The 141,565-nt window shown below is 42.8% G+C and overlaps 8 protein-coding genes across 29 annotated transcripts in view; 5 read left to right on the top strand and 3 right to left on the bottom strand.

Annotated features, from left to right (window-relative positions):
* Positions 1–435: 435 nt before the first annotated feature.
* Positions 436–5,262, bottom strand: LOC138202584 (zinc finger protein 239-like). 3 transcript variants are annotated; one of them, XM_069156741.1, is made up of 8 exons: positions 5,067–5,262; positions 4,315–4,517; positions 3,899–4,003; positions 3,612–3,707; positions 3,398–3,508; positions 2,954–3,065; positions 2,379–2,687; positions 436–1,588 (listed from the first exon to the last, which is right to left on the bottom strand). In XM_069156741.1, exons 1-8 carry the CDS (start codon positions 5,260–5,262, stop codon positions 642–644), a joined length of 2,079 nt encoding a protein of 692 aa, XP_069012842.1. In that variant the 3' UTR covers positions 436–641. The 3 variants fall into 3 exon arrangements, with proteins under 3 accessions (XP_069012842.1, XP_069012843.1, XP_069012844.1); XM_069156742.1 differs by having other exon boundaries at positions 3,911–4,003; XM_069156743.1 differs by having other exon boundaries at positions 1,462–1,588; positions 2,276–2,687.
* Positions 5,263–6,786: 1,524 nt separating this feature from the next.
* LOC138202583 (transcription factor Adf-1-like) lies at positions 6,787–8,579 on the top strand. The gene is made up of 2 exons (XM_069156740.1): positions 6,787–7,105; positions 7,958–8,579. The coding sequence occupies exons 1-2, from the start codon at positions 6,791–6,793 to the stop codon at positions 8,423–8,425; spliced, it is 783 nt and encodes a 260-aa protein (XP_069012841.1). The 5' UTR covers positions 6,787–6,790; the 3' UTR covers positions 8,426–8,579.
* A 2,634-nt stretch (positions 8,580–11,213) lies between these two features.
* Positions 11,214–32,187, top strand: LOC138202581 (uncharacterized). Of its 4 annotated transcripts, none has more exons than XM_069156733.1 (24): positions 11,214–11,523; positions 13,856–14,058; positions 14,368–14,472; positions 14,625–14,720; positions 17,768–17,878; positions 18,936–19,059; positions 19,413–19,851; positions 21,238–21,305; positions 21,393–21,639; positions 21,804–21,982; positions 22,974–23,196; positions 23,289–23,437; positions 24,398–24,489; positions 25,149–25,306; positions 25,395–25,540; positions 26,413–26,659; positions 26,749–26,864; positions 26,972–27,203; positions 27,275–27,414; positions 27,506–27,758; positions 28,310–28,440; positions 29,129–29,372; positions 29,564–29,670; positions 31,422–32,187. In XM_069156733.1, the coding sequence occupies exons 1-24, from the start codon at positions 11,484–11,486 to the stop codon at positions 31,427–31,429; spliced, it is 3,858 nt and encodes a 1,285-aa protein (XP_069012834.1). In that variant the 5' UTR covers positions 11,214–11,483; the 3' UTR covers positions 31,430–32,187. The 4 variants fall into 4 exon arrangements, with proteins under 4 accessions (XP_069012834.1, XP_069012835.1, XP_069012833.1 ...); XM_069156734.1 differs by having other exon boundaries at positions 26,969–27,203; positions 27,278–27,414; XM_069156732.1 differs by having other exon boundaries at positions 26,969–27,203; positions 27,509–27,758.
* Positions 32,188–33,839: 1,652 nt separating this feature from the next.
* Positions 33,840–38,500, bottom strand: LOC138202582 (uncharacterized). Of its 4 annotated transcripts, XM_069156736.1 has the most exons (10): positions 38,187–38,498; positions 37,903–37,986; positions 37,392–37,514; positions 37,203–37,280; positions 36,136–36,264; positions 35,826–35,918; positions 35,116–35,148; positions 34,873–34,944; positions 34,547–34,618; positions 33,840–34,443 (listed from the first exon to the last, which is right to left on the bottom strand). In XM_069156736.1, the coding sequence occupies exons 1-10, from the start codon at positions 38,265–38,267 to the stop codon at positions 33,904–33,906; spliced, it is 1,305 nt and encodes a 434-aa protein (XP_069012837.1). In that variant the 5' UTR covers positions 38,268–38,498; the 3' UTR covers positions 33,840–33,903. The 4 variants fall into 4 exon arrangements, with proteins under 4 accessions (XP_069012837.1, XP_069012838.1, XP_069012839.1 ...); XM_069156737.1 differs by lacking the exon at positions 37,903–37,986 and having other exon boundaries at positions 38,187–38,500; XM_069156738.1 differs by lacking the exon at positions 37,392–37,514 and having other exon boundaries at positions 38,187–38,499.
* Positions 38,501–48,330: 9,830 nt separating this feature from the next.
* Positions 48,331–96,674, top strand: ptpn12 (protein tyrosine phosphatase non-receptor type 12). 7 transcript variants are annotated; one of them, XM_069156724.1, is made up of 20 exons: positions 48,331–48,619; positions 48,814–48,945; positions 66,237–66,345; positions 67,980–68,056; positions 68,178–68,273; positions 70,056–70,094; positions 70,687–70,758; positions 70,918–70,977; positions 71,239–71,381; positions 72,676–72,742; positions 72,894–72,971; positions 74,208–74,306; positions 76,867–76,952; positions 82,788–82,977; positions 83,906–84,872; positions 89,655–89,726; positions 90,754–90,807; positions 92,306–92,389; positions 92,798–94,206; positions 94,242–96,674. In XM_069156724.1, exons 2-19 carry the CDS (start codon positions 48,844–48,846, stop codon positions 92,857–92,859), a joined length of 2,457 nt encoding a protein of 818 aa, XP_069012825.1. In that variant the 5' UTR covers positions 48,331–48,619; positions 48,814–48,843; the 3' UTR covers positions 92,860–94,206; positions 94,242–96,674. The 7 variants fall into 7 exon arrangements, with proteins under 7 accessions (XP_069012825.1, XP_069012826.1, XP_069012828.1 ...); XM_069156725.1 differs by having other exon boundaries at positions 92,306–92,393; XM_069156727.1 differs by lacking the exon at positions 89,655–89,726.
* A 2,826-nt stretch (positions 96,675–99,500) lies between these two features.
* On the top strand, positions 99,501–131,118 carry LOC138202578 (lysine-specific demethylase RSBN1L-like). 2 transcript variants are annotated; one of them, XM_069156722.1, is made up of 9 exons: positions 99,502–100,207; positions 108,857–108,991; positions 113,597–114,201; positions 114,442–114,600; positions 121,776–121,913; positions 122,783–122,925; positions 127,725–127,895; positions 128,076–128,184; positions 129,199–131,118. In XM_069156722.1, the coding sequence occupies exons 1-9, from the start codon at positions 99,559–99,561 to the stop codon at positions 131,023–131,025; spliced, it is 3,936 nt and encodes a 1,311-aa protein (XP_069012823.1). In that variant the 5' UTR covers positions 99,502–99,558; the 3' UTR covers positions 131,026–131,118. The 2 variants fall into 2 exon arrangements, with proteins under 2 accessions (XP_069012824.1, XP_069012823.1); XM_069156723.1 differs by lacking the exon at positions 108,857–108,991 and having other exon boundaries at positions 99,501–100,207.
* Positions 131,119–136,067: 4,949 nt separating this feature from the next.
* Positions 136,068–137,726, bottom strand: LOC138202576 (transmembrane protein 60-like). The gene is made up of 2 exons (XM_069156720.1): positions 137,643–137,726; positions 136,068–137,505 (listed from the first exon to the last, which is right to left on the bottom strand). Exons 1-2 carry the CDS (start codon positions 137,724–137,726, stop codon positions 137,188–137,190), a joined length of 402 nt encoding a protein of 133 aa, XP_069012821.1. The 3' UTR covers positions 136,068–137,187.
* Positions 137,727–138,730: 1,004 nt separating this feature from the next.
* LOC138202574 (protein PHTF2-like) overlaps positions 138,731–141,565 on the top strand; it is a 43,946-nt gene continuing 41,111 nt past the window's right edge. For all 7 annotated transcript variants that reach the window (XM_069156717.1, XM_069156715.1, XM_069156713.1 and 4 more), the window contains exon 1: positions 138,731–138,819. The gene's annotated coding sequence lies outside the window, so the exon portion shown is untranslated. The remainder of the gene's footprint in view (positions 138,820–141,565) is intronic.

The raw sequence follows: 141,565 nt of genomic DNA, 5'->3' as shown, positions 1-141,565 counted from the left end.
TTCAAATTGACACCATTTATTCTGATGGTGCCAGGAATACCGGAAGTGTCGCAAGTCACCAGAATTGCACCATTGCTGAATATTTGCATCTTATTTGCTTCTCATTTCTCTCATGAGATGTGCTTCATGTAACAGTTTGGATAGCACAGTGTTTTGCTCAAATTAGTCATCCATAACATTAGATAACGAAGATAAATTGCATCAATAGCCTTTTGGAAATGTGCAGTCCTCTGATAATGATTTTTACAAATGCTGGTGATTATTTTGAGGTGGCGATGTCTTTTGAACCCTAAGAAAACTGTTTATCATTTGGGATTTGAAAAGATTTTTGCTTTGTTCAGCAGATATGACCATGTATCAAACATGTCTGTGACACCATCTGGGTGCGTTGTAAACCTGCAACAGTTAAAGCAGTAAAAATCTTTGGTACACACCTTTATTAGGCTCATACAATACACATTTGTTTGAACAGAAATTCCTCTTAAATAACATGATGTAAGAAATTAGCATCTTAGTCTATATTCACATAAAGTACGTGTTTAATACACATGAATGGTTACTGAAATGAAAATGCACCAAAACAACTTATTTTGTCATAAGGAATGAACCAGGCTTTCATTTATTTAATATAGTGTACATTCTCACATCTTGTCTCCGCGATCTCCCACAACAGCTTTTTCCATGTTCTTGTGAGCTTTGAGGTGTATTTTCATTTTGGATTTTTGCGAAAATGTCTTGTGACAAATCAAACACTCGTGAGGTTTCTCCACCGTGTGCGTCGTCATGTGTTCCTTCAGTCCTGAACTGCTCTGGAACGATTTGTCGCACTGCGAGCAAGGATACGGCCTCTCTGCCGCGTGGAACCTCCGGTGTAGCGCCAGCTTTACGGCTGAGGCGAAACCTTTTTTGCAGGATTCGCACTGATAAGGCCGCTCGCCTGTGTGAGCGTGTGAATGATCCAGCAAGGCCTCGGAGCTACAGAAGGACATACGGCATGTGCTGCACCCGTACGGTTTCTCTTTCATATGCATCCGGAGGTGCACGGTGCGTCTCAGTTTCTTGTTGCACAAAGTGCTGGCGTACGGGCCCTTACCAGCGTGAATGCGCACGTGGGACTTAAAGAGTGAATTTGTCGGGAACCTCTTGCCGCAGTACGAACAGGGAAATGGCTTCTTTCCTCTGTGACGTCGAAGATGAACCTTGAGCAAAGACTGAGAACTAAATCTCTTCTCGCAACGACTGCAAGCAAAAGCAGGATTAGAGTGAAGGAGGAGATGCTGTTTCAGGTCGATGCCGCTCCCATATTTCTTGTCACACCGAGTGCACTTGAATGGCCGTGTAAACGAGTGATCGTGGTTTTCCAAGGAGGAACGGGATGCAAACGTTTTGCCGCACTCCAGGCAGGTGTTCTCTCTGGCTCTCGCAGTGGTTTTGCTGAATGGGAGAGAGACGTCGGCTCTGCTTCCTGTCGAGGGCCGGATGGGGCTCTCTTCCTCCTCGTTTCTTCTCAGATCCAGATGTTCCTTCGCTCCTTCCACTGAGCTGTCAGAGCATGTGGGTGGCTGGAGGGACGATTCGCTGGCCGTCTCTGCCGACATCAAAAAAGAAGGGTTAGGCATAAAGTTACGGTGCTTTTGGTAAATGATTAAGGGTGATATCACGCTTTCCTTGTTCGTTCTAGACCTTCTGACTTTTCAGTTTTGGTCCAAACCAAAATAACAGGTGTGAAAAGTGCCTCGGACCACAGCCTGGATCAAAGGAACCAAATTTTATCCGACTAAAAAAAGATGATCTCGTAAAATATTTTCTGGACAATTCAGACTTTCGGACCAAATACAGGAAATTGAGGCAGCGCACCATCACTCATTAAACAATAGAAGAAGAAAAAGAAGTAAAAAATTAGCCACAGTAGCACATGGGGAGAAGAGGGGGGAAATTTAACTGGAATTTGGTCCGACGAAGAAACAACACAGAAACTTACAACCTTTTTTTCTGAGAGCAAAACAGGTGCTGGTTGTAACGCCATAAAAATAACAATATAGTGGCAATAAAATGAATCTGTTTGTACATTTTTCTCCAACTGAATCGAAACAGCTACCGGTTGAATTGACAGCACGTCGACGTCAGATGCATGACGTCTAAAAAACAATGAATGTCAAGTATTGGTGCGTAGTGACGTCATGCAAAGTTCTTCAGTGCGTTCGCAAAATTGCGGTGTGAAACCAAAATGAACCAGATCAAATGTTTACAATGTAATAAAAAGCTTGGTTCAGACCTCCATGCAGACTTTGTGGTGTGAAAGTGTCCTAAGAAGTGTCTGAAAGCCAACCGTTGAACCTCGGCAAGAATATCTCGCGTACAACACGAGACGTGCTCACCACTGTCACCAGCGTCCTCGGAACCCGGAGACGAACTGAGCGGTGACTGTCCATACGTCTCACTTTCAACAGAACTGTCGTCCGTCTCTTCACCGTCCTCACAAGTGACTTCTACTTCACAGCTGTTTCCTTGCAGCAGTGTCTTGTGTTCGGACTCTTCTTGATTTCGTCCCTGCGGCTCATCCGTGCCGTGTTTTACGTCTACGCTTCCCTCGTCTATTCTTTGATCGAGCTCATCTTCAGAAGCCACTAAAGTTTTTTTAGTTGCGAGCGTGGAGAGGATGGTGTCTGACGTGAAGGTGAATTCACCTGAGAAAAAGACAATATTCATGTTAATGAAAGGGTGAAAATCCTTTTAAATGACCACCTAGTTCCTGCCATTGAACTTCACTATCTTCTCTTTCCTCATAGGAAATAAACACAGATAACCAAATCTTCACTCAGTTCAAATAACTCCAGTAAAAATGGGAGTTTCCAGTTAAGCTTACTATTATTTTTTTTTTTATGTATCAGTGAAATTTCAAAGATTAAAAAGGAGCAGCTATCAAAATACTAAATCTAAACACATTTTTTACTTTTGGGTAACTTCTGCCGCTCCTGTTGATGCTGCAAAATTCTCTTCAGATCTTCAGAGACAAACTGCTCAAACTTGTAGTCGAGGGTGGAAAGATTAAACGTGGAGAATACCTAAAAAAGAAATCATGTGATTTTTATATTTTAAGTCTCAAAACTCCTGTTTCTTCTTCCCAGACCATTCTTTACCATAAGAATCTACATTAATCATTGATGTTGGTCAAACAAAAATGTCAATAAACAACAGGTTTTTCTCCGATTTTCCAACGTTTGAATTACAAATCCCAAATTTTAAGAACCTGACAATTGCCACAGTAAATTTCAGTATTTTTCCTGTCTTAAATGCTGCTGAAGGACTGGACAGCAGCCAAAAGTAAACGGCATTTGTCCATCAAGTGGCTGATAAATTAGTTCAATCGTTAGCTTTTCTTGACTCTCCTGTATACCTGTGAAAAACTCGGCACTGGTAGGAACTCCTCCAGTCGGTAGAAGAACTCCCACACCAGGATCTGCAGCGCTGTATCAAAATTAGGTCCATACAGGGCTGGGAAGACCTCCTTCGACAAGAACAACATCCAACATGATTATACACCGGTCAAACAGGAGATTATTCATTTTAACAAATAGATGTAGATGCCATATTAAAAACTTACAACTGACCTTGAAAAATTTGTCTCTTTCCAATTGATCTCTCAACAATATAACAACCAGCTCCACAAATGCTGACTTTGAAATCTCCACCTCTGCATCTTGGTCCTGTCATTAAGTCAAGGAAAAGATTACTTACGTAAACAAAAACATGATGGATTTCTGCATTTAAATATGATTTTTTTTTTAAAAAAAGATCAATATTTCAGAGTAAGCAAAATCAGCACTTTGTCTGAGATCTAAAGCTATTCAAACACATCCTACATTGTGTAAAACATCTTATTGTAAACACTGCCTACCTCTTCACACACGTGGTTTGTTGTCCTCTGCTGGAAACTGTTAAGATGATTCTGAAAAGCTTTAACGCCAACCTTATCCATCTTCTTTAACAGTTCAAGAATGAGCTGAAAAAGCACAAATTGATACATATATATTTATTTAGACTTAATATTGCATCCAAATGCTGTACAATTTCAAAAAACACTGCAGCAAAACAAACTTATGAACAAGGCTGCCCTCGATATACTGTTTTAGGCTTTTACATGCCAATAATGTTTTTTCTTGCATGAAAATCGTGACCCAATACTGTAAAATTGAACCAAAACAATAAAAAAAAAAAAATCCAACTCATGAATGCAATGACAGAACGTCCTGAAGATATGACAAAACGTGGAAAAACACCCACAAATGGGTCTCAACTCCCACATTCACTCACCCGAGCTCTCAGTCCGAGGACCAGCTGAGTCCTCTGTTTGTAGCTCAGAAGGTCCGGGACCATCTCTGTCACCAGCGTGATGAATTGTGCCAGCGTTTCATACCGGTCTACGATCCTCTCCTGCGCAACCTGCCACATGCAGGCTGACATCAGCCGCAGCGGAGGAACCAGGAGGCGCAGGGACGACAGAGGAAGATGAGGCTCTGACGGCAGATGACACAAATAAACACGACATTTAACTTACGCTCAGACTTAACCCACACAGATGCCCAAAGTTGATATTGAACACATCCCTCAGTAGCACCTGTGACGTGTTTAACCACACCATAAAAAGGTTGAGGTTACAGTACAGTACATTTCTCATTTAGTTGACAATAATTTATTTAACATCAGAAAATAAGTCAAATATGCCCATTTCAGTGTTATAGTTCTGTTATACTAACAATCCAAAACGAATTCAATGCACAATTTAATGATATTGAAGCAGTCATGTCGAGAAAAGAAAATCAAAGATAAATATTTTGTCTTGCACATTATTGCTCTTTAACGCTGTGATTAAATATGATGGACAGCTGGTGTCCTGGAATATAAATATAAAACTGTTTTTAAAAATGTATTGGGCACAATTGACACAGTATTGTTGACGGTTTGTCAACTTGCGCACTTTATAATAATATATATTTTTTTTTTTTTTTAATTAAAAAGTAAACTGATCTGATGTGCATCTTTAATCTCATAACTGCGGATCAGACCTGCACAATGTTCAAGAGGAATTTGTAACCATCCTTCCTTTCTCCTCGTGTCTTGCACCAGTGTGCTATAGTCCCCGTCCTGGGTACCACTCCCTCCATGTTGTCGCTCACTCCTATTTCTTTTATTGACTATTTCTTGCTCTGACAAAAACAGCAAACACAGTAGCTCCTCTTCTTGCTGTTGGACAGTCGCCATTTCCGTTCCTAATGCGCGTGCTTGTGTTTCTTCTTCTTCTTCTTCGTTTTTTTTTTATTTTTTTATTTTTTTTATTTTTTTACAGCGATTATTAATCCAGCCTCTTTAGTACTTCAGCGCCACCTTCTGCTCTGGAGGGTGAATAAAACAATAGACTTGCACTCTAATCATTTCATCCAAAGCTATATTTTATCCTTCATGCTTTACATTGCTTTTATATTGTTTTATATTGGTTGTTTGTATATAATATATATATATATATATAATATATAGATATATACTGTACTGTATATACTGTGCATTTTATATTTTATATTTTTTTTTTACTGCTATTTTATTGCTTTTTATTATTCTATTATTATCTTGTTGCTTCTGTATGCTGTTGTAGCGAAAAAATGTCCCCTCGGGGATTAATAAAGTAACTACCTAACCTAACCTAACCTATAAAATCCTTGCCGCCACCTGAAGTAACCCTACACGTCACCTTTACACCTATACATATAGTAAACATCACACCAACACTACAGCTTCACAGATAATATATGCTGGTGCATAGGTATGCATTGTATCAAACAAGACACCCTAAAATACCATGAAAATATATTTAAGTATCTTTAAAAGTTAAATTGAATGTCTAACTCGTGAGATCATCTGCTGCTGGTTTATTGGAGGTTCCCAGCAACAGACGAAAGAAAATTGGGGATTCAGCTTTTGTCGGCTCCGCTCCAAAGCTGTGGAACAAACTACCTGTTAGATATCAGAGAAACGAGCTCAGTAAATACTTTTAAAAGAAAGCTCACAACATATGTCTTTACATTAGCCCTTAACAGCAACTCTTGAAGCTCTTTTGCACCTGTCATTCACTTGAACTGCTGTACCTTTTGAAATGCATATTGCTCATTTTATATTTTAACTATATGTTTTGGTAAAACTTAAAAAGACTGATATGAAAGTGAATTTTAGTAGTGCACCAACGGTTTGGACCCGCAGCAGAAAATGTTCCTTTATATCTGTTTTCATGTGAAACACTGCATGTAATTCTCTAAATAATAAATTAAATAAAGTTTATCATTATTATTATTATTAATACACGCCTAACCTACATTTCCTGTGTATCAAGAAAGCTCAATATGATCTCTCCACGTTTCCACGAGGTGGCATCTGACTTTTTTTTGTATGCAACCTCGCGCCTGTAGAGGTAAACCCATTGTCCACCACTCTGGAGATAATAATGTGCCATAGTGAGCTCCATTATATATCATATAGTACATCTTTCATCCTCTGTTCGAGACACCCAGCAAAACTCATAAATATTGTTGGACCTTCTAACTTAAACAAAAAAATAATCCATCTAACTATATAGAAATACTTAAATAATATCCTTACTCTCTGTAGTCTATACGTTTTTAAATACACTCTGTATCTGCAGAGTACCAAATACCATGTCAGGCGAATTTATTTTATTTATTTATTTATTTTTTTGGCACCTGCGTGGCCAGCCGCTTTGCGCATGCGCCAGGAAAACAAAATGGAGGATTGTTTTGAGGAAAGGCTGTGCGAAGAGATTCGCCGTCATCCGCACCTGTACGACTCTTCATTAAGAGAGCACAGGGACACGCTGTTGATATTAAAAACCTGGCGAGCGATTTCCAGGGCCCTGGGGAGAGATGAGAACACCTGCAGGTACAAGTGGAAGTACATGCGAGACAAATACGTCAAGGCGAAGCGAAAGATGAAAGAAAAACCCGGCGAGGCGGCTCCGTACACTCCGACCATCGTCTCGATGCTCGACTGGCTGTCGGATTTCATAAGACATCGAGAAACAGAGTCGTTCCCAGAAGAGGTAAGTATGAACGGTGAAATCATTTAAACTACGGAAAGCCAGTGGTCACGATCAACACGAGCTACTTAGCAACGCAGCTCCATCCCATAATGGAGCTGGCTGTTGAGGCTCTTTTTTTTATTTATTTATTTTAATCACTATTTAAGGGTTTGTAGAGGGCTGAATAGTTGGGCTTTGTATGGTCGCATTTATAAAGGCAGCAAATAAAGGTTTGTTGTTGTTAAATTTACTCGTGTGGAGCTCAAATTTAGGGAAGATCACAAAAAGATGAATGATGTAGTACTGTTTCTGTTCAATCTGCAGAAATCAATAAAACCAAACAGCATATCTTTATAATATATATATATATATATATATATATATACACACAGTAATGGCCAAAGTCTTTCCAAATACAATAACAGTACATGGACAGCTCTAAAACAAGTGTGTTTGTTTCAATATCACATCATCTGAAAGAGCCATTCATATCAATGTCCTTTGTTATTTTGCTGCAAATATTGATTTGATTGACGGCATCAATGTAGAAGTTAAAAAAAAACCCAGACATCTCGAAGTTTGTAATCAAGTATCTTAAAGATGAGGTGCATGTTTTGTTTTTTTTAAACTTTTCCCCAGTAATGGATTATGAGACGGTGACGACGTCATTCTGAACGAGTGATCTGATCCGGCTGTTCGGGGTTGAAGGGCTGGATGAAAACTGCGGAGTATCTTAATTAACTTTCAAAAAGTGTATCCAGCGGGTGCATGAACATGAATAGTTTGGCATGACATCGTCCTGCGTCTTTAAGTTGTCGCAACACGCACGTTCAGGGTCTTTTACGTAATGAAGATGTTCCCTATGTGTTTTAGAGCGAAGCGTCCAGTGAACCTGTGGTGCTGCAGGTCGAGTGCATCAGCGCTGGCCCTGCAGCTGATCAGACCTCTCTCTGTGCAGCAGGGAGCGTCACTCTCGCCGGTCCGTCTTTGGAGCCGCTGCCGCCCTCCGCTTCCCCTTCGTCTTCCTCGTGTGGACTCCGTCTGTCTGCGGCAGCTTCGCCCGCGGCGCCGACCTCGTCGGTACCAACGTCATCGGTGACTCCTGCAAAGTCGAGGAAGAGGAGGGAGCGCCCGACGTCGCTTCAGGACGTAATACTGGACAGGCTGAAGAGGCTGGACAGAGATCGAAAGGAGGACAGTGAAGAGGCATCGTTTGGTCGGATGGTGGCAGGGATGCTGATGAAGCTCCCACCACAGAAAAGACTGGATGCCAAATTTGAGATTCACCACATGCTTTACCGCATGCAGAAAGAATTCTGCCAGATTCAGCCAAACCAGTAGATTTCTCTTCTCGTGGTTTTGTAGCATTTAGTCTCTTTTGAGACGTTGTGTGTATTTTGTAGATATTTCCTGTATTTATTATATTCTAGGTTTAAAAGGTCATGCTATACTGTTATAGATCATAGCCCTGATTAATTATTAAAAAAAAGAATAGAAAAAAAAATAGACCGTCTTTGTTCTTTTTCCTCTTTGGTTCAGAAAAGGTTTCCCAATAAGTACATTTATCAAATCTGACAAGTCTTTAGATCAGGGGTGTCAAACTCATTTTAGTTAAGAGGCCACATACGGCCCACTTTCATCTCAAGTGGGCCAGACCAGTAAATTCATAGCATAATAACACATACATAACGACAATATTTCTCTATGTTCAAATCATTGGTGAAGGTTTTTGGATGATAAACCCTATTTTAAGGTCTTTCTACAATAAACTAGAAACATAAAGACCAAAAACTCAGCTACTGTTTATCTGCCTGGGCTCTCCTCTGCAGATTCCCCAGCAGCGAGCGCTGCTGCCTCCGGAGCAGACGTCGCATTTACGCTGTTTTTGAAGCAATTACTGGATCGATTAAAAAAAAATAACGAAACGTTTGTACTCATAAATCTCCATATTCTCATAGAAATGCAATTTGTGTCTTTCTGTAATTTTCACACTTAGCAAAGTCATCCGGCGGGCCGAGCTGGACCCCCTGGCGGGCCGGATCCGGCCCACGGGCCGCATGTTTGACACCTCTGCTTTAGATGCTTCGTTAAACCAGGATCATCCAACTTTAACTGAGTTTCTGCCGGCAGACGGCCGCACTGACACCCTGAAGATGCCTCTACGAGTTAATTTTCCCCGAGACAATGACGAGCTGTCCGGATCCAGAGGCAGTAAAGCCACAATGTTCCCTCCACTCGACTTCACCTTTGGGTTGCCGTCTTCATGTTGGTACGCAGTGCCCTTTTTTGCACCATAACACAGTTCTACCCGTTCTTCCCCAAATAATTAGACCCTAGTTTGATCAGTGCACAGAACTTCTCTCCCAGTTGTGTTCTTGAATGTCATTGTGGTCGTGCAATGTGTCTCGTTAGGAGCAGCTTCCAACATGGTCCAATGATCCACCATAATTTGTGCGCGGTAGACCGATGAACAGAGATGTTAACCAGCTCCAACCTTCAGCTATCACTTCTCTACAGCATGCTGCGTTGTGCGTTTGAGGTGTTCTAGCTGGGCGGCTTCTAGTGTGACTAGAATATTAAACCATAGACTGTCTAACTGGACTAATCGGTATCTTCCCAGCTTTATGGAACTCAATAATTCTTGATAATGAGTCTTCTAAGATCTCTTAATGTGTGAGGCATATCTTACTTCAGCATATTACAGATGTTTAAGGAATTTTTCTAAGTCCGAGTAGCTCCGACCTCCAATTATTTTTCCATTAGACTGCAGGTTTTTCTAATTCCGTGTAGCTTTTGTTGATGTCATTAGCTGAGCGATTCCCATACTTTTTACAAACTGTTGCAAATGTATGATGCAGTCCAATAAGTACTAGAACCAAGATTTGTCTAATTCCTAATTATAACCTAAATGAAGATCTGACCATATTTCAAGACAAATTTATACATAAATGCAGTTCATTCCAGCATAATTCCTTCCTTTTCCTTCTTTATTTTTGAGGGTAAATATGCTCAGTCCTTAACTCAGAAACTCTCATGTGCTACACAATCCAATTTCACTATTTGTCCTCCATATGGTCCCATAAGGTTATGGGGGGGAAATGAACTAGGCAAAAGGTAGCTAGTAGAAGTCTACAATTTTAGGAGACATAAAGAATAACAGGCCAGCAGTTGAACTTTATATATGTTTGTTTGACGTGTATTGAGCTTTATTATATCTATAGTATTGAGTCACATTTAGGATTCAGATTTTTTTTTTTGTTCTGAAAAGAACTAACAGTTTAAAATAAATGAACATATAAGACAAGGGAGTTAAGTTTACGACTCTACTGAGGATAAAGAGAAATACATCAAAGTGTCGATTAAAGGAGCTTGTGCAATTAATACTATTAACTACTATTATTAATAATGCATTGCTCTTCTTCTTCTAATGAATTTCCAGCAGGCTGTTCACTGTAAAGCGTAATGCTGCCCTCCTCAGACTAGGATTTGATGTTTTTCTTCCTATATTTTTATATATTGTAAATTCATTTTAGCTGAAAAAAATAGACTTGAAAGAGATACTGAAGAGCCAGAGCTCCCTAAATGATGGTTTCCTTTCACCTCTGTATTTGTTGCATGAGAGTACAAAGTCCACCTGGATGATTGCCTATGACTTTCAAACAGCTGCCTGGACTACAATGTTTTAATGCTATTGTATAGAATAGTATATAAAGTTAAAGGCTCCACTTTGACAACCTAAAACATTAAAGTACCAATTAGTTATAGCAACGCATCAGTAACAATAATCCAGTTTTTAATACAGGCCTTAATAATAATGTATTACTTTTATAGGAACCATTCTGCATAATAAGTTACTTTTACTTCTGTATCTTTAAGTATATTTGGCTTTTAAGAAGTACAATTTTGAATACAAGACTTTTATTTGTCTATGTTTGTTGTTTATGTGGTAATGCTAGTTTTACGAAATGAAAGGATCTGAGAAATTGTTTCCCCCACAGTTTGCAGCCCCATAAACACCCCCTATTGGTTGATACCTGGTCTGACCTGATGGCCTTCTGGCGCCCTCTACTGTTCCAACCTGAATTTCCTGGTTGATCCGGTCTTCGTCAACCAACCAGGAAAGAGGGCTTGCCGTGATCTGGACTGAAGCGGATGAGACCAGAAACCTTTGTTCTGTCTCTCCTCCCAATGCGAGATTAAAAAGCGAGTGCTGGTCCATGCGTCCAAACAAATTGCGCTCACATTTTGTGGGTTGGCGATCGCAGGTGTCTTTTTTATGAATCATAAATTAGCAGAATTCATTGATTTAGGTAGTATATAGGCTATATTTTTTTTTCCCTGATCGCTCCAACCCGAGGGGGACGTCTGGCCGTTTTTTTTCCTTTCTGTCAGCTGCTAAATGGAAATAAAAGGCGGAACTGAAAGTGGAAGCAACCGAGGTGCGTGCATCGTAACAAACAAAATCATCCTGATGTGATCCCCGATCTTTGTGTTTGCATCAGTGAGTTTACAGTGACCTTAACACGGATACATGGATGATGGAAATGAACTGCTTTTATTCTTTACAAATACCCCTGCAGTGGCTCTATAACTTGATCCACGGTGATCTTATTAGAAAGTGCAGCTTGTTCGCCATCGCTCCATCAGCGTGTCAGCGGTTTGGTTAAATATCTGTGACCTATAACTGATCAGAGCCTGTTTCACATCTGTCAGGAATCCAATAGCTACGTGCAGCCTGCAGTTTAAAGGTCAGCAATAACTTGCGCAAGTCCTGTGGTGAGTTTGTTGTGAGTTTGATGGATGCTTCTGTCGGTGCACCCGAGAGCAGCACCCTCGTGTCATTATTTTACGCAGCACTTTGCCACTATAAATCATCTCCACTCGCGCATACTGTGCACTCGGCGAGCATATGAAGTGTCAGGTGGAGGTTGTTGACTCAGGGTGGTTGTAGAAGATGCAAACTGCCGCTGCTGCTTTGCATAGATGGAAGTTGGATTTAGATACTTTTGTTCTTCTCTTTCTAAACAACAAAACAAACGACACCAGCCTGTCTCCTTTCAGACAGACTGGTGAAGAATAATTTCAGATGTACCTACGTGACACACACACACACACACACACACACACACACACACACACACAGACACAGGCACACAGACATCAGAAAGAAATTCAAAGTCTTCCTCCACCATACCATTAATCAAGACCCTCTTGCATGTTTAACTGTAGGCCTTTATGGACAGGCGACATCCTGAAACAGTTTTCTTCTTCCACAGAAAAACATTGTAATTCAGAGAAGCAACGTTACGCATCAGCTTTTTTTGTAATGACCATTCAAAATAATACAAGCCTGTTTCCAAAAAACTAGGGACCCTGTGTAAAATGTAAATGAAAACAGGATGTAATGATTTGCCAATCAGGTAGACCCATATGTAATTGAAAATAAACCACATATCAAATGTTGAAACTGAGAAATGTTATTGTTTTCTGAAAAAATATATGCTTATTTTGAATTTGATGCCAGCAACATGTTTTCAAAAAAGTTAAGACAGGAGTATGTTTGCATCACCTCTTATTTTAACAACACTCTGTAAACGTTTGGGAACTGAGGAAACCAGTTGCTGGAGTTTTAAAAGTGAAATGTCCCATTCTTGCCTGATATAGGATTTCAGCTGCTCAGCAGTTTGGGGTCTCCTTTGTCGTATTTTTCACTAAATGTTGGCCAAATGTTTTCAATGGGTGACAGGTTTGTACTGCAGGAGGCCAATTTAGCACCGAGACTCTTCTACTACGGAGGAATGCTGTTGGAATACAAGCAGAATGCAGTTTGTCATTGTTTTGTTGAAATAAGCCAGAGACGTTGTCTGGGTGGCGGCATATGTTGCTCCAAAACTTGTATATATCGTTCACCATTCATTGTTCCTTCCCAGATGTGCAAGCTACCCATGCCATGTGCACTAATGCATCTCTGTACCATCACAGCTTGCTGGCTTTTGAACTGTGCGCTGATAGGAAGCTGGGTGGTCCCACTGCTCTTCAGCCCCGAGGACACGGCGTCCATCAATTCCAGAAAGAATTTCTAATTTTAATTTGTCAGACTACAGGACAGTTTTCCGGTTCGCCTCCGTCCATCTTAAATGTGCTCGGGGCCCCAGAGAAATATATATAGAACTGTCTTCCGCAATATTGCGAACATTATATTGCAATATTGGTGTCGTGGTATGAAGAAAGTCAGCTGAGAAGCTTTCTTTGGAAGCTCTAACAATTTTTTCCGCAGATAAATACGTAATTGTTTACTTTGTTTTCATCCTGGGACCAAAATACCTGAACAAAACTCCAGTATTTCATAAAGCTGTGCAGCTTATGGATGTGCAAAATTGCCTAGAAAGGTCTAATACAACTAGATATAGTGAATACACACCTGTCTTGATGTAAATGGTGTGCCAATATCAATAAACAAATGTATATAATCTGCATACATCTGGTAAGCAGTGTGAAATAAGAAAAACACTTGTGCAGCCGGCACTCATGTAACCTGCTTATTTATTTAGAGGTGAAACATTTTGTTTACACTTGTTTTCTATCAGGGTGTGGGTAATTGTGGGAATATGAAACACTCACTGCTGCCTGTTGATGCACAGTAATTCTCTCTAGATAGTGGGCTGGAACAAAATAGTCTGTTTCATAAAATATTAATAATTTATTTGTTTGCTTCTTCATTTATTTCCTCTTCCTCCTCCTCTTCCTCCTCCTCCTCCTCCTCCACTTCAGGTAATGATCTTCCAGTCCGTTATCTCCGGCTCCTCGCCCCACCCCTGCAGCTTTTATCAGCTGCAGTGTGGCAAATTGTGCAGCAGGGACTTGTGGACCACTATGGGATGCTGGAAGAGTTTGTTACCATGGTGACAGAGCTGGTCCCAGAGCTGATGAGCTACAGTCAGAGAGCTCAGCTCATCCTGGGCCTCAGGGCCAGGGTCAGTAGTATTTATGGTTTGATCTTACTGAAAGGAGGAAAACTGAAGTGATTTTTAACAGGCTAATCCAAAAACCACATGAAGCAGCTGTGATGACTTTGCAAATACAGTACTGTTTTGGACTTATGAACTCTCTTATGTCTGTATTTATTTAATTTCATCCTCTGTAATCAGGTGGGCAGAGTAGAAACAGTCAAACATCAGTAACTGTCAGCAATTTGTAATGAAAAAAAACAAAACAGAAAAGAAACCAGATTAAAGTTCCTCTGTAGCTGCAGTCCAAATGTGACATATTTGATTTTTGTCTAGTTGGTGCTGGAGATGTGTCAAGGGGAGCACCCAGTGGACATGCAGACCATCCAGCCACACCTGGACAGAATAAAAGCTCCCGTCAGCACATCCAAGGATCACCATGTAAGTCACCTTTAGCTGGAAGATGCATAACTGTTTCTTTCTGGTGTCAGGACTGTTTGGTCGTTCAAACCTGCTGAAAATCTCAGTTTAATGTCAAGATGTGTTTGTTTTCACCTGATTTGAACTTTTTTGTGTTTGTGTCTGTTTATCAGGGAACTATTAACCAGGTGGAGGAGTCGGAGGTGAACTTCGTTGAGCTGGTCCATTCATTACTGGAGGATCCCTCTGAAAGAAACTATTTTTTCCAGGTGAGACATTCCGCAGTGCTTTTTTTGTGTGTGTGTGTGTGTGTGTGTGTGTGTGTGTGTGTGTGTGTGTGTGTGTGTGTGTGTGTGAGTGAGTGAGTGAGTGGGTGGGTGAGTGAGTGAGTGAGTGAGTGAGTGAGTGAGTGAGTGAGTGAGTGAGTGAGTGAGTGAGTGAGTGAGTGGCCCGACTGATTATAGCTAACAGAGATGGTTGTCTTTACAACTGTGCTGATCAGAAAAGCATCTCAGGATTTACACCACATCCCACCTTGAGGTGGAAATCTGATTCTGCAGTTGGCACAGGATGACCAAAACTGGACTGGGAAAATGTAGCCCAGTCGGATGAGTATCGCTTTCTGCTGAGGCTGCAGATGGTCGGGTCAGAATTTGGCGTTCATAGCGGGCCAACTGTCCAGGCTGGTGGTGGTGGTGGTGGTGGGGGTGACGACATCGTCATCGTCTGGGGAAGGTTTTCTTGCTACACTTCAGGCCCCTTAATACCAATCAATCAGGGTTTGAATGTCACGTATTGCGTATATGGCTGCAGTTTACCATCTTCTAATGTCTACTACTAGCACGGTTCCCATCGTGTCACGAAGCAAAAGTCGTCTCAGACTGGTTTCATGAGTTCAGTGGACTTACTGGCCTCTGGTCACCAGCCCTGAACCCAACATAAGGATGTGGCTGGTTCACAGCATGTATGTGTAGCGGACACGATGCAGTCATATTAACATGGACAAGACTCTCAAAGGAGAATCCATGGCACAAAGAGTTGAGGCTGCGTTGAGAGCAATAGGGCGCCGGTTTTAGAAAGGTATTCACTACATATTGGACTCGATACTAAATTAAAAGACAATTGCAAGTTTTGAAAGAGAAGCCTTTTTCACGCAGAGCCTTTCTGGTCTAAACCCAAAGCAGTTGATGTACATTGAAGCTGGAAACCTCCTCTCGACGGACTCGGCGTCGTCTTTCCCTGATGTTCGGTTGCCAGACACCAGGTTCTACCAGGAATCTGTCAGTTGTTGCTCTTTGAGGATCTGCCAGCAGACTCTCTTTGTTGTCACAGTTGGTGATACCCGAGTAGACAGACGTGGGCTGATGTACAGGCTGAGTGGAGCTCGTGCAGGTTGATGACTTACTATTCCTTTGAAAGAGCTGGCTGCACAGAATTGTTCAAAAGGTCTCTAAAGCGAAGTGGCGGTAAAAATGCGCAGATTGTCACTAAAGGCACTTTGATTCTCCTGCTTCAGTCTCAGGGCATTTACCTGGGTGGTTAAATAAAGAAGAGCAAAAGTCACAGGTTGTAGACGATGAAAAGTTGCTTTGGGAGCATTTGACACAATAAAGAACAAAGGCAGAACGTGAGAGCACAAAAACAAAAATAAAAGAGTGTGCATCCAGTGGGTTCAGCTGTTTGTATTTGCTGTGGAAAATTATTTTTCCTTAAAACTTGAGATGTTTACTATCAACATGAATGATCAGAGACGTACAGATAAATATATACTGAAGAAAAAAGGGGCAATACCAGCCTGCAGTTCATGGCTGTGCCTCATTCAAACTTTAACCATAATATGAATGATTAATTAAAGAAGAGAATATATTCTTTTCTCATGCCGTAAACAATTCAATAATCCTTAAATCAATACAAATAATGTGCCATACTAAGTCAATATTGAATATACACTGGTTTTGTGGAAGCTCATGTATGCATTGTCTCCAGAAATACAAGTCACTGTGGTGTGTTTTTGATTTAAGAGCTTCCTTATCCCCTGGGCCTCTCCACAAAGAGAAGGGGGGCAGCAGCAGGAGACCAGCTGTAGGTGTGTTTGTCCAGAGTCACACTGAGACAACGAGTTCATACGTTGGTGCTAATTGCAGTTCTTTTCTCTGTTGGTCCATGTTAATTAGAGATGAGGTCTCACTGCGTTGTTGAGAGAGTGGACTTTTCACTCTGTGGAGCTCTTGATTGAGTATTTTGTTTGGTCTCCCTGTTGTGCTAAAAGAATGTGTTTTTTTTTTATGGTTAACATCAATGTGATGAGTTTTATGTGAGCGTGAAAGCTGGTCTGGGGATCAAAAACATGTATCTACATATGTACTGGTGATGTGTTGCGGGATACCAGACAGCCGGGTAGCTCAGGACTTTAGGACCCCGATACGATCAGGGCACGCAGCCTTGCCTTGTTGTTTTCTAGCCAGGCTGATCATCACAGTTGTGTGGAAGTGTGGTCAACTCTGTTGAAGTTGGGGAATTGTAATCAGGAGTGCTCAGCAAGGGGGTTGATTCGGGTGCAAGTTTGGTCCAGCGTGGGAAGGCCCGGCTGGGGGTTGTCTACTGAACCTGTTAAAAAACACTTTCCGCTCGCTGTCTCTTTCACGGCAGCACCCTGCTGGCAGTCTTTGATGTTGAAGCCTGTAATCTGCCTCGTGCCCGTCCACACGTCCCTCATGTTGTTTTACTCTCCAGCTTATTATTGGGAAATTGGCGTACAGTACAGGTTGGGATGGCTGTATCCTCCTCACAGAAGTTGGTGCAGTCGGCGATGCAGTCGGCGATGTTATTTATATCAGCCTCATGCAGTTTGCAGAGCACATCCCAATCCGTAGTTTCAAAGCTGTCCTGCGGGGCCTCGCTGGCCTCCTGAGTCCACCTCCTCACAGTCCGTGTGGAGACGGGCTGCCTTTGAACCGCAGGAATGGGGAGGGAGGAGGTGGGGGGGCATCGCTCTTCAGAGGCTCTGTATGCGTCTTTAGCATTTGCATACAGAAAGTCTAGTGTTTAATTTGACCGTGTCGTGCAGTCAGCAAACTGGTAGAAAGTTGGGACAGTGGAGTCCAGAGTAACGTGGTTCAAGCCTCCAGTAATGGTCACAGAAGCCTCAGTGTGTTGAGATTAACTGCACATGCTGCGGCCTCGTCAGCTGACTCTGGAATGTAAACTCCCATCAGCACGGCGGAGGAGAATTCCCATTGCCAATATTGTGGACGCATACCAAGCAAAGATGTTCCTCAGCTTCCTTTTTTAACTCAGCTGTCTTTCTCTCTTGCAGGAAGTCTTTCCGGTATATTTTGGCTCCAAGTACGATGCAGCACTTGAGATGCTGGTGTGGGAGTTCATATCAAGGCTGGACGAGCTGCTGCCTGTTCCAGACTTCACACAGGTGCCATGTCTCTCTGAGGGCATTATCTGCCTGTTGCTTAACAATAATCACGATCATTTGTGTAACACCTTTCTTAAAACAGGGTTGTGTCTTAATGCTCCCATTCACTCATTTAAAATAAAAGTCATATTGTGCATTTTCATATTTAATATTTTTTTCTCTGTTATTTGTATTTCTTTACCTGTGTCTATAATGCTGCTGTTGCGAAAAACTTTCCCCTTGTGGGATAAATAAAGTATCTGTCTGTCTGTCTGTCTGTCTGTCTGTCTGTCTATCTATCTATCTATCTATCTATCTATCTATCTATCTATCTATCTATCTATCTATCTATCTATCTATCTATCTATCTATCTATCTATCTCTCTATCAACATATCAACATATCTGATAAACTAATGGCTGGATTTGCATTAATTTATCAGATTATCAGAGAGTTTAAAACAAGCACATGACTATGTTTTATTTACAGATATTCACGCTTATTTCAGTTATTATTATTATTATTATTATTACTATTATAATATTTACCTGGGAATTTACTGGGCACTATTTGTTTTCCAAACTGAACAGCCTCTTAAAGCTGACCCAGTCTAGGGCTCAGCTGTCTGCAGCACTGATGAAGAAAGGACGGTTAACTGGCTGCAGGTCCACCACAGTCTCCCAATAGACAGCTCCCTCCTCTCTGGCCTCTTTAGTACTGAGCTATTGGAGAGAAACGCTACAAGAAAGCGAGTTTAGTAGCAATCACACACATTAGGGAAGGTGTTTTAAATGGATAGGACACACTAAAGACATTAAATAAACCAGGTTTACAGGAAGTATTTCTCATGTGGATCACATGATGCTTTGATTTTAATGAAATTTCTAGTATTAACACAAATTTCTAGAAACACAAAACACATTATATGCATGGTAAGGAAACACATGACCTCCCACCAAATCAACTAATTCAATATTTAACCACAATGTAGGTCATTTGGAAGGAAAAAGGATAAATGACCAGCATAAGAAATGACTGCAGAATTACTTAAACTTGTAAATGTTCTCTCTCTCCTTAGTTGGCAGCTTTGCTGGGAGACGCGCCGTCGTTCCTCGACGACTGTTTACAATCCTTTTCCCCTCCGGAGGACATGAAGGCTGTACTTGAACACCACAGAAACCTCGGTCATTTTGAAGAGAAAGGTACTCCAGGCTCATGGTGGTGGGAGATATTTGTAGTCCACATCGTAGCGTGTCAACACAGAAACATGTCCAAGCAAACAGAAAGAAAAATCCTTCTCCTCTCATTGCAGAAAACCAGTGTGCAACACAGGTCTGTCAGTAACGTTTTAATCTTTTTTTTGCTACTTAATTCGCATATTTTTCTAAATTATGAGTCCACGAGCAAAGATTGCTCGCTGAGAACAACAAGTCACTTTGTCTTTCTATGTAGGCGAGTGAGAGTTTGGACATGTTCGACATTGTTGTTTGTTTCTCAGTGGTTTATGTTTGAACCAACCCAGGGCCTATTTAACCATCCTTACTCTCCGTTGTAGATCCCAGGTTATTACCGATGGATGACTGCATCCTCTCCTCCCTGTCGCTGCCTCCTGGGACCAAACCTGCCATGGACACAGCCTCCTGCTCGCCTGCTCTCAAAGACTCAGACCCTCCAGAACACAAAGGACTCCTCAGCACTCCCGTCAACACGAGCAGCCTGGAGAGGTCGAGCACGAGGAGCTCGGAGACGAGCAGACAAAGACTTGAGGACCGCGGCAGGAACCTTTCTCAGGAGAGGAAAGCACAAAACTCAGTTAGCACACGGCCATACAATGAAACCATAGACCTCACTGCACCTAACGAGACCGCGGACACGGACTCAGAAGCCAGCGAGAACAACCAAAGCTTGAGGCCAGCGCGGGGTCTCAGGAAGAGAAAGCGGAGCGGAGGTGTGGACGTTCCCACAAAGCAGCCCGTGGAGGCGGCAGCTTTCTTGTAAGATCACCAGAAACATTTTGTTCCTCTGTTACACACACAGACATTTGGGTTTTTTGTTGGTTCAGAGGTCGGGAGTCACTTTTGTCTTCATGTTTTATTTACATTTTATTTTTATGTTTGTGTAGCCTGGTGCCATTTAAATGGCAGAGCATATAAAACTAAAAATCAGGCCTCTTTATTTCTTGACTGCTCTCAGAATATGAGTAGTGTTAAGGAGATTTGGAGTATTCAAGTGGATTTAGCTTTTTCACAAAGATTATAATCCCAAAATAAACTCAAAAGTGCCTGAACACTTCCAAATCAGTAAAATAAGCTGATGCATGAACAGAGTACATAAACACAATACACACTCAGCTCATAAGCTCAGTGTATAAACCCAACACATTAATTCTGACAGGGCAGAGATAGACGCAATACATAAATGTAGTGCAAAAACAATGCATAAGAAAATTCATAAACAAGCGCATAAGCTACTGCACAGACAACTGTAGTGTTAGCTCTTCTGTTGACAATAAAATAAAAAGAAAATGTAAAAAGAAAACAGTGAGTCCAAATAGAACATGTGACATTTGGTACATTAATATCAAATGAAATTGAGCAGTGAATCTCCATATTTGTATTTCTATACTGTACATCTTAAGATATTTTTGTACAGAGCTAACAATTTAATCATAATTACCTACTTGAGGACACAGATGAATCAGTCGCCAGGGAAAGCTCTGCACTTCCTGTTTTGTTCTGACGTCTTCACCTCCATAACACCTCTCATCTTGGGGACACAATGGCCTCCGCCATGTAGGGATGGGTTTTTAAAGGTTGTTAAATTGTTACTATTTGTAAGTGGTACTTGGGAAAATGTAGTTTGGTACGTAGCGATGTGGTCTTCAAAGTCTGGGATCCTCTGCTCATAAACCGACAGCAGGTCAAAATGTTCACTTATCCAGTGAAATGTCTCAACCTCAACTAAAACAATTTAACATTAAAGTAGTGTACAGACAAGCAAGGCTGACAACTTTTAACTTCTCTTATGAGGTCATGAGGTCAACGTTTATAATTCAAGTGAAGCGTCCGGACAATTATCTGATATATTGCCATAAAATGTGGTACAGACATTCATATCCAACTCTTTCATCTAGCACAGTCATCAGATCAAAATGTGACAGTACTTTGGTCAATGAGCACATAGTTCCACAACAAATGTCATTCCTAACACTCCGTTTAATCCATAAAATGCCCATTTCTCTCGTGTCTGTAAATCAGTGTAATTCTCTTTAATCTTTCCTCCCCTTTTCTCACTCATATAACATATTTTCACTGAAATTACTTCGATCTGATTAGAAAATAGTTTGTGAGTTGACGTGATGTCAATTCTGACTTTTACAGGGATTCCTCAGTGGATGAAGAGAATTCAGGTGAATCTCCTCTAATCTCGATATGGGGAGAATATACAGGTTTGTACAGATTATGTTTGGATCTGTCAATATTTGGTTCTACATGCTGAATCATAGCTTTAACTAACTGTTCGTATCTCATTTCAGACTCTCAGGAAAGTTCTTTTCCAATTGTAACGGACACAAAGGTTCCCTGGTCGGACGAGGAGACGCTGCATCTGCTCGATATTTGGGGGAAGGACTCTGTGCAGCGGGCTTTGAAGGGCTGCTTGAAAAACCGCCACATATTCACCCAAATAGCGCAAAAGATGACAGAGAGGGGCTACATGAGAACAGTGGAGCAGTGCCAGACGAGGATCAAACGACTGAAGAAAGGCTTCCGCCAGAACAACAAGTGAGCATCAAACGACGCCGTCTGTCTTCACGTCTTTCTGTCCTCTCACTGACACGTTCTCAGATGATTCACAAACGTGACCTGTTAATTTGTGAAACGGTAGGAAAAATGTCAACCAAGCTAAGAGAAAATTCCTTTTTGTCTTCTCTCTGATCTACCACCAGAGGGAACTCCAGGCTAGAGCATAAATTTTACACACGGCTGGGGCAGGTCCTCGACTCCACGGCTGCCTCGGCTGTTCCTGAGCTCACCTACGATGTTGAGGAAATCCTTGACGAAGATGAGTCCCAAAACGGCGATGAAGACTTGCAGTTTATCAGCCATACAGGCCAACTGGAAATCGGTACAATGTCACGTCTTTTTTAAGTAAACAATTAAAACCACTGCTGGTTAGTGTAGTTCATTAGAAATTCAATATCAGCAGGTAGTGCAACGTTTTTTTACACTAAAATGGATCTAAATCTTAAATATTAAAAAGATGTATACTCTTTTAAATCAAACAAATGATCTAAATTATTGAATGTACAGTACATGCAGTGTATTAATTGTATACCAAACACAGTTTAGATAAGGAGAAAGAATACAGTTACAGAAAAATGCAGCAAAACTTATCTTCAAACTACATCGGAATAAATCTGGTTTGATTCAAACTGACTCTGAAACAATCTTAAAGTGCCCCTTCACTCAAAAATATGTTTTTCTTCTTGTTCCTAAAGTTGAATGTTTGAGCTTCACTGCTGTTTAAAATGTTTTCACATTTATCTGCTGAAGAGGGAAAGTTTTTCTGTGCTCATTAAAGAGATGATGTTAAGGGGCGGGCCTATGAGCATGATTTGTGACATCACAAATTCTTTTGGTAGTCAATCCTGGTCCAATATTAAACTTGCATAAGTTTGACGTGCACACACCTGTGAATGGACTTTACAGTGAAGTACTAGAGACATTTTGTGTCCAGCAGATAAAATTAATACTTCTTACTCTTAAAAAAAAAAAATCAAATAAACTATAAATATGCAAATACTTTTCATTCCTAAACTTATTTTTACAAAGTAATTCAGTATTTTTAGTGGAAAAACTGTGTCAGACGTGGACTAATATTCAAAGTAGAGCATTTTAAATACATTTTGAAACATGTCTGGAGGGGATCTCAAACAGAAATATAACATTAGTGGTTGTTGCAGGTCTGGTGTATTGGATTTTAAAACAGGTACATTAGAAAGTGTTTCTATTTTGTTGATTTAAAATATACCAAAAATACATGGTTTATTAAAATGATAGATTCCAGTGAAATTATTCTTTCTGACAGAAAAATGTGTTTCTTGTTTTCATTAAAGGAACGAGAAGCGTTCCATGGACGGACTTGGAGACGTTGACCCTCATCAACACCTGGGGTGACGACAAGATACAACAAGAGCTGCGAGGAATGCACAGAACCGGACACGTGTTTTCCATCCTATCCAACAAGATAGCCGCGCATGGCTTCTCCCGAACGCCGGAGCAGTGCCAGACAAGGCTGAAAAGGCTGAAGTCGAATTTCAGGCAGTGCTACCAAAACAAGTATGTATGCTGACGGGAGAAGGAAATCAAGGAAAGTCTCAGACTATGATTTTAATTTATATTTCAACTCTTCTCTTATTCCTTCATTTTAGCTTAAAAGGGCAAGAGCAAGTTGAGTGCAAGTTTTATAACGAGCTGGGAAGAATTTTAGTGAAGGACTTCCCTTCAGTGCCGCAGTTGGACGAAATGCCAGGAGAGCCGGAAGACAACGACTTTCCCGCCATTAGTCATCAGGACATCGGTAAACTCAAACATTCTCCGCTGATCTCCTCTCATTAGGAGAGTGTCGATAACCAGCTGAAGTGTTTTAATCACCCTGCTGACATGTGCAGATAAAGAATTTTGTTTAATTAGTGATCTTCCAAAAAAACAAAATATGTGGAATTAAATAGGAGCCAATAGATATGTTTGATGTGGCTCGGTCTCATGTTACATTTGGAGCCTTTAATGAAAATCAGTTTTTAGATTATTTTTTTATTTTTTATTTTTTTTTGTAATTTAGTTTTATTGCTAAACAGAATGATGTTGTGAAGCAAACTACAGGAATTAACATGCAGTGTTCAATAAAGTATAAATAAAGGGAAGCCCAGACTTTATTATGTATTTTAAGTTCATTCTGCCAAATCCAGTTAAAGTACTGAAGTCTTTTTAGCCTCCTCATGCTTCTTTCTGTTCTAAATTATGTACCCACATTTTCCATGTCTTATAATAATTTGTAAAACTTCATGTGTACATTTTAAAGTCAGTTGTGTTCGTCATCTCTGGCTCGTTTATTTATTAACTGTTGTGTTAATTAATGGTGCAAAACCGTAAGCAAATATTCACATTGTGGCCAATAATGTTTGTAACTCGCTGACTAAGATGGGATGCGAACATTTAATGGTCTTTTAAAAGGCAGTACAGTTGTTGTTTCAGATCACAGCAATTAATAGCAAACATACTGTCATGAAAATGATCACTTTAAAGGATTTATTTGAACTTTAATGCCACATACAGTATACTTAAATTCAACTTCACTGTTCTTAAACTCTTAGACTCGGTAGTGTCGTGGCAGCCAGAGCAGCATACTCAGTAAAGTGTTGGATCAACAGAAGAAGAGTTGATGGCAGAATCAGCTTCAATCAAGTTATCAGAAGTCTAAACTTAGTTATTATTTATTTGGAATTTTCATTTTTCCTTTTTTTTGTGTGTGTGTCTATAGAGTCTGTGGTGGGAGTTCAGGAGGACAGGAAGAAAGTTCCCTGGTCAGACAAAGAGACCATCATCCTTCTGGAGCTCTGGGGAGACACACAGGTAGAGCACAAGTAGGGCAGTGCCACATTCACAATAGTATCTGTAAAAATTTGTATTTAATTTTTACAAAATTCATATTTATAATGACCATATTTCAACTTTGTTGACGTAATGATGTCATAGAGTTACACGGTGTAACGTGATGTATTTTACATGCGTAACTTACACAGCAACAACAAGTGTGTCCGAATTTGGCGTCATGTTGGAGGAGTTGGGGAGCGACCTCAGTGGTGTGGACGTGGTTTGGTTACAGAAGATTAAATTTAAACCATGATAATATGTTTGTGTTTACTCAATATTAGAAGGCAAATGATTACATTTATGCTGGCATATTTTGTTGCCATTCTATATTCATGAAATGAATTACATATTATCAAGAAAATTGGGATTGCTGAAAAATCCTGAAATAGTTTAAGGTCATATCGCCAACCCTTAACCACAATATAACAATACAAATCCTCCATTTTAACAGTGATTTATTAATGCCCTTAAGTTGCCTGATAATCACACTGCATTTCCATTTGATTACACTTTATTATTTCACTTCCCAGTTTAAATCCTCAAACCAGGCTTACTTTAACTTCAACATCTCTTTTAGATGAGTTTTTAAAGTCATTTTCAGTGTTGCCACCTTGACTGTGAATTTGGCCTCCATGTAGATCCAGCAGTGCCTGAGACGCTACCCTCACAATGGTCACATTTTCACGGAAATATCGGAGAAGCTCAGCGCTAACGGCTTCTCCCGCAGCCCGGAGCAGTGCCACACCAGGATCAAGCGGCTGAAAGCCAACTACCGCCAGTGTCAGGAAAACATGAGGTGAAAAAAACTGCGCATGAGTGTTCACTTTGAATTCTGCAACGCTGAGGTTACCGTGCGTTAATACACCCGTCTTTACTACGTGCAGCTCGTCCGGGACCGATCGAGTAGACTTTAAGTTCTATGATCTGCTGGAACAAATTCTGGAGAAGCAGCCATCAACATCGTCCACTGTGGTCACAGACTCCATTGAAATATCGGAAGATTCCAATGGTGAATCGGTGACTGAAAGAGGTAAAAAAAAACAAAAAAACTATCCCACATCATCTCAGCAACTCAAGATTACACTCTTTACTGATTGTGGGTACAACAGTATAACTTAACACCACAGTCATCAACGTTTAGTGTTTGAAATGTTTTCTTAGAGGTAGTCTAAATACACATTAACATCTAAAACCAGAAAATAAATTTCTACTAAACCTAAAGTGACGGAGTTTACGGGAAACTTGGTCAACTTCTGAGAGTTTCGCTGCTAATCGTCACACTTCACTGCATCAGTTTAGTCTTACAGGTTATTAAATGACATAAGTTTTATATACCCATAACATCTATAAAAGACAACTTTGTTTGTTTTTGCAAACAGTATGTTTGGATTAATATTATTTAAAAAGCATTTACAGCACAATTTTTTTTTACAAAAGATAAAGGATATGTGTTCTATATTACAATCACAGACTGTCTGATTTGTAAAGTTACGCCACTTTTAAGACTCAGGAATTTTTTTGTAACTTTGAGCCCCACGGTTCTATAAGTTCAGAAAAAACAAACATGAGAACTAAATTATTTTTGTGATATGCAGTGTATTCATTGGATGTGAGTACATATTTCTTTATCAGGCCCTTGTTAAAAAAAACAAGTTTTTTCTTGACTTACAATTTTTGTTAATCACTGCAATTTTCCAGCAAAAATTTTTTTTTTTTTTAAATCACAAAACGTTATGCATTGAAGTTTTTAAGAAAATCGAAAACATTCTAGCTCACAAGTTGCATCTTCTGGAGATGCAATAACTCGCACAAATCTACTTTCTTGGCTGAAGCTGCTACGAAATAATCCATTCATATTAAAACCAGTGCTGACACCGAAGTGCTGTGTGTCTCCGATGTAAGATGGAGAAATGAGTGCGGAAAAACCAGCACCCAGCTACTGGTCTGATGAGGAGACGCTGGCGCTCATCACCGTCTGGGGAGACGAGGACGTCCAGAAGGCGCTCAGGGGTTTCGTCCACAATGGGCATGTTTACGCTGAGATCTCGGAGAGACTGCACGACCTCGGCTTCTCCAAAACCTCGGAGCAGTGCCGCTGGAAAGTCAAGTCACTCAGGATCAACTTCCGGCAGTGCTACGACAGGAAGAAGTGAGATCAGCTTTTCTTGTCTGTCTGTATAATCCAGTATGGACTCAACACTTGTAAATAATACATCCATGTCTTTTCACTCTTTGTAGATGTGGAAGAAAAGTAGATTATAAGTTCTACAACGAGCTGGAACAAATACTGGGACAGGAGGCCGTTTCACTCGACGAGTACGATGACAGAGACGATCAGGCGGACCAGGATCAAGGTACACTCGGCGTTTTTTCACAGCAGCTGAAGAGGACATGCCCCGATAGACAATCATTCAGTCGCAGGTCCCATATCTTTGTCGGTTGATGTGTTTTCCTGCAGCAGGTGCGGATGGTTTGAACACAGCGTGGACGGAGCAGGAGACACTGGCTCTCATCGAGGTGTGGGCCGCCGATGACGTGCAGCACAGCCTGAAAACTTGCGTCCGCAATGGCCACATATTCGCCGAGATATCGGAGAAACTGGCCACCTTCGGCTACCTGAAGACACCAGAGCAGTGCCACACTCGGATCAAGAGGTTGAAGAAGACGTACAGGCGGTGCCGCAACAGCTATCGGTAGGTCGATTTATTGATCGAGTGATTTCAGCGTGCCGCTCCCTTGCTGACCTCGGATTTGTGTTTTCCAGAAGTGGAGGGCGACCCACGGTGTTTCGATACTTCCTCCTGCTCGCCCCGGTGCTCGGCGACGACTCTGTGTTTGCTGACAGGGACAGTTCTGCTGCTGATGCCACCTTACAGCCTCTTATGGACAGCGATCCTGTCTTATGTAGGTTTAAGTACGATCAGGGTGTTACTGTGCAGACATCATGCAAATGTCATGGATTAATTCCCAACAGTAAAGCTGTCGTTCCTCCTAGCAGACGACCAGCCCTCGACCAGCCACCCCGTGGCCGACCTGAGCAGGAAGATGCCCTGGTCGGACCAGGAGACTCGCACCCTGCTGGAGATCTGGGGCGAAGACGACGTCCAGCTCACCTTGAGGGGCTGCCTGAAGAATCGACACGTGTTCAAATACGTCTCGGAGAAGATGAGCGACCAAGGATTTATAAGGACCTCAGAGCAGTGCTACACCCGCATTAAGCGCCTTAAACACGGCTTCCTCCATGAAAAGTCAGTGAGCACCCAACCTTTTTTGTCGTTAATAGCTTCACGTTCCAATTTTGGTTGGATAAATGTCAAACAAACTCTACATAGATGTACAAATAATGTCCTTAATCGAGCAGCATTCTGTAAATACAACAAAGTTAACCTTATATTTCTGTGAAGATTTATAGTTGAAGCCTTTTGTTATTGAACGGTTTTGAATGGAGATCAAAAAATGTTTGTAAAATTGGAACATTTTATGGATATCCCTCAGCTTTTCCTTTGTAACAACAGGGTGTGTTGTTGTGTGTTGAGTATTAATTTGTTATCGTTCACATAAAAGAAGCTTTTTCAGATGGTTTGGTGGAGCTCAGCTATGTGAATAAATGTTACAGCGCCCGAGAGGTACAGGAGTCGATCTCGGACACTTTCATTTTGTCAAAGTAGCTCTCAGAAGAAAAAAAGTTGGAGACCCCTGTGTAATTAATGTAATCATCTTTTCCTGCTAATAACTGGCTACAAACTGCAATGTGAGGCATCTGGTTTAAACTTGAATTTTTGTTTTCCTTCAAATTCAGAGAGGAATATAAATTCTTCAGTGAGATGGAGAACATCTTCAGGAAGGAGCTGAAAGTGGACGACACCGTGGTTGACGCATCAGTCTCGGATGAACCAGATGACTGTGTACCTGAAGTGGGACAAAAGAAAGGTGAAACAAAAGGGAGAACAAAAAGAAAATTCTCAACAGCGAGGAAGACAATTTTTTTTTAAATATATGAGCTATAAACAGGGTTCCCACGTCTGACGAAAGTCAGGGAATTTGACATTAGAACTAGAGTGGGAACACTGTACAAAGAAGCATCATTGGTTGCCCGAGAAAATAGTGGATCAAACTTGTATTTATAAATGTATAAACGGTTATCACACAGGATCGACACATTTGGAGTGCTTTTTCTCGTGAACTCGTGCAATCAATCAATCATCAGAGAAATAGAGAAATGGGCTGATATGTTAAAACAAATTAAGCTTATGAGCGCCCAATGAATAAATCCAGTAAAAATAAAAGCTGTCCATTTAGTAACCAAAATCTCTGCGATAAAGACCCTTTTTAGACATTGTACTGTACACATTATGTTGCATCTAAGGTTTTTTAGGGCATTTTTCGAACAGTTTTTTGTGCTTTCAACCATTTTCTTGGCCTGAACCAATTCTGTAAAAAGGGTTACCCATAAATACAAGTGAAACAAGTGTCTCTCATTAAAGTCACAGTTTATTCTTTTAACTAAACATTACAGCATACCCCAGATAAGTGATGTGCTTTTCTACCAATCAGATAGATCTACAAGGGTGTGTACTTGTCAGTACAGCTTATTATTGTTATATTATCATTATATCAGGTAACCAGTGGGTGGCTGACAGCTCCAAGCTGCCCTGGAGTGACGGGGAGACCGAGGCCCTCCTGGACATTTGGGGCAGCGAGGAAATCCAGGAGAACTTGAAGGGCTGCACCAAGAACAAACACATCTTCATCCAGATCTCTCAGGTCATGTCCAGCCAGGGCTACATGCGCACTCCTGAACAATGTCAGACCAGGATCAAGAGGCTGAGAGCCAATTTCAGACACTTCCTAGAAGGCAAAAAGTAAGCCCGTTTGTTCATTGCCGGCGGTGACCAGGCATCACCCGCAGATCATCCGCATTTGTATCCATGTTGTAAATACAGTTTTATTCTCAAAACATGTTTAAACCTCATAATAGCCACATTTCATTTTAGGTATAATTTCCTGTCTCGTTCTAACAATCTTCTAACAAAATCTTGTGTCATCTTTTCAGAGGGGAGAAACAGGAGTGCAAGTTCTTTGAACAGCTGGTGCGGATATTTGGCACCAAGTACGTAACGAACTTTGACCCCCTGGCAGACGACACGGCTGAAGTCATAGGTAAGACTGGTGTCCATCCTGTTGTTGATTTTCCGTTGTGTTAGCATTACACAGTAGCTTTAACTTTGGATGATTGTGGTGACCAGTAAGCTTTGAAAGTTTTACTTAAGTTGTTGCTGTCTCTCAGGAACCACAATAGTGGCTACTTTACATTATAAAGTTAACAATATAATCCTGCTGTTTTCAGCAGTTGTTCTGGATTATTCATTTAAAGTCTGATTGTCCGATTTCAATCACAACAGTTTCTTAGAAATGTTTCATAATAAAAGCCATGTTAAGAAATGAAAGGCTTCTGTCTACTGAAATGCTTTTAATTTGAAACAAGTGCAAGAAGTGTTGAGTTTGTATTAACGCATAAAGCAGTCATTTTAAAGAGGGCAAACGGTGCCAGATCCAAATGAAGCTTTGAGTTGACATTGATTTAATCAATACACCTTGAATGTCAATATGCCAACTTTGATCATTCCATTTGTTTTTATTTGCTCTGTTGCAAGATACAAATGATTGGATTTTGAAGCACTTCGAAAATTGTAATGAATTTCAACTGGATCAAGAGAACTGTGAACATGTCAATTGCTCACTAGAGGAATAAAGTGTCAGAGCGTCGTTACGGTGCGCTCTGGCAGGACTACGCCTTTGCAATATTGGGGCAACAACCTTTCAAGGGATACTCAACGTTTTGTCAATTACGCTTATTCGCTTTCTTGCCGAGAGCTATTTGAGATCAATATCACTCAAATTTTGGCTAAATCCCCACAAATACATTTGAACTCTGAGATGTTGTTAAAAACCCCAAATGATCTCCATCCACCTGAGTGTTTTAGCACCATTTCAGAACTAATCTTAATTCACACTAACATGCTTGAAGACGCCCATCACCTTCACGTACTCTGGGCATGCCAGGCAATACGCCTTATTTGATGACCCATCAGATTTTGTGACCTGTAGTGTTTGTTAGGTTTAGGCATGAGGAGGGAGATGATTAGGGTATTAGTGCAGGTCACAGAATCTGACGGGTCATCAAATATGATGCAACACCAGGGCTCCATGTAGGGCTGATAACGACGCTGCACTCGAGAATTGTCGCAAACAGCTTGAGTGACATTTTTCCTCGGGTGCATTGAGGTGGTACTAGCGTTATAAAAGGCGTAATTTAATTTGCTGGCAAAGACAACAAGGTCAGCAACACCTGTAATTCTTAAATTAACCACATGTAGTCTTATTCTTCCAGAAATGGATCTTGTGATAAGGACGTGTCCTATCAGAAAAGACACATTGTAACTGACGAGACTCAAACAGTAATAAGCGAACGTGGGTGTCTGCGTCACCGTCTGGATGAAAACGTAATTCCGCAGTTTTAAAACTAAAACGGGGTCTGCAGCACTTTCAAAAGTCGCTGTTTTTCAGGTTTTAAAAACCCTGGAGTAGTGCGGACACTAGAAGGAAAACGTACTCGTGGATGTCGCCCTAGTTGTTCTGGTTTCTCGTCTTTATGCCGAGCTAAGTTTAGCTAACTGTCTCCTGGCTCTATCCTGCAAAGTTAAAGCACAGACATAAGAGTGGTGTCAGTCCTCTTAACTCTCAGTAAGAGAGGGAATAAATATATTTCCCAAAGCCTCTAACTAGTCCTTTGAAGTGTTACTTACAGTGTTTACTGTTGAAATAATACATGAGCATGCAGTGAAAAAACAAGCTTCTTTTTTTTTATCTTTGCTATACAAACTGTTAACTATAACATTTGTCTCATCCAGAGTCATGAAATGAAGATAACACAGGAGAAGAGGAACATCCAGAGAAGAAATAACAAAGACATTAATGCAGAAACTGTGATACTTGTGGTTGTTTTATTGTTTACATACTACAGATGAAGGCCTGTCCAGGATCACCCAAACGTTGTATATACTTAGTCGGTTTACATTCTTTAGACACAAGAGACCTACGTCAGGCTGAAATGTAGTGAGTGTGTGTGCGTGCATGGTTGTGTGTCCCTCGGCTAGAGTGTCTTGTGATTTATCAATAACAGAGCCATGACATTTAAACAAGGATGCTCAGGGTTCAAGGGGACAAAAATGGCTCCTTGGCCAGGTGGGAGTTCCACAAAATGCTGTGACCCGCCAAAAGACGTGTTTTTTTTCTAGTATTTAATTATTTTATACTTGAACTTAAAGTGAGTGAGTCAAAGCACATGAAAAAGAAATAAGTACCTGCAAGGCCTCTTTGCGTAACCACAGCCTCGTATTCTGGTCTTAATTTGCGTGTCACTTGTTAAATCGTCTTTCCACTTGATTATATTTGAAATCTTCGTGGTGAAAGATTAATTATTTAAGTAAATTCTCATTCTGTACTCGGTAAGTGTTGATCTTGTCCAGAATTGTATTTATTTAAATTATTTCCATATGTATTTCAAAGTTTTACAGTTTATTTTAAATGTGTTACACTTCAAACCTTAACGGAGCACAGATGTGCCACGGACGTGTAGAGGTTTTTTTCATATCCATTAAAAAAACTTGAAATGTGTGATTGGGGATTTATGTCTCATTTACTGTTTGAAAAGAGGACAGAACAATAATGAAAACAAAACATAATTAGGAAATAATGAACAACCACAAACAGCAACTCTCTACAGCAGATACAATTCCGTGACAGATAAGAGGCAGGAAGAGGAAAATGCGCCTGTTATCTTTAATGAACACTGCCAATAAAAACCTCTACAATTCATGTATATCTAAAAAGTACATTGAATTCAAGCACAATGAACCAAAAAAAAAAAAAGGGTGAGGTCAAATAAAGCAACGCTTGAAACCAGTTGCAACTTAGTCAAAGTTTTGACAGTTTTAAAATGGAGTTTACAGCAGCAAGTAGGGAGCATCTGGGTGCTCTCTGGTGAAAGTTTGCACACTTAACACAGCATTTATCTGACACCCGTTACAAGGTACTGTGTCGGTTTAGATTTTACATTCATAACACAGTGACCAAACAAAAGTCACACATAACAATGACTTTAAAGACCTAAAAAAGGGATAAAATCACCAAAATAAGCTCAATTTCATCCGGCTATTAAGTTGAAATGGCACTTGTACGTTAATGCATCAAAAATATTCCAACAATATATGTAACAAGATTCTGGCTGGCTTTTTAGCTACTCTTAAGCTTGATTATATGTTCACCGGCTAGTTACCCACTCTGTCTGTCCGCTGACTGGTGCTAACCAGGTGGATACGAGCTATGAGAGCAGGGAGAATGAACCTGTGATGTTAAGGAAAGCTGCAGATTTAGATGATGGTTCTTTGTTGGGCTGTCACTGTAAGTTACCCATTACATACTTTCATATTATTTTCACACCGTCATCAGCAAAATATGGAATGTAGCCACTTTAAGTAAAGAATTTGTGGCCTTAAAACTTGGCATAAAATGTGTCTTTTTGATAGGAAAAATTCAGTTGCACACAGCGATGAATTATTGATTATCTCTCTACCTCACCCACAAAGACTCGGATGATTTACAGCTGTTTATATCAGTCAGAAGTTCAGAGGAAATGAGCTGGCGATCGCTGGGTAACGACTTACACACAGAGTGTTTCCCGGAACAGAGTCATCAATTTAAGATAATGTTATTGCGGAGAAATGACAAGTCCCCCGCTCAGGAGCCAGCGGGAGGCCATAAAGCTTGTTGTTACAGTGATGGTCTGCAGATTCAACCAGCACAGACCTGGAAAACAAAAGACGCCATGGTCGATCCAGACTGAAAAATCTCAACTCTGTAGTTGATAGTTCCTTAATAGATGGATTGCTATGAAATTAGTGGCACTTTTTACAATTCATCCATTAATTAACAGTTTATCATTTTACCATAAGCCAAATTAAAGGACTTTGATCCACAAATACCTGTATAATTAAAATCGAATTGTCTTTTTTTTTTTTCTATCAAAATAACTGTTATGCTTTTGTCAAACATGTTCTATTGAGTGACGGATTAAACAGGTGACATAGCCAATAGTAGAAGACAATTGTAAACCCAAAGGATGTTTTATACATGTTTCCCCTTGACAATTAATTACAAAGGAAGGAAGTATCAACTGGGAAATAAAAAATATATAAATTGAACTTTATTTACTCCCAGATCTGAATTAAATTAGAGATAATTTGGTTGTAGCTCTTTGCAGCAAATAATAGCAATAATACCATGTCACACTTTTGATGTTACATTATTTGACATCATCACAAATAGATAACACTATGATGGGTGGTTTTTTTTTAGCAGTTTGTGTTTTGGCCAAACAATGTCACTAAAGTCATACAAATAGTGCCCCTCCTCCCAAAAACATCTTTTGGTGGGTTTGTTTGGATCGACCAAAATGGCGTTCTTGGGTAGAAGCGGGGAACCTTCCTCTATCAGGACTGTATAGAAATCTATGGTTTTGTTATCGTATCGTTTCAAACAACAACATTTCTCCTTGTTCACCAGGTGATAGACAGGGGGCGGGTCCAGCTCCTTCTGCAGCCTCCTCAGCGCTGACAGGCAAATCAATTTCACCGGGTTGTCATCCCTGTCCTCCTCTGCAGCGTCCCGTCCCTCTCCCTCCACATTTGTGGCATCTTCCATGTCTAAGACTACTCTGTCATCCCCGACGCTTTCTTTTTCCTCCTCGTCTTCCATGTTTTCCTCCTCTGTTTGGTTATTGTTGTTCTTTCGGATGAACACCACCGGAACCCTTCTTTTACATATTCTGACTAACTCAGAGCACGAGTCTTCCCAGCAATAAAAGACGCAATGCTGAGAACACAAGGAAAGCACGTTTTATGTTCTTTACAGAAATCATATTGTTATATTGTTATTGCAAGTTGGTCTACTTTCACTGTCACATCTTTATACTTACAAACATTCCGAAGATAACAATAGCCATTACACACAGCCCAGCGAAGGCAAAAGGAACACAAACGATGGTGAGCTAGAGACAGCAGAAAATAAAAGATTTTTAGGGCAAATGATGTGATTCATCTACATCTCATCCTTTCTAGGTGGCCCTAAATGCCTTAAGACAACTACTGAAATACTAAAAAGAAAACATCATTAGTGAAGACAGGATGGCATTTCAGAGGACACAGTCAGGCCAGGAAAAGCTACAAGTATGTGGCATTTTAATCTGCCTGTGATGGTAAAGTATTTCAACAAAAATAATAATTTTGACATAATACTTCTTACCCAAACTGTCATGACGATCCAAAACGTGGAGCTGCGTTTTTCTACAAGCAATAAGACTATAGGAAGACAAGGCTACAAACGCAAACAAGAATGTTTTTCATCAACAGATTTTTTGATTTTTTTTTTTTTCCCTAGAGAGCATAACAAAACAAATTCATAGACAATCTTAGGACAGCACGTACAGTAAAAAGATGATTTAAAAAATATGTTATCGGGGTCTTGAATAAAGCAGCTGCATTTTACCTTCTCATAAACAAGGCTGCCTCTAACTTCAACCTGAAACAGAATGTAAAATATGTGTTTATTTCAAACAGAAAAGTAAATATGTGTCTATTTCAAATACACTCAACTTTAGAATGTGTATTTTTTTTATCACACAACACAATGCCGAAGATGTCACAAGTTTTGAGAGAGTGTGCCGTTGGCATGCTGACAGCAGAAATGTCCACCAGAGCTGTTTTGCTTGGGAATTTAATGATTTCACTACCGTACGCCATGTTCACCGTCATTTCTGCGCCCGCAGACCATATGTAACCACGCCAGACCAGGACCACTACATCTAGTATTTGCCCACTCACCAGTGGATGTGGTGGTCCTGGGCTGGCGTAGTTGCAGGTGGTCTGCGGTTGTGAGGCAGGTTGGACGTATAACCAAATTCTCGGAAGGACGGCTTATGGTAGTGCAGTGAACTTTCAATTCGTGTTTAACCAGGATTATTATTGTGCCACACCTATCAGGATTATCTTGGCAAAGGTGAAGTGCACACTAACACAGCTTTTAGCAAATTTGTGAGCAAAATTTAAGACAATAAAAGAAGTCTTACACCTTTTACTTAAGCTCATGTAAAGTGGGAGTTAAAACAATAAATACTGTATTATGAAATCCACATAAATTGTTTTATACTTCTGTCAGCCATTGCATCAATTTCTGTGTAAGAAAGGTGAATGACTCACACATCCAGATTTCTCATCCTCTCCCGCACATAAGCAGGAGTCTGGAATCGGAGCCTGCCAGTCTTGGTAGCTTTCAAGCCCGCAACACTTAAACTGGAGTGAGCACACAAACCAGAGGAGATTTAGAGACATTTAAAAATACTTTCTGTATGACAGACAGGAATACAGACCAAGGTAGCCGACTGCATGAAATATCAGCATGTTTATTGTAAGTCGCTTTGGATAAAAGCGTTAGCTAAATGAAATGTAATGTAATGTAATGTTTATTCACAGCAAATTTTACCTCCTCAAAGTTTTTTGTTTTTTTTACCTCAGTTTGCCAGTGGTTTATGCTGGTGGGTATTTGACCGTTTCTGTCAGTGAACTGGTTTTGTACATTTCCTTTTGCATCTGTGAGAGGGCGCAGAGCCAAGTAGCGCTCCTCAAATTTTTTTATATCCTAAAGGAAAATAGACAAACACCTGCAGTCATTTTCCTGGAGAAGTTCTGTTTGACAAAAGAAAAATCTGAACTCAAGGGCAAATCAGTAACGGTTTCCTACCACATTTTCAACCTGGTATCACGGTAAAGCATGAAATAGACACACCAGTCCACTGCAGCAAACTTAAGATAGCTACACTTTGCGTTGTCTTGGCGTGAAAGTTTCCACATTTGCCTGTAGTGGATGAAAATGAAACCTACTGCATACTTACAATCATGTGATTTACAGGAAAATAAAACTTTAAGCAAAACTACCTGGTTGGGGTTGGGTGACGAAAAACATGGCTGTGGTTAGGAGAAACAAGATGGTTGGGGTCGTCATGGCAGTCTTTGATTGATACAACCAAGGCACCCTTCCTTCCCCCTAATATGGCCAAAAACCTTCCTTTGTACTTGGTCTCAAATGACTTAAAATCCCATGACATTTACATGTGTGTAAGTTTCACGCTTTCAAAACATGTAACTTTCCCGCCTAGACAGCGCAAAGCGTGGTTATCTCACGTTCAGCTGTCGTGGTCTATGTCTATTTCACGCTTTGACGTGCTACCGGGTTACAACCTTTCAATGGTCTTCCTCAGTGAAGTGGACATGGTCATGGCTGTCTCAGGTCAAAGATTGTCTCTGGAAAGTGAGTAAGCTAACAGGCTGCTGACTGTAGCCTCGTAATTAAAGGACACACACGAGAGAGGTGTCCATGTTTTTATCCAGTGAAGAGATCAATTACCCTGAATATCAATGTGATGTCAGCTGAGCTATCTCCATCCACTGAACGAGACCCTAAAACATGGTTGAAAGCCCCAGAAAACAAAACTAGTGCTGTACAAAGACCTTCCATAACCAAAAACCTACTTAACATTTACAGCATTCAACTATACAAACAAGAAGTGATTAACCCACCTGGATCTCTTTTTCCTTGAGATTAACAAAAAAAATAATCATGAGTATTAACAGCATGGGTCCAGTTATAATCAAGATCTGAGAGAGAGAGAGAGAAAGCAAAGAGATGGGAAAAGATTTATGCGTTTTTCCTAGGTGAGTATATTCATATTTATATATATCGCATCTCACGCACAAACAACCACATACCAATTTTATGTAGAAGACTTTCACTCTACAAAAAATGTCCAGCAGAAGCGCGATGCAGATGAGCAGATTCAACCCTCCCCACAAATACACCAGCTCTGCCTCGTTCTTCAGCATGGACTCAATCTACACCAAATCAAAGGTCAGGTTTATGGTTCCATTATCTTGTTTGTTTTGTATCTGTTAATTAAAATGAAACTTATATCTGTATCACAACTGGCAAATAACAAGTAGCACTATGAGTGTCTACTGCTTACCAAGCAGTTACTGTTATGTCTTATTTCAGCATTTCAAACACTTGATCAGCTTTCTTTGACCATATATGGTCACATGTGAATTTATCCTGTAAACTACATAATAAACAGTACAACCATAAACAATGACGTCTGTTATTCTCATCAAATATGCACAACAATTCTTCAACCTGACATGATAGTTTTGTGGGTTTTTCTTTTTTTTTTTTCTTTTTTTTTTTTTCTATTGTTGCTGATTTGAGTGAATGACTTTGTTTTACCTCAACAGTGTCCCCACAGTCAAAGCTCAGAGAGTTCAGAAGGTGTCCTGTAGTGGTCAAGATGAGCACCACAACACACCAGACCTGGGGAGCGACATCAGCGTTACAGTGCTGCTGTAGACGTCATTCTTTTATAGAGGCAACATGTGATGAAAGGTAACAAAGTCTATCTATCTATCTATCTATCTATCTATCTATCTATCTATCTATCTATCTATCTATCTATCTGTCTAATTTAATTTAATTTAACCTAATCTAATTAATAATAAAGTGAATAGATTTACCACATATATTATTAACGCTAATGCTGCAGCCAACAGTGTGCTGCTGGGCTTCCTGAAAGCGATGATCTTGCTGTTATCCATCCCAGTTTACACAACGTTAATGCTCCAGCAGCTTCAGAAGGAAAACCACCACAGACTCAACCTGGAGCGCTGTTTTCGTCGGGAGATGAGAGAGGAGGAAGAAAACCAGCTGTGTGTTGCTGTATGACGGTATGTCCAGTGGCAACAGGTCCGCTGCGTAAAACTACGACCCTCACTTCCTTTTCTTCTCATTTCCATCTCTTCCCTGCCTCTTATCAGCCCCTCCCAGTGAGGAGGTTCCCTGTAAACAGCAGAGTAACCGGACTGTCATCTGAAGCAGGGGACAGCTCTGCTATGTGGCGGCCTCTGTTGGTTAACTGTTTGTACTTGCACACATAATAAGGACCCTTTCCATATTCTTTTTCTCTACGTTTTGGATATGTTTAACATCTGCACATTTATTTGAAGCCTGCAGTCTGTTTTTACACTTTAACTTCATGTCAGTCAAACCAGTGTGTAAATCACTGCTCAGGATGCCTTAAGGCGGTTTTTAAATTGACTTCAAATGAAATAAAAATTTGCATCTGGATTTACTGATTAAATATTTTAGACAAACTATATTTCTACCAGATGCTGACTGTATATAAATGACAACAGTAGTGGTGGACAGTAACTTAGTGCATTTACTCAAGTACTGCACGTGTAGCCTACTTGTAGCTGCAGTAAGAGGGCTGTTTTTTGTTTGTTTGTTTGTTTTTTGTTTGTATGTTCGTTTTTACTTTTTCAGAAAACTGGCTACCCCAAATTTAACCATTACAGAGGAGGTTGAGTTCCATTTACTCCATTTCATGTACTCGTAACTTTTTCAGAATTTTTTTTTTTTACTCAATGCAGTAGTTTCAATACAGCATGCTTTTTATTAGTAGAGTCTTAGAAAAACAGTTATTGATATAATATAATATATAATATAATATAATTTGATATAATATAATATAATAACAAGCAAACGATGCAATAAAAAGGTCTATATAGAGTTCTTGTAATATGAATGTAAAAGTCACGAGATCATACTTGAGAAATCCAAATTGTTTGTCTGTGTAAAATTTTATATATTAAGGAGAAAATGTGATATTTAATTCCAAACAGAGCAGAAACACATGTATGTGTTTGCCTCTGAAATTTAAACTGAGCAGGATCTCTTTCTGCGTCAAAGGAAAGGAAAGAAAACCCATCCAAAGTTTGTTTTTTCAGGCATTACTTTTGTCCTCTAACTCAATCAGCTACTGTGTTGATGACTACTTTTACTACCTGGAAACACGTTTTTACAAAGCGGCTCTACTTTTACTGTTTCAGTTTTTGGCTTTCTACATCTGGCTGTAAACTGTTCCTGGTTAGGTCTGCTTTGAACTGAGCTGGACACAACAGCTTCAACAGGAAACCTACTAATTGTTCAGTATGGACACCAAAGGCCTTTCTTATAGGAAAACATGGATTGGCTCATAATAACTATTTGGTTAAAGCTGGGAATCCTTCTCTTCTGGTTATGGCGAGACGATTTGTTGGTTATAAATAAACCAATCATGAAGCAGTGACTGTTGGAAGCTGCTTCCGGTTTCGACATTTGACATTTTGTTGACCTCTAGAAAAAGATTGATCTAGTAGTTATCTGCCATGTGTGGTAATTTATCTAAATTTATTCAGATAATGTTAAATATTCTATAATACATCAAGTGAGTTATATGAGCGATATTTGAAGATGACGAGAGAAGTTGGTTTATTGTTCTTTTTCAGCCCACAGCATGTTTGCAGTTAGGGGCAGCTGGAGGTTCTTGTCCCGCACCTCTGTCCTCTTTGAGCACCTCACTGGACCTGCCCTGATCTCAGGCAGTTTGTGGAAGTTGTTCAGGTCTATGGTGGGCCAAGCGGTTTCAGGATGGCTCTTATTTTTAAGTGAGGGCAGACATACAGGCGGCTTCTTTCGTTTCAGCTGACTGCCCACCTTGTTGCTGTAGTCTTGTTTGAATGCTGCTCGAGAGTTAAGACAAAATAAGTCAGAAAAAGTGCAAAGGTTTGACTGAAAAGCAGCACGTGACCAGGTCCAGGTTGTACTGTGTTAGACCCTGAATAGATCCTCCTGACTATGTGAGAGAAACTACAGGCTACTCTTGCTCCATCAAAAGTCAAGAACAATGAATACTTGATCAGAAAACTCCAACTAAGATGCCCAAGTAGAATTACTGATCGTCTGATTTAAAAGTATGCTCCTTCATTTTATCAATCTGTTTATAATTTATGTGTTTTTAACCCTGGTGTGAGCTTGATGAGCACAAAGGAGCTGCATTTTGTCTGGTTCAGATATGATTAGACAGCTTTTCTAATCAGATCTCACCTGCAGGTAACAGTTTTTCAAAGCCACACTGGTACTGCTCTGAATGCTGCCAGTCCAACCAGAGGCTGGAGGTGGAGGAGCGTTTGGCCGACGGCTTGAACTGCTGCCAGGCAACTGCTGCAGCGGGTGGTAGGGGAAAGTGGATTGGACCGACTTTGCCACTAGCTGCATGCTATTTCATACAGAAGAAGAAGAAGAAGAAGAAAAGGGAGAGGAGTGAGGGACAACTTGCAAAACATGTTCACCGAATATTAGTAAGTAACCCTCTTTTTCTTGCTCGAGTAATAATGAAAACAATGGTATTACTAATCAAAGAAAAATAATACCATAGCTAAGCAGTACAAAAAGAAGTGATGTGGAGTTGTTTAGGTAGACAGACTTACCACAGTGCGGCCTCCTTGTTCAGTCATCAGCTGGCTGTTGTTAATTTCCGGCAGGTTGAATCCACGTGCAACACGCTTGGACTTACGTGATGTCAGAAGTTCATGGACGTCTTCTGTATGAACCTGGGATTTGTAAAAAAAAAAACAGAAAATACCTTAAAGTGAGATTTGAAGATTATAGAATACTTAATTCAAAAGATACTATGAGTTATTATACTGCTTGTTCTATTTCAATTTTCCCAATTTAAATCCACACTGCAGACCGAAAGTAATATGACAGCAACGTTGAGTCTAAACACTAAAGAACATCATTGTGATGAGATGTTGAACATATTTTGTTGAATAGTGCCCCTTTCTAAATGGTGGTTAAATAATAACCACAATAAGTAACTCTCTTTGATAAGACATATTATTTGCATGTGTTTCTTAGAAGCATGAAACAACCAACTGAGTTTCTATGTGGAATTTTTTTATTTTTTTTAATTTTTTTTTGTCTAATTATGGATTTTAGGCCAAATATCCAAATCAAATTAAAATGAGATTTCAAGAACCGGAAACAAATAAAGTAAAAACAAAACAAAATCAGAAAAAGATACAGAATACAGAATAAAAGGTGCATTCATAGAATTGTATTTCCAGTGAGTGGCGTAAAATCCTGTGCAAACCTTTTTGTTCGAGTTCACAAAACGTCCATCTATCTTCTTCCATTTATTTTCGATTTTAGGCCTGGTGAGAAAGTTTGGACATATTCAAGATTAACCAGTGTTACTATAATACAAAAAAACCCTCTGAATCAAAGAAGACCTGCTATATTCACCCCTGAATTTCTCACCTTTGCATTTTTGTCGTTCCAGGTACAGCGAACTAAAATAGTTGAAGTCTCCAAATATGAGGATTAATATGCAGTTTTAGATAGTGGTTGTGAATGTGAAACATGGAACACGTGCAGCAACAGCTGTTCATTCTATGACATCACACTTCTACCTGGACATTCCATTTGTACACGCCACAGACTTACACACTGGAAAACCCCAAACAGGCCGATATTTAAAATATAGTTGAATGATATCAATCACACTCGCCAACCAAATTTGAGCTTATTTTGTACCACAAATTAAACTAGGTGGGCCTTATATTACTTTTAACACTTAATTCCAATCTGTTTTTCGAGCGGTTTTAAAGCGTGAGAGTGTTACTACATCCACCGAGGAGGTTGTTTGTCTGTTTGTCAGCACAACTACGATAGGACACGACACGATATACTTTGTTGTCCCGTTGGGGACATTTTCTTTGGCCAAGTGTTGTTGCATTTGATACAATTCTGCATTACATAACATGATTCAAAAAAAAAAAAACATACATTATGTTCCACAAAGAGCCTAATTCACTTAAAATAGTCTGCCAATTTAGAAGGGTTCCACTTTCCTTGGTTCCACTTTTCCACATCTGTTTGAATGTAAACAAACAAACAAACAAACAAAACAAAAAATGGGGTGATGGAGAAATAATTCTGAAAACCTGTATGGGTCCAGCATGTAAAAATATGTTAAAAAAATAAATAAATAAAAAAAGCCCGGTTATGTTTTTGCATGGGACAAAATCTTTGTTAATCAGTAGTATTAATGGTAAACTTGTAATCATTAGGAAAAAAATGTATCAGTCTAATTTTAATTTTTTTTATAGATTTTTTTTTCTTTCGAACAGTTTAAAGTGACATTTTAAAAGTCTTATTTCAAAGTAGTTAATTTTCCAAATAGAGTATGTCATCGTGCCACTTTTTATAACAGTTCCTCCGACACACGTGTTGCACATGTTGTCCGCTTGGTGCCGCCAGTGGACAAGAAACGTTACCTCACGATTACTAAAATTGACTTTTAAGTGTATCTCTTAGCCATTTAGGCTAAATCAATATTTTAGGTGCTTAATTTGAAAAAAGGCACCATTAAATATAAAAATGATTGATTAGTTTCATTTCTGTTATATTTGCATTTTAAATAAACAGCATTTGTCGGTAGACTACTGTCTCGTCTCAAAACCACTGCATATAAAACACATAGTATATTTAGATAGACTGGTTCACACAGACACAGAGACAAACACTTATACACACACAGATACACAGCTCTCAAAAGTTAGGACAGTAATTACATGTCTAAATCTGACAGAGCGTCCAACCACCAGTGCCTGGATGCCTGCCAATATATGTGTGTGTGTGTGTGTGTGTGTGTGTGTGTGTGTGTGTGTGTGCGTGTGTGTGTGTGTGTGTGTGTGTCTGCGTGTACTTGTGTTACTCATGTTGTGGGGACATAAATCTGTTTACACCGTCACATTGCCCACACCGTCCAATTTTAGTGTGAATAGTTGTTTTGAGTTAAGGTAAAGGTTAGTTTTAGGTTAAGGTTAGGAAGCTAAGAGTTTATGGTAGTGGTTAAATGAATGTAAGTCAATGTAATGTCCTCTGAAGTCATGTAAATATGACTGTGTGTGTGTGTGTGTGTGTGTGTGTGTGTGTGTGTGTGTGTGTGTGTGTGTGTGTGTGTGTGTGTGTGTGTGTGTGTATCTGTCTGTCTCATCGGTGAAGACAGAGACAGGCTGGCTGGAATCTCTTGAGGGAAGGGCTATACTGAGGGTGTTGCTGCACTCAAGAACACACACACACACACACACGCAGACACACACACACTCACACACGCAGACACACACACACTCACACACGCGAGGGAGGGCCGAGCAGTGCCACATCACCCACCAACACCACCCTCGTCCACTTTTGCACACACAGACGCGCACATCTCCCACACAAATCCACTGAGTCCCAGACCCTGTGTCCTACAGCTGAATTCCTCCCACTAACTCCCGTTTGGTGCTTTTTTTTTAAATGTCGTTTTGTCCACCACTTTGGTCCAGACTGAAACATCTCAACAACTATTGGATGGATACAAATTTTCCTCAGATGGTTATATACCCTGCAGGATGAATTCGATTTACTTTCATCCCTTAACTTTTCATCTCGTGCCACCGTCAGGTCAACATTTTAATCTGTTTTATATTTATTAGTAAATATTAGCAAAAGTAATGCAATCTGCTGTACTTTGTGTTAATTGCTAATTAGCTCATGTTAGCCATGCTAACAGATTACTGAGATAGTAAATATAGAGATATCTATTTTTTGGGGGGACACAGATTAGATGTATTAAGTTTCTTCTTACTATGTCTCTGTGTTTTGCAATCAGTCGGATCCAGATGCAGACGGGTCACAAACTGAAGGTCGAACAGTGCTCTTTGTCATAGAACTCGGTGGATCCCTAACATCATTAATCCAACAGATATTTTCTCATTAGGTGTTTTGATGAACTGGGTGACGCTTGTAATGGTTGTGAAGCTGCCCCCCCCCCCTCAACTGAAAGTGACCCCTCATGCCCTGTAGCTGTGATCCTGTCAATGTGGGGACAGATCTCATCACAGAGCATTGTATTAATGAGACATGTCGGGAAATATTTTCTCTTTTATTCGCGTGTTTCGCCTTTTCATTTGTAACCCTTTTGTATCAAAGTGATTTTTGAAGCACATATCAGAGGCGTGCATGGTGCGGTTGTGTAACATGCCACTGAGTCATTCCTCTTGCCCGAGGGCAGACATTTTCACCCTGCTTCATTACAGCAACAGGCAGGCTCACGTTCTCCTTCTCTCTGGTTCTGTGTGCATGTGTGTGGCGCCCAGACCTGATGTCCTCATCCTGCCATGTTCTCAAACATGCATCTTCTTCACAGTGGAGGAACATGTGTGTGTGTGTGTGTGTGTGTGTGTGTGTGTGTGTGTGTGTGTGTGTGTGTGTGTGTGTGTGAAAGACAGACGTGGTTTGGTTAGGGGAGGGTGGGGTTCAGCAGTGAGGAAGAGAGTTGAAGAGATGAAGCGTGTGCGTGTGCGTATGCGTATGCGTATGCGTGTGCGTGTGCGTGTGCGGGGAGCCTCCCCACCCAGGGGTTGTGTATGGGCTTGTTACAGCAGCATTCCTCCACTCAGCTGCTTCTGAACAGCACATTCCAGAAAGAGAGGGAGAAAGGAAAAAGAGGATCAGTTAAAGGAGGAGAAATGAAAAGAGAGAGAGAGAGAGAAGTTTAGGGGGGGAGTGGGTGTAAAAGGGGGGAAAATTGAGAGAGTAAGACATACTGTGGTAACAGGGGGGGGGGGACAGAGTCGAGATGGACGGGCAGAGGAAGTTGGTGAAGGAAGGGAAAGGGTAATAATAGTATGATGTGTAATTGATCCCTGCTGGGAAATTTTGACTCCCCACTTCTCCACTGGGAGGTCAAAGGTCAGGGTCAGTTACAGTACAGAGCAACCAGAGCAAAGGCTGAGAAAAGGAAGTGACAGGGAGAAGGCCACAAGGTCCTGTCTTGAAAATATTATTCCCCATACAACCATAAAACAAGTCTCTCTCACACACACAGCTATTCTTTCCAGGCCATTGCATTGACTTTCATTCATTGTGGGCTACCGAACCCGAACCTTCACCAAAACTTTCACCATAACCAATTCATGCTAACCTCAACCAGGACCTCAGAAATTACGTTTTGCCCTCATTAGGACTGAGCTTTGGTCCCCACGAGGACTACTGGTCCGAAAAAAGTCCTAAAGACATAACAAAAGCAAGTACACACACACTCTCACACACACACACACACACACACACACACACACACACACACACACACACACACACACACACACACTTTACAGTAGACCAAGTACTCTTTAGTGTGTGTTCATCTCCTCAGTCTGCTTGACCTGTTTCTAATGAACTGTGGAAGGAGGAAACAAATCACGCCACAGCTATTCAATCGCACTCCTCTCCACAGACGGAGCAGAAAAACACAGACATGGCACAGAGACAGAGCATGTCATGAGAATACGTTTATAGCACATCTCGTACAAAAAGATGTGATAAAAGAAAGTGAATAGTGAATTAATAGTCATTTCCTGCCAGGTATGATTCATTTCTAAATAACTCATGATGATGTAGAAGTACACGTCAGTGTGACATATGCAAGCACAGGCCTCGTCCAGGTGGCGTATAAGTTCTTCATCCTCAGTTCATTATCAATACAGGGTTTACTGTTTGTACAATGATGAGGAATTTATTCGGGATTAAGGTCACTCTGACACACAAACATATTGTAGAATCAGTCGATTTATGATTTAATCCATCAGTAGAAGCTTGACAGAAATGCCAAACATTTCCTAGTTTCAGCTTCCATGTGAGGATTTGCTGCTTTCTTTTTACTTTGTTTTTTTGTTTTTTGTAGCTGAATATCTTTAAGTTTTACTATTTAATCACCAATAATGGACTAAACTAAATCAAAGAAAATGAGAAAACAACTTGCTGATTGATGAAAACAATTGTTTGTTGCAGCCACAGATTCCACTCAGAGCACAGCTAAGAGCTGTTGAGTTTGATTCAGTGAAGAAAAGAGAGGCGAAAACAAAATAGGAAAGTGAGAAGTAGCTCAACGGCTGGACCGAAGATTTTGTCATCGGAAATGAAACGACAGAACAGAAACAGGGGGAGCGATGGGGAAAAGGAAGCAGAGAAAAGACGGAATATTTACTGGAATAACAAGCAAATAGGTTTAAAGACAAGAGCAACAACAAGCAGTTTGTGTGAGTAAAAAGCTTGTTGGCTCTGTGACAGCGTCCCCTCTCCTTCTCCTTCTTCCTCAGACTGAATAGATGGGTTTGTTTGTTGTCACTGGTGGAACTAAAGGAAAACAAAGTGACTCGATTCCCCTCTCTCTCCGTGTGTGTCTGTGTGTGTTTATTGGAAGACAGTTCATCATGCATAAGTGTCTATTGAGTTCCCAGTCCCCCGACAGCTCTATCTGGAATACCAATTTGCTTTCCCCGTTCTTCTTTTCATCGTTTTCGCTGTCTTTCTCTTCACTTTGTCAGTTATGGGAAGTTTCAATGAAGTGGATGCTCAAATTAGCACACTAAACACATTATGTAACATGTATGTAATAATAATCTTTTGCTGCTCCTATGACTTGGACTTCTATAACAATAACTACAACTTTTTTTTATTTTACTACTGTAATAATGACAATAAGAATTTCACTCTTGCTCTAATTTCAGGTTTAATGTCAAACCTGCTTTAATTGCATTGGCATTGCAAAAGTGAGTATGTGATGCAGCATGTTACCTAAACACACATACACACATGCACAGAGGAGAATTACACTGTATACCCATGTGACCATTAGAGGGGAGGTTATTCGATAAAAAAAAAAATTGTTTTTCTATTTCTGGCAATATTTTAATCCAGATTATATATTTGACCCATTAATCTGTTGTCTGTTGGCTTCTTCTTCTTATCTATTTATCCGGTGTATGTTGTGTGTGTGTGATGTAGATTAAATGGAGAAACAGCTGTATGACAGGATTGTCAGAGCTATTCACTCTGATTTTAGACCATGGATGATAGACCATTGACAGCAGGTATGTATGATATAAAAATTACCATATATCCTTATCCCTGCAATATAATTCCCTGGATGGTAAGTAGATAGATAGATAGATAGATAGATAGATAGATAGATAGATAGATAGATAGATAGATAGATAGATAGATAGGTAGATAGGTAGGTAGGTAGGTAGGTAGGTAGGTAGGTAGGTAGATAGATAGATAGATAGATAGATAGATAGATAGATAGATAGATAGATAGATAGATAGATAGTTACTTTATCAATCCCACAAGGGAGAATTTTTTTCCCGCTACAGCAGCATTATAGGTCCAGGAAAGCAATAAAACAACAGTAAAATATTAAATATAAAAATGCACAGTAGTATGTTATTTAGCAGAGCCCCTACCCTATAATGGACATTACAGGTAAATAAAAGCATGCTGTCAAATTTGCAAAACGTTTATACCTGTGTTGTGTGTAATGATTTTCAGATCATCATTAATATAGGTTAGAACAGTTTAGTGTCCACAAATGAGGAACGTTTCTTTTAAATATGGACAGTACGAGTTTATTAAATATGATGTAATTCACAACATTTAAAAAAAAAAAAGATGATTATATATGTTAAGTAACAAGTAATTAAATGGAAAAAAAATACATATAAATTTTTTTTTTGAAAAAGACAGTACAGCATGAAGCAAAGACAAAGACAGGCACACGTTCTATCCAATCAGGCCTGGTTATTTGGTTAGAGCAACATCCACGTTAGCCAATGAAATTTCAATTCCTGGTCACCAACGTCCAATCAGAGACAGGTTTATCCTGGAAGGGGAGGGCCTATTTCTTCCTTGGCTTTGCCCAGTCCGGATGTTCCCCAGTAGCGAATAACGAGCAGCAGTGTGTGAATGTGGCAACCGAGGTAGACAGGGAGGGGTAGATACACTGACCAGACCAAGCTTTTTGCCTTTTTTCTTTTTTTTCTTCTTTATTTTCCCTTTCCTGCGGAACCAAGGGACTACAGTTTACCTCACGCCACGGTTGTAAAGTTGTTGGTGGAGCAGAAAACGCGGCCGTCGCTGCGTTTCTTTTGGACCAACGGCTGTCGTTGTGAAAACAGTTCAGAAAGAAGAAAGAAGGAAAAGGGAGAGACAACATGGGGCGATAATAAAAAAAGAAAGGTGTGCTGTGAACCGACGATGAGTCTCTGGGAGGACCCGTGAAGCTTATTTATTTGTATTTATGCCCCCCCCTCTTCCCTGTCCCTTGTGTTTTATTTTTGAAAAATTTCTCCTTCCCTTGCCAGTTTTTTTTTTTTTTTTTTAATTTTTTTTTTTTTAATTTTTAATTTTTTTTTTTTTTTTTTTTTATAAAGGAAAAGGATACGTTACGAGAGGACTGAAGGATGGACCAAGCCGGCATCCTGAGAAAGTTTATCCAGGGGGTGAAGGCCATGAGCGAGGGGGACGAGGAGAGGGGAGAGGACAACTTCGGCAGCGACTTTATGGTGGGTCAAAATTACCAGCAGTCTACACCTAGCTTCCTTTAGCTTCTGTCTACATCACCTAGACCTCTGTCCCATTCACAACCTCCACCTTTTTTTTTTTTTTTTTTTTTCCCTTCATACTGACCCTCCGTATTCCCACCCCTCCCCTCCCCTGTCTCCCGGCTCCCTGTATCCCCCAGGAGGTGAGGCAGGGGCGGCCACACTGCCCTCTTCCTCTTCCTCCCATTTACAGGCTTTACATGGCGGCCTAGCATTGTCTCCTAAACCACACAGAAACACCACCGGCTCTCTGTTTCTTTAAAAAAAAAAAAAAAAAAAAAAAAAAAAAAAGAAAGAAAAGCCAAGCAACAAAACAAGACACAATCACGTCACTTTGAAACCCCTGGGCGAAATTTTACATGACATTGCTGGAGCGGCTTAGCTCGTACGGCTACCAGTGCAGTGTTATTGTGGCTTACCGTCGGTTAACCATGTCTGATAACTGCAATGATTCATGATTCATTGTCCTCTCCCGTACACAGCAAGCAGGTAACATCCACCAAACTGACCTTAAGGGCATCTGTTATCTCCTGTGATATTCCCGTACACAGCTGTTATAATGCCAGAAAGCTCTATGAAATATTTATAGGAGGACTGTATTTACTTTAGTTTAAAGCAGATACGTGCCGTAGGGCTGAATTTAATGGTTATTTTCATTATTGATCAGTCCGTTTGATTTATTTTCTCAACCGCTCAGCTGTTTGGTCTTTAAAATGACAGAAAATTGTGAAATAATAGCTTTTCTTAAACCCCCAAGGTGCAGCCTAAAATGTCTTGTTTTGTCCCAACTAAAAGTCCTCTCTGATAACAGATTGAATGAGGGGAACCAAAAATATCTGCATATTAAGTGGCTGGATTCGGAGAATTTTAATATTTCTTAAAATAAAAATAACTCAAAACGATTATCAAACCAAAGGGCAAATTTCAGTCAATCTAATTCATCGATGAATTGTCGCAGCTCGAACGTATTGCAGTTGATGATAAATCCACCCACACGCAAACCTTTTACGTTTACAGTTTTCAACGTATTAGAGAAACGCTATAATGTAATAAAAAAAAGCGACACAAACCTCACAACCCGAAAACGACCATGAAGTTGAATTCATGTCTAAAATCATGTCTAAAATCAGGATGTCATGACCTTCACAGAAGTAGGATTTAATGCAGACCACATTCGTTTTGGCGAGGTGTGCCTAATAAACTCGAGTGTAAATCCACCTTGGATTATGCCGTCTTTCCCGTCCGGTGTTGCTTCTGTCCTGTTCGGTATTGTGATTCATTCTTTCAGCCCGTGTTGGAAGTATGCAGTATAACACGGTGTCTTTTTGTTATGCTTTGATTCACGTGACCAGGATCTTTTGGGGGGTTGTTTCCCAAGTAAAGTCATTTTGATAACGTATTTTGTTTGCTTTATGATAACCGCTGACCCGCAGTCATAAGTTTGCCCTCACGACATCACTGAATGTGTTTGCGTTGCAACTCTGGACTCAAAATAGGACGTCTCCCAGCCAGTCTTGTGAAATAGCTGAAATAGCCACAACTGGAACGACACTTCTGTAATATAATTTGTGTCATCAAGTGGCCATTTTAGCGTGATGGCTTTGATTTGGGTACGTTTATAAATGTTGGGTCAACAACAGGAAATGAGTATGTTTACTTTATTATCTGTATTTGTAACAATGTAAGTTTAAATTCATGTACATTTTAGTAAAGCCACTTCTGGATTCAGATAAAAGACATCCTGGTTGCAGGTTAACTTGCAGCAGTAAGATGGGAGGTTAGATTTGGGTTTTTATTTATTACCCAAATGATGTTTCAGCTTTGTTAAATATTTGTAATTAGTTTTGGTGTTTGATTGTCTGGGAAAGGAACTAATCAGTGTCAGAACGGTTAACTTTTTCTCCTCTTGCCTACAGTTGCAAACAAACACAGACACACACTCCTTCCTTCCCTGCCTCATGCAAGCTGCTTGCTGGAGCTTGCAACATTCTTTCTTGGCCCATTTCATAACATTTTGTTCTGGCTTTAAAAGTGGAACTTTGTCAACTCTTTGGATAAAGGCTGCACAATTTGACATGGTCCCTCGCTGAAATTAGTACGTAACAAATTCTGAGATAAACAGAACTCTGCGTCTACGTTCAATTATGCGCTGATGACTCGGCCTGTCCTGCTCTTCGAGCGTTGGTGTTAGAAAACGGGGAGTTGGGAGATGTTGCGCAAAAAAAAACCCCGACTACCGTGGGTGCTGGGCTGTGCGAGAGGCTTTGAGGAAGTCTTTATGGACGAGAGCAATGAGCTGGGGCTAGCCTGCCGTTAGTTTTCATGATACATGTCATCATCACAGATAAAACCTTTTTCTTACAATGCAGACATGCAGCTGGCATATTAGTGCGTCTAGTGTAACATAAGACCGAGTATATTGTTCATGGGTTTATACAGTCTTCAGTCAGAGTGCATTTTTATTATCTTTCTCTTGAGCTTAAATTCTCCCTCAAGACTTAACTGGGTAAATGTACTTTCCTCTTGCAGCACCACCGTACTTTTCTTCCATAACTTGACAAAAATCCACGCCTTATCAAACTGCCTCCTGTAACCACACCGTGTAGGGAGCAAAGGGATCTAATCTTCGTCCATGCCGACCCACCTGAAAACAAACCCCACGTCCACTTACACTGGGCGCACCACCCGAAACCGGTGATCCTCAGTATTTGTTGACCCATCTGATTCTGTGATGGGGCGTCAAGACAGGTCACAGAATCTGATGGGTCACCAAATACAATGCAACACCCGGCGCTGCATGTCAGGCTGGTTATGTCATCGGATACGAGAATCGTCACAAATCGCTCGAATTATAACTTCCCATTTGAGCATTTAGGCAGTTGTAGCGTTATAAAATGCAGAATTTAATTGCACAACAGCTGCTGGCGTACACATCAAAGTCAGCAACGCCTGTAAGTCATTATACGTGCGGATTTAACCACAGGTACACAAAGCTGATGTCTCACGCTTTCTTACAGTAAAGGGCCACATGATATGGGCGTGACGATTCAGGGAAGACACATCGTGGCTGAGAAGACCCAATTAGGAAGCGAAAATAGGTGTCCCTGTCATCGTCCAGACTAAAATGCATTTCTGGAGTTTTCAAATTAATAACAGGTCGACAGAGTTTACAACAATCTCTGCTTTAGGGGTTAAAAAAAAACCCCCGCCAAAGTAGTTTGGACACTAGCGCTATACGCAGCAAACGTAATATGTTTTAAAATGAAAACGTATCTGCGTGTGAGTAGCCGTAGACAAAAGTGTCCTTTTATCAGTTTTCCCAGCAAAACATCCTTCCAGCCTTCGTGGCTACTAAAACTGACGTCATTTTAATCAGATACTCCCTTTATTCAAACACACAGGACACCATTGACAGCCTGTCGTGCTCTTGATTATTTGTGTGATGTCCCTCTTAAATGAGCTTCATAGGCATGACTGAGAATAATTCGTTTTTACAGTGAAACGTACCCTGAAACATTTCCTGTTAGCCTCCAGGCGATCACGCATTTCTCCAGACAGAAACTCGACTGTCAAACGGCTCTTATAAAATTCGTCTTTGGGTCATGCAAGTGCTTAAATTTAAAATACGTTTTTTTTTTTTATATCGTCAGTCAAGTAATTTGATACGGTTTATATGACTGGGGCTTTGAGCTAAATTTTCTCAAGCTGGCAACATCAGCTTGAGAGTGTTGAGTTTCACCTAAATTATTTAGCGAACACACTAGCTCGCGGACATGAAAAGTTGTCCTGAATGAGTACATGCGGGCTGCGAGCCAGCCCACCGAGCACAGCTAGGACTCGTCACCGCCGACATGTAGGTAAGCGCTTTGGCTAGTTGCTACTAGTCTGTTTTTACCAATCTCAAGCTTTGTGGAAGCTTTCGGCCTCTTTAAGAGTCAAACTCACCACAGCACAAGCGTGAGGGGTGTGCTCCTCTGCGTAGTGAGTCACCAGAACACCCTGACATAACACCCACTTTAACTGCCTATTGTTGTTTATATATAGAATGTGTTTTATAGACATAATTACAGGCTCTGGTGGGGCAAGAAGTCAGAGATTATACGCTTTCAGCTGTTTGATAGAACTGCTGTTTTGTTTTGTTTTTCTTCCCCCCACCCCCCCAACCTGGCACCAAAATGTGAGAATTGTCTTGTAGTGTTCAGTTGTTATCTTGTCATGTTTGACCCCCATTTTACAGAGAGTTAACGGAGAGTTGTTTATTCCGGTGGCTTCCATGTAGAGGCTAATTACACGGCCATCCTGGTGCACGTGCTGTGAGTACGTCAGGGCCTCCGGTGAAGTGTAAAGAAGAAGGGAGCAAAGTATGCTGAACACAGTTAAAGATGTAAGTTAGACACATGTTTGGTGCTAATCCTGGTGCTATAATGATTTTTACGAGCTTTTAGATTTTCGGAGCCGGTATGGGACGATAATTTCTTCCCTGACCATCCTCCTTTTTCTGGCGAGTATTTGACAGATTGCGTGTTTAAGTTAAACTGAACTGTGCTGCTTGTGGGTAATACAGATGGCAGTCAGAAGTTCAGGAGCAATTCGAAAGATTTACAGTTCAGCTATGATCCCTTGCCACATATCGCCAGTAAAAGGCGCATGCTGTGATTATTTTTAACCCATCGGGTCTGGTGATGATGGCTTAATCCAAAAAATACCAATTGGCTATGAGGTCTAATACGTACTTTTAGGTCCTGGAGTCTGTCCCATGACGCAGGTTCTGCAAAATTGGTCCATCTGTGCAGTTGCTGGTCCCGCAGAACCAAACAATGGCAATTTTACTTGTTCCACAAGGGTGGTTATCAACTGGCCCCCATCAGCCCACGACTTTCCAAACCAGCCATTAGTGCACTTATGTAAGAGAGAGAGGTGTTTTTTTTTTTTTTAACAAATAGCCAGTTATAGAAGCAAGTACGGACACTTTCAGAGAGGAGGATTTAAGATAATAGAAACATGCTTGACGTAGGGAAAATATGAAATAATACAGGATAAAGTAGATATAATTCAGCTGGTGAAAAGAGGTTAAATGCAGGCACACCGGGTAGAATGCAAAACATAGAGTAAGCTGTCTTAGAAGTAAAATATAGCAGTAAAAAGAAGAAATATTTTCAAATCTGAAGTCATGTAAATGTACCTAGGGGTAATTTATGTGGGCATCTATTGTGATTTAAAGGAAACCAATATATTAATTCAAAATGTTACCTGTTATCTGTACATGTTTGTAATGTGTAAAATATGACTGTGGGAAGGCTGGAGAAGAATAACCAGAATATCTACTGATTCCTGTAGGACCAAGGACCATAATCCATTTTGCAGAGTTTTACCGTTTTTATTTCCTATGGGTGGACCGGCACCATGGCAATGTGGATTCGGGTATTAAAGTGGAACTTGATGTGAAAACTCAGCATGGGTTTACTCTGCTGCCCCGAGCTTATCATTTTATCGTGATGATTTTACATACAGGCGCACTGAATTGGATGTCAAATTTCACGAGTGCTGCAGTGACCGAGCTCGTCCCAAGCTATGTTGCTGACTCACAAATCTGGCTTTGGGAAACGAGCTTGACTGTTGTGTGGGGAGAGCGCTCGCTGCTTGCTGTCTTGGAGACGGTATTTTGCTCTCTAGTTTTGATGCGTCACTTCCTGTTGGCAGAGAAAGAGTTTGTACATCGCAAACATTTTCTCTGGTTCGGAAATCTGGAGGCGCTGTTCCTTGTTACAACGCCCTTTACACATTTATTTATGTACTGAGGCGACAGTCATACTTTCAGTACAGTGAGTGAGGTGGTTGGAGGATAGAGTTTAGCTCAAGGCCAGGTTGATTGAACACACAGCTGTTGATAGACATACAAGCTGCAGGGATTGAGCTTGTGACCTCAGCGTTATGGGAAACGTGTAACTGGTGGGCCACCAAGCTGCCTGATAGAAACATTTAGGGAACACTTCAATCCAAAATGCCTCACAGCGTTTTGCTCACATGGATTTTTTTTTTTCAGGGTCGTCTCCTATAGTGGCTCCAAACACCGCCAGACAGGAACTAATCAAATCTGATCTACTTACACTACTGAAATGCAATGTGAAATATAAGAGGCAGTTGAGCTAAGTTGTCATGATGAAGGTCACTTTATCTCCAGGCGGGGACATACAAAGACAAGGGAGGCTGCTTTTTTTTTTAGTTAAAAAAGTTAACTGTTTTAAGCTGAAAGTATGTTAGCCCTCTGTCATAATGATAATACGTCCATATGTGAGATCTGGTGCTGATAGTGTTTCTAAGTGCTTCTGGGTCTCAATAATGAAGTCTAGACAGAGTTTAGACAGAAGTTCAGCATGTGTGTGTGTGTGTGTGTGTGTGTGTGTGTGTGTGTGTGTGTGTGTGTGTGTGTGTGTGTGTGTGTGTGTGTTCCTGCCACACCTTTGCAAGCAGATTACTGTCAAGCAGCACATCAAAGAAAGCGAAAAAATGCAACCACACACGCTTCTCTAAAGTGCTGTGGCAGGCAAAAAAACAAAAGCTGTGACAATGCCAAATGTGTGTGTGTGTGTGTGTGTGTGTGTGTGTGTGTGTGTGTGTGTGTGTGTGTGTGTGTGTGTGTGTGTGTATATACGATCTTGTGACTATATATGATCTTGTGTGTGTGTGTATATATATATATATATATATATATATGATCTTGTGAGTATATATGATCTTGTGTGTATGTGTGTGTGTGTGTGTGTGTATATACGATCTTGTGACTATATATGATCTTTGTGTGTGTGTATATATATGATCTTGTGAGTATATATGATCTTGTATGTGTGTGTGTGTGTGTGTGTGTGTGTGTGTGTGTGTGTGTGTGTGTGTGTGTGTGTGTGTGTATACGATCTTGTGACTATATATGATCTTGTGTGTGTGTGTATATATATATATATGATGTGAGTGTTTGTGTGTAATAACAATTCCAGCTGTCACCAGGGGGCCTTCCCCTTATTCTTTTTGAGGTGGAGGCCTTTTTGCCCAACTATCACCCACACAAACACACTCAGGGATGCAGGGCACCAGTCGTATGGAACAGCATGGGGGTGGGGGGGGGGGGGTGTTTGTGGCAGCACTGTGTGTGTTTTCAAGAAAAGGATGGCATGTTTTACTGTAATTTATCAAAGCGGTCCCAGCGAACCTCGTCGCTGTGTTCAGACAGATTATGAAAATAATTGCAAACATGATCACATTATAACCCAAGGTTTAAGAGTGTTTTGGAAGTGAGCACGTTATGAAGTCTCTCTTTTCGTACAATAATGCTCCACCTGTAGAATGTACGGCATGCCGGGTGTTCGTTTCCAGACTCATCAGTCAGGTGTGTTGAAAACGAGCTGGAGGGGCTCTGAGGAGCAGAACTCAGCTGTTTGTTTGGCAAAATTGGAATGATTCTTTAATTTTGTCTCAATAATAAACAAAAGAAAATAATGCAAATCTTTCTTCACAGCCTTTAAGTTGAGGCAGAGGGGAACGAGTGAGACAGTTGTTTCTCTTCATCACATGCTGAGGTCCTGCATGGTGTGTTCTTTGTCCTGTTTTCTTGTCTTCAACCTGCACAAGTTTCAAGATAAATCTTGCCCAGGTTTTGTCGGAAAATGTTTCAACAACCACTGAGAATAGCGATATGACCTGCAGCTGGTGGACTCTGCCTTGATGGTTGCCTTCGCTGCCGTTTCCCACCGCCGGTTAAAATATGAGACGCTGGGTATATTTGTGCGTCTTGTGGTTTTATTAGCTTGTTAGTGTGCGGGGACGTGGAGGGGCACGCTGCAGGGGTCGGCTGCTGCTGCTGCTGCTGTGTGTGTGTGTGTGTGTGTGTGTGTGTGTGTGTGTGTGTGTGTGTGTGTGTGTGTGTGGCAACCACTATCAGCCTGCCTCATGTTACTACAACACGATGCAAGACTTCCCAGTTTCGTCTGGTGTCACAAGCTACGTTCTCACCCGCCCCTTCCCACGGCTTAACCCAGAAACCAGCCTTTTGCCTCTAAGCCGGGTGTTTCTCAGAAGAGAAGCAACACAATATTTCCACTCCAGAGTTAGTGTGTGTGTGTGTGTGTGTGTGTGTGCGTGTGTGTGTGTGTGTGAGGCCTTACAGGATGAAAGCTTGCTGACCCACCAACAAGGCAGAAGAACTTAATTGATCAAGATAAGGAGACCACACATTCAGGAAATTATTCAGTAATACCCTGTGTGTGTAACCCTAATCCTAACCGTGTGTGTGTGTGTGTGTGTGTGTGTGTGTGTGTGTGTGTGTGTGTGTGTGTGTGTGTGTGAAAGGAAGTAGATTCATGGTCCAGTCATATCGTCCGTGGCAGCTCCCACACTGACCTGCATTCACGCTTAACAACAGCATTCACTCCGCTGAGGTGTCCTTGGGGAACATGGTGTCCCACAGAAGACAAGAATCCCCGCGTGTATTATTTTAATATCAGTAAACAAACACAAAAATATCAAATGAATGCACAGAAAGTCCAGATTTGGCCGAGTCGTGTAAAATCCCAGACGCAGATTAAATTGACAGAATCAGGTCGGCGCGGGCACCTGTTCGACCCTCGATAGCGACAGTGAATATCTGGGCAGGGAAGTGATTAACAGATGCACACAAACAGCGAGCATGCACTCAACACACAATGAGCCCCTGTCCCAGATGATTGGGATTAGATGAGGTTTGTCCACATCTGCTTCCTGCTGCAGGCCCAGATCCAGAGCGGGAAATTACCACCGAGCCTCAGACCGCTCAAAGTTAACCCTGTTTGCTCGAGTATTACGGCGAAGTCCACGATTTATAATGAAATTCAAAACGCGTCAAACTGCTTACGGTTGCGTGTCGGGGCTCCTGAAGCGTGACTGCTCTCAGTGCTTTTCAGCATTTTACATTTTCCCTGACGATGGCATCCACAGGGCACTTCACGAATGAATGAAAGCCTCATTTCTAAGACAGTTAGAATTCTTGCGTTTTTCCTTCCTCTAGATGTCCTCATGGTGGGCCGCCGTATTGAATTTTAAAAAAATGTTACGTCAAACCTCATATTGTGGTATGTTATTGCTGCCTGACTCTTTGAACGTTCCACATTGTCCATTTTTTTGGTCTCCAATGCAACAGAAGCTGTTGTGATGTTAAAGTCACGTACTTTATTTGCGTCATGACTTGTTTGTTAAGTGTGCTTCTACTTCCCACGCAGTTTGTATTTCTTCTCTTGTCACTTCTGTGATAATTTGACTTTATTTTGATTTCAGGTTTTTTTTTGTGTGAATTGAAATGTGCATAAAAGTGTGTGGACGGAGACAAACTTTTCACAAACTCGCACAGAAATTGAGTTACTTTCACAAAGATGGGCTATCGTGCTATTTCATTTTCCACTTCCCACACTTCATCTGTTTCTCCGACTGTCCCTCAGTCTCTCTCTCTTATCCCTCCACATCCTTCCGCCTTCCGTCGTATTTTCTTTGTCCACTTTGTTTTGTCTTTTGACATTACGAAGGCACAAACACAGTGACTCATTCGTCAGAGGAAGCAGTGTGAGCAGGTTTGTTTCTGTGTTTATCTGTTGAGGTCTACACGACACCGTAGACTGTACATGTATGGTCTCGGAGGATGTGGGCACCCAGAAGCGACGGTGGCTTTAAATGGTTGTCTGAGTTCAGCAGAGCTGCTTCCCACGGCCGGAGGGAGTGTATCGCCGACCGCGAGATGCATGCGCAGTCATAAACACGTGTACAGAATTGGGTGTGACATAGTGGCACTCGCAGTTCTTGAGTAACCGCTTATTGGATATGGAGAATAATCCCGGTTTTTCTTTTTAAGTTTCCGTCGTTAACATCCTGCTTGCTGGTCGTCACGCCGCGCCTCTGACTTGCATAAGAGCGTTTTGTGTGCAGTGATTCCGCCAGATGGTTTAGAATTGAAAATGAAAGAGTGACAGACAGAGAGGAAGGGAAGCCTGATGGTTATTAAAAGAAAATCATATTCCGCTTCGTGCCAGTGAATGTCAAGCTGTTCTACCCCTCTCTCTCTCTGTGTGTGTGTGTGTGTGTGTGTGTTCATACCCTCTCATGCTATCAGTGCTCCACTGACCTATATTGGCCAGTAGCCATTAAATGGAAAGGACTGCACAATGTAAAAGTGTGTGTGCATACAGCTCGGTAAGCGCCGCTGGTTGTTGGATATTATCTTTATACAAGATCTTTAGCTAATGAGGAGGTCTGACCCACAAAGTCCAGACCCCTGACTCATGCGAGCGGTCAGGGTGCGGTTTGAGCTTACTTCCTGAGTTAATGAGCCTGATTTAAACGAACAGCGGACACCTGACGTGGTGATCTGCTCTCTGAACACCGCTGCTCTCTTTACCTTGTCATCCCAACGCTGATGAGAAGAGTTTTACAGTTTGGTAAGTTCACTTACCTGCTTTTTTTTTTTTTGTCACGAGGTAGATGAGTAGTACGATATGATTCCTTAATTTGTGCGCACAATTGATTTGGAGTAGGGCAGCAACTAACGATTATTTAAATTTATTTGACGCTTATTTTCTCGATGAATTGCTGTTTTGTCTGGCGGTTAAAACTCAAAAGACATTCAATTTATCGTGATCTAAAACGGAGAAAAGCAGCAAACCATTACATAAAACAAAACAGCCAGAAACATTATTAAAATGCTGAATGGATAATCAAAACAAATAGATGGTTACAAAAAAATAGACCAATTTTTATGTTGATTGACTCCATTAAGGGACTAATTGTTGCAGCTTTATATACTTCATTGACCATTTGAAAATCATCACCCATCCAACACAAATCTTCTCATCTAACTCTGACCAAGAAAAATGGGAAAGTGTATTTCCTGAAATGTCAAAACTATTACTTTGAGACTTCTGCTGGTTATTTCACAACACTTGATTCATTTATCCATGAAATCATTTGCCTCCGTCTTTCCACACACCGAACATATGACTCTGCACTTTTTCCAGCTTTTTCTCTGATCAGGGGCGTTAAGGCCGCACAGAGAGAGAGAGAGAGAGAGAGAGAGAGAACACCAATCATGCTTATTGAATTGTTGGAGGGAGAGAAGCAGAGCAACGAGCTCACAGCGACCCTCTTAGTCTCTGTGCTGTAGCGCTGCATCTTTTGCCCGCTCGCTGTGCGGGAGATGGATTTTTCTGAGAGCATTGTAAGGGGTGACCTATTTTAGCTTGTGTGTGTGTGTGTGTGTGTGTGTGTGTGTGTGTGTGTGTGTCTCTCTCTCTCTCTCTGCATGGAAGGTGACCGTCAGTAGAGCCTCTGTGCCACTAGCGCTAGACAACCCCACATCCTGGCCACACACATATTCAAAAACCTTCTCCCCACCACCGCTGCCGGAAGAACATGTTTTCTGTCAACCAGTGCTCACTGCTGAGTTCAAGAAACAGAATGTGTTTCTCTCTCTGTGTGTGTGTGTGTGTGTGTGTGTGTGTGTGTGTGTGTGTGTGTGTGTGTGTGCGTGTGAATTATTCAGTGTGCCAGGGAAGTACAGCGATGCTGACTTATTCAGCCAGGAGGCAGAAAGTAGGCTAGATCCACCAACAACTACAGCGCTACCTCTGTTGCACTCATTCAGTCTCGACCAGGTTCTCTCCTGGCATTTTTCTTTTCTTTTTTTTTTATTTCCCTGTCTTTCTAATATGTTTCTAACCTTTTTCTTTCTTCCCTTCCATCTGTCTCTGTCTGCCCAGTAACTGCCCTGGCATCCCCAAGTCATTTTAGTCCAAGTCAAGTCATTGGGAAAAAATGTGTATGTGAGCACACGTGACTCCGTCACACCCTGAAGGGGGTCTGTGAAGTCGGCACTGGGCTTTCGGGGGTGGCACCGCCCTGCTTATGTGTGTGTGGCAGTGGAAGTCAAGCGTTCACAGGAAACTGGCCAACTCAGTCATGCTGTTTAACTCCTCAGACTGGCAGGAAGTGAGAAAGTAATAAAGAAAAGGAACCAGAAAGGTAGAACAAGAGTGGAAGAGAGAAACAATTAAACTTCTGATAAAAGTGAACAACATCTCCGAACGTCTATCCATCAGCTGTTATAAGTCCGTAATCATCTGCGTAGATTTTGAAGACATTACAGTGACAGCACTGCGTACGTGATTCTGGTGCACTCCTGTTTTTAAAGGTGCGAAAACCATCGACCACTTTTCTCTTCCGAGAGGTTTCTCTGTTTTGGTTACTCTTCTTTTCTGAGAACAGGAGCGTTTCCTGTGGTGTTTTGTACCTATGCCTTGTTTCATCATGGTAAAATGTTTTGCAGCAATTTTATTTGATCTTTATAGAATTAGCACCAGTGATTATGATGATCATTTTATGCATGTAGTTGTCAGGAAGTTTATCTGAAGCCTTTTTGATTACCAACTCATTAAGCTCATTAAGACTTTTTTTTTTACCACTAGACTGTGGGAGAAGTTGAATTGTACGTTTCTAGTGACATGAGTAATATTTCCAAAGACAATGCACATCAAATGTCAGTCAATTAAAGAAAGTCCTGTCATAACAAATTTAAATGAATTACTGTTTAAAGTAATCAAAGCAGAAGCATTGGTGCTTTGTTGTTAGCAGAAAATTAAACTTAGTCAGTTATTGGTGCTGTTAAACTTGAGGATTTAATCACAGGTAGCAGGAAAGTGGCAACTTTCAGCTGTCATTCACGCACCCTGCTAACAGGGCAACAGATCAATGATTGAAATATTATTACATTATCACTGCATGTAGATGAATCACTATTATATAGAGGTGTAGAAATGGAGAGCAAAGGGTGTCCTGCTATAATCAGTCTCCCCATCCTCTCTTTCTTTTCCAATTCCACTGTTGTTCCAGTCCAGAGTTGCTCAATTGTTTGTCTCAACTCGTACCCTGATAACTGTTGAGTAACAAACAGGAATTGATTAGAGGACTGCACAAGAGTCGTGATGGCGAAAGCGATATTTACTTTTCGTTTGGCCCCGTTTTCTCTGCTTCCACCTTCTCCATTCAGAAGAGACGCTAGTGTGAAGCGACAGACTGTGTAAAGGGAGCGTGTGAATGAACGACAGAAACAACCAATAAAAGAACACATTAGCTCAGTAACCAAGAGCCTCTTAAGAGCCTCCAGTCTCCCCTCGTCCTTCGCTTCCCCTTCCTCTCTCTCCGTCTTTCTATTTTCCCCCAAATAATCCCCTTTTTCTCCTCCTTTATCTAAAATACACATATTCTCCTCCCCTCTACTTTTTTTTCCTCCCTCTTTTTCTTACGCTCCACCTCTCTTGTTACTTTGTTTTGTGAAAGTACAGAGCAGCAGGCAACGACTCTGTCTCCCTTTTTCTTTCCTTTCCACTGTTTCAAGCGTAACCATCATTTTTGAGAGCATGCACACATGCTTGTGTGAGTTTGTCTACATGCGTGTCTTTTTTTTTTTTCCCCCCCGGTGTTTTATGTAACAGACAAAGTGAGAACAAGTCGAGGCTTTGTCTGTGGGACAGTGGATAGTAGAGAGAAAAGAGGCTCTTACACTTGTGTCAAGTACTTTTTTTTTTTTTATCATCTATAATGACTCGGTGGAGACAAATGATATTTAAATGACATGAAAAGCATATTCTTAGCTCAATCAACCAAACGAAAGGTTGACTTTAACAGTAAACAGCAGGTCAAGGGTAGTTATGGATGTTTTGAAATGTTGTGTGTTATGTGGTCACCACAACCTCTCAGAAGTGTCACATTCATAATGTATGTTACTCATTAAACTTTTAAGTAACATCCCAGGAGAATTTTCGCACTTTTACATCCAACTCTCATTTAGTTATGTATTTATTGAAATGTTTGCGCACAACTTGCTTGTAATTTTGCAAGTGCAATTAGAGGTGTAAAACACCTTCAGCTTTTCATTCATGTGATTTGTCTTTTTCTTTTTTTTTTTTTTTTTTTTCATTTTCATGAATTGGGTTACAGAACATCTGTTGCCCATTTAACAAGCCGGTGGCGTCCTCCGCACACACGTCAACTGCTCTTCCAGCAACAAAACACAAGTGACTGTCACTGATAACTGCTTGTTTACGTTGATATCGAAGGATGTGGAGACAGTATGTCCATGTAGGAGCATCGTTTATCTTTATACCGAAGCACTGATGTGGTGCGGTGGAAGTCAAAGCTTTGGACTGTTTGGCATCACAGTTTATAACATCAGTGACACATTCTTTACAAGTGACTATATAAAACATGCTCAGTGAAACCAACAGTATCTAAACACGAGAATAAAACATATCCAAAAAGCTTATTCGAGTTATGAACCGTATTTTATTATCAGTTGTAAATCTCAGAATGATTAGTGTCAGTGACCGGATAGCAGAAAGTAGCTGTCATCTGAGCAAGTTCAGAGAAGAACACTTTGAACTACAAGTTTGAATTGGAGCTAGATTTGCTGAAATGCTTTTAACCAACCGAAGTTGTTATTTTGTAGGTGGGTTTTTTTTTTGTAAAATGTCAAAATTCCTGAGTTTTAATGGGAAAATGAACTTCTTTCCCCCAGTTTGCTGTAGATGAAGTGATTTGGGCCACAAAGGGAAGTTACTTATCATCATTACTGCCCGCCCTGTCTGCTCATTGTGTGTATATGTGCATTACAGTATACTGTATGTGTGTTTGCGTGTGCTCCCAGGCTCGAGCCCAACACAGAAGCAGACCTCTGTTGCAAATGTAATTCACATGAGGCCAGAGGAGCTCTAATGCTATTACCACACGCACACACACACACACACAAATGAACATGCACACACAGCTGTGTTGCCGCCCACGGTCTCTGTGTGTACCTCACTTTTCTACTCGTTTTCTCTCCCTTGTTTACTGATAGTTTGTCGTTGTGGTTTATAAAAGGAGATGCAAAATGAAAGGTGTTAGTATCATGTAGTCATCATGTTTTTAAGGCACCCCCGTGCTGCTAGCCTGCACTGATAGTGTGTGAAAACCTAAATGAAATAGGAGCTGGAAGTTGAATTCATTTGTTTGGTAAATGTTTTTTGTAATTTTAAAGGATTTGTATATCTAGAAAAACTAAGTAGTTTTAGTTTAGCAAGTTCTGAATAATCAGATGTATCTGTTGCTGTCTGTCTGTCTGTCTGTCTGCAGCACGGAAGTTATAACAAAGTGAAACAAGAACAGGAAGAGACTGTAAGGTTTGAGGAACTCAGGAACTCAGGATGTACAGTGCATGTCCATGTTACAATAACAGGAGCAAAGCCGGCAGTCAGAGAGAGGAGGTTTCACACAACGCTCCAGAAGCCTGAACGCCCACGCTGGCTTTCTCAGACTCAGAGAGAGAGAGAGAGAGAGAGAGAGAGAAACAGGAGGGGAGAGAGAGAAAGGAGAGGGGAGAGAGACAGGAGGGGAGAGAGGGGAGAGAGAGAGAAAGGAGGGGAGAGGGAGAGGGAGAAAGTAGAGGAAGGAGAGAGGAGGGGGCGAGGGAGAGGGAGAGACACAGGAGAGAGAGAGAGAAAGGAGAGGGGAGAGAGAGAGAGAAAGGAGAGGGGAGAGAGAAAGGAGAGGGGAGAGAGAGAGAAACAGGAGGGGAGAGGGAGAGACAGAAAGGAGAGGAGGGAGAGAGGGAGAGACAGAAAGGAGAGGAGGGAGAGAGGGAGAGAGAGACAGGAGGGGAGAGAGAGAAAGGAGAGGGGAGAGAGACAGGAGGGGAGAGAGGGGAGAGAGAGAGAAAGGAGAGGGAGAGAGAGGAGAGAGATAAAGGAGAGGAGGGGGAGAGGGAGAGAGAGAGAGAGACACAGGAGAGAGTGAGAGAGAGAGAAAGGAGAGGGGAGAGAGAGAGAGAGAGAGGGGGGAGAGAGAGAGGGGAGAGAGAAAGGAGAGGGGAGAGAGAGAGAGGAGAGAGTGAGAGAGAGAAAGGAGAGGAGGGAGAGGAGAGAGAAAACAAACAGTGGAGAGATGTGTAATTTCCTCATTGTTGCAGAAAGAAAGAGGAAAGTGATTGAACCAACTGAGAGAATGAAAGAGGACACTTGAGAGTGATTGAGATGTGAACTATCAGAACTGAGCAGCAGGAGTTTTTTTTATAGAGCAAAAGTTTCACTGTTCTTTTTGAAGTTTCTTTAATGGTTCACTGCGACTCTTTGATGGAAGAGTTGCACGTTTAAATTCAACGGAGGTTTCTTGGAAATTGAGTTGCCGATTCTACAGAATTTAGTGAACACAATGATCTCATACACAGGAGGTGAAGCACAGCAGCAGCTCCAGTCCTCTGTGTCTGCAAATGATGCTTTCAGGCACGGTGTTGAGCGTAGGTCACCTTCATTGTGGCAGCACCCAGCACCAGATACATGTGGGTATGTGCGTAAAAAGAAGGAAATATAACCTGTACAGACAGCTGGATTGAAAAGAATTGGAGCACATGATCCCGCCAAACCTCTGCATTAATGAGTTTTCGTGTTTTATAACTCGGTTTTTAGTGACGTTCTCCTTCGGTGGAGAAATCTCATCCTTTTTGTCTTTTTGAAAATGTTCTGTTCTGGGCTACAGCATTCAAGGACAACGAAGCTTTGGCCTGCTGTCAGACCAGAGTTAATGTCATTGTTCTCTGCCCATTAACTGAATGTGTCTTCATCAGTGTCAGCTACTATTAGATTTGGCCACAGTTAACTTCATGCACTGCCACACAAAGAGGAAAGACTGTGTGTGTGTGTGTGTGTGTGTGTGTGTGTGTGAGGCTGACTAGGTATTGGTTGCTGTGGTATTACTAGCAATGTCCAATGTTATAGGAAGGGTAATATGTGTACGGTAGCAGAGCTTGATCACTGTAACCTGTTTGTATGTAGAGTAAGTGAATACATGGCGAACAAAAGGTTAACTGAAACACAGTCACAATAATCGTTATTATGTGTAAAGGCACCACATGTTTGATTTGTAACACTGCTTCCTGAAGCGGTCATAAGAGTGATTTTGATGCTGATAAACTGACTCGTGTCTCTGGTTGACTGCGCTCTGTTGTCATTTATCTGTTTCCTCTGCACCATCTGGAAAAATACACCAACCACAAAGTGCAACCAATGTTGCTCGTCTTCTGTTTGTAGACCAGTTTATACCTACAAACAAACCACGTGTAATCTTTGTAAGCAACATGATTTATTACTGTCGACTCATTTTTTTTTATTATTATTATTTTTTTTTTTTAACTCCTGTTGTCTTGTTCCTTTCAGCGGTTACGGCGGTTATCAACCAAGTACCGGACGGAGAAGATTTACCCCACCAATGTCGGAGAGAGGGAGGAGAATGTCAAGAAGAACAGATATAAAGATATACTGCCATGTAAGTCCAAATTAATGATCCCTCCCTGGAGTTTGACTGCCGTTTGATACTTGCTTGCTCACTGATATGATGTACTGGCCTCCTTAGATTCATCGTGAAAATGGGAGAAAAGTCGGGGACACTACGCCGACTCACCGTAATGTAACGTCCAATCTTAGGCAGGCAACGGAGTGCTTTGCGTGATAAATTCTACATGAAACCAGGTAGCACGAGATGAGTTTATATTTGGTTAGATGTCGCAGTCATTTTAAACCTGATCCAGTTCTTATCAAAAAAATAGCACCAGGTAGCAGGTGCTAGCCTCAATTTTTGACAAGTGGAAACAGCCCCCCCCCACCACCCCACCACCAAAAAAAAACCCCGCGAGTAGAGTCGAGCTGATGGTGACCGCGGAAAAAGGGCCTTCAGCTTCTATGCTGCTCATTAGAACTCCCACCACTCCACTACAATACTGTCAGAAACAAGATATCCTCATAGACCTTAATGGAGCTTACTGCTCTTCCAGCCTGACAGGGGGACGTGCGACAGATCCGTACGGGTGAACAATCTCGCATTGCACGGCGTGATATTGAAAACGGCTGTGAAATACCATCGAGCGTGTTCAACTTCGCCACTCGCCGTCTGCCAGCGAAGCTCTGGCTGATTTTGTTTCACTCTTACTTTCTCTTCAGCCTTTTACGCTGCAGTGTTTTGACCTCGTCCCCCACCGACAAACGAACCTCGAACACGATGGACACGTTTTAGATCGAGGGCCAGATGTTAGCGCACCGTGGCTATCTGCTGGTTCAGCGCTCTCTCTCTGTGTGTGTGTGTGTGTGTGTGTGTGTGTGTGTGTGTGTGTGTGTGTGCGCGCGCGCCACGCTGCAGCTGATTCCAAAGAGATAAGCCCTCTGTAATGCCATTAATGACCATTTCATCTATGCGAAACCCTGTTTCCTGTGTGGCTCGCAGCTTTTAAATATCATGTGTCTATCCGCTCTGCTTTAAACGTCATCGTCGGCTGAGGAATGGTGGGACGGAAGTGGAGATCGGCAAGAGAAAGATTTACGACATAAATTCAGTCTAACGTCATGTTTTGTGGAGTTATTAACGCCTGCAGGAACACAGCTACTGGTGTACTGCAGTTGGTCTTGTATTGGTCTCCGTCTCACAGACACACACAGTTCTCGCTGGACTTATTGACCTCAGGGGAAGCTCACATGACCCAACATCTGTCCTACTTTCTTTTTTTTTTTTTTTTTTTTTTTTTTTTTTTTTTTTTATGCCTTTATCCTATTTTTCTCCTCGGTCCATCCCCGCATCTATTCATTCATTAAGGCTTTTAGCGAATGAGCTGCTGACACGGCGAAAGGAGAAACTCGTTCATCCGTAACAGATGTGTGCGCTCGTACACACACACACTATATAGAAATGAGGATATTGCTCTGCATCCATTTCCTTTGTACATCACATATACTTGTAGTTATTATTACTAGTGTCCTCATTTTCCCTTTCATTTTCTCTAAGTCTGTAAACGTGTCTTGATTTTTGTTTGCTTTTGTGTGCTGTTCTTTGTCTTTCTACTTATGAGAAGAAAATATCGATAACGATTGCATAAGTAAATATTTCTCTATTTTTTTTCCCCCCCTCCCCAGTTGATCACAGTCGGGTGAAGCTGACATTAAAAACAACCAATCAGGACACAGATTACATCAATGCTAACTTCATCAAGGTAAATATCAAGTTATACTTTGCTTCGTTTCTCTGACATGTTGCGATTACCGCGTGTTATATATGTGATTTTATTTGGCGTCACATTTTCTTGGTCTCTGTCTGCTCATCTTTCTCTTCAGGGTATGGATGGCCCGGAGGCCTATATTGCAACTCAGGGCCCGCTGCCGAACACTGTCATCGACTTCTGGAGGATGAACTGGGAGTACAATGTAGCTGTGAGTATGGCTGGCTGGATGGTGGGAAAGCAGATGTGGGGAAATATTTTCTGAAGCTGTGTGCGAGCCGCACTCTCAACTGTGCAGGCGTTGTTGCTCGTCGATGCTGGGACGTTGGTTATCTGAGCTTTGGTTTTTTTTAGTTTTTTTTTTTACTTGCAGTGACTGGGTCATGGATGCAAATCATGATTGTATTAAGGAGAACTTGATGCTTCAGCCGTATGAAGTATTAAGTCAAAGATATTTTCTAGTTTCCATTTTCCGTGTCGACTCAATATTGTGATGATGTCATGCACATAAAAGTCCATTTTTGAGGCGGAGGAGATTTTTTTTTTTTTTTTTTTTTACAAATATGAAACCTCTTCTATTAAGACTTCTTAACAGAAAAAAATAAAAGTGGGAATGGTTTGCGGTTCAAAGTGTCTTGTTTTACACACATCTCTTATAGTTGTGGTCTGCCGGAAATTTATTTTTTTGGGCTGCAGCGTATTTTCTTGTTGCAATACTGTGAGTGGCCACAGGGGAACAAAATAAGCTGCAAGGCCGCGTGATTGCTAAATATTTCCAGCTCTTTTAATGCATCCGTGATTTGGACGGCTCAATGAGCCAATCACCTCCAAGGACCCGCTTGCAATGAGAGCTGTTATGGCCTGAACATAAATAATAGCAGGGATCATACTTTTTTTTTTTTTAGGCGTGTGCTTGCCTACATACCGGCTTCAAATAGGTATGTAGGTATGTAGGTAGGTAGGTATATACTTTATTAATCCCCGAGGGGAAATTTTTTAAATACTTAATCATGTGGGTGTTTGCCGCGTCAGTCACAAAAAGAATGTAGCCCACATGAAATAGAAGTTACAGCAGGAGGCTGTTAACATGACAACGTCCCTCAGTTTACATGGTTACTGGATACAGACAGGCAGCTGTTACCTGATGCAGTTTAAAAAATGGGTGCTGAAAGGATTAGCTATGTTTCTCTTACCTATTTAGCATAATGCTTTTAAGACACAGAAAAGACTTGTCTCTCTTTGTGCAGTTATGCTTCAAGTAAGATTTAAATACTCTCAAGATATGCTGGAGTCACACCTCTCCCCGTTTCTCAGTTATACCTGGGCGGTGATTTGGTAGCCAACAAGGGACGAGTTCAGCCGCGTCCATAGATTGTAATGATCAGAAAAGGCACTGTGAACCCTTTTACTTTATTTGAATGAATGTTCATGTTGTCACTTTTCAGCACGAAGGGAAGCGTGTGTTTGCAGAGGTGGTGTAGAAAAGTTCACTCTGCCACGGTTGAATAACAGTTTAATAACGGTAGGAAGTGAAACTGTAATAATTAAGATATTGAAAATAAATATTTAATGTGCTTGTCAGGAATTAAGAGGCAGATGGGGAGTGCTTATGTTAGAAGCAGATGGACAAATATGAGAGGAGGGAGGGGGCTGTGATGAGGTTTAACTGGCGCTCTGAGAAGCTTGAGATTGCTGCTGTGATCATTATTCCTGCAGCATCGAAGGGAACGACCTGAGATACGGCTGTAAAGGGGAAATGTATGATTAAAAATGATGCAGGGTCTCCTCGGCCTCTCTACAAGGAGAAAAATATCGAAGTTTTCTCGGTCTGCGGTGGTCTCCTAAATCTCTGGCGCTCACTCCTTTTAGAAACTAAAAACATGACATAAATAGAGCATGTAGGAATTGACAAAACCGTATTTTAGGAAATGGTAGGATTTATCTCTGAGAGAGTAAATATTGATTGTCATTCTTCCTCTTTGTGTTTCCGCAGGTTATTGTGATGGCCTGTCGAGAATTTGAGATGGGAAGGGTAAGGCGGTTATTTGTGTCCGTCCATGTAAGCCGTACGTGTGTGTATGTTGATGTGTTCATCTGTACACGCGTCTGCGTTTTATTGTCTCCACCGAGGCTGCAGTTGGTTTTCTTCCCCATCGGCCTGTAAGAATATCGCACAAATATATTTAGCTCAGTGAGATGTGGAAGTAAAAGGATTTTTAGTGCAGCACATAAAATAATCTTGAGGGCTGTTTAGCCTTGGTGGAAGTAGTTCTAGTATTTGATGTGTTTTTCTCGCCTGTCTGCTTGTGTATTTGTAAATAGAGAGACAGAGCAACCATTTGTTACCAAAGCTTTGAGTCGATTTGCATTGATTCACACTTGTTATAGTTTAGTACACTCCATTGATAATAAAGTGTTACTGGTAGTTCACATAAGTTGTATATACCTACTGATTATATATGTGTTTTTCATTTTTAGGGATATGTATATTTTGTCACTCTTTTAATTATCATTGTTGCATTCATGGTTTATTTCAAACCAGAATGTGTGTGCAGGAAGCGGTGGTATCTGTCTGGGATTTTGTTCTCAGTCAAAGCTAATCTCTCTTCTTCTTGCCTGGTTAGAAAAAGTGCGAGCGGTACTTCCCGCTGCTCGGGGAGGAGCCTATGAGTTTTGGCCCGTTCAGAATCTCCTGTGTAAGTAGCCAAATCTGGAATATTACAGCTGTGTGTGTGTAATGAGTGTCTAAAAAAAACAGAGGCGTTTAGGGGGGGGGGGGGGGGGGGGGGTCTTTCGGACTGATGCCAGTTTCAGTCAAGGATTGTGTAAACGTTCTCCTCGTCTTTGTTTTCTAGGAATCGGAGCAGACCAGAACAGACTACTTTATCAGGACTCTGATGGTGCAGCATGAAAATGTACGTTCTCTCAGTTACCTTTCACTCTGTCCTATATTAATGCATTAAAGCTTCATTTTTAACACTGCTGGTCTAAAATAACCATTGGAATATCAATAGTGGTATTTTCAGATCATAAGATGTGTTTTTTTTTGTTGTTTTTTTACATCACAAATATTCATACGTGTTCAAAAAGAACTTCAATAGCTGTTCTTTGTTGGTTTTCTTGTAAAAGCACAAAAGCATAAAATGTCAAAGTTCTCCACGTATGTTGTCCTGCAGGAAACTCGGAGGATAACTCAGTTCCATTATATGAACTGGCCCGATCACGACGTCCCCTCATCGTTCGACTCCATCCTGGATATGATCGGACTCATGAGAGAATACCAAGAGAATGACGACGTCCCTATATGTGTGCACTGCAGGTAGGTTTATATATATATATATATATATACATACATATATATATATCACCATTGATACACCTGTAGGATCATGCTGTAACTAAGGAAACATTAAAAAAAAAAGAGAGACATATAACAGATGAGCAAGTAAAGGAATGAAAGAGGCAAGGTGTTGTACGTAAGGTATTATACATACGTATAGTCACACCCCACATTGGAATGAATATTTCCTACTTGTGCTCTCCAGTAGATTTGGATGAATGAGAGGAGGCAGGGCGAGACTCCTGGTAGAAGCAACATTGAGGCTTAAAATTCAATCGATATAAACCGTAGATTTAATGTCGCTTTTTTTAATTTGGCATTTCGTTGTTTCACTTGACATATTTGAAAATCGATAAATGCAGAACAGCTACCTGTAAGTACTGACTCTCTCTCTAAATGCTACCGCGACTATATGAATCCCAAACACCAGCGAACTGATGCAACACAGTAGCTTTAAAAGATGTAATCACCAGATTGATTTCAGAGAGGATATCTAACTGTATGTTAGTTTTCAAGCAGCGCAGGCCAATGTTGATGTAACTTTTGCCTGAAGGCTTATACTCGATCTCCATACTGGGTGTACTCATCTCTCTGCGCGTTTGATCTGATTGCTTTAGGCCCAAAAATGTAAATATGATCAGTTTGGGCAATAACAGTGAATTGTTAAATGGTGGACGAGAATGAAAATATAAAAACACACTGAACTACAAGGCTACACCATTCAAGTTCTCCGCGGCACACATGCACGGCTACATGTGCCCAGCACACACACACTTCTCGTCTCCATGTGTGTGTAATCAGCTATAATGAGCGGCCCGAGGACATTTCCCGGTTCCTCTGTTGCACAGCAGGACTTAAAGCTGCGTCTCTGTGTCTGTAAAGCTCCTTTGTGTGGGTTGATGAGCGCTGTATGTGTGTGTGGGGACACTGTGCTCTCAGGGTAGCAGCATGAGATCAAGTTTTATGATTTTCTGCGTCAGACATGACCAGCTTCCGTGTAGCTCCTGTCTCCTTCCTGTCTGGCTGAGGTGCTGTTACATGCAAACATACAGTACATGTGTTGTTTTTCTTTCTGTCGCCAGTTGCTTTAATAATAGGAAGTCCTAGTTTATATTTGCGAACGTGTTGTTCCCTGGTGGATTTCAGCTTTGCAGTAAAACAGCAGAAGCTCAAGTGTGTGTGCGTGTGCGTGCGTGTGTGTGTGTGTCTGTGTGCGCGTGTCTCTTTACGTGAACACTTCTTTAATCTAATGTGTGTAACTGTGTCCGTACAGTGCCGGCTGTGGGAGGACGGGTGCTATCTGTGCTATTGACTACACATGGAACCTCCTCAAAGCTGGGGTACGTGAGCACTCGCACGAGTACAAATATACACTCTTTCTGCACTCTAACTGTTTTGATTTGAAGGACACTAAGCAGTGACTTCTCCTGCTGTACATTATTTAACTAAAAATGACAATTAACTTTTATATTGTCTCGCATCCGCTTCAAGAAAATTCCAGAAGCTTTTAATGTTTTCCGGTTGATCCAAGAGATGAGGATGCAGCGACACTCTGCTGTTCAAACCAAGGTTTGTTCTCACAGCTCTCATTCGTTTTGACCTTTACACACACAATGTTATTATATATTCATATAAATCTATTAAATAGTGTCATTTAATTCAGTACTTACAGAAATGTTAAAGTCTGCACACACAAAACAGACATCTGAGGTCAACATTGTGTGATATTTATCCAGTTGTCAAATGAATAGATATTCACCAGCTGTTGAACTGGTTGTTTGAAACAGAATCAGTTTCTTTTTATGAAAACCATTTTATTTCTGACACCATTGGTCTTAAAATCATTTTGTTTAATTCTCCTCTTACCTGCCAAAATACCTCTTATAGTTATGTTTATTTACTGGTCTAAATACACTGCATGAATATAATTTTACAACCGACTACATTTCAGTAATTTCAGCTTTTTAAAAATGGATTGAAATCTATTTCACAACAGATTTTGTATGGTGACTTAAGTGGCAAATTATATTTCTCGTGAATCAACAGTATTAAATGATTCATGACTAACTTGTTGCTGTTTTAATGTTTTAATTATTCTTAATTTGTTAGAGTGACAGTGATGCAGCCTGCCGCACTCCTCTCCCTTCATTCTCGTGCTACTTTCTTACACCTGGTTGAAAATGGATCTTCCCTGCACGCTCATTTCCAGTATTATTTGTAACTGGTTTCGGTGGTTTTGCGCCAATTTTGACATGGGTGTGTTTTTTTGGAGAGCTTCCTGCCGCGAGCACGCGATTCTCAGCTGGACATATTTCACATTTTACTGTCACATTTGTGCATATATTTTCAGTCATTGTAATTAATGGCCGTTTTTCAACTCACTAAAGCCGCTAGCATTCCTGCTGTTTTGTTCTCTTCCTGACATAGAGACTGAAAAAGACCCCTGTCAGTTGAATTGTTCAACAGCCACTGACACGGGTTTAAATTCCAAGTCTCATACCAGCACTTTGCAGGAAGCCTGTAACTGTAATGTAGTTTCTGAAAATGTAGTTAAATACACTCACTTCCACAGCAGGGAATAATAATGGAATTAAGTGAGTGTGCATATTGTTTTCATACAGGTTGTATGACAAGGAGAAACGTGTTTGCTTTGGTATTGATTTGCTGAAAACCTTCATTTGCTTCCTCTCGCTCCTCCAGCTCCCATCACCCCATCTCTCCTCCATCTGTTTGGCTCCGTTTGCGCATCACTTTTTTCCCCTTCCCTGCCTCATGATGTCTTTGTCGCTTTCTTTTTCTCTCTAGGAGCAGTACGAGTTAGTTCATAGAGCAATCGCTCAGCTCTTTGAGAAACAACTGCAGCAACTGGAGAGTCCCACCAACACGCAGCTACACGATGGCATGGTAGGACTCTCACACACACATTGGGCATGCTGTTAGAGAAAGACAGGATGTTGCAGAGTAACACACTCGGAGTGGGAAAAAAAACACAAATAATTAGTCACAGGGGGAAAGAGGGTTGGAGGAGTAGCTGAGAGTGAGGAGAGGCCTTCCGAAAAACTTTGCTCTTTACACGGCCAGAAAAAGAAGATTTGCAGTGATTGTGCCAAAAAGAAAGAGATCTCTCCTCCTCAGGGTAGTCTCTGAGGACTGCAAACAGTTAGACCTATTTAAAAGAGCTCGAGAAAAAAAAGCTTTTCCCTGTCAGTCACCGCTGTCCTCCGTTGCCCCCAAACACACATACAAACACATGCACTCTATTCAAAGTGTCCTTAATTGTCCCTGAACCTCCTCTTGTTGCAGCAGAAGTCCAGCCAAGCCAAAAAGTTCACTCATACGACCAAAACAACACAGTAAGAAAGCATAAGTAGCGTTACACACTCACACTTGTACACATCAAGTGTTACAAGCCGCAGATATTCTTAAAATAATAAGAATATTTAAGATATTCTTAAATAATAAACCGTTAATTAATAATACATTTGTTGTATTTGTTGTGTTGTGATTTATTGTGCATCACACAGAAAAGAGTCAGTCAATCATAGAGGGTCACCGATGTCAATGCACCTCAAAGACACAGACACAAAGCAGCTTGTTCTTGGTGGAGCTCCAGGGAAAAGCTTAAGAGAGGAGATATAAAAGTATTTAGATGGTTTTTGGTTCTTAAAACCATAAAAATATCGTCTTAAGACTGAAAATAAAATGAACAAACAAATAAAATGGTCAATATCGGTCCTTCTAAAAGTAACTACTCTGCATGATAGTACCAGTATTCTCCATCTTCGCTGTTATGCAGATGTAGAGTGTTGAACATTTACAAATCTAAAGACAGAGGACACAGAGACGATGAGCGAGAGCACTGGCAGCTGTCCAGGAGCTGACTTCCTGCTTAGGAAGCTCTGATGACATCACCCCTCTCCCATAATGCACTTTGAGTCTCAGAATAGCCAGGCATCCATTGGGAAAGGGGGCACCCTTGCAAGACACAGTCACACGAACACACACAACCATTTTTTTTTCCATTAGAAAAGACTCGCTGTATAAACTGAAGGCCAAGATCCCAACACATCTCCCAGTAGCTCTAAAATGGGGCCAAGCTTGTCCACTGTACTAAACTTTTAGAAACTAACTCACAAGTTTGTTCCATTAATCATGTGAAGAGAAGGTGTGGCATCCTCCAAGGAGAGGACATCAAATCCAGTACGAGTGTGTTGCTACCGAGTATAACCATGTCGTTATCTTACAAAAGTCCAAGAAGGATAATACACTCGCACACGGCAAACCATTATCAGTGCGCTTTACTGAGTCAGTCCACACACACACACACACACACACACACACACACACACACACACACACACACACACACACACACACACACACACACACACACACACACACGTTGACTCATGTCCAGTCAGCCACTGTTAGTGACTAAAACACCCACATAGGTGCTCTCAATGGCAGTACGAACAATAAGCCTTCACATACACGCATCCCACACACGTTTCTCCGCCTCGCCTGCAGCCACCATTGTTTGCCTGAAACATTCCAACCAAATTGATTCTCACAACATACATGGAGCCAAACGAACCGCATTCAGAGGCCCTGTTATTTATTTTTAAAAATTTTTTACATCGTGTACCTTGAACGTGCAGAAGTCTGTTCTTTGACACACTGGAGCGTTCACACCGGCACACAGAGCCGAAGTGGCCCGATGTGCCCCACTGTCATCAGTTTCTGACGGCTGAAGTCGTCCTGTCATCTTCTGATTATGAGAGCGGAGAGAGAGTCAGATTAATGAGTCACGGGGGAAGAGAGGAGGAGGAAAACGACAGCAGAGAATAAGGGAGAAAGGATGAGGAGGAGGAGGAGGAGGAGGAGGAAGAGGAAGAGGAAGAAGAGGAGCGGCAGCAGCGCTTCTTTCAGAAACAATTTTGATCCTTTAGTGAAGCAGTTGTGTAGCCACTCGCTACCTCTGCTCCAGAAACATCTCGGAGAGAAGAGAGTTAGGAAAGAGGAAGCGCTTTGCATTTCAACAGCATGTCCTTAACTATGGAAGCAAAATGTACTTGTGTGTTCTAAAATCAGTGATAGAAGGAGGACTGCACTTAAATCAAAGTGACCAGGAAATCTCAAACTGCAAAGTATTCATTAGCGTCAGCTGCCAGATAAATGTAGTGCAGTTAAAGTAAAATCCTTTGGTCGGTTGCTTGAGGAAATGTGTGAACTTAACTTTCCACCACTAGCTAGAACCAGTTCTGTGACACGTTTTTACCAGCTGTGGACAACAGTATGTTCAGGGAACAGCAACGTAAATCAGTTGCTCTAGCAATTTGCTTCTCATTGAAGAGATCAAAGTCAGGTCTAGTGCAACTTTGAGGTAATAAAAAAGGAATTTAACCCACGTAAACATGTAAAACTTCATATTCTGGTGTCTTTTCTTTTGTTCGTGTCTCTCCAGGATGAAAGCAGTCCTGATAAAGCAAGCCACCAATCAGACGAAGAGACGTGGGACACGCCGCCTCCAAAACCGCCGCGCATACGCAGGTAAGACACCTTCTGTGTTCGGCCCGAGACGTCCTTCCTGTCGTTTGTCAATCTGCCGCTGTCGTTAAATTGCTCGAGCCCGCTCTGCTTTATTTAAGTTTCGAAATGGATGCAGCATAAAGAATAAACTGCCTCTCACTCATCCTGCTAGGTGTGAGGTGATCTGTCACTGAACATGGCGGGTAAAAAAAAACTAAAAAAAACAACAGTTCACGTGGAGCTCAAAATAAAAACATATTAAAGTGACCAAACAAAAGCAGCAGGCGGTTTATTCATCTCACACGAACCAGAGTTTTCTGACACTTCAGTTCCCCGTCAGCCCACAGACGCAGCCGGCATCCACTTTCCCAAAGTTAACTTCTGTTTGGCTGTTAACAGCTGCCTGAGGACGAGCTGTATTTATAGATCATTTTGCAACACTTTGCAATACTCTGCAACACTAACGTAGAGTTGAACGCACCACAACTCCAGGCTAGTTAAAATATAACTGCGATATCTTTCATCTTCCCCTGCTTTCAGAACAAATACAGATTGTGATGCACGTGCGGGCGTATTATATATTGTATACAAATATACACACAGATGCCTTCTCTCTTTTACTCTGTAACTCACGCTTTGACAGATTTTCTGTCTTTTATTTTGTTTGTTTGTTTGTTTTCCTCTTCATTCCTCTTTGCTTCCCTCTGCTCCCTTTCCTCCCTCTCCACTCATTTTTAATTTTGCCATACAGTACGTGCCCAGCAGGGGTTATGCTCCACTTTCTCTCCGCCAGTTCATCTTCAGTCATCTTCATCTTCAGTCATCTTCATCTTCAGTCCGTCTTCCCTTCCTCTTGTGATTTATCCACAGAAGGCAACACTTCACCAGCCGTTAATGCAACATTACATTCTCTTTGCAACTTTTTAACAAGGCTGATGAGTGCTTCACAGTACTGACGCTTTAATGTCACAAGGGGACATCTTGTTGCTCGGCAACACTGTCTCACTTAATTACCTGCTGCTTGAGACATTGTCTAAAAATGCCCAGTTTGACAGCGTTTTGTGTGAATAGGCTGCCTCTCTGATTACATTTGCAGTGAAAGAAAACATTAGCAAACCTGGGAATGATCCGCGTTTATGTATTAAAGTGGCCGTAACATATGATCGGATCTTTAACGTCATTATGTGTATCAGCCAACACGTATGATTGTATTGTTGTCTGTTAAGAATACATCGTTTAAAACATTTCAAGTGAGTGTTGGAAAAAGTTTGTGAACCTTTAGGCTCATGATATCAGCAATACATCGAGCTAATTGGGAGTCCAGAATCAACGATAAATGATTGGAGGTGAGCTTGACTTACAAAAAAACCCACTTACATATTTTGGGTCTGCTGTTCACAAGAAGCATCTTCTGATGAGATCTCTGCCTCGCAAAAAAACAAAACAAAACAAAAAAATCTTGAGAGGACTCACCATCAACAACTGTCGATTTGCCGAAAGATAGAAAATGCTGCAAAGTAATCTCGGAGAGTGAATTGAAATATTCACGAGTTCACAGTCAGATTAACTGTCTACAAGTGATGATTTAGTACGCCGTGTACTCTGCCTAGAAGTGAGCGCCCAGCTAACATGACTCCAAAAGCACAACACAGAATGATCTAAAAAAAAACGGGGGGGGGGGGGGGGGGGGGTAATCGTCGGGATCTTACAGGGTAACGTCAGGGTGCTTGTTCAGCTGAAGCTCTGTAGAAGCCGGATGATGTAACAGAACAATGACCATAAACATTAAAGTACATCTACGACGGGATGACTTTGAAGTTGATCGTCCTTTTCTTGCATCGCTTGCTGCACTAAAAGGATCTCGCTCTTGCTTTTTCTTAATTTCTCTATTGTACCAGCCGGTTTGTTGGGAAAGCAAACATTCTTTCAGAGGTCCTAATTTTAGCCTGTAGCTGCAAGTGATCTGTTTACTGAATAGTTTCTTTCCTGTTCCTAGTAAAACATACAAATTTAAACTTGCAGCCAAAATTGGATACTTTCCTGGAAGTGGGACAGAGCAGACTGTCAGGGATATACGAGTGCGTCTCTCTCGCCATTCGAATCTCACTCTTTCTCCTTCTCAGTTGGTGTCTTTCTTTCTCTACATCGTCCCTCTGTTCCCTGCCTTGCTTAAGCTCGGGAGTATTCTGTTGATGGTAAAAGCTATTTTTACCAGCATAGTCCACATTTTGCCGGCCACACTCCCGATGGGTCACTTCAGTGGTGTAAATGTGTGGAGTAGATTGTGGTGGAGGCAGATAACTGCAGGAACTCCGGGGAGGCTGGAATCAAGGTCATAGATACTAGTCATGGCTTTTATAGTGAAATGTTGGACTTTTATAGCTGCTTATCAAACCTCAGTACCTCTCAAGTTCAGATTACAATGTGCCTGTAGCAGCTTGATTATGTAAATGATCGAGTATTATTAGAGAACAGGATACATAATTCCACATTAAAAACATGTTGGGAAAACATTTGCCAAAAGTTAGCTTGGCTTTGCTGTGATTGTAGTCTGGAAACCCTGATCACATTAAGGTTTGCACGGTGTCGTAAGTGTGATGACATTGAAGTAGTTCCCACACTGGCACAACAGTGGGAGAGTTTTGGCGCACAACATACAGGAGGTGGTGGGCGATGCTTATTGGCTAAAAGCTGCTCCAATAGTTTCAGAGTTATTATTCTGAGGTCTATGTCCAGTAGGATGCAGCGACTGGCAACAACCCTCAATGGAGCGAGGCCAGATTCATATATTCATATGTAGACCCTGGTAATACCAGGCTAGTTAAAATAACCATTCAAGAAAAAGCATGAAAAATACAGGATTTTGTTGGACTGCGGTTTCCCCAGTGGAATGAAAGAGACTGTCGCTACACCCAAAAAGACAGTTCCTACTGTCCCAATGCAGTTGATCCCACAATGCAGCTTCCACCTAAACGTAAACTGAATCAATGTGATTGCCATTGATAAGGCTATTAACAAAATAAGGCTTGTTAGTCATGCGTTAATACATTCTAGAGGTGCTTTTTGATCCTGGGCTGATACCCAGACATTTTCCTGAGGCCCTAATGTTGGTAAACTGCAGCAACTTTGCCGGTTACGTTTAATTCTTATCTTTGCTAAACAGTCAAAAAGATAATCATCATCTAATCCCGCAGGCAGAAGCTCACATTCGCTCAAGCAGTGATTTCAATCTTGGAGCGCGCATTCGGCTACTTTTCTCGGTTGTCTGTGTGAATCTATCGTGATACACAACCTGAAACCAGGAAGTGTCTCTTTAGGCTTCCCCTTGAACGCATCCCGCCTCCTATGAATGCATGCAGCTGCTGCTGTGACACCGATTCAAAATGCAGAACCCTCCCTCCACCCCACCACCACCACCACCACCACCACCACCCCACCCAGGAGTCCATATGTGGAGGGCAGAGTGCACTTGTGTATGTTAGAGTTTGTGCCTGATGTTATTACATAGAATTCAAGTTCCAGTGAAGGCGTGTATGCGTGTGGGAGTGCAGCTCGTACATGCGAGGCTGCTGGATGTTTGTGTGTTCACGGTTAGCCCTTAACTGTGTCACAAGATGGTACGGTTGACGTTTCAGCCCGTGCATCAAAAGATGTTCCTCTTATTCTGTTGAAGAGGTACAGTCGTGTTATGAAGAAGATAACAAACCTGATGCAGTTTCTCACTTTCTACCACTAAACCATTGAATGCGCTGAGCTTTTTAGTTCATCATTGTTTTTTTCTCGTCGAGGAAAAGTACTCCTCGTAGTACGTTGTTCAGTCCCCTACTGTTGTAATACACATTTACATTTCATCATACGTGTCGTAGCGCTGCAGTTGTTAGTGTGCCCGCAGCCTCCTTTTCCTTTGCTCCCGTTGATACTGCTTGCTTGTTTTGCTGTGACTTATTAGTGTTTGCTCCTCTAAGAGCTCAGCCTCCCCCTCAGGAATCATTAAAGTTTCATCTTATCTCGTCCTATAGGCTCTAAACAATCTCTGGAAACAATCAGCACCGCCGGGATTCATCTGTGTTATTGGTAAAAGTATCTTTTGCTTGCTCAGGCAACAAAGATGATATAAAAGGAGAAAGTCTTATGGGTAATTCATGTTTTCATTAAAGAAAACAAAGGAGTAATGGTGTTCTTGTTTTAGTAATGTTGAGTCTGGAGGCCGGAAATATCCAATATGAGACAATTGAAGCTTCTGGTGGAACGAGCTGGATTCAGGCTTCATGTCAACAGCAGCACCGTTCTCCAGTAAATCCTGACCTGTGACCTCCCAGCTGAGAATCACAGCAAAAGTTATCAACAAACAGTTCTTTATTTATCCATGAAATCTAATTTCTTAGGACATATTCAAGGAAAATCCTGGCATGACAGCCTGTTATTATTAAATTCAGAGTGCCTTTGACACATTTCATTAACGTGACTATAAAAAAACAAAACAAAGGATAAATGGTTATCGACATTTTTTAAATACACAGCAGATCGCAGCGTCCGTCATCGAGGAGCGTCGGCCGACAGCAGCTACGCTGCAGGCTTGATGAAGAAGACTGCGACGCCAAAGTTACTTAAGAAAAGGAAATCCCCGCGCTTCTAACTTGCAATTTCTCTGTGTCTGACTCTCTGTCTGTCTGCCTTTGATGTGTACACACACACACACGCGCGCGCACACACACACACACACACACACACACACACACACACACACACACACACACACACAGACACGCACGCACACACACACACAGACAGACAGCATCATGTGCATCAGCATCGTTAGCTCCCGCCTCAGTCATGTGCTCTTGAATTAGCACACCACCACATCCTTTCACTGGCTCTGTCTCTGCATGCATACAGCATGTAAATGTATGTTTTTTTGTGGAGTGGAACAACATCTTAATGTATAACTTTCCATCTGTGCGTGGCTGGCTTCGTCATAATGTCACAACCTCAGCATCCTGTGTGCAATGCACACACACTGCATGCATCTGTAGATATATTTACAAATGCTGAAATACACACAGTACTGTTCACACGGTAGACGATATTGAACTAATCATCAATTGCTGCAGTATACAAACAAAAAAAAAATTCACATGGCAAGGCATTATATTACTTGTTTACATTTTGGTAACAATAGAATCATGTCAATGCTTTAATATCCTCTTTATTACATGTGTGCAGAGAAATTTAACTTTTAAAATAAAAAAAATAAAAATTTTGTCCAGAACCTGAATTGTTGTACTTATTCTGAATGTGTTTTGTTTTTACATCAACAGATCATTTCAACTTTCAATCCATGAAATATGTGTTAAAGGCGTCTGACAGTAGAAATCTAAAATCTCAGGAGGACTTTGAGCTTATTGCTTAACTTTTTTTCAATTCTGCCATCTAGTGGTGAAAAAAACATACTTTCATTTGCTTCACATATGACATAAATTTTATACAAGTTCATTTCATCATCCTAGTTTTGCATTTCCCTTTTTAGACAGAATAATTTCAACCTCGATGTCTGAATTTCTGGAAGATGACTGAACAGTGTGATGAAATTCTTTTCATCATTTTTCTTTTACCTGAACCAAAGTTTTTAAAAGTTGTATTTAAAATTCACTTTAAAAACAAATTTCTCTCGGCATTTAATCTAGGTCTGCATTGTGACATTAAACGAGTAAAACTGAGTTTGCGTCTGTTACATTAGAAGTGAGACGTCTTCATTAAAGAACATGAAAAGGGTTGGTCACATTCATTCGGTAACAAGCTTGTCCGGGTTTCCTTCTGCATCGACTCAGCTCGTTCTCGGTCTCTTGTTCTGTCCAGTTCCCAGGCAGAAGGTGACGTTAAGGAGGAGATTCTGCAACCCCCGGAGCCTCACCCCGTACCCCCCATCCTGACCCCGTCTCCCCCCTCGGCCTTCCCCACTGTCACCAACGTACGGCAGGACAACGACCGCTACCATCCTAAACCTGTCATCCACGTCCTGGCTACCGCACAGCAAAACGTGACACGGGTGAGCTGCCTAATACGCAAACAAATACCCAAAGAAAAAGTACTTGTATGTTTATAAATATATGCAAGCTATTGTGAACGTATATATTTCTCTTGACGGTACTGTGGTGCTTTTATGTTTCTGTACATGGAAAGTTTGACATGGATGCACAGTGCAGTATTCGGTGCGGTAAAACCTGTTGTAAATATTTCACCTTATGCTCGAGGCCTTTTATAGACGCTGTTATGCAGAGTGACCTGAAGAGCTGCTCTGTGTTCAAAATATATTCGAGAACTAGATGAGGTGATTCTTTCTTTAGCTGTCATAAGAGTTTTGTCCATTAAACATACACGGTGGAACATGTTCATCACAGTTTCTCGGTGCCCAAACAGTTCACATCTAAAAGGGATTGAGTCTTTTTACCCCGTAAGACCAAAAAAAAAAAGCAAATTCTCACATATTGAGATGCTTTAAAAAAACAATATTTTGCCTCTTGGCCCGAAATAGACTTAAATGATACGTTAAGTATCAGAGTAGTTGCTTAGGATTTTTCCAAAAATCTATTATTTAACTAATTGTTTCTGCCCTAAACTAAACCACAGCATTTTAAAGGATCTGTTCTGAATGTTTTTTAACCCACAAGAACTTCTGTTCTGCATGTCTCTTCTGTAAGAGGAGATATGATTATCTTCTTCCTCTTTTCTGTGCAGTTTTCCAAAGTCAAATATGATCAATGTTCATTTCACATAGACTGTTTTCACTGTTTATTTTATTGCTGAAAGGTATAAGGCCGTCACAAGTTCACGTGTTTTTGTGTCGGCAGCTGCTTGATCAGCGTTTCTTGAACTCTTAAACATTCTGCAACAATAAAGATGTCAAAGACTTCTGGTGGAATGTGGATGCTGCGCTTCTCGGAAAGAGGATCACATGTTCTCTTCTTCCATTTCAGAAAAAAGACGCGGACCAGCAGCAGAACCAATCAGAACCCAGTCTGAACAAGCAGACCAGCCCCTCAGAGCAAAAAGATCAAGATCTACTGAGCCGGAAACAGCAGACTCAGGTCTCCAATCTAGATCTCAACGACAACTACAACAACAAATTGTCTTCGACGTCGACAAAGTCAGAATCGGGCCAAAGCCAAACTCAGACCCCGTCGTCGCCCCTCTCCCCGGCCGTTGAATGTTCTGGTGCTCCTCGGATCGAGAGGAAGCTCAGCATCGAGATTAAAAAGGTGCCGTTGCAGGAAGGACCTCGTAGCTTTGACACGTCCTCCTCCGTGGGAGTAGCCGTCGGACTCGGCACCAGCTCGACTAACAACAGCGCATGCGCGCTGCAAAGAGGCCACGCCTTCAAAGCTCGCTCGGGTCAGTGCCTGCTGACGTCGAGCTCCTCGCTGTCAGAGGACTCGGGCACAGAGGGAGGAGCCGGCGGATGTGGGGAGAGCCGTGTGGACGGAGCTGTCCTCGCCAGACCGAACCACCTTCCCGTGAAGAGCGGAGAGAAGGGGGAGTCGCAGGGAGGGGACAGAGCGGACCTGAAGGCTGGCCACGCAGCGTGGACGCAGTCCTGCAACAGCCCGGACAAGCTGTTCCCCAAAACCTCCTCCTCCTCTTCCTCCTCAGACCGCGTCGCCCCATCCTCGTCCTCCTCCTCCCACCTCTCCTCCTCCTCCTCCTCCTCCTCCTCCACCCCCGTTAGGACTGCCCTGAGTTTCACCAACCCGCTGCACTCCGATAACTCGGACGAGGAGGGGAATGGAGAGATGTCCGGGGGAAAGGACGGCTATCGTACAAATGTATCCACGGCGACAGCCATGGTAACCACATCCCCTAACCATGGAGACCAACCGCCGGTCAGAAAGGTGTTGCCCATGTCGATTGCAGGCCACAACACGCCGTCACCTTCAACCCCAGCAAGTATGTCAGTCTAATTCCTTCGACTGTCTGGCTGCTTTTCTGACAGAATCAGTCACGAGGAACTTAAATGAACCCAGAAATGATCAGTGAAGCTGAAACATCTGAAGTTTAGTTCAGCTAATTTCTAAGTAGTTTAGACAGAATTGTCTCCCTTATAAAGGCACTGAGTAACTCTGACAACCTGTCTTTATCATCCACACTCACATAAGCTCAGGGAAACCACACGGGCGAGTCATTTTCTGGGTCAGTAGGGAGACGGAGGTCTCAGACAGACCACATGCTAAAGACACATTGTGTCGGTCAGCACACAAACACACACACACACACACACACACACACACACACACACACACACACACACACACACACACACACACACACACACAGAGTCTTATACTGTCCTTTCTGCTGGAGAGAGTCAGAGGGAGAAAAAAAAACAGGAGACATGGAAGAAAGGAAGAAGAAGAAGAAATAGCAGCAACGACACAGAGCCAGTGAGATAGTTTCCAGTGAGTCTCACATAAAGCATGACTGTTGACTAATCGGTCGGTTCGCCAGGAATGCTGCAAAAGTTAACAGTCCAGCATCTGTCAAAACAACTCCACTCTTCCTCCTTCAGCTTGTGTGTGTTTGTCTAAGTGAGCGAATTTGTGAATGGGAGCGAGAATCAAAAGAAATTGTATTTTTGTTTCCGTGCGTGTGTGTGTGCGTGTGTGTGTGTGTGTGTGTGTGTGTGTGTGTGTGTGTGTGTGTGTGTGTGTGTGTGTGTGTGTGTGAGCAGAGAGCTGCGTGTGCATGTTGGATGGCAAGGGATCAACACTGCATGATACTGATAAATGACACTTCTGTGCATGTTGGGTTGAACAGAGCAGCGTCTCACTGTTTGCTGTTTGTGCCTCCGGTTTGGCCTGACTGTCTTGATCTGCACCAACAAGATGTGGTTTTAATCTTCTGGGGGTGTGAGGACTGAGAATGCTCCTGCTCCTCGTTTCGATTTCAAAATCGCCAGATTCTGAAATCGGATTCTTGTTTTGATCGGAGCTGATTAGAAATGAAGTGGTTTGATTTGGATGTTGGAATCGTTGGAAGAATCAACTGCATTTTTAAATATTGGATTCGACTGTGAAGGAGCATTATTTGAGTCCGTTTGCTGTCAGTGCACTTACTTCATATATATATATAATTGCATTGTGTATGACAAACTTTAAGCTTCAAATATGTGAAGTTAGTTTTGTCTTTTTTTTTTTTTTACAATTATAAAAGACAGTTTTTAGAGCAATTTTTTACAGAATATATCTATATGGATATGAATAAAATTGATTAGAAACGGATTATCTCCAACAGTTTTATTGGTTTCAGTCACACACTTTAAATTTGTGCTTATTAAACCAGCCTCCTTTTTTGTGTGTCAACAAAAAGTTGTTCATTTGGAATCAGGCAGCTTTGGTCTTTCAGGAGAGACTTTAGTCTCGTCCGTCAAAGTTTTTCACTCACAACCAAAGATTTTTGTGACCGCCTAAAGAGGCTGTTTTCATAAGAAAGATTCTGTCTGAAATTGATTCCCAACAAAACTGCAAGGAATATTTTTTTTTTTTTTAAATACAGAGCGGCCTGTGTTAAAGCTGTTATAGTAGAATATGTTGTTTATTGTAGAGTTATGATGTCAAAGAAAGGGCAAAGTTACACAGCAAAGTTACACTGGCCTCGCTTTGGTTCTAAAAGTCAGAAGAGTTGAGGTTTACTGGCTGTTTTCTGAGTGCCTTAAAAACACACCAAGCTTTTTTTTTTTTTTTTTTTTCTTCGTTCTGAGCAGTACCTAAATGCATCTTATTTTTAATGTTAACATTCCTCTTTTAAGCTGACGAACCATGAGACAAAATTCGTTAATTCTTGTCAGAAAAGAGCTTCTATTAAATACCCAAACAAAAAAAAAAACAACGTCACGACTTCATATTCTGCATTATGCTCCTCTCACGTATTTCCAATATTTAAGTCCAAATGCAGAAACGTCCGCCTCGCGCGGTCCCGAGGCGGACTGTGTTGTGCGTTTTCGGTCTGCTTGGCTTTCTGGCACACTTCTGTGTTTGGGCTGCGGCGGCGCTTCAGATCCGAAAAAGCTTAACGGTTGCTGTTCGATCGGTTGCAAGAATCTACTTACTGCTTGTTGACGAGTTGCGCTGAGCAAACTGCTGCTTTGTGGTGAAGAGAAGGCTGGTGGCTGCTCGCTGTGCTGGCTGCGTTATTACCAAATGAAATGAAGCTCTCAAACCTCATTCAGTTACACTAGGCGCAGACGTTAGTGGTGTTCAAAGTGCGAAAAAAAAAAAGAGTACTGCGACATATAAATGAGACTCGAGTAGTACGAGTTATCGGGTTGGAATCAAATATGTAAAACAGTACAAATATACACACAGCAGGTGTTATCTTAAAATCTTAAAACATTAAAATAGAGATGGGAGAAAGCAATTACAACACACTGAGGGAAAAGCTATGATTTGCTGTCAATGTGATACTAAAGTATTGCCAGCAACTGACTGTTGTTTATTTATTATTTTAATAAAACTTCAGACTTGTCAACGTTGCTCTAATTATATGAAATTATATTGACTTAATTGGCTCATTCCCTTGTTTACAGTGACACCAACCTGCTGGATGACCTCATGTGTTCCTGCAAAGCAAGCATCTGACTCATGTTCACTAATGTTACACTAATCTAAACTATTTCATTTAAACGCAGCAAGAGAAGCAGATCGCTTTCAATGAGTAATAATCGACGCGTTGGACAAGAGAATTAAAAATGGGTTTGTGAAGAGGAGACGGGCATGGAGATAGAAAAATGATGCCGTAGAGTTCAGTTAAAATAAGACAAAACGATGGTTACAACCACCACAGCCAGCATTCATGACTTTAAATGAAAAGATAACACCTAAGTAATCGGCAGGCGGGAAAACTGGGGCGTTAACAGCAGCTGTAAGACAGGTGAGGAAAAAAAATACAATATAATAAAATAACAAGAAGATAAGAATATGACAATCAGCCAAAAAAGCAGTGAATAAACAAATGTACCTCTAGTGTAAAAATGTCTTTGTTAAAAAAAACAACAACAAAAAAAAACATCCATCATTAAAAACAACAAGCGTTAGCATCAGTGGATTGTGAAGAGCAGGAAATGAGGTTAATATTTTATAATAGTGACATTTAGAAACTCCCCAAAGGTAATATCTCAACCCTTCAGAGTGTCTTGAGTCCATTTTCAGCACGGATGATTGGGGAGCAAATGTAATTAAGGGGTCAGGCTTCAGTGAGAGTTCAACCAGGTCTCGGTAAGAAAGAGACAGCCAATCTCCCGGTCAGTAAGAGGGGCATTAGTACAGAAGGTCTCCCTGGATATTGGCCTTCCATTAAGAAGAGTCAGCTGCAAATGATTATTGTGAAACCCTATGAAGAAAGCACAGGAGATTAAAAGCTTTCAATTGGTCATTAGGGGTTTCTAAACAGGGCCGAGTTTGGGTGACGCAGTTTTATCCGCTCTCGGTCCGTGTTGAAGCGTATCGAACTCGCAACAAGATCATCTCCTCCTCATCGCACGTCTCCCTCGAGCTGCTGCCGCTGCAGCTCATCATGGAAGTTAATGATCCGTGGGTAATTTTCCAGAGTAACCCTCAGAAATATTAGATTACCCCTCGAGAGACGGAGATCGTCAAATCACGCTCGGTCTGGACAGGAGGAGGAAAACATCGGATGTTTTGAGTTGCAACGAGAAATTTAACCAGATTGTGCATTTATTCAGCAATGGGAAAAAAAAAAAAAAATTAAATAAAATAGAAACAAGAATTTGTCGGTTTATATCAATATTGTTTAAAGAGCGCGTGAAACTGGCAAATCAATCAATCAATCAATCAATCAATCAATCAATCACTTACCAATCACGTCCTTTGACGGCAGGTTACATGTCAGTCGTGATGCTAATAGAGGTGAACCGCTGGAATTAACTCCAGTAGAATAATAAGTTCCCAGTATTCAACATCTGGAAATCTATTTGTGTCTCTTACAAAAACCCTGTGATACTTTTTACAAAGATTAAACTACTTGGACTGTCTTTGGTCTTGTAAATGCTTCAGAGTCAGTGAAAAAGAAATTAAAAAAAAAAAAAGATGCACATAAAAATGCAGGATGCAGGTGGTCATACCAAGTTGCAAGAGAGCATCTTTTAAGATTCAAAGGGTAAAAATCCGACGCGGTATTGCGGAGCGCAGTATTAATTATAACTTATAATAATGTCTCGAACCGAACAGAAAGTCACAAAAACAGTTTATCTGTGTCAATATTTAACAGTTTAGAAAGGAGATAAAGTGCACAATAAACCTAATTACGACGGTAGATTATATATTCTTTCAAACGTCGGCACAAATTTGCATTAGAAAATGAACCATTAACATGTTGGAATGTAGTTGTGTGTTTGGTGGATATTTACGGTGTGTTGATTCAACACAAACAAAGCAACGATAATAATAAGAAAAAAAAAATACAACAAAATCATATTCAAGTAATAACACAAATAAAAAGGAAGAACTGTGTTCGAGACACTGAATTCTGACAAATGATTTCCTCTTGACCCTTTTTGTGTGTCTCTCTCTCTCTCTCTCTCTCTCTCTCTCTCTCTCTCTCTCTCTCTCTCTCTCTCTCTCTCTCTCTCTCTCTCTCTCTCTCTCTCTCTCTCTCTCTCTCTCTCTCTCTCCTCTCGGCCAGCCGTTAACTTTGCTTCTGACCTTTTTAACCCAGACTGCTGGGACAGCGACGACTCCCCTCCCCCCCTCCCCGAGAGAACCCCTGAGTCCTTCATACTGGCCACAGGTGCGTTTGCATTGGTCAAGATCCCCGGGTGTCGTTCCGGTGGTGGGTGGATCCAACCGGGTCCACGCCGTCGGTCGGTGTTTTTAAAGAGGTTGGATGGAGTCTTGGTATGAAAACGTAAAGATCCGAGCGGTCCGTCGCAGCTTCGTGTCTGCAGGTGTTGCAGCGGTTCTTTGACAGTCGGCGGTTTCTGATGCGAGCTGAAACGGAAGGAACGTGCTTTGCTGTTTCCTTTTTTTATTTATTTATTTCCTGCTTACCTGATACTTTCACAGTGTAAGAACAGGTAGGGCTCCGGTCTCTAAACGTCCTCGCTTCAAACACGCAGGTGGACGCGCGTGTTGCAGGTATGGAGGCCTCTCTTTCACAGGATGGACTTCTTCTTTTTTTTTTTTTTTTACTAACTCGACCGCCCTGTCTGTCCGCTGTTTTCATCGGCGTCTGATATGCGAAGGAGAAAGAGTTGCAAAATATTCAACCGCACTGGAGCGCAGGAGATGGAAAACCTTTGTGTTAAATGTGGATTTATTCCTTTCGAGAGAGGCTTTATTGGGTTTCCAACACTAGATGTCAGCATTGGTCATTTCAGCCACGCGGTGCAAAAAGTGTTTCTGTGAAGCTCATTGTTGAAATAAGGTCACTCGGTCATAGTTTAGGCGGGGGGGGGGTGACTTAAAGGTGAAAGGAGAGACGGTTTGAATAAATGACGCCGTAACGCATGTTCCACAGGCTTTAATGTCCCCTGTTAATCCGTGAGAGATCACAGAAGTCGCTCGTGTTCAGCGGGGCTCGTTTATGTTTCCCAGAATTATTCGTCGTTCTAAAGTGAACGCGAGGACTCGGTTCAAAGGCTGGAAGACTGAAGCGGTGCGCCGTGCGATCCGTAGAGGAGCAGGAGTGTGTGGGAATGTGTTTTGTATTTGTGCTTTTTAATGTGTGTGTGTGTGTGTGCGCGCGCGTCTGTCTCGGCGTGTTGTTGGTGCACCTCCGGCGTGAAACTCAACTCCCCCTCTTGCTCTCCCGTCAGACCCTCTGGAGTTGAAAACGTCGGCCTCGGCCGGGTGGAGCAGCTCACATAAAGGTACGGACACACAACGCACGAGTGCGCTCTGGTTCCCTCCTCCATTGTTTACCTCTGACCGCCTGTTTGTTTGTTTTTGTTTGTTTGTTTGTTTGTTTGTTTATTTATTTATTAAGGCTCCGCATCTGCCCGACCTCCGTGTCCCCCACCTTGTCCCCGTTTACGCGTTGACGGTAGCTAGTCGACAGAGCAGAGCAGGGAACCGACCCGCCGAGCGCTTTAGGAATTAGCCCGGTGGTTTTTAGAGAGGTGCCGTGGAAATGGGAGCTTTATCTGTGCGACGAGGGGTTGCGTGACAATGGCTACTGCCAATTTATCGCCTCGGTAGTTTTGGTGTGGGTGTGACAGCTTAATCAAAAGGGAACGAGTGTTTGACTCTCATTCTGTGGAGGTTTTTCTTTTTCTTTTTTCCTTTGGCTTTGTGTGATTATTACTCAGTGGGAGCGTTTAGAAAGAAGAAGATGGCTGCAGTTTCATTTAAGTTCCTGCTGAAGTCAGTTTTAAATGTCGCGATGCTCCGTCAAACTTTTCTTGGCAGAATCCCCCCCCCCCCCCCAGAGACTTTAACACTACACGTGTTCGACAGTATGTCAGCCAGCCGTCGAAATCTACGTTCACACATAAAAAAAAAGATTTCAAACGGGATCTAATTGACCGCAGCGTCAGTATTTTCAGTGCGAAGCAAACCAGAGCCGATAACAATTCAAATTTAAACAAATTTACAACCTCCCTCGAGAAAACAGTTTAAAAGTGTCTCGAGGTCTTCGCGCACCGGCGGCGAGACAAATAAACAACGCGCAAATCAAAGCCATTCATACCGACGCATCTGCGACAGTCGCAAGAAAGCCGAAACGGATTCGCCGCGGCTCATTCTCCAGAAAAAGAGAAGAAAAAAACCCGATGGATTCTAAACGGCAAAAACAAATCTTTAAAAATCAGGCCGGCTCGTTACCGGAGGAGGAAAAAAAAAACTGCAAATCTGTAATAAACGCGCGCGTCTTCACACGCTTCGGCTTTTAGCGTAACGTATCGTAGTGAGCTTCGGTGAGTCCGGATCCGGCAGTTCATCTCGAGAGGAGTCAAAGCTTGGACATATTTTCGGTTTAGGTCTGATGATGCCGGTGAGCCGACCAACAACGGACTAAGTTGCGGGGCTGTTCTGCAGCGTCTGACTGAATATTCACCGCAGCAGAAAGTCGGGATGTCGCGATACCTGAAAAGCACAATGTCTTTATTTGTGGTGCAAAAGCTAAAAAAAAAAAAAGAAAAAGTATTTCCACTTTTTCACTGCGCAATATTAAAACGGTGAAAGTACTCAAAGATGTACAGACGTGCGAATTAATCACACGAAATAAAACGCGTCCCCCCCCCCCCCCCCGGTGTGCAAAAGGCCGTAACGTCACCAAGATATTACAGGACACCTCACGAGCGCTCGCATCACTGTCACCCACCACACCGTCTCCACCTCGTTGACCCCCGCGTGTTTGTCTTCGTGCAGACGTGTCAGATTGTCTTCAGAAGACGTCTCCAGCTGACCCCGCACCTGCCGGCACCGCGGCGACAGACAGCAAGCCAGACTTGGGTGGGTAAGTCTGCCGTCTTTCCTCTTTTATCAAGGCGTTCTGACATCGCTCGCTTTCAGCTTTTCTATGACTGCGTGCTGTCGTCGGTCGGACCTCCGCCGGCCCGTTCCTCTGAAGGACGACAAATATTTTTTTGGGCCATTTCTGTGCAGAAAACTCGGCTGACAAACGTGGTTTCTATTAATACCGTCATTATTATTATTGTTATTTTTTTTTTTTTTAAATTTGTGGTATTGCTATTGCCGATTTGGGAAACTGGCTTTGGACTGCGTGCGCGCAAAACGTTTGATGGTTTTGAGACCAGGCCACAATGGAAACCACACTTTACTCTGGAGAATAAACTCCCGGATATATTTCATTCAGCTCAAAGCTGCAGTAAACCAAGCTCAGGACCTCTCTCCTTTCAGGGTTCGGTAACCGCTGCATTCAGCCCAAAGGTGCTCGAGAACCCCCCCAGGAGTGGACATGATGGAACAGTCCGTCTGCCCGCCCGCCAACGACGTCCTCCCCCGTCAGGAGATGGACTCGACCGAACTCACCTGGCTGGTCCAAAAAAACAACAACAACACGTTGATAGATGCTACACAGACAGACAGCACATTTTGACATAGAAACACCTGTGTAACTCTGTGCCAACACCCTCTTAAGACCGATCTACCCCTCCTCTTCCTCTCCCTTCTCCTCTTCCTCCCCACTCCTTCTTTTAACGTGCCACTGTGCAAAGCAGAACAATTACTGTTTCAGGAGATTTATTTTAGAACAATTTCCTCCTCAGCTTGCTGATGTTTGAGGGTTTGACTTCTCTTGATGCTGACTTGGCACCAGTCTGGTTATTTCCCTGTTAAAGGGTAATTCCTGTTTTTTTGTTTTTTTAATTTTCCCAGTTTGTGGTGACTTGAGAGTAGACGATTAAAAGGCCTCGTTTTTCTCCCCCGAGCTGAAAACACTTCATAGAAATCTGTCCCTTCTCGGGCTAAACGAAGAGGGATGCAGGAGCGACTAAACATAAAGTGTTTCAGGCCGAAAGAGGAGAAAGTAAGCTTTTTTTTTTTCTTTTTCTTTTTGTTCTAAATCAGGAATTATCTTTTAATCAGAAAAGCTACTGCGGGAGGCGGATTCCTGAGGTTTTACTAAACTCCCAGAGGTTGTCCGCTGCCTCCTACTGAATGAACAACAATCTTCAAAGCGAACTTAGATAATCTGTTACCCATGATGCAACCTTCGCTGTCGGGTGTGCACAGGTTGCCAGGGTGCTCTCTCTCTCTCTCTCTCTCTCCGTCTCTCTCTCTCTCGCCCTCTTTCGATTGTGCTGGTGCTACATTGCAAAGGATCAGCATAGAAACAGAAGCGCTCCAGCTGACTTGCCACCACTCACCTGTTTCTCACCTCTGTTTCCTGTGTTAGCTGAAGTAATACCAGCTCCAGTGTTTTATATTTCTATGCTCTTTTGCCAGAGTCCTAGGCGGACATAGTTTGGTCATTGCGGTGTTCAATAAATACGCTCGCCCACTTTCTTGCCGAGAGTCAGACGGGAAGTCATGAGCTTTTCCACGTTACGCTGCAGCGTGCTGTTAAAGGAGCAGTGTGTAGGATTTAGGGGGGGGGGAGGGATCTATTGGCAGAAATGGAAATATGATATTCATTATTGCGTCTTCACCACGTAGCGCTGCCAAGTTTCTACAATAGCCCAGGAGGGTCAGACCAAACACCGGCTCTTATCGGGAGACCTTATGTGCTTTTTGTGGCCACCGTAGATTCTCTTAGAGGCTTGGAAATGGAGGGTGAGGTGAGGTGAGGTGAGGTGAGGTGAGGTGAGGTGAGGTGAGGTGAGGTGAGGTGAGGTGAGGTGAGGGGTGTTCAGGTGGTTGCAACCTAACTGCAAGATGCCACTAAAGCCTACTCACTGCTCCTTTAAATTGCACAGCCGAGAGCAGGACCGAGACAGACGGTAATTGACGGTGAGGAGTCCTGGATACGTCCGCGAGTTGCAAGCAGCTTGACCAAAGAGAAGTGTTCCCCCTCGAATCAATTCATTGGAATAGTTTAAAAAAAAAAAAAAAGGGGCCGAAAATGTAAAACGAGTGCGAAAAATGAGCGCAAACATCATTTGTGTAGCAGAAAAGTGTGTCGTTTTGTTCTTATTTCACACAACAAGCTGTTTGAAAGGGCCCAGAGCCTCGTCGCTGACGATCTCCCAACTGCGGGCCCCAAAGTTTCTGCTCCTTCGCGGCCCGTAGTCGCATCACATCGGATTTAGAACGACATTGAACACACGAGCAAATGGCCAAACTCGTCAGCTCCGTGACTCTGGCTCTCACTGCTGGGACCATGAGCCTGCCTTAGTCCGCCTCAGAGAAGACAGCCAATGACAGTCCTCCTAAACTGGTCTTCTCCTTCGTTTCTCTCTCGTGTTTCATCTCTTGGTCTTTACCCACGACTCATATTTGCTGTTTTTATTTCCTTTTCTTCCGGTGTTATATTTTTTTTTTTTTTTTTTTGTCCTCTCGCCTTTCTGATCTCACTCCCCTCCTGCAGGCGAGGCCCTCAGATGAGCGACCATGGACGTTTATTTTATTATTTTTTTTTATTTTTTTACTTTAGTTGCCAGTTTGCGCACAACAAACCTCAGAGTTTCGGAGTATGAATGTTACACATCACCTGAAACGCTTGAAACCTCAAACTTCACAGATTGATATTAAACTTCCAGCCCCGCCTCCTCAAATCCAATTTGGTTTGGTTTCTCATCTGACGGCTTGTTGTTCTTTACCTGCTTCTGTACGTGTGAGACCAACATCCAATAAGACAACAGCAGCTAGGGACCCAGGACTACTGTTTTCTTCTCATTGTTAACTTCTCCTTCATTAGCTACCGTAACTATACAGTATATGCATCGTTTTATAAAGATAAAGATCTGTACAGGGCAGTTTAGGTATATAATATTTCAGATTTTTGTTTCTTTTGTTATCTCTTAAATGTTCCTATTAACAGAAGATGTAAGAAAGTCAGTGCATGATAATGATAATGATGATGATGATGATGATGATGATGATTCCTTCCCCTCCACATTGTTTTCCTTCAAACTGTAAATTATTCTGCTACCCTTTTGTTTTTTGCTTCTGGCAAATATTTCAGGGTTGTTTTTTATTTTTATTTTTTTATGTTGGAATCATACGCTAAACAGATTGAAAACACATTTGTTTGAATCGGTTGGCGGAGGAGACGCATCGGCTGCCAGCCGGCCCCCTTTCAGATAACTACAACGGGCTCTGAATGAGATTGTAATAATAATATTAATGATGATGATGATGATGATGATAATAATAATAATGGTCGTTTTTTTTGTAAATGGTATTTTAAAGTTATTTTTGTATACGCGGTTGTTTGTTGCGTCACAGGTCCACTGCCCCCCCCCACCCCCGTTCCCTCCCCTCCACCTCCCCCACCTCACGAATCCTCTCTTGTCTCTCCACCTTCTGCATTTTTACTCCTTTTTTTTTTTTTTTTTTTTTTTTTTTTTTTTTTTTTAACACTTTTTGAGCCGTGTTTTTCCCTTTTTTTTCCCTTCCTTATCTCTGTTTGAGATGGACGTCCTGCGCCGGTCACGGAGTAACTTTCTCTCCTCTTGCTTCCTTCCCTCCTTATTTTCCTTCTTTCATTGACCCCCTCCTCCTTTCAGCCTTTTTAAAAAAAAAGATTTCAACAGCCTGTCATTCTCCAACACGTCAATGTGCCAACAGATCGGTTCACTTTAGTTGAAGCACTTTGAACCTGCCGGTGGTTCAACAACAACAAAACACGCCCACAAAAGAGGAGACAAGTCCCCCTTTAACTTGATCTCATTAGTTTTGTTTCATTTGTCCTCTTCCTGCTCATCCACCCCATGTCCCTCTAACTCCCCCCCCCCTTCACCCTGCGCTCCCTGCCCCTCCCTCCTCAAAGTCACACTAGCCCCCATCTCAGAAAAGAGCCCACCTGTGCCTTTAAAGAGAGAGCCCCCTCCCCCTCTTACCCCCCCCTCCAACCCAACACTCCTCTCCCCCCCACCCCCCTTTTCCCCCCTGTCCACCAGTCATCATTAGTGGCATGAGCGTGAGCGATATGATTCGCTGCTGCTTGCTCATCCCCTCCTGTGGGACTCTCATTCAGCCACGCCCCCCGCCCCCCCCCCCCCCCCGCCCCCCACACATAAACACACACATGCACAACACACACACACACACACACACGCCCACACAATGTTTGTATGTTGCAGAAATCAATCAGTAAAAATGAACATTAAGTAAAGACGTGGCTATTTTTTTGTCTTTATTTGGATGTGATGTGTGTAAGTGTGTGTTTACATACAGGACGCATTCATTTATAATGTAGACAAATCAAATGGTTAATAAATCACTGACGTGTCTCTGAATCAACAAAAAACAAGCGAATTTCACCGCGTCTCCCACTGACCTACAATCGGATGGTGGCATCGTAACTGATTTCAAACTGGATTTCTGAACCTCTACTCAGTGTGAGTGTCATAAGTGTGTGTGTGTGTGTGTGTGTGTGTGTGGTTGTGTGTGTGTGTGTGTGTGTGTGTGTGGTTGTGGTTGTGTGTGTGTGTGTGTGTGGTTGTGTGTGTGTGGTTGTGTGTGTGTGTGTGTGTGGTTGTGTGTGTGGTTGTGCGTGTGGTTGTGTGTGCGCCAATAGGAAATCCTCTCTCGCACCTGGAGGATCTGCCGGGACGACCGCACGCATGCACACACACTAATATGACAAGTAATCACAGCAGGTGGTATAAACACACACACACACACACACACACACACTGGCTCGCAGTCTGACACGGAGAGGATTTCACATTTGTATTCCCCTCACACACACACACACACACACACACGCTGGCACAGCAGGACGACTCTCGTACGGTAATTATTTTCCGGCGCTCACATGTAGCAAATGCTCATTTTCAAATTAATTATACAAACGTGGTCAACGCAACCTCTCGTGCGTGACTACTACAGCCGAGGCTTGTTTTTGTTTGTTTTCTCGAACCCCGAACCTGCAGGTTTGGGGAACGTTTGAGATACAAATGATTTAAATTCAGTGACACATATTTCTGCCCATGTGCACCCTTTTAACTCCACAACTGGACCAAATGTAGATGTATAGCATAATAAAGCAGAACAATGTGAAATAAGCCTCTCACCACTGATTTTTTTTTTTTTCTCATTTCTTTACTTTATCATGCACCTTTTCTAACTTCCTCCCGTTTCTTTTACTCCTGCCTGATTATCTCTGCAGTTTTCTCACAATATGAATGTACAGTCTGTTCCTCTCTCTCTCTCTCTCTCTCTCTGAGTAAATTAAGCCAGGTTGCTTTCTTAACTGGGTCACCTCAGTTTTTCCCAATGAGCAGTTTAACATGTTACGTAATGGCTTATAAATATAGCCAGTCAGTGTTGAGTGTACGCGAGCAGCTTGCTGCACTGCCGTCTGAAGAAACTGTGTCAGCTCTATTTTAAAGCCTGTCATATGAAATGTGTTCAAGTAGATTCATTTTAGGGATATTAGATACATACGGTCGATGTAAGACTTAATCGACACGCACGCTTATCAGCTGTTTACTGCACACACACACACACACGTAGACATCAGTTTTCCACTTCTGACTTGCGTCATACAATAATCTTGACACATTTTTTTACGACCAGCTGTAACTTTACGATGCGCCTTGTGCAGCTGCTAATCATGTTTAGCGTTTGTGGTTTGGCTGTCACGCTGACAGGCGTTGTAGAAGGAACTCAAAGTGTAAACAGTGACACTGTGTTACAGTGAGTGTGAGTGAGAGAGACAGTGATAAGCTCATCTAGTTGTAAAGATTACACAAAAGAAAGCAAGATTATTCCTGGATAAACTGGGAAAATTTCCATTTCAGTAATCGCATGCACAACATCTATCAAAACACACACACACACACACACACTTTCCTCTACGTGATCTGTCAAATCAGTTGTGTCCCGTCTGCCAAATATTAGTTCACCCCCGTTGACTGTACACCCTGGAAGGAAAAAAAGCAGCAGGGCGGAGATGGACTAAAGTGAAGCACCTCCTGTGTCAGCGTGTTGGTTTAATGCAGCAGCAGTACGTCTTCAACAGCACTCTGCCTGCTCTTTTGTGCCAACAGCTGTCGAACCAAAGAGTAATGAGGTCAAGTGTCAAAATCAAGTCAGAGGAAGTGTGGGTGAGTATGACCTGAAACAAAGTCCTTTCAATAAAACACAATTGTCAATGCCATTTTGATTTATTATATGTGGACAAAATTCATTTTTTTTTTTTTTTATTTGTTCATAACTTGCTGTCTTTTATTGTATTATATATGCTATGGTTCATGCAGTCTTAAATATGGTTTTCAGCAAGTAATGGTGTGCCAACAGACAAGTTTTCATCTGATTGGTTGATTGGTACAAAATGTATAAGCCTCCAAAAATAAATATTCGATAGGTTATTCATCCCCAAAAGAAAAAATGGCAAAACTTATTTAGATTTTCCATATTATTCAGAAACACCACAAAACCAATGTTTGTTTTGCATCTTTCACTTTGAAACACATATTTAACTGCACATCAAACACGACCTTTAATGCAATTATGTTAATAATGAAATAATTGAAACATGAAATTACTCAAGTTATTTTGATTGTCAATTAATCACCACTGATCGAGCAACCCCCCCCCCCTCCTCTTCACACATATTTCATATCTCTATTGAATAAATATCTAAAAAAAAAACAAATCAAAATGATGATACCGGATTAGATAATGAGTGAATGAGTTATAATTTTTAAGCAGTACTGTAAACCACAACTGTTCAGGAAATTTAGGATGTTGAATAACAGTGGAAACCTTTAATTTGATGTGGCGGTCACTAGTTTTGCCTGAGTCCTCGTTTCCTTTACAATACGCAGTATATCAACAGAGATCATATGACCCGCCTCTTTTTTTTTTTTGTTCCCTCTTTACCTGTCAGTCACTTTAACTCCACCTCCTCTTTGCCTGCCTGTCAATCAAAGCCCGACTCCGCCCCCTTCGTACTGCTCGCACGTCGAGCAAAAAAAAAAAAAAACAAAAGCAGCAGCAGCGGCGCGCGGCCGTTGGGGAAGAGAGTAAATAGAGAGCGAAGCCTCAAGATGGCTGACTCGCAGGGCTCTGTTCACCTCTCCGGAGCTGCTGCTGCTGCTGCTCCTACTACTACTACTCCCGCCGTAGACTCCGCCAAATGCGCGCTCGGAAAACCGACCGAGGCGAAGGGAGCCCCCGACAACCGCTCCCAGTCTTCCCGGGATTTCAACCCGCCGCCGCCGCCGCCCAAGAAGGTCCGAGTCGAGGAGAGGAGCGTTAAAACCAAGAAACTCAGCAGGGAAGGAGGAGTGGGAGGCAGCGGCAGAGAGAAACTCCAGCAGCAGCAGCAGCAGAGTTACGGCAGCAGCGCGGGTCTGTGGGGCTCCAGCCCGGCGAAGACGGGCAGCGACGCCGGTCCGGTGCCGCCCGCCGCCGTTGGATCCCAACCGCCGATAAGCGCGCACAAAGTCTTCAAGCGGAGCGATTTCTTCCTCCACAAAGCGCCTCCTGCCTCCTCCTCCTCCTCCAAACCCAAGAAACCGAGCAAAGAGAAAGACCGGGAGAAGGGCAAAGGAGGCGGAGAAGAGAAGAAGAAACATAAACTGTTGTTGACCTCCGGGAGTAACGTTAGTAACAACAACAACAACAACAACGACAGAGTTCACAACATTTCTGCGGCGAAGAGAGAAAATGGAGAGGTCATGCTGCCACCCAAAGGTAGGCCATCACAAGGGGGTTTCTATGTTTATTTGGTGCAAATTCATAAAGTTTGGGTTATGTTGTTTTATAAGTAGGCTTTTTTATTTTTAATAGTTTGTATTCAGCCACTCGGGACACGAACATGCGTCCCGGAGCGCGCGGTTGTCCGCCTCCTAATTTGTCTGGGCAGTCCCGTTTTCGGACGAGCTAACTGTTTTCAAAATGCGCGACTTAATATTGTATAAAAAAAATTAAATAAAAACCGCTCGAGATTTACCCTAATCGATATTTGTCAGGGAAAAAAAAAAGAAAAGAAGTGTTTTCACGGAGTTTCGTGGCCGTAAAGACCGGTTCGGTCCACGTTTCACGGTCTCGGTCACCCGCTTGTGAACCCTCGAGCTCCACGAGAGCACCGACCCAGGCGGGAGTCGCGCGACCTGGCAGTTATATTGTAACCAGCTGCTCTCGTGCTGCTGCGGAATGGTTACGTAGTTGTTGTACGTCGTATTAAATAAATAAATAAACCCGTTTTTTTATCCACTTACGTTGAACTGTAATCTAATAGCTAGGATATTTCACAAACAGCAAATTTTTTTTTAAATTTTATTTTATTTATTTATTTTTTAAATTTCATATCGGCGTTGATAGCTGAGGTAAATTGTGATACTGTGGCACCTCAGGGTATGCTATTATTTTTTTTATTTTATTTTATTTTATTTCGAGCTGCGTGTGTATTAAACTACACGTTGCTGTCATAACAATATGACAGCCGCCCGCCATTATAGGGTAAGTGTTGTTTTGGTAGAGCACCACGCCCCCCTCTGTAACCCCAGGCTGTATGGGAAACGGACACGGAGCTCCGTGGCTTGTTGACACTGCATCATTTACGGTTGTGCATTAATTCTTTTTGTTTATTATTATTTATTTTTTTTAAATTATTATTATTGGTCTTAATTTTTCTAAAGAAATAGAAACATTGATGCAAACATTATACTGATGGAAATACAAGTCAGTTCGTACTGGCTGTAGATGGGGGGGGGAGCAGTTTAAAACAGCAAAGTATCACAATATTTTGTGTGAAAATATTGTATTGAACCCAGATGCCAAGCATCAATATTGTATTATATAAATAACAACAATAGTGACAGTGACTGTGTCTGCTTGACAGACCTGTTCTCCTGCAATAAAAAAAAAATGATTGCAGAGAAAAGAACAGACTGAAAACTTTATTTAATAAGGTAAACCAGATTTTGACAAAATTATTCTTTGGACACATAATTAGCAGTTAAAAAGAAAATAAAGGTAGTAAACCACAATATATTGAAATATCTGCTATCGCAAAATGTTTAAAGTCACAATAATATCAGTGTCACCCAAGAATTGTGATGATATTGTATCGTGATTCACACTCCCAGTAACGGCCCATATTCATCTCATGGGGACACCAACTCACTTCATTTATTCCAGTATTGCAAGAATGTCTCATTCCTGAAATTTTGTGAGTGGTTTATTCTCTCCGTAGTCGTAATATCTACTCGGTCAGTTTCTGTTGGAGGTTCGGTGTGTGACCGTTTTTGTGTTACAGCTCTCTTGCTGGCTGCTAATAATATCTTTTTTTTTTTTTTTTTTTTTTTTTTTTTTTTTAATAGATACTCGTCTCAAATTGGAAAGTGAGCTGCAATATTGTCCAAATAGATTGTAGGGGAGGAAATCCTATCTCCAAAAAGGTTTTGTATCACCCCGTGTTACTGGGGAGTTCCAGAATATCTGGAAATAATCTGCCCGCTGGCCTCCACAGTTCCTCCGACAGAGACTCCTTCCCATGTCAGCTGTCTGTACAGTTTAAATTGGAGTTATGAAATATCTAATCACAATCTAGCAGCAGAATTCTGTTTAAAAGCTCGAACTGGTAGAAGTAGATCGAACAGAGGACATTTCTCTGAGACCGGATTCTTTCTCCCATTTTAATTATTATTTGTTGAATGTTAACGGACTGCGTAACCGAGTATAATATTGAGACAAGTTTCCTCTTATACTTTTTTCCTTACATTTCAATAAGTACGTAAATTTAATTTGGCGTTGCAGTTCTCCTCGTAATCAAAATCAGCCCTGGTTTGTAAATGCCTGAAAATATCCAAATTTACTCGGCCGTACGTACCCTTGGTTTTCTGAAAGCTCTCCAGAACACTCTTTGACGAAGATGATGATGCCAATTCTATAGCGATGAGTAAATCTTCTGTCAATCATACCTGGCTCGAAGTGCGGATCAAAAGCGACCGCTCTCGGCTGTCTGCATTGTAGTGATGAATTACGTTCCTGAAACCGGATTCTCGGAGGAACTTTAATCTATTGATTTCAACTATTACTATGCTGCTCATACAAAGTGTTACTGCCCAATAGAGATTGCAACGGTATATGTAAAAAAAAATTTACGCTTTGATGTAATCTTTGAGTTACATCATCATGCAAACAGCCTTAAATGTGCTGACTTATAGCAGTCTGTGAAACACGGTACTGATCTACTGCCCTTTCTCTTTAGACAGTTGTAGAGTTTTTAATTGATGCAGAAAGTCTGGTATTCATTCAACCACTCCACCATTAGTTGTGTAACAACTGAAACCTTCGCATATTACACAGTCCCATTATTTTATTAGTTCCAGAGGAGCAATCATTATATTCTATTGATTTTATTGGATCCTAATGCTGAAGCCACTAATTTCTGTTTAATGATTTTCTCATTCGTGGGCTGTGTGTGTGTGTGTGTGTGTGTGTGTGTGTGTGAGGGTTATTTATATTTTTTTTTTCTTCGTCTTGTTTTTTTTCAGCGTTTTATCATTGTCAATAAGGCTGCAACTAACAATTATTTTCATTATCAAGTAATCGATTTGCTGTCTGGTCCTTCAAATGTCAGAAAGCGGTGAAAAATGTTTTCCAAAGTCAAAGTTGCAGCATGAAATATCACGTTTTGTTGCGACAAAAACAAATCCACAACCGTAAGATATTCTGCTTATTCTCATGGAGGATTTAGGGAATCCGAGCGTTTTAGCATTATTTTTTATTTTTTTCTTCATAAAAAATAAAATGATTAATCAATTATCAAAACATTTGGGGATCATTTTCCTATTGATCACCTAATCGCTCCAGCTCTAACTGTCACACCAAAGCAGCGTTTAAAAAAAAAAAATCCTTGCGTTTGTGCTCAGTGTGTGTGTGTGTGTGTGTGTGTGTGTGTGTACACGTCATTGTGTGTCAGTGTTTAGACACTAGCGGGAGGACCGGCTGGGGACATGTTGTGTATGATGTCACCCTTTTCGAGCTGGGTAGTTTAAGAGGTCATGACATACTCTGAGCAGTCGGTTAGATACCAGGACGAGATGTGTTGGTGGCCCAGAAACACAGTGCCGTAAACAGACTGTGTTGAATGTCACTTTTAATTTCTTCAAGTAGATCAGTGGCAGGCAATGCTTTGTAGGGATTTCAGAGCAGATGGATGCTGATGTTAATCCTGACACCGAAACAGCACGCAGTTTGCTTTAAAATAATGTGATTGTCAAATACATTCAGTTTTTTGATTTTTTTTTTTTTAGTCACTGAGAAAGCATAAAACTAAAAGTCAATTCGTGTTGATTTTTAAATTGTTTGTATGTTTGTTTTCTTAAGAATCGTTTTCAAAACATTTCTCCAGGGCTATCATTTTAGGTTGCAGGATTTTTATCGCTGGAACTGACTTGGCAAAATTGGTCTGAAGCCAAAAGTACTGACAACAAATACCACTCCTCCAACAGTTTCACCGAGGCGTTCTTGAGTAAAGCACTGAACCTCTAATTGCTTTAGTGAGCAGTTCGATGGCCAACTTTAGGAGACTGTAATTATACTGAATAGCTTCAATTGTGAAGCTGAGGAAGTATTTAAACGTGGAACACAAAATGCACATTAATCCTGGACAAAGTGTTTCAAGGATTAAAACTGACTCTCTCGCGAGGCGATGCAGCAAAAGCGGCATTTGAGTCGGTGTGTGTGTGTGATGAATGGTGGACGGGCCCAGCGGTGAGACGGGCACGAGTTGGACACCAGCGCCGGGAGGTGTCCTTCAGCCTCGGACTGAATCTCAGAATCGTGCTCTGACCTTCCGGCAGGGAAAGAATTTTTCCTACGGAGATCCAAAGAGTATCACATCATCACAGGAATATTATTAGTGGCGGCGTTGCTGCCGGAGCGAGGCTGAAGGCGAGTGCCGGGGGAGCAGTGAACCCTCGTTACAGTCGGTGCTGAAACGGGAGCCACCAGTGCAACGAACAAGTGGACGGAGACGAGGAAAACGTAGAGTTGACAAATTAAACGCACACGTGAAATAAATTGGACCAAGCAGAAAGCAGGTTCAGCTTGTATTCAAGGTATGGTGTTGTTGTGGGGTTTTTCTTTTCAGCTGTGACCTGTTGTTGACACTCGGGTTATTTGCATGCAGTCTGGTATTATAATTATAACCACACGCAGCCTTACAAATTAATACAGCCGTGAACTAATTACATGGATTATCCTACTCACATTTGGATTGAATTGAAACAAATCTCAATGAACATGGCGGGAATACCGGAGTATACTTGAATAATTCTTTTTGTGCACATGCCTTCGCGTGGCCCCTCAGGATGGTTTGATCCGGCACGTATGTTGCGGAATTTGCAGATTAAATCTGATGCAACTGATCACGCTTTAAAAATGTGTAACAGGACAAGTGCTTTGTTGTTTTGGATGCAGCTTTAGACCGTCGTGTGTTTAACGTAAAAGAGATTTAATGAACTACGTAATTGGTTTATTTCCATAGATATGAATGTGCCGTGCTTAACAGAACCCCTGAACGTGTTTGGGACTTGCACATCTGTGGCCGATTTTAAAGTGGAAGAAGAAGCTTAGCTGCCGTCGTGTTCTCGCCCAAAAACGACAAGATACTTAACTCTGCATGGGCAATATCAGTTCAATAGAATATGAAAGAAAGGCCGTATGAATCTCAATCATTTTTGGTTGGTCAAGCATGGATTCGCCACACCAGCAGGGGATGGACTGACCATCTGGCCCGGCAGGATTTCCCCAAGTAGCGGGTGTACCTGTTGCCCCACAGTGAGTCAGACGACGCGGATTCCCAACGATCTGGAAATATCCGGTCTCTAGATTTTCTGGGTGGCGTCACGCGTACGTGTCAGACCGATAGCAGAAGTGATGAACGTCCCGTCATGGCATTCTAGCGGTTTGTGCTTCACACGCTCTAAAATATGCATGTGCGCGTGGCCCGGCGTGGCTTTTACGTCTTTTCTTTCATCCCGGTTTTCCACAGGATGCCACAGTGATTCGGTTTACTGCAGAAATGATGTGCTTGTTAGTGTCCAGCATTTTTTCCTCACATGAAAAACCGCTCTGTGATTTTCACAGCGGTCCCTCACTGTGTCTAATCTTTGAAGCCTTCTTCCACAAAAACAAAATTTGCATGATTCCATCTCATTACGCACACACGCAGGAAATTTCCATGGAAATATGTCAACAGATTAAAAGAAACAGTCTGGCAGTATTAAAATCAGATAGTGAGAACAAAGAAATAAATGTTATGTTACAGATGTTATGTAAATCCAGTGAGAGCTTTTGAAACCTTTGTATGATTCAAATGGAGGTTTCTGTTTACTTCAATTCTTTCATACATTTTATTTATTTATTTATTTTTTTTGCCCAGATTATCCTGCTGAGGGTCACAAAGTGTTGGCGCACATCTGCGTATTGTTTTTGGCGAGAGACGGAGAACACCTTGGACGGGTTTACAGTCTTATCGAATCGCTAGCACGTATCGAAACCTGGCCACGCTGCAGTGTCCAGCACGGCGCCGCTGCCCCGGGTTAACAAGTTAAAACGCCGACTAAAACAAATGAATCTCACGAGCGGATAATTTGGAGGAAGCTGGTTTTCAGTTAGAATTTTTGATTATCCTCCCAAACTATAAAAAGTTAGACGCCAGTGAGCCGAGGTGTAGTCGAAGTTAACAAACCGCCTGCCTCTGGGCCCCCATCCTTCAAAGTGTTGTCTCCCCTGTGATCATCCAAACACTGAAAACCGCCTGCTGTGTTCCCCTTCAAAACTGCAGGTTGCAAGAAAGTCGGGGAACAAAAACAGAACAACCCCCTCCCGCCCCCCGATCCCCTTCACTTCTGACTCATTTTTAGCTCTAGTCTTGTGGCCTTTTGTCCTCACAACATCAACTCTGTTTAACATTTTAGTTTCTTATCGGTTTGAACTCGTGACCCCCCCCCAAACTTTGCGATGTTCTCTCAGATTGTGGGATCATTGTTTTCGCCCTCGCGGTTCTCATGACAGTTCCTCTGTGTGTGAAGGGGAAGACCCCTCTCTCCAGCTCGTGACAACGCAGCGTGTCCCTTCACTGTATTTCGGGGCATTTCAGACACCTGAGCTAATTTATTGCCCGTTTGCCTCTGAATTAAGGTTTATGAATGTTACCAGTCTGGCATGGTCTGACATGTTTTTATAAATTTGGCAGCAGATCTGAGTGAGCTCTCCTTTTGTAGCCTTCTTCCTGTGGAACTAAATTGATGTTTTGAAAGGTGCTGTTTTTTTTGTTTTTGTTTTTTTTTTTATCCCCCAGCAGGCAGCTTACAGTGTCTGGTAATTTTTTTCAGCATTAATTTTGCATAGTTCTTAAACTGGTTTAACATTCTTGGCGTTCCTCATATTTAACACTGGGTATGAGGGGCGGGACCACCTGCACGTTGAGCAGAAACGCAAAACTATCGTCTAAAGTTCAAACTACTGAGGTATTTATTTGAATACGGTCATCGCAGAAGTGTATCAATGTACCTCTAGTACTTCTTCGGCTTCTTTAAGCCTTTTTACTTACAAAGTATTTCCTCCTTTGATCCCGCAAACAGCAACTCCAACCACACTGTGTTCACTTTCCCACTCCCCACGTCCACAGGAGAGTGAAGTCTGAAAACACAGCTTCCTTCTCAGAGGACGGATCCGACTGAGTTCAAAGATGAACGTTCTTTGGGAAGGAAAAGAAAGAAAAGAATCGGCAAAAAAAAATAAAAAAAATACCCCACTACGAACAAAATAAAGGATTTTTTTTTTTCCCTTTGTGGTGATGTGAAAGGAAACAAAGAATCAAAGGAGGAGAGGAATAAAAGATGTGATCAAATGGAAGTTATTTTAAGAAAGGTGAGGGTTTCTTAGCTCAGCTGGAAAGAAGAGATGTTGACTTGCAGAATAAATTGTGTGTTTGTCGTCAGTGCGCGCACACTCGCATGCCTTTCAGCGAGCCCTCCAGCAACCGAAGAGGTGTGTGACGGTGCGATGTTTACATGTCGAACTGACGCTCTTGTCCGCAGCGATTCGCAATGAGTGCTGCATTAAAGTGCGCTCCAACCCCTCCGTCTGCAGTACTCCCTCCACACTCAAATCATTGTGTCAGATGGAGGGGTGCCGGAAGAGGAAATGAAGCAAGTTGACACACAAGGGAGGATTTTTACGACTTATAAGATCAGAGCGTATTGAAGATGGAAGAGGGAGGAGTTTTTGGTTGGAAAAAAAAAACGTGAAGTGTGTCTTCAAGTGAAGCAGTTTGACTCGCCGGATGTAAAATGTTGGCGTGAACCCCAGACGGTATATAAAAGTGGACGTCGCTTCTGGCTCTGACAAACGAGGCCAATGCAAAAGTGCAATACCACCGAGGGCCACAAGGGGCTGGCTCCAAAAAGTCAATACATTTTCTTCCACAGGGCGTTACGCCGTCATTCAAAAAAAAAAAAGTCACTCCTTCTTGTTCGAGTTCTGGCCGTCCATCTGAAAATATTTCGGTTGTTAATTAGATATTCGGCCTCAAAAAGTGCCCAAAATGTCAAAACTCGAGGCTTCGGTCACTGTTGTTGGCCCCTCGATATAAACATAGCCAACTATTTTACTCCACACTCTCACTCTCCTCTACTTTTGTCTATCTTTATGTTGCCGTTTTCAAGATCCCCAAAAAGAGAGACACCTAACAACTTCCAGGTAGCAACCTACAGGCCCTAGAAGGAAGTTTTGACAAAGATTTGCAGTAAGGCAGGCCTGCTTGGTTTACTGGGATTTACTCACTCCCCCACCCCCCGACACTATTTTGCTAAACCATCGTCCTGGCCTTAGTGCTGCCCAAGACGATTGTGATTGATTTAAAGAAATGCAAACAAGTCGGAGCGTTTTGTTTTTGTTTTCTTTTTTTTTTCTCCCCGCCGTGCCAGAATGATAAATAGCTGCAGCTCGACCGTTCTCCGGCGCTGGCACAGCGCAGTGAAGACAGGTCTGGCTAAAGAAGACGGAGTGAAGTCTCAGAGTGACCGCCGCAGTCTTAAAGGGAATTGGAAGGTCATTACAGTGCTGAGAAAACACATTAACGAAAGAAAAAAATACATTTTTAAATAAAGCAAAACATTTTACGGAAGGGAGATCAGCGAGATTATAAGTTATGGGTGACGGCCAAGGTGAAGCAGCTGACAAGCGGACAGTTCAGGGCTCAGAGAAGCAAACTTAAAACCGATGAAGTGCGCACAGCAAATGTGTGCTTTTGCGAGAGAGTCGAGTGGAGCTCGTGTGTTTCTACCATTTGAGGTCTGAGATGTTCCTTCCCCGTTTCCACAGAGCACCCCGCCAAGGAGGGAGAGAGGGAGGACAAGAAGGTCAAAGAACGCGAGAGAGAAAAGGAGGAGAAGAAGAAGCACAAAGTGATGAACGAGATCAAGAGGGAGAACGGAGGAGTCAAGCAGCCGATTAAAGGTTGGTGGAGACGCTCGCACGTGCATACCAAGCAACTTTTGCGGGGATGAAGTCAAATGAAAGATTTCGAAAGTTGCACGTTGAAAAGGCCCGGCATGATCTGGAAACATTTAAGGCCATTTTCATCTGAAGTATGACGGCAGTTATTCTCTTTAAAAAAAAAAAAAAAAAAAAAAAATGGATAACAGCTGTTATGTCCATTGGCAGCTAATCTGATTGTTTGCTTGTTCTGGTTATTTTAAATGATCCGTCAGTTATTCATTGGGTCTATTGCAAATGAGAAAATAGTACAAAATGTTCCTCGGATTAATGCCAAAACTTTAGATGTGTTATGTGGGATGGAAGTGAGCAAAAACCAAACCCCTGAGAAACCAGCTATTAGCGAACATCACACACTGGAGGCCAGATTGAACGCATCACGCGTGTTGCACTAAATTGTACTTGGAGTCGCAGATGATGTTTTCACATGTTTAAGAGCACCGTGTCGATAAAACTCTGCTGCTAAGGTAACCGCACATAACCCGCTTCCACAGAGCGCCGGACAGTAAATCATCATTAAGTCGTCAACGTACAGGCAGCCAGTACAAAAAAAAAAAAAAAAAAATGTTAATGGTGTGCTGCAGTCATAAAAAGGCCCAATATAGCTGCGTGCCGGTGGGAACAGCGGTTGTAACTATTTTATTTCTTTTCTCTGAGAACCTGATCCCTGGTATTAAGTTGACCTCGTGCTGCTAATTGTTTATTTAAACTGACCTTCTGACTTTGTTTGCTGCCCGTGTTGCCAACTTTCTCTGTCGCCGCCTCGCAAGTGTTTTATCCCGCTCTCGTTCCCCGGCGCTCAGTCTTGTTATCTTCCTGTGTCGGCCGGCCTCTGTCTGTTTGCCTCTTGTCCCTTTGTCTCCCGTCTCTTTGTGTTCTCGCGTCGCTTCACCGAAGTGTCCCCAACGGATTTTATTTTTACCGAAACGTACGTGTGAGCCTCGACAGTAGATGGAAATAAAACACTGAATTGGCAGAAAATCAATCGATAAAATGGGTCTAAATTGATTAAATATTTTTCCAAACAGTTCTTGTATTTTACACAGGAAATAAATGACGACACAGCTGTAAGCGTGGTCGTACTTGCATTACTCACCACCTGATTTCCTTTCAGCTCGTTTCTTTTGTCCCGTCGTCCTTCGTGTTTGAACATGATTGCTGCAAAAATCACTTCACAAAAAACAGTTTTTGAAAATAAACCTAAATTACAGAGACTATAAGGATATGTTGTGTCAAGTAAACGACACTGTGAGTAAAACCTCCTAAAAATACAGCATGGAAATGCAGTTAACTTCAATCTGCACGACTGCCAAATTACAGGAGTACCGATGGACATGTGAAAATCCAGAGTCATGTGTTCACTCTCTGAATGCAGTGGCCACTTTCATCGTTAACCTTTCAGACACTAGTGAATTATTTGCAGAGCAGTGACCGTAATCTGAGCGCAGGCATTTGTCAACAGCGGCTGTTTTCTTAAGACTTTAAAGAGCTTTTTTTGTTGTTTTTAAAGACTGACACAACCACCGCTGTATACGTGGATGCCAATTTTCTTATCACCGATGTGATTGGCTCTAAAGCTCCGGTCAGGGTGACAGTGACTCGTGCTGGTATGTCACGGCCACTGCTGTGACATTTCAAGGACTTAGTAACGCTTTAAGCCACACACCGTGACCGGCGGCTGCAGATGAGAATTGCAGAGATCATTTGGTGCACTATTTCAATCTTCCCACTTTCTGTAGAACGTTGATTCATCTTCTCATCATGAGGGTTAGAGTTAGGAGAGCGGCTGGACTCGGGAGAGACTCGGAGAAAGAGACTGTGTGTCTTAATGCCTTGGACATCCCGAGAGAGAGAGAGAGAGACTTCCCTATTTAATCATGTGTGTTTACGATAATAGACTCACTGAAATCCTCAGCGAGATTTTGGGTCGTGAGCTAAACGAGGTGGGGGGGCGGGGAGGGCTGGGGCTCTCCCCACCGGAGAGACGGTTTTTCAGTGAAAGTGAGAGCAGCATTTAATTCAGAGTATTACATTTGCACATGTTGGGAGTGACAGAGCGACGCGGAGGGAAAGTTAAGAATTTAATCAGTGGGAGAGTGTGAAGTTTACAATTGAAGAGGACGACAGGGAGGGAGGGAGGCAGTGGGAGCATGAAGAGGAAATCAATAAGCAGCAAACGACCACTCTGGCTGTGAGGCTGCTTTACTACCACTGAGCCTGTTTGTTTTGTATGCGTGTGGCTGCGTAGTGTGTGTGTGTGTGTGTGTGTTTATTTGACTGGGAATTTATCTGACCTTAAACTGATCATGACCGCCCAGCCACCTAGTGTGTGTGTGTGTGTTTTTGTGTGTGTGTGTGCGTGTGTGTGTGTGTGTGTGTGTGTGTTTGTGTGTGCGTGCGTGTGCGTGTGCGTCGGATATTGTTTCCTAAATGTGATAGTTTTCTAAATATGTCCATATGATCTTTTCCATGTATTAATTTGACATGTCTTTCAAGCAGCTGCCGGTGACTGATTGATTTACTGTCTTGGGTGCTTCAACGAGACAGATTATAACTGATAAAAATCAAAATCGGCTTCAGTTAAACACTTATTAGATTGAAATTGAGTCAAATGTCAACGTTTGTTGTGTTGCGACTGTCATCTGATACACAGGCTGACACCGACACCTTTGTTGGAGAAATTTCCGATGATATATTGCTAAATTCAAAACGGTAAGCAAACATCTTTGTGCAGACCGGCACATTAGAGTGTTTTTTTTTTTTTTGAAGGACCAACTGTGTAGTCGTGGCCTTTAGATAACCGGCTGGGCTCGGCTCAGCATTGCAAGAGCTGAGATTGCGACACCAAAATGCAGTAGTTCCTGTTTCCTCTTTGAGAGCTGAAGTTAACGCGGTGTTTCATACTCGTCCCGACACAAATCTGGCTAATTATGTACAATTACAGATTCAGACCATTTCAGACCGATGGAGGAGGTATCGCTCTTCGGCAAACACTTCCGAGCATGCTCAACTCTCAACTTTGCGGAAATATGTTTTGCAGAGTGCACGAACACAAACATGTAAAAAAAACAAACATGAGAGACAACGTCTCTATTGTTTTGTTGCAATAAATAATGTGGGAGAAGATCGGGAGGTTCGTTTGCCTCCGTGTCATCTGTTACTGTCGGGGAACTCGGAGGGTCATTATCCCACCGAGGCCTCATGCTTACAAAATACACATCTGTAATCCAACTACAAATATCTGTCATTTATTTACACGTATAACCCTCTCAAGTGTAGCTCACTTTCTTCCTGTAAACACGATAAAAGATCGTTTGTAAGCCTTTTGGTTGTTTGCGTTGCTCGGCAACATCTAGCCGAAGTCACCCCGAGAAGCTTTTGAAGCTGAGAGAGAAAGATTTTCACCGACTCGAGCTCAAGAACCGTGCGTTGTTAGTTAGTGCTCTTTAGTCTGTAGATCAGAACAATAGGCCACGTTGATGAATGGCAGACATGTAGAATATTGTTAATGTTGTAACGCAAAAATCATTCTGCAATTTATCAGCTTGAAACACTGAAATTGCAAACTTACAAACAGTTATTCGTATTTCATATTATCATTGCAATATCCATCAAATCTGATCATGTGGCATGTATTTATATCTGTATCATGATTGTGTGTGTGTGTGTGTGTGTTGGGGGAGGGTTGGCTAAAGAGCTTTTGGATTAGTAGCTTGGGTATTGTACTGCAAATACCTTCTCTCGCTCCCCTCTCCCTCTCTCTCTCCCGCATGAGTGTGTGTAAGCGAACGAGGTGACAGCCGATGCTTGAATTATGCTGAGGCAGCACCACCTCTCTCGGCGGGACGCGTGTGCGCGGACACATCCAGGAGACGTACACATGTCCACTTGTTCACACAAAAACTGGCCGGGATGTTTGCAACACGCATATAAATACAAACACGAGCACTGTGCATAAATTTGCATGTTGTACTTAGTCGCTCCCGGGGCGTTTTAAGAGATGGACTCCCATGTACAGTATTATCTCTTCTCAGATAGGCCAGTGGAAAGCGTGTTTCCTGGCTTAGTCATATCGGCTTTTCTCAAGCGATTCCATTTCAGGGCTCTTCAATTTATTTTATGTACACGCCGCAGGAGATGCACACCGTCTGGGTGAAGCTGTGAGTCGCCTGTCTCCACTTGCTTGAAAATAGTTCATATTCATTTTCAGTTTTATTGTTTGTTTGTTTTTTAAATCGGTACTTTATCAGCTGTCTAGTTATTTTGATTATTAAAAAAAACAAACTGATAATAAATCATCTGGTATCATGTTATTTTTTTAACCTGCTGTGGAGCATCACCAGCACCCGTTATTTTATTTTGTACAACATTTTTTTCAGAGCTGTCAGTATAGCAAAAGGATCTCATTTACCGAGTCGGTGAAAAATCTTTTCTCTGAAGAAAGACTTGATCGATTCTTACAAAGCTCTCCGAGCAGTTTCAAAATGACATGTTTTCATATTTTGCGTTGATATTTTCGAATGCGCTCCCCTCTAATAAAGTCTATCCCTCTCTGTCTTTGTCCAGATGAAAAAGAGAAAACCAAGATCAACTCGGAGGAGCTGCAAATCAAAAAAGTGAAGAAGAAAAAGAAGAAGAAACACAAAGAAGGGGAGAAGCATAAACGAGTGAAGATGTACCACCGCTCCTCCCAAACCATTTGCGCGGGCCTGCTTCTCCTCCCGACTTCCTCTTTGTCCCCCACCTTCTCCTCTTCCTCCTCCTCCTCCTCCTCCTCCTCCGAACTAACCCACAACTCCTCCCTGTCTCCGTTCAAGTCCCCTCTGCCTGTTCACCCGCCGCCTAACAACAAAACCTCCCACCTCCCGCCCTCCCCGCACCCTCTTACCCCCAAATCCCTCTTCGACTCCCCTCTCCACAACTCTCTCAACTCCCCGCCGTCCTCCACCAAGACCCCTCTCCCTTCCCCGACCAAACACCACCCACGGTGCACCTATCCCGGGATGGCGGGTCTGGAGTTCGCCCCGTACATTCACATAGAGAACCAGCCTAACGGAGGGGCCCGGGTGGCTCACGCCTACACGTCGCAGCTCTCCTCTCTGTCCACGGACCAGAGGCAGAGATTCGCCCAGGAGTTTGTCACCTTGGCGTTCAGCGAGGACTCTTCCCAGGTGCAGCATACGTCCACGTTGATCACATCGATCCACAGATTTGTTGGGTCGCAGCCGCAGTACCTGCACCTGCTGCTGGAAAACTCGATTACTTGACTCGCCTCCTGTAAAGCTGTAATTTAGCGCATTAGCTTACAGACTGTTATTTGTCTGCGAGCGCTCCTCGTGAAAAAAAAAAAAAGTTTTCTCCCACTATTTGAAGCATTAATCTAAATTGTATTACTGATTGTGCTTTTGCAGGCGGCCCATTATGTCATGGGAATTATTCACGGAGCAGCCAACTACCTGCCCGACTTCTTGGATTACTTCTCAACCAAGTTCCCGTCAGCTCCGGTCAAAATGGAAATAATAGGAAAGAAGGACATAGAAACCACCACGATGGCTAATTTCTACTCTCAGGTCAGTCAGACACAATCACAGAGTAAATGTACTGTGCGTGTGTGCGTGTGCGCGTGTGTGTGTGTTGTGGGAGAGACTGCAGTGGAACAGATGTACACAATTGTACAACGATGTTGACAAATGAGTCATCTGAACAACAGATTTACAGGGTTTTTTTTCGCCTTCGCTTGTTCAGTTCTGGCGTTGCAGAGCCAGAGAGCACCGAGCAGATGGTGAGCTATCAGACATGAAAAAAAAGAAAAGGAAAAAAAAAAAAAAAAAAAAAGGTCTGAAGTCCAAAATAGCAAGAGCTTCCAAGCTCCCGTCTGTCCTTTGTATCAGGCTGAGTATCACAACTGTCCACAGACACAGGCGCTATTAGGGAAGTTGAAACTGAGATTTGCTTTGAAGTGATGTGCAACGGGAGTTTGTCCGGTGCCACCGTGGCCAGAAAAAGTACCAAAACTGTGTTCATAAGATAACTTGATGAAGTCACGTGATGCGGTAGCCGCATGGCAAAAAAAAAAAAAAAAAAAACAGATGAAGGGGTGTTTTGTAGCCAGAAGAGACGATGACGTGATGCAGGCGGCATTGTCTGCACTGTTTTCAGAGGCGTGCGAGACGCAGGAGAAGGCGGAGGCTCGGAAATCAAAGCCCGTCATTTTCCGTCGTGCGCGTAAAGACGGACGCACGGACGGGCGAAGCTTTCGCTTCTCGGTAAAATGTTTCATGTTGGTGAAACGGCTGCCAGCTAGTAAATGAAGTTTGGCCGGAGATGCTACAGCTGCGTCCGCCGGGTGCTTTTTACAGACTCGGTTATGTAATGGTGCACCCGTGAGCGTGTGACTTTAGAGTAAACAAATGTCTCGCCACAAAGTTTCGTGTCAAACAAACGTGTGCTGGTTTGTGAAAACAAGGACGGTTTCAATATTTTGTGCACGTGAGCAAAGTTACTATAATGAATATTAGTGGATGTACAATAGTGCGCTAAGTTGTACTCACCTAAATGAAGGTTAGGTTGCAAGTCAAAATAATGCCATGAGGGGTTTTTATTCATCAGTTTACTTATTGCGGTACTGAAATAGCAGTAAATAGAAACCCAATCAGTATTTGGTGCAACCACCGTTGGCCTTTTCAAACAGCCTCGGTTCTCTTTGGTACATTTGCACACAGTTTTTCTAGGTGGGATGTTTTCAAACATGCCGGGGAACTTGTCACAGTTGTTCTGTGGATTTAAGCCGTCTCAGAGTCTCCGGTCTCCTGATGTAATCCCAGACTGACACCGGGACGCCGAGACCGGAGCTCTGTGGGGACACACCGTCTTCTGCAGAGCTCCCCGGTTATGAGTCTGTTGATGGGTAAGTCTTGTAACCAGCACTTTTTTTTTTATCCTCTTAAGAATTCAGATTAATGAAGAGGGAAGGCTGATGGCAGGACAAATCGAAGGAAACGTTTACCGTTGTGATGGTAGGCAGGGATGTCGGGATGCTAGAAATTGCAATAGTTGGTACCAGTATCCTTGAATTCCCATTGCGAGGTGTAAAAGACTAGATTACTGCTGTGTGGCAGAACAAGTTGTAGTGTTGTTGCTTTAACCATCTGGTCGGAGCATCTGCCTCCATCTGTTCAGCATTAAACAGCTTTTGGCATTTCTACCGATTCCTTCGACTAAATGACAACATTATCAACGACATTTTGGGTATGTCGTCGGGTGTTGCTCTCCCTTCGGTGCTGCTTCATGTTAAGACGGCAAAGTTTTAGTGCGAGCAAGAAAAGAAATAGAAAGCTTGAGGACATAGTTATTCAAGAGTGAAAAGAAGATGCCAACAAAAGGAAGCAAGAGGGTGAGAAAAACAGATGTGGAGCTCCAGACTGAGAGATATGACTGCTGTCAGGCAGGTGGCAGCTTCACAGCGAGTCAGGTTAGATAGTCGAAACCAACACAAAGAGGTGTTTTATTCTTTCCTTTTTAAAAGCACAAGTACAGGAGCAGCTGCAAACTGAACCCTCTCACTCACTCCTCAATATACTACACAACCGTTTGAGGACAACTGGGAAAACGAGGTGTGTGTGTGTGTGTGTGCGCGTGTGCGTGCGTGCGTGTGTTACTGGAGGTGCTGGCCTGGATTGTCTCCTCTGAGCACAGCGTGACCTCTTCATTTAGAGTTGTCCGATGTCTACAATTCTCTCATGAAAAGCCGTTTTGTTGCCTCAAACCTCTTGAGTGTCTTTGTATTGAGGTACTGCCTGCTCTTTTTCAATTTGAGAGCAGACAGTATCAGCTCCCATACTGTGTGTGTGTGTGTGTGTGTGTGTGTGTGTGTGTGTGGTACTGCAGGGGGTCGAAGAGTTTATGCTCTCCAGCGCTCACCTTCTGGCCATTTTCTTCTTTTTTTTTTAATTTTTTTTTTAATGAAATATTCAGAATAATTCTTCGGTGTATTCACTTCTGTTTCGGACGGTTTTGCTTCCACGAACAACATCCTCGATCTCGGCCCGATTTCGAATAAATTAAATCCAGACAACGAACAAATGAAACATCTAAATGAACCGTTATTTCGATTTTGTCCAAACTTTCCCCGCAGACGTGTGTCCCTTTAAGAGTAATGTTGCTTGCAGGGCTCACGTCATTGTCCACTGGTCTTGTTAATTTTTTCCTCCCTCCTCGCTCTCGGCAGTGACCTTGGGAAGTAGACATACAGTCTACACACACACGCGCGCGCGCACGCACACACACACACACACACACACACACACACACAGATGTGGGCATGCATACTGATGATACATACACAGGCACAGGTATACACAGATTAATGGGGTATCATCCACATTTTTCCTCTCCCTTGCTTTCACTTTAGCTCTCTGTGTGTGTGTGTTTCCCTTCTGTGTTGGTCTGTCACTCACTCTCTCTCTTTTATTATTATTATTTATGTTTCTGCTCTGTTGCTTGGCTCCGTGTTCCAGCCACAAATGACTGGACTGCTGCTTCGTACATGTGTGTGTGTGTGTGTGTGTGTGTGTGTGTGTGTGTGTGTGTGTGTGTGCGCGCACACTAGGTAAAAAGGAAAGGAAATTGCAGTTGCGTGTGATTTTTGTTGTTGTTGTTGTTTCTGCTCAAATTTGATGTGACATCTCCTGGAGGATGAGATACAATCGCACACGCACGCACACACACACACACACACACACACACACACACACACACACACACACACACACACACACACACACACACACACACACACACATCACGAATAACTAACATGCAGTACCAGATAATGAAGAGTGTGTGACACGGTATGTTTGTGGATGTTTCGCGGGCAACAAAGTTGCTTTGCTGCAGCTCAGGCTGTGTGCCTGTATTTTGTATTCAGTACCTGTCTGAAGCCATTTTCACTGCTGGTAAGGATTATGGAAGATTACAGCACTCTATTTTCTCAGGGCAACTACAGTCCAGCAGTCAATACATGATGTACTTGGATAGTGAGGTAATTTGGTCTGTCTCGTTTGGTCACAGAGTGCGATAATGTAGGTTCAACATCAGACGATTATTACAAAAGAAAAGAACCAATGTGAGCCAACAGTTCTCTTCTTTAGGGTGTTTGCTGCAAAGCGGGATTGGGTCTGTTACTCTCTTTATGTGATAAATTTGAGAACGTAAAACAAAAAGCAACAAAAGAGCTTTAAAACCTTCAAAGAAATGTACCTTTTCAACAAAATCTTGCATTTAATTCGGATATTATTGCCTGTAGATTTTGTGAGAAAGGTTTCAAGACCGTACAACTTAATTTTACATTTTAAATTTGTGGTAAATAATTCCACAGAGTTGGGTAAACACTTGATTAATAGTGTTAATTATGTTAATTATGTTGAGGTTAAGCCCCATAATGAACAAAAGGAAGCACGTGCATGCAAAATACCAGCAACCATGCTGATTTGATCAGGCCTGCAGGGATTTCCCTGCCGTTATAACAGCTGCAGCACCCGAGCATTTTAAGACACTTTACTATGAGCTTTATTTTACCCATGTTTGGTGATTATTATTTTTATGACAGACAGTGCCTTTTCATATAAAGATTGTAATGATTGTGGTCCAAAATGACATCAAATTTGCATAGTTTTAGTCAAATAACTGCTCGCCACCCCTGCCGCTACGACAGCACTGAAGCTCTCCAGAAACCAGTGAAAACGTCATGCGAGACTGAAGCTATGTTCTCTGGAAAATCCCTTTTGACCTCTTGGCGCTCTCCATTCGACACAACACGTTTACATCGTGAGACCAGTTGCGCGTGTCTGTTTCACTGTTTAGTTTAAGTCACAGCTTACGTAGTTTGTTTGCCTCCTCCAGCCGCGGTTGTGCTGCTCCAGCACCTCGATGCGCACTAACCTGGTGGGAAGTCCTGCACGTGGCCTCCGAACCATCTCCAACGCCTTTTTTTTTTTTTTTTTTTTTTTTTACAAAACAAGCCGAGACGCCAGCGGCACATCAGTCCGGTGAAAGTGTGTTTGTGCATTCACATGCCGCTCTGTGTAGCTGAGCCGAGGGAGAGACTATGAAAGTGAAGTGTGTCCGATTGTGTCGGAGGCAGCAGTCAGCCGCCCGCAGCGTTGTTGTGACGCAGGCACAGTGATAGACTATAAGAGATTCAGTTCTCCACAGTCAGACTGGACATAATGACTCGGAGAAAGAGACACCGGGAAAGCTGGCAAAGCGGGGGGTGACGCAGACAGCGGCGGAGAGGTCAGGGAGAGGTCAGGGAGAGGTCAGATGGAGTGGCGAGCTGACGGCGGGACGTGAACGCAGCAGGAGAGGGTTAAGGATGAGTCGATGAGATAAAGGGGAAAGTTGTTTGAGAATTAATAAGTGGGTGAACCAGAGACGGGAAGGACAGAGAGGATTGATCTAATAGACTTCCCACCAGGGACGTGAATGTGACGAAGGAAAGAGCCAGAGGAGGACGTGGAGAGAGAAAAATAGAGTAAAACAGCAAGTGGCGAGTGTGTTTACACGCACGTCCATGAGCCAGCGCTCAGAGGAAGTCTGTCACATTTCCTGTTTCCTTCTGTTTGCCTTTACTTAATTTAGACGAGCTGTGTGCGTATGCGTGTGTGTGCGTGTGTGTGTGCGTGTGTGTGTGTGTGAGCGACCCACTGGCTGTTTGCATGTATCCGTTTAGGCACAGGTAAAGTTTCCTAAAGCTCCTACTGAAGACCTTTCTCTTTGCAAACAACATTGGTGGGGGGGAGGGGGGGAGGGGGCGGGGGGGAGTCAGCTGTTAAATTATGCACACGTAGACACTCATGAGCACAAACATTTGCGATCACGCAGAAAGACAAACACTCACACTGTGGAAACAAACACGTCCCCCTTCTCAGTATCTAGGTCGGTGACTCAGCGCGACTATTTAAAGTTGTGTTTATGTGTGCGGAGCGAGCGTCTCCAGCCGTTAGTCATCGGCGTCTTCCGAGGGTATCCACCGGCGTCGGCGCGCGGACGCGGCGACACCGCAGGGAACGCACACGGCGAGCGGCGGCGTGCCTCGCCGCGACGGACCCGCTCGTGCAGTTCGCTCAGCGCAGATGAAACACGCCGAGGGTGAACACGCGGTAGTTTAGTGGTTCACTGAAAGGCGCCCGCAGCACCGACAGGTCGCTTCATCCATTGCGTAACAACAACACGTTCTGCATCTCCGAGCCGCCCCCCCCCCCCCCCCCCCCCCTTCCCGCCCCGTCAGGATTGGCCTCGGAGTAGCGGTTTGGGGATCGAGTACCTCGCTCCACGACGCACCTGGGAGTCGCCAAGCGCCGTCCCCTCCAGTCGTTTTCCGATTTATTGTCTCCATCACCATTACTCCTCCTTCACTTCCCTCCTCCCATCTTCTCTAACCGGTCCTCATCGCTCTTCTTCCCGCCTTGTCATATCCGTCCCACCGCCTCCCTTTTTTTTTTTTTTTTTTTTTTTTGTCTGTTTAGCATCTCTACCTTTTTACTCAGCCGTCTCTCCTTCATCCCGATTTCAGGTGCTTTAAAAAACAGCAACCGCGCCGTCTTCATTTTACCTGCTTACCCTTCTTTGCTCCTTATTTCCATCCTGCCCTCCATCCCCCCCCCTCCTCCTCATCCTGTCCTCATCTGTCTCCCCTGCATTTGTTACATCTCTCTCACAGCTAGTATCCCTAAACTTTCCCTCCTTCCTCTTCTCACCACTTCCCTCCATCTGTCTCTCCTCCCCTCATTCTCTCTCTCTCTCCTATGTATCCTCGCTCTACGCCCTCTGCTCTCTCTCTTCCCTTCTCTCGCTCCCTTTATCTCTGCCTCGTTGTCAAGTGGTGACTCACTAGAGGCAGCAGCCAAGGATTTGGCCAATGCACACACACACACACACACACACACACACACACACACACACACACACACACACACGCCCTTGATCAGCCAAGAGTACAGCATGCAGGCCACATGCTGCACGTACTGCACGCACACACATGCACACACAAAGACACTGTTGAGGGCCAGGGGTGTGTGAGACGGGTTACACACACACACACACACACACACACACACACACACACACACACACACACATACACACACACACACGATGCTCACGATGCTCCGTCGGCCAAGTGAAAAGCAGCAAACAGTCTGTTGAGTCACACCGGTGGAGCAGAGACATCAAATGAAACCGCCAACACACACACACACACACACACACACACACACACACACACACACACACACACACACACACTGTCTATTTTAAAACCCAGTAATGATTTCCACCTTCCATGTAGATTTTTTTGTAAAACATTTTTTAATATTATTGTATATTTTCAAAATAAAGCGATGCTTTGTTTTCTCTTGTGGTCCTTGTTAGGGAGAATATTAGTTTCTTTACATTTATCATGTATCTGAGCTGCACTGCGCTTATTTTGGATGTTTCCTAATATAGTAAAGATTTAGAATTATTGGTGTTTGTACGCTCTCAGCTGAATTTTATATGACAATTTAGCTCCTATGTTTTCATTCAGGTGCACTTTTTTTTTTTATCTGCCTCCTTTTTCACCCAATGCAAAAAAATATGCATTTTTTTTTACATTTTTATTAATGCTGTCTGATTGAACGTAGTGATCAACCTCGTATGCTGTAAGTAACACTGTCTTGATATTGTGTATTTCTTGTGGTTTGCGCAGGTGAAGAAGACGTACAGTCATGGTACATACAGAGCCGGTGCAATGAGACAGATCAGCCTGGTGGGAGCCGTGGACGAGGAGGTCGGGGATTATTTCCCAGAATTCCTCAACATGCTAGAGGAGTCACCTTTCCTGAAGGTGAGTGTGGACGGGCTGAATTTCATCATGTGCTGCTGTTTGTTTCCAGAAATCTGAAGAAAGCTCCGATTGTTATAAAGTAACATCGTTGGAGGATTAGTTAGCCGACACCTTCGCTCTGAAATCTAAAGTAGACTTTTGTTGCTCCAGTTACAATTTGAATTGCTTATACCTCAGTATAAGCAGTATGTTTATTGTAGGTGCTTGGTAATGCATCCATTCACTAGAACCAGGCCAAATATTAGGACACGTTTACACCACTGATCATTTGGAAATAACATAAACTGAACAGATGGAGAATCCTGCCAGACACAAACATCAACAACACACCTAATAATCTCAGCGGTGGCTGGCAGACAAGAGGCGTTAAGTGGCGTGTCAAGTGATTTGATGCAGCTCCTAGTTTCTGTTCGGGGAGTTGCTTCTCTTTTCTGAAATGTCTCTGCAGGAACAGACCACCGAAATACAGTGTTTACCCCGAAACGCAGGAGTGACAAGCTTGTCTTCTGTTTGCTATTCTGTGTTGACACTTCAAATCTCCTGCATGCAGTGTGGAGGAGTGGCGTCGTACGCTGAATATCAAAAGCCACACATCCTCTGGCACTTCCGATCTATCAGCGGCGTTGGCTCCGATTCGACTGCCTCTGAGGCATCCCGGGTGCCAGCGACACGTTTTGCCCGGGGAGCAGTTTCTGCACATAACGTTTTGTTTTTGGGCGTCTCCGGAGTAAATAAAACGCTCGATGAGCTGGTTAACACCTGAGAGAGGGAGGGATGTACCAACACGTTGCTTTGATTCTGGTCCCTCATGTCCTCGTCCTCTCTCTTTCCCCTCCTCCCTGTCTCTCTCCGTGGCTGTCCGCCCGCAGAGGACTCTTCCGTGGGGAACGTTCTCCAGTCTCAGGCTGATGAGTCCCACGGAGAGCGACGACGGCCCCATAATGTGGGTCAGGCCAGGGGAGCAGATGATACCTGTAGCTGATATACCAAAGTCTCCTTTCAAAAGAAAACGGTGAGTCGGCTGCAATTGGTGCACGAGAGTTCACGACACATAAATACACTCACAAATGAGACAGATTTTAGCCTCTCTGAATGTTGTTTGTACTGATTACAAGTGCTGTGTGTGCGTGTGTGTGTGGGCGTGTACCTGTTTTTGCCAGCTTGCCACGCTGCCTGTGAGGACCGATTATCAAAGTAAAAAAAAATAAAAGATGGACACACACACTCGCCAATTTGAAGCGGCAGCCGCGTTAGCAGCATGAAGCTTTGTTGTAGCCGAGCAGCGGCGGACGAGGCAATTACCCGCTCACTGTTTGTGTCACAGCGTCACTGTTGTTCACACGCAGGCTCGGACACACAAACACACGATCTCGGTGAGCGAGACCATGAGGGTGACTGTGTGTGTGTGTGTGTGTGTGTGTGTGTGTGTGTGTGTGTGTGTGTGTGGGAGGGGGGTGTTGCGAACGGTATGCGGCTCACCAGCTCAGATGAGATCATCGTTACATCAGACGCTACTTCACACGGCAGCCATTCAAACAAACACGGGACAATGCACACCACACACATTCCTCGCTTGCTTCACTGATTTGTCTCTGGTGATTCGTAGTCACAGCGCTTGTGATGGTTTTTAATGGTAGTTGATTTATTTTTTTTTTGAGCTGAAGAGATTTAGTATATCGATGTATTTATTCTTTATCGATTAATGCAATTTTTACAGGCAAAAATATAAATAATTTCCTAATTTCTGTTTTGTTTTTATGTCACCATAAATTTAATATCTGTTTTTTTGACTGTCGTTAGATAAAAAACAAAAACGTTTGAACACCTCGCCTCGGTCTTCATAAAGTTGAGATGGTCCTTTTTCATACTTTTTTTTTTCTAATATTTTAGAAAAACAACTTCAATGAAATAATTGACAGATAAGTTTATAAAATAAGTTTATTTGTAGCTGTCGTTTAATTTTCTTTCAGTCCCTCGCGGGAACTTTACTGTGCCAGATCTTTTTCTTTTTGATGGTGGAAAAGAGGAAGTGAGAAAGGAAACATGTCTGCACCTCAGCATGTTGCATACATGTCCATGTGTTGCTCTGGTCGGTGGAGGGTTTCTAGGCAGCGCTTGTGAAGGAAGTGTGTGTGTGTGTGTGTGTGTGTGTGTGTGTGTGTGTGCGTGTGCGTGTGCGTGTGCGTCTGGCTGTCAGAAACACTTGTGTAACAGCTGAGGCCGAGCGACTCTGTTCTCAGAGATGCAGATGGACGGAGAGACAAAAGGATGTTTCGGGTGTTACTGCCTTTTCTTTTCTGCTCTCGTCCCATCACTCGATGATTATTAATGATATCTACGTGCCGAGCTGTACTTTTCTTATAATTTCCTCCTTTTGTCTCCTACGTCCCTGCCCTCTTGTCTTTCACCTCCTTTCTCCTCCAGACTGTTCTTTCTTTTATTTCCTCCGCTCTGCCTCTTTTGTCTCGTCTCTGTCCTCGTCCTCCCGCTACCTCTTAATATCTGCCCCGTCTGTGTCTCCTCCGTCCTCCCGACCTCTCCTTCCCGCTTTAAGTTGATTTATTGTCGCGTTGCAACGCTGTTGTTTTTTCGGCAGCGTGTGTGTCGAAGAAAGCACAAATATGAAAAATGTCACAGCAGTGCGAGTGCTGCTGTTTACGTCTCTCCGTCCGTATAAAAAGAAAGACATAATAAAACAACAACAACGGCGTGTTGGCAAGAGCTACATTGAAAGAGAAGAGGACGTGATCTTGTTTGAGTTTGCAGCTTGACAGCAACAACTGTTTTGAAGGGAAGGAAGGCTGCTTCGACATCTCTTCACAGCATCACTTCTTCCTTTATTTTTTTTATTTTTTTTTTCCCATCGGTGGTTTCGGGGGAAAGGTCAAGCTGTTGTGCATTTTCTGACAGCGCTGAGCCTCTCAGTCTGAGAATTCAGCATGATTATAGTGGTCAGACGATGAAAATAAAAAACCAACGTGGAGCGCCGCGCTTCCAGGGATTTACAATAATTGCATAGTAACGTCAGCGGGCCGCGGCCGGCACCGGTCCACGGCAGGAAAGAGGCTCCGTGAAGAACGCGACGCTCCTCTGCAGACGTATATTGTACCGCGAATGACTGCCGAGGTGAGCTGACGGGGAGAGCCGGGTGCTGACGTCCGGCTCCGCTCCGCTCGACACATTTTTTTGGGGCTTCAGTGTTTTTTCAGTGCGTTTTTACTTGTGTTGTTGCACAGCTTGTGACCATTCTGTAGCAGTTAGTGTAACTCTGTCCAGTTACACACACGGCTCACGTACAGCCAAGTTTGAAACGGAGCGTACCGTTATAACATTTGCAGCTGTCATTTGAAAAGGAAAGTTTCTGCATTGGGCTGACCGTCGGTGTAACTGGGATCTCCCCCTCCGGCCTTGCAGCGAAAACAATATCGCGTTTATGTTATTGAGCTAATTTATGAGCGCCTGTTTCTTTTTCAGTTCAGTGTGAGAATATCTGCTGCGTTTTGCAGGCATTTGATGCTCGCGCTGGTTTTTCCCTGTCCTCTGATCTCGGTGTTTGATGAAGGGCGTAGCTCGACCTCTGCTGCACCGACACAGGTGAAGGGAGACTGTCCACTCGTTAATTAACCGCGTTGGACAGGTTAAAAAATTTAAAAAAATAAAAAGATATTGCGAAATGGTTCGGTAACTTTATGTGTTTCATTTGCCATCATTACATCTGGGTGACGAGTAAAGTCTGTGTGTGGCAAAACACTGAGGTTACGGGGAGCTGGAATAATTCTGAAATACAGAAAGTGATTCGAGCTTTGTTATTGTGAATATTTGCAGCGCTGTCGGGGGCAAACTTGAATGGATGTTCGTGTGCAGGGCGGTGAGCAGTATGTCCCACAGAGAAGCTAATGAGGACGCTTTGGACGGGTACGGACGGTGGCGGTGTTTTCTAACGGGGGGTCTCCTCGTCGTCTGTTGTGCTCTGTTGAGATTTTCCTGTGAAGTACTATTATCAGAGCGTAGTGTCACAATCACCGTGGTAATTCACAGATGCTCCAAACGCGTAAAGCAAAATTGTCCGTGAATGTCATTGGACACATTTTGTGGGAGGCCCGTGTATCTGTGCTTTAGTTGAGTGTGTTGTAGCTTTAAAGATGCACATGAGCAGGATCTGTCCTCAGGAAAGGTGTTTCCCTCCGGCTCCCCTTTTACTGCCTTTATCCCTCGACGCCCCTCCTCTCTGCCTCTTTATCCTCTGGTCCTCCTCCATCATCCCCCCCTTCGCCCCTCATCTTCTCCTCCCTTCTCCTCCCTTCCCATTTTATCTGGCCATGAATGCACCAGAAGCTCTCCTGACAATTTGGTGCATAGACTCGCTGTACATGCTGACACATACATGGCGCCAGAACAACCGGGACCTCGCATACGGCGGATGTTTAAAGCGTCGTAGTCGATGGTCGACTTGAAATATCTCCCTCGGTGTGCACGTTTAGCACTCCTCCCTTTACACTCTCCGCTTTCACTGTTTCACTTACCAGCTTTTCTGGTTTTACATTTATTACTGTCAGCCTGCAGTCAGCTCAGAAACACTGAGCTCTCTGTCTGTCTGTCTGTCTGTCTGTGTGTGTGTGTCTGTCTGTGTGTGTGTCTGTCTGTCTGTGTGTGTGTGTGTGTGTGTGTGTGTGTGTGTGTGTGTTTTCATCTCCCTCTCCACAGTCTGTACTATTTCCCTCTGTTTCTTTCTTCCTCTTCCACCAGCTCATGCCTCTCTCCTCTTATCGCTGAATGAATGAACGCACAATTCAGCTTTGAGCGCGGGTATCCTCGCTGCTATTCTCTCTCTCTGTGTGTGTGCGCGGGCACGTGCGCGTCTGCGTTACGCTCTCGAAGGAATCTCTCTCCGACTCTGTGCGTTTGTGTTTATACTGTCGTTTGAATCTGACTGCAGCTCCAGCGTGAGTCACTGATCCAGTGGTGAACTGACTGCAGTGCTTCTATTGTTTGGCAGCGCAGCTCATTTTTATGTATTTTTCTTTTTTTCCCCAGCTATTCAGTCTGTATGCACGAAGCCAAGTGTTTTTATAATATGTGTAAATACTCTGGCGTCGCTGCTGGTTTGCTATAAAATGCAACCTTTTTCCTTTCTTCTTTTTTTTTGGCCACCAAACACACAAGACGACGTTCCTGGTTTCAAATTTGTCATTCTCATATTTGACTGTGGGAGAAAGGCCCAGCAGCGATCATGAAAATATCAATTATTTGCAACAACTCCGGTCAGGTATTACTCTGAAGCGAGAAAAAGTCCAGACATGATTTTGACATGCAGATAATGAATTTGGTTTTATAGTTAGTCAATTAATCGATTAATCAATCTGCAAACAATAATTAGCAAATATTGCGCGAATTGATTCACTTGAAATCGAGATAAGAATCAGGGGATAAATCAATAGTCATGTTCATTTTTGGTTGCTTCATTGTGGTTAAATAAAATACGCAGATGTTTCAGAACATCCGCGCTGATGCACGTTTTCTCCTCCGCATCAAAAACCCCTCTTGACATCCTGTCTGCTTCTGATGTCACAGAGGATTTCATCAACAGGAAAGTCGACAGAGATAAAAAAACAACAAAAAAAAACAACAGCGGCGGCGGCAAAAGTCTGTCTCGTGTTCTGATTTAGCAGACGGGAAACAAAGAGACTGGGAGAGCGAGCGTCCCACTCGCCTACCGTCCTCCTCGTCTTTATTTAGAACGGCGGCCAAATGAGAGCCGTGTGGGCGCCCGTGTGTTTTTTCCACTTTTCACACTCCGCCGTCGTCTCTCAGCTCCACCAATGAGGTGAAGAACCTGCTGCAGTCGCTGCCCAGAACCAGCGAGCCCAGGGAGATGCTGTTTGAGGACCGGACCCGGGCCCACGCCGACCACATCGGACAGGGTTTCGAGCGTCAGACCACGGCGGCCGTCGGAGTGCTGAAGGCCGTGTGCGCCGCTGAAAGGTGGGCGGCGGGCGGACACGCACACCTGTGGCTGTCAGACCGTTTGGCTGTTTGTCTAGGAGGGACACACACACACACACACACACACACGCTCAGTGTTTACACAGCTTACACACTGACAGATATTATATAATCCCTCTCTCTCTCTCTTTCCACCTCCCCTCCCTCCTTTGTTTTCAGCTCACAGCCTTCTCGTGTAACCAAAGATGTTGTGTGTTTCCACGCCGGTGATTTCTCGCATGTAGTTCAGAGGCTGCAGTTGGACCTATACGAACCCCCACTGTCTCAGGTGTTACATTACACACACACACACACACACACACAGAAGGCACGGCAGTACACACTTCTCACTCATTATATGAATCCCAGTAAAGTCGCCTTTATAATCCCAAATTAGATACAGAACTTTCCCTTCAGTGTTACATTAATCTGACATTAGCGTCAATCTGATGTTGGATGCTGCCACCTGGTGGACACGATTCAATGTCCGCAAGTTCGAGGACTTGTCTGGAGCAAAGACAGGACAATTGTTTGTTGTTTTGAATTTACGATCCAACAAGTTGTACACAAACTCAATTATTCTTTGTTTTGTTTATTCATTGTCACCAGTATCACTGGTGCTTTCCAGGGAATCCTGGATACAAAGACTATTAAGAATCAATAAGACTGTAAACATCAGAGTCGATACAGTGCCGATGTCCAGATTGCTGTTTTCCATTTTGAAAGCCTGTAGACGAGTTTGTTTCAGTTTCTCAGAAAACCGAAGGCGGCTTTTGAATGCAGGATATTTGACTGCAGAGATTGTTGTATGTTCCCGTCTCTTCACAAATCAAGGGAAGCAGCTCACACTCGGCTCTCTCTCACCTTTAATGCTTCCAGTATAAGATGGGTCGCACTTCTTTATTTACACAGAGACTCGGCTCTTCTTGTGCAGACGGTAAAAAGCGCAAACCGCCCTGCAGGAGATGATCAGAGGGAACTTCAGACTTCTGTCTTACAAAGTCAAAATGTCAAGTGACATCAGAGCTTTTAGGGAAGGATTCAGGGTGTGTGTGTGTATATATATATATATATATATATATATATATATATATATATATATATATATATATATATATATATATATATATATATATATATATATATATACACACACACACTTTCTTAATGAAACCTTTAAATCCTTCTCGTGGTGACGCTACAGCAGTCAATCAGTTTTTATTATAGACGTCCCTGTCAGAAGACGCGTTGGACTGCACCTCTTCATTCCCTCCATCTGAAGCCTGTCCTCTTGTCTCCGTAGTGTGTCCAGTGGGTGGACGACGCCAAACTCAACCAGCTGCGGCGCGAGGGCATCCGCTACGCTCGCATCCGCCTCTGCCACGACGACATCTACTTCATCCCCCGCAACGTGGTCCACCAGTTCAAGACCGTGTCGGCCGTCTGCAGCCTGGCGTGGCACGTCCGCCTACAGCAGTACCACCGCGGAGAGGAAGAGGAGGCAGAGGAGGTGAAAGAAGAAGAAGAAGAAGAAGAAGAAGAGGAGGAGGAGGAAGAGGAGCTGGTTGACTTGAAAGAGACGGTGATTCTGGAGGAGAGGAGGAGAGACAAGAAGGATGAGAAGCGGATGAAGGAGGAGGAAGAGGAGGTGGACGTGGCAGAAAACAGGACGTTGCCGACTCACAAAAAGGAGAAACAACCTCAGCGTCCACCTCCGTCGCCTCGGCCGGCTCCGTCGGGGGACTCGGGCAGCGGCCGAGATAAAGAGGAGGCGACGGAGGGGGCGAAAGAAGAAAGAAGAGCCAAACAGCAGCATCCTCCACCTGCAAAGGTGAAGGCAGAACCTCCAGCTGCTCGTCCCTCGAAGAGCAAACCTTCATCTCTCACTCTGTCCCCGCCCGCCTCTCTTCCTCTTCATCAGGACACTAAACCCAAAGCATCGACAAAACCTCATCATCATCACCACCGCCGCCACCGTCACCACTCGGACGGCAGGACGACGCCCTTCGGTTCAACTTCCTCAGCCCCTCATTCAGCTTCCAGGTCGTCGCTTTCTCCTCCGTTTTCTAAGCCGCCGACGTCTTCGCCCGTTACTCCGCGTCCGTCTTCTACCTCGTCTTCCTCCGCTGCGCCGTCCTCCTCCCCGACTCGCCCCAAGCCCGCAGCGGACCCTCGCCCCGCCCGCCTCCCGCCTCCCGCCTCCCCCCTCCCGGTCCCATCCGCCCAAGAACAAAGACTCGCTCCACCCGAAGCCCGACGTCCTCTCGGACACGCGGACTCAGACGGAGGTCGGACCGCCTGCCGCGGACGTGCCGGCGCGCGTCTCCCCGGGCGACGCGTGGACGCGCGCGGCGGCCGACACGCGGACACAGACGCAAACACTCGCGGAGACGTGGACTCGCAGTTCGGACTCCAGGATGTCCGTGGACCTGCAGATGCATCCGCCGCCGCCGGACGCCGCGAGGCAAGGACTGTACATGCAGCAATACTCCCCGCAGCATCGCCCCCCTCCTCGCCTCCCTCAGATGCCTCCTCCCTCCTTCCCGCCTCTCCTCCCTCACCCCCACCTCCCTCACAGACCACCCGTCCTCCCCCCGAATCCCCTCGCCAACCCCCCGCTGTCGCAGCCTCCGAGTTTAAACCCGTTCCTCGGTCAGAAAGCAGCGCCGCACTCGGTTCACCTGAGCCAGCTGCACCTGCACCCGCCGGTCCTCCCCACGCAGTCTCCCCCGTACTTCCAGCCCCCCCTCATCGCCTCCCCGTCTCAGCCCAGCAGCGCCCCCCTCGCCGGCTCCCAGCCGCTCCCCGCCCCCACCTCTCTCACCCGCACCAGTTCGCCAAAGCCTTCTTCCCCCCGCAGCACCCCGGCTTCAGCCCTCCCCCCTTCCTCCCCCCTCAGTCTTTCCTCTCGCAGCCGCCCGCCTCGTACCCCCTCCCGCCGCAGTACCCGACCTCCGCGCCGGTGCAGCTCCAGCTCCCTCCGACGCAGTCTTTCCCTCGCCCCCCTCCCCCTCCTTCCTCCTCCTCGCCGCCTCCCCCTCTCCCTCCTCTTCCCCCTCCCCCTCAACCTTCACCCTCTGTCCTCTCTCCTCCCCCGAAGCATGAAGAGGAGCGGAGGCAGATTTTATAGGTTGTTATTTTGTTTTGGGGTTGTTTTGTTTTTTTGTTTTTTTTTGTACATAACGATGCTGTTTTTAAATGACTGTACATGTGCAAGGTTATATTTTGGTTGTGTCGTTGTAAAACAATGTAAAAAAAAAAGGAGATATCGAGGAGGACAGCGGTGTCGGTGTGGACACAGTATTGTTGTTTTTATTAGCAGAGTTGGACTTAATATATCCCAGACTTCTGGACTGAACTGGCTTAGATTGTACCGACGGCTTCGGCTGTGCACAAGTTCAAAAATATTTATGTCGTTTTAGGACCCGAGTCACTGAAGGGTGAACCGGGTTAACTCTGAAGAAGAGATTACTCGGGCTCCCCCGTCTGCCAAACTGCTGTCTGGTTTTAGTTTTTTGAAGTGAGCATCAGATTATCTTGTGAGCCAGTTGGATGTCGGAAGAAAATAGGAAAGTTTCTGCAGATTTGTGTCAGCTATTTATATAAAGAGGGGAAAAAAAGCGAGGGAGGGGGAGGGGGCTTTTTTTTTTATGAAACTTGCAGCTAATTCTTCCATTTTTGTGGCTTTTTTTCTAGTATGTTCTTCGTGCCCAAGACTGTTTCTAAAATAATTATGGATCACACAGTGATATTATACAGTACAGCGGTGTATTGATGTAATATTACTACGTTTCCTCTGCTGTATTGTATCGATACACCCTAATCAATACGGTTCGTTGCAGTACTTTCCCCTAATATTGTATTTTGAGCAATAATGCTCCGCAATAACCCGCTGAATATAAAACAGCATTTCCTCATCGTCGACATGGTGAGTATCAGTGTTTCCATTCAAATTACAGAGCGGTTCGTACCGAACATTAACGAGGAGGTGATTTTTCTAATTGGATTCAGTCTCCTATCGCTGAACAAGAATGTTATTGCGGTTGTTTCAGCGCCGTTGAACAAACTGGAAACTCCCCACGTCAATTACACGTCAGTGCGTTAAGCTGCAGCAGACAGACGGTAGCACTGCGTTCAATCGGGCCATTAAAAGAGTCACGATTTAAATTACTGAAGTTGTCTTGTGCCTGTTGCCGTGAGCACCAGTGGCAGAGCTCTTACTGTAGTTACGCTGTTTTTTTGTTGGTTTTTTTTTATTTTTTTTTATAAAGTGTCTTTTGAATGTGGACCAGGCTTCACTAATTTTGGAAACCAAGCTCTCGCTGGTCAGCCAAGGAAGAACCGGACCCGGGCCGGACCGGTGCGCAGACGGGCCTCAGGAAAACACGCGTAGGACGTTATGATGCCTGATTCATTGGTTTTACTCCCGAAATCTCAACCGGTCTGCAGAATAATATGAATAAATATGCAGCTACACTAACAGCTCACCATGAGTCAGATCTCACCGCATCTGGAGAGGAATAATAATAATTCAAAGAGCAATATCATGCCGATGCAGCAGGTCAAGACTTCTCAAATGTGACTCTTTCCAGCACTTTGTGATGAATATATTAACTACTGTATAAATACAATTGATATTATTGAAGAAACTTTAGGTCTGAGATCATGTCAGATTATTACAGAGGCGATTTCAGGTTCTTCCAAGACTTTTAACGCGTTCGGGCCTCAGTAGTTCTTCGATACGCTTTTACTCCGTATCGACGCGCTCTCGGGCTGCTCTGAAAAACAGATGGTACACTGCTGAGAGCTCATTCCCAAAGCACTATTTATCCGTTTACCTGAAGTCCAGTGTCTCTGCAGTGTGGAGCATCCTGTCTATAAAAATGTTTTATTTATCGACCAGGGACGGACGTTGACCTCCTGCGGTTTTCTTTTTTTTTTTTTTTTTTTTGAAAGTACAATAAATTATTGAGAGTCCGTTTTAGCATCAACTATGAAGGAGTATATGTCGAGTCAGGCTCTTGTGTCTCAGTGCATGTCCCACAGTTGGAACTTTGTTGTCGAGAGCAACGTTTGTTCATTAGTGTCTTGAGTTTACTGTCAATATTGGAGTGGAGCCCACTTTGCTAATGTAGCCCACAACATTTCCCCAGTGCCTGTCCTTAACTGTGAACTATGAAATGGTCCGGAGGCACACGGCGGAGGAGTTCTGTCCTTTCACTTGGGACTTGTGGGAGTCTCGGTTTTAAGCTCTCACTGGAAAATGAGAGCAAAGCCTTAAATCGGTCTCCGAAAGCCGCAGAAAACTCTTCAAATATCTGCGGTCTAAGTCGGGACGGTTCAGTGGAATGACGTCCTAAAAGCAGGGTTGTGTTTTGTCATGATTAGTTTTCACCGCGGGCCCGAAAACAAAATCTCAGAAAATTAAAGATAACGCTTTAGCTTTCTTTTCTTCTTCTTCTTCTTCTTCTTCTTCTTCTTCTTCTTCTTCTTCTTCTTCTATTCTTTTGTTTGGTCAATTTGCCTCCAAGGACTCCGTTTCAGAGACAGAACTCCTCTCCGTGTGTTTGTGGGGGAGAGCGAGGTGACGATTGAAGCACTTGATACCAGTTGTAAGGCGCTCTGCAGCTCTTTTTATGCGTTTTGGCTCTCAGAAACATGACAGGAACTTATATATATTTTTTTGTACAAATGTGACAAAAAGTGGTTGAAAACAAAAGTCTTCCGGGGCTTAGCATTGTTTTCACAGAGTTTATTTATCTCGATTTTTTTTTTTTCTTTTTTTTTTTTTCTATTTTGTTTCTGTTCTTTTTAACTGTCAGCACTGTAGTGTACATAAGACGTTTTGTAAAGAGGAAAAAAAACTTGTAGTGTGGTTTCTACTTTAAATATGAGCCGAGCTAATAAAAAAATGGTTCAATGTATGAAAAACGTCGGGATCAGAACTGATTTTCATTTGTGGTTTGAAACGTGGGGGGGGGGGGGGGGGGGGGGGGGGGAGTACATGCTGTAAAAAAAAAAAAAAAAAAATGCTGATGCGTTTTCTTTTATTCTGGTAACTTAAAATGCCTTAGGAGATCCTCATCAAACACTTTGTGCACATGGGAAATAGATTCAGATGCCCAAAAAAAACAACAACCGGGAAGGAGCAGGTGTTCCTTTTACAGGTGGCTCCCTGTTGTGTTCATATCCTGCCATCTGTTTCAGGCTGTTCCTCTGATCAACAGCAGGTGACGGTAAACGCACAAAGAAATGCAGCAGTGAAGACGGAAAGATGGGAAAACATGAAGGTAATGTTGGATTTTAGATACTTTAAAAAGTGACTTATAGAAAAAAAAGGAAAAAAAACCTCCATAGGCCCCCTTTAAACTGTGAACACAGCACGCGCGTATCTTCACTTTTTAAGACGCTCGTGATGAAAACATTTGCAAACATTGGGACTTTTAAGAGCCGTTTTTTTTTTTTTTGAACACCTGTTTTCACCTGCGAACCGGAAAAATCAAAAAACCATGGAGCTAAAAGACGAACCGTAAAGATCCAGATTAACTGGAGCGAGTCTCGGTCGTCGTTCACTGCGCGCGACCCTCTTTCGCGTCCAAGCAGGTCGCGCGATCGTTTGTTCGGATAAAAAAAAAAAAAAAAAAAATCGATTAATAGCAGCTTTGACGTGTGGGAAATGACATCACGTGACTCCACTACGACGCTTGAAATTGTCCCTCTGGTTTGTAAGTGCGGCCTGTGTGACGTCACTTACACCTGCCTGGGTTTTCTCTCTCTCTCTCTCTCTCTCGCCCACTCACTGCAGTCTGCAGCAATGAGCTCAGCAGTTTCAACAGGGCCAGATCTGAGCAGACAACACGCACGCACACACGCACGCACATCACAATGCAGTAGCCTCTGTAATTCAGGGCTGGTGCATGTCGGGTCAAATCTAACTCCGAGCAGGGTTGTTTGTTTGTTTTTTCCACCGGAGCTCAGCTGACCTCTGCAGCACGAACGAGGCAGGAAGTTTTGGAGGGAAAAACGTCACCGGCTGTACACAAAGTCTTTGAGCATCGATGGTCCTTTTATGAGCGCGATAGTAAAGTCTGTCAACAGCACTCGTCATCAGTTCGGCTTCACTCGTTTTAAAACACTGGTCAGTTGAGGCAGTTGGGTCCGTGGTTCCCAACCTAAGGCTCGGGGCCCCTTGCAAAAGGCTCACGAGATAAATGTAAAAAAAAAAAGAAAAAAGGATTAGATGAGTAATGAGTACAAAAGAAGAACGAAGTTTGGCCACGCAAATCTGTATTCACATTTTGGACTTTTATTGTGTAATTTTCGATCGTTTTTTTTTTCCTTTTTGAAGACTTTTGTTATTGAATGGAAATATGTTGAGGCTGAAATTACTAATAAGTTACAGCCAAAAAGATTACGCTTTTCATTGTGAGGCGTATTTTCAGTTTTTCAGTTTTTTAAATGTTGTGGAGTAAAAAAAACACCATATTCCTCTAAAATGTGGCTTAGTAATACAAAAATAATAATAATAAAAAACCTCCAGACTTTACTACAGTAAATAAAAGTCCTGTCATACCAATACATGTTTAGGGTTTGTAGTACAATACAGTTTTGGCATTATTACATGCATGTAAGTGTAAATCTGATCAAAGGACTATAAATGTTGAGTGCTTTCAGACTTTTGTAGCTCCACTTCTCCTCGGCCACCTTTTCCGGTTACCCGTCTCTGCACACCCTCACAATGTCCTCCTGATTATGACTTATAATAACTAACTTGATGTCCTTGATCTTTTCAACGAAAGGTTTCCACTTCTGCGCTTTTGGATTATGTGACTTCGAGTTCCCTGTCGTGCACTCGTCCTGCCGCCGGGTACCGAGAACGCATTTCAAATCTGAGCGTCGTCACGTAAATCATAAATTATTTCTATGTTTTAAGACCGATATAAATGCCAGATAAACCCGAGTGTTCAGTGTCTGAAGTGTCCCTAAAAAAAACCAAAAAAAACACCCACTTCTGTTGATTCCTCAGGTTATCTTCCAGCAGAATGTTTTGTTTTGCGTTCTGATATTAATGTGATCAATAAGTTTAAAACCACCCGAGTATATATTTATACTCTTATTACTACGACTAAAATGAGTTTTAGTGTTATCAAGCACGACTCAGGACAAATGCCCTCCAGCGTAATGTGTATCAGTCATTTATTATTACAGCATGTGTATTCATTATTTATTTTTTTGTCAGTGTAGTGCAACATAATGTGAAGACTGAAAACAATCAATGGCACAAAAGGAAAAAAAAATAAGTTCAGTCGTACCAGTAAGTTTAAATATAAAGCAGAGACGTAAATACACCAAAAACTGCTGGTAGAAAAAGTCCTGCTGAACGTTCGATACAGTTTACAGCTCGATGATGAAACCTAATGAACAGGAATGTGATTAAATTCATTTGAACAGGGTTGTTGTTGTTTTTTTGTTGTTGTTGCTTTGTTCACCTTTGACTTTAGTGCAGCGAGAGAATAAGAGCTTCAATGGAACACATGATGATCTCCACAAGACAAAAGAGACCTTGTACGCGGCGGAGGGACGGGAGAGCTGAACACCACATGTTCGGAGATGCTTCGCAAACCATCCGAGTTATTTATTCCTCCGTGCGCCTGCAGCTGAACCCGCGGTTGTCGTTTGAAGTCACTTTATAACCGGTCAAATGATAATTGGCGAACGACCGGCGGCGCTCTGGAATGGGAAGAGAAAAAGTGTTTGTGCGTAAATGCAGCCGCACAACAGCCGAAGCATTTATAGCAAAGTTTACACTTTTGTGATTGGGTGGTAAGCATGATAGTTGTGTTACGCTTCAACACACGAGAGCAGCTTCGTACACGGTAAAATATAAACACTATAAAATAATACTGGACTAACCAACCTCAATAAAGAGGACGTTCATGTTTTGTTTTTCTCCCCCCCAGTGTCGTCTTCACAGTAGTCTCACAGATGCAGTTGCTCCCATCTGGTATTTAAAGAAACATTTTTAAATGAATGATTAGATTCACTAGCAGCTTTTCTTAAGACGCGTACAGCCGCCGCCGAAGCCCGAGCGCGTCCACCGAGGTCCGAACGCCCGAGATCCCCATGATTTATTATTTTTTTTTACAGTCTTTTGTTCTTAAGATGAATATCATTGGCTGAGATGATCACGTGAACTTCTGTCATCCATAGAAACATAATCTGACCAGTTTAAAAAAAAAAAAAAACCCCGTCTAGTTTTACGTAGGCGGGTCGTCATTGACTCGATGGTTCATTAAGCCTCTCTCCTTTCAGGGAAGATATTCAGGCCCAGTTCCACCAGCGCTCCCAGCAACATGGTCCACAGCGGGATGCACACAAACGTCAGCTTCACGTCGGCCAGCTTCTCCAGCTTGGCGCACAGCGTCAGGCAGAAGCCCAGCTTGAGCAGCATGGCCGTCAGGTACCAGGTGCGCAGGCGCAGGTCCGGGGAGCCGTTGCGCGGGTCGTAGCCGGGCTTGCAGCGGCCCGCCATCTTGATGGCGAGCATGAGGATGAGGATGCCGTCGAAGACCCAGACGGGGAGGAAGATGAGGAACCAGTTCCACTGCACCTGTCGGAGAGGAGATGGAGAAGAGCGAGAGGACGGTCACGGGAGACAAGTCTTTTTTTTATCAGGGACTCTTAAAAAAAAAAAGACATACAATTACTGATCCAATTGGGTTGCCATGGGAACAGTAAAAGCCTCACCTTCCCATCCAGTTTGAGCACGAGCATGATGAGGAAGACCAGGGTGAAGACCCAGGTCAGCAAGACCCTCTGAGCCAGGGACATCTCACCGACCGCAGGCACCGATCAGAGGACACGGACGGAGGCTGGGACAGACGGGTAGGGACAGACGGGTAGGGACGACACGTGGGGTTGGAAAGACACTCGAGATGAACACGTGCTGCCGTTAGTTATTCTTCACGTGGCAGTTATTAGATTGCAATAACATCAAACAATATTTCGCTGATATTTAACTGGAATCGACCGACAATATTACGTTTCATTCATTGTGAATCTATTTAGCGAATAGCTCGCTTTTTAAAAAAAAAATTATTTATTTATTTTTTATATAGCCTAATAGCATCGAGCTAACCGGTTCGGTTCGACAGAACAGAACTTACTTCGGTGTATCTCCAGCTCGGTGTCCAGCATCTTCCTCTCCCTGCATACCACACAATAACAGTAATATTTCTTGATATAAAGTCACATAATTACGAACAGACGTGTCCGTTTACAATAACAGACGGAGGGGTGGTGGTGGTGGTGGTTGTTTGTTTTGGGCCGTTATATCTGCGCCTGTTCCGCCCGTCCTGTGATCTCATTGGTCCTCGCTTAGCAACGTCACAGTCGTCGAACCGTAAAGTCCGTTGCAGAAGCGCACGTCCGCCGCGTGTAGTGAGCCGTAACGTCCACTAGAGGGGAGTGACGTCCTCTCGACGGTGTTCGTGATTGAACGACGTTCATCTTGAATTAGTAGATCGGCGACATCGCAGAGTCTTTAAATTATTTGTTTTTAAAAACTTTTTCCTCCGGTGTTACACGTGAAGCCCGATCTCCTTCTTTGTCTTTACTAAAAAAAAAAAAAAAAAAACCGTCGGTGACGTTAATCGGCTTTATAAAAACGAGAGTGCGTCCTTGTGTGGTGTTTTACGGTCCCCCGGTCTGGAGTAGGACTTTTTCTTTTTTTTTTTTTTTTAACAGTCAGCGACAGAAAAAAAAAAAAAAAAAAAAGGAGGAAAAAGCGACCCGCTTCAAACGGAGCAGCAGACAACCGAGCATCTCCTCCGGGACTAATGGACGCGGCTGGCTCCAGCTCGGGCACGGTCGGGAAGGACGCAGTTTAGCTGCCGTGTGCGGACCCGGAGCGGCCGTCGAGGAGGTAAGAGACCGAGGAGGCGGTTATATGTCCGGGCTCCGTGGATCAGATCAGGGGAGGAGGAGGAGGAGGGGAGGAGGACCGCCGGGGGGAGAGGGGGGCTCTTTGTGCCCGCCGCTAACCGTGTAGCATGACATGAGCTAGCAGGAGGAGCAGGAGGAGGAGGTGGAGGAGGAGGAGGTGGAGGAATACCTCCGTGTGAACCAACTGTGTCTGTGAACGCGGACCTGTCCAACTACCTGACGGCTAACTAGCTCCCGTCAGGTCCTTTATTATCAGCGCACCGCACGACTTCATTAACACTAATGTGCTTTAAATCTTTCTTTATTTGAATCCTGTCCTGCTTCACTTCACTTCCCGGGTCTCGATGCTCTTCTTTCATAACATCTTGAACCCTTTTAATCCCTCCACTCCTGTCGTATAAAGGGCTGAAACTCGACATCATTTATTATTTATTCTAAAATAAATGCAAATGTGAAAAATGCAATATTAATGGCAGCGTTGGGAATTTGAAAGATACTGCCCCCTCCTCCTCCTCCTTCCTCCTTCCTCCTCCTCCCTCCAGTGTTTATAAATTGGGGTATTTACAACATTTAAAAACAACAACAGTAGTTTATTTAGTGCGTAAAGTGGCTGTTTTTAATGTGAATTTGAACGCACTGAAAACAACGGTGCAGTTTGTGTGAGTGTCTGTTGGAGACGGAAATGAAAATAAACTGATGGTTGAAGGTAGGATCAGGATACCGACCTAAACTTAATTAATTATGATAATTAATTCTCCTCCATCGCCGTCTTCAGGGTCGTTCTCAGATTTCTTGGGGACATTTTTGCCCTTTTCCCGACTTGATCTCTAACAAACCACTTCAGAGTAAACAACCACACGCCATCTATTTAATGATGCAACTTTTGTGGAGGCAGCTTGTCTGTCTGTTATTTTTGCAGAGTCTCCATTAAGCCTTTCCAAACGAGTGTTTTGTGTGGTATTGTTTCAGGATCTGGATTCTGCTAAACAATCTCTGGGTTACTTCTTGGTCCTTGTGGCCGTCCAGAAACCAGAAGCCCTGCGAGGCTGAGAGGTTTCCACTGACCACGTTGCTCGACTTCCAAGCAAACCTGTCAGGATCTCCAGCTGGCTTGTCAGTTCGCTTGACCACTTCCTGACTTCATGTTGATCGACTGTGAATCGTTTCATCTTGAATTCCAGTTTGCTACACTAATCCCAATCGCTAACATTAATCTGATTTAATGGATGCGGGATATTGGAATATTTTATCGACATCCGATAAGCTTGCACGTATTACGTCTTTTTCGGTGGGATGCCGTTACCGATATGTGCGCGTACTGCCAACATCGCTGTAACGACGCGTTCCTGTAGATACATGCTGCACAATGTCAGGAGAATACGTCCTCTTCTCACTCAGAAGGCGGCGCAGGATCTGGTCCAGGATCTGGTCCAGGATCTGGTCCAGGATCTGGTCCAGGATCTGGTCCAGGATCTGGTCCAGGTTCTGGTCCAGGATCTGGTCCAGATTCTGGTCCAGGTTCTGGTCCAGATTCTGGTCATCTCACATCTGAACTACTGTAACTCCCTCCTGGCAGGTCTACCTCTTAATGCCATTCGTCCTCTGCAGCTCATCCAGAATGCAGCAGCTCGACTGGTCTTTAATCTCCTAAATTCACTCCCACTACTCCGCTCCTCCTCCTCCTCTTCCTCCTCCTCCTCCGCTCCCTTCACTAGTTACCAGTAGCTGCCCACATCCGTTTCCAAACATTGGTACTTGCGTACCGTGCTGTGAACAGATCGGGTCCAGTCTACATCCAGGACATGGTCCAACCTTACACCCCAGCCCGCTCCCTCCGCTCTGCTTCTACCAATCGGCTTGTTGCTCCTCACTGAGCTAAACTCTCTACAACATCACGACTGTTTGCTGTCCCGGCTCCTAAATGGTGGAATGAGCTCCCCACCGACATCAGGACAGCAGAAACTCTGTACATCTTCCGCCACAAACTAAAAACACACCTCTTCAGACTTTACCTTGAATAGTAGAACTTTAGTAGAACTTAAAATGACACTTACTGATAGAACTTTGTAGTTTGGCTTTCTTGAAGGAATTGTATTTTCTTGATTCCTGTTGTTCTGGGTTTTGTACCCTCATGGTTGAAATGCACTTATTGTAAGTCGCTTTGGATAAAAGCGTCAGCTAAATGAAATGTAATGTAATGTAACATACATCCAACAAAAATCTTGTTCACACATTTATTGAAATCCACATGACCTCTTATTGTGACCTTTCCGAGGCACACTTGTGCAGTAAACATGCTGGTTAATCAGCGTCTTGATGAGCCACCCCTGCCAGGTGGATGGCTTCACCTGGCAAAGGCCAAGTGCACACTTAACAGATTTTAACACCTTTTTTTTTTTTAACCAAAATAAACCTTTTGTGTTTATTAAAGGAGTCCTGGATCTTTTTCTTCAGCTCGTGCAAAATGGGAGCAAAAACAAAAGTCTTTATACTTTTGAGTGCGTTTTTTTTTTTTTTTTTTCAAAATATATACTTTCACTTGGCAAAATGAGAAAACTGCTTCAGCTTCGGTTGCCTGTGCAGATTGTAAGATCCGTCCTGTTCATTGTCACCAGAAGTGACAACCTTTGCCGCCGTGGCTCTGACGTATTGTTGCGCCCCGTTAAGACACTCGAGTCAAGAGACGCGATGACGTAACACTTGACACGTGGTTCCGAGCGCTTGGG

This window comes from Embiotoca jacksoni, unplaced genomic scaffold (assembly GCF_022577435.1).
Source record: "Embiotoca jacksoni isolate LCO1_2020_lvr unplaced genomic scaffold, fEmbJac1.0.p SCAF_21, whole genome shotgun sequence".
Lineage (NCBI taxonomy): Eukaryota > Metazoa > Chordata > Actinopteri > Embiotocidae > Embiotoca > Embiotoca jacksoni.
This window is presented reverse-complemented; position numbering and strand designations above follow the sequence as displayed.

What these genes read in the sequence shown, in the direction of transcription:
- LOC138202584 (XM_069156741.1), bottom strand. Translation starts at nt 5,262, where the DNA reads ATGGCGACTGTCCAACAGCAAGAAGAGGAGCTACTGTGTTTGCTGTTT. An exon ending in CAAACCACGTGTGTGAAGAG is followed by an intron (nt 3,708 to 3,898) that starts GTAGGCAGTGTT and finishes ACTTAATGACAG; the next exon opens with GACCAAGATGCAGAGGTGGA. An exon ending in CAGTGCCGAGTTTTTCACAG is followed by an intron (nt 3,066 to 3,397) that starts GTATACAGGAGA and finishes TTTCTTTTTTAG; the next exon opens with GTATTCTCCACGTTTAATCT.
- LOC138202583 (XM_069156740.1), top strand. Translation starts at nt 6,791, where the DNA reads ATGGAGGATTGTTTTGAGGAAAGGCTGTGCGAAGAGATTCGCCGTCAT. An exon ending in CAGAGTCGTTCCCAGAAGAG is followed by an intron (nt 7,106 to 7,957) that starts GTAAGTATGAAC and finishes TATGTGTTTTAG; the next exon opens with AGCGAAGCGTCCAGTGAACC.
- LOC138202581 (XM_069156731.1), top strand. Translation starts at nt 11,484, where the DNA reads ATGGAAATAAAAGGCGGAACTGAAAGTGGAAGCAACCGAG. An exon ending in AAAGAAACTATTTTTTCCAG is followed by an intron (nt 14,721 to 17,767) that starts GTGAGACATTCC and finishes TCTCTCTTGCAG; the next exon opens with GAAGTCTTTCCGGTATATTT. An exon ending in CTGTTCCAGACTTCACACAG is followed by an intron (nt 17,879 to 18,935) that starts GTGCCATGTCTC and finishes CTCTCTCCTTAG; the next exon opens with TTGGCAGCTTTGCTGGGAGA.
- LOC138202582 (XM_069156736.1), bottom strand. Translation starts at nt 38,267, where the DNA reads ATGGATAACAGCAAGATCATCGCTTTCAGGAAGCCCAGCAGCACACTG. An exon ending in TAGCGTTAATAATATATGTG is followed by an intron (nt 37,987 to 38,186) that starts GTAAATCTATTC and finishes GTCGCTCCCCAG; the next exon opens with GTCTGGTGTGTTGTGGTGCT. An exon ending in GCAGCCTTGTTTATGAGAAG is followed by an intron (nt 34,945 to 35,115) that starts GTAAAATGCAGC and finishes TTGCGTTTGTAG; the next exon opens with CCTTGTCTTCCTATAGTCTT.
- ptpn12 (XM_069156724.1), top strand. Translation starts at nt 48,844, where the DNA reads ATGGACCAAGCCGGCATCCTGAGAAAGTTTATCCAGGGGGTGAAGGCC. An exon ending in GAGAATTTGAGATGGGAAGG is followed by an intron (nt 70,095 to 70,686) that starts GTAAGGCGGTTA and finishes TTGCCTGGTTAG; the next exon opens with AAAAAGTGCGAGCGGTACTT. An exon ending in AAACCGCCGCGCATACGCAG is followed by an intron (nt 76,953 to 82,787) that starts GTAAGACACCTT and finishes TGTTCTGTCCAG; the next exon opens with TTCCCAGGCAGAAGGTGACG.
- LOC138202578 (XM_069156722.1), top strand. Translation starts at nt 99,559, where the DNA reads ATGGCTGACTCGCAGGGCTCTGTTCACCTCTCCGGAGCTGCTGCTGCT. An exon ending in TCAGCGAGGACTCTTCCCAG is followed by an intron (nt 114,202 to 114,441) that starts GTGCAGCATACG and finishes GTGCTTTTGCAG; the next exon opens with GCGGCCCATTATGTCATGGG. An exon ending in TCTCCTTTCAAAAGAAAACG is followed by an intron (nt 122,926 to 127,724) that starts GTGAGTCGGCTG and finishes GTCGTCTCTCAG; the next exon opens with CTCCACCAATGAGGTGAAGA.
- LOC138202576 (XM_069156720.1), bottom strand. Translation starts at nt 137,726, where the DNA reads ATGTCCCTGGCTCAGAGGGTCTTGCTGACCTGGGTCTTCACCCTGGTC. An exon ending in TGCTCAAACTGGATGGGAAG is followed by an intron (nt 137,506 to 137,642) that starts GTGAGGCTTTTA and finishes CCTCTCCGACAG; the next exon opens with GTGCAGTGGAACTGGTTCCT.